The following is a 119,521-nucleotide window of genomic DNA, read 5'->3' as shown; positions in this document are numbered from 1 at the left end:
CATTTCATTCATTTTCTGGGTAGAGTTTTTGTCCTTTAATTACATCTCATCACGAAGCAAATTGAACTAATATAGGATGACTGGACCAGTTAAGGTAGTACGCTACCATTCTATATGGGAGAGCGTCCTCTTTTGTCCAGAAGATGTACATGTTCCTTTTAGACTACCTAGCCTGGTGGAGCGTGAATAACAGGACAAAATGGCAAAAAAATCATGCTAGTGACTTTATAATATTTCTTTCAGAAGTTTTTATGAATCAAAACAACTGAAATTATGTTTTTGCACTGAAAAATCGACAGTTATTTTTATTTTGAAAAATCAGTGGAGAATAATTAATAATTGTAGCTCTGACATAATATCAGTAAGCTAGAGGGTCAAATCTCAGGTCTAACACAATTCACCTTTTTTCGTCACTTTTTGCTGTTTAGTAAGAAAATTTGCGTGGTAACCCAACTTTTTTTTGCTTCTAAATCAAAGAACACTGTCTATTTGACAGATATTGCTGTACTTTTTAACATTTTGAAATTATTTTGTGCATTTATATGTAGTTTATATCTTTAAAAAAGACTGATTTTACAGTTAAATGATAAATTTGAGGTCTAATATTTAATTTTTAAGACATCACAAATTTTAGTTGATTGTCCTAATTCAGCTTTCCTGGCAATGCAAAAATGTGGTATGCACACTGGGATCTGTTAATCGTTTGCGATAAAGATTCTGCTGGTAAGTGCAAATTTCACAAAATGGGAGATTTAGTGGTTTTCTGTCAATTAATTTTGACATGTGTTTTTTCAAAATTTTGCATGGGTACCCCATATTTTTTTCATATCTTTGCAATGTACACATAAAGATTATTTCAGAAGAGTCAACTTCAAGAATATCCCAACATTTTTTGGAATGGTAGCGTACCTCCTTAAATTTGCCCTGAAATAGTCAGGTACTTATATATGTACCAGGTACATGACACATAGCCACATAAAATCATTCTTTTGTACAAGTATAGAAAATATACATTTTGATCAAATAACGAAACTGAAATTGCTCGATAACAAGGCAAGTGTTTGATGTTCTCTTTTTTAGAATTTCTCACGGAGTGAAAGAGGATCGTAACCTTTACATACCTCCTGCACCAATTTGCTTGGAATCAACAAAGCAGTCTTCAACAATGCTGACACCTGGAAATCAAAGTAACACAGTAATTATAAATGGCGAACAAAACTATTATCAACAAACAAAAATAACCTTTAGTTGTCAAAACAATTAAGATAGAATGTGCTTTAGGGACAGATATTCAGACTCTCAAAGTTTTACAATTCTTTTCTGATCTACCACTGGTGGAGGCTCACTTTAAAGCTCGTAGTGTAAGAAAATTTTGACTGTCTTAGTTTTTCCAGAATTGAAAATTTATTTTTCTCCATAGAGTTAACACAGGGATGGCAGCCATTTTGGATTTCAATATCATCGGTAAATCTTGAGTAATGTGTTTCACCCGTAGCAAAATTTGCACAGTGACACCAAATTTTTATTCTTGATTTTGAAAGAGAATGGTTAAAGATTAAAAAAAGAAAGTTTTAGCAAAGCTTAAATCTTTCTCTTTCTAGGCGCATACTACCTTAAGTTGCCACTTTACCCTGATTGCTGGGTCAGATTATTATGGACTATTCTATGGTTGGAAATTTACTCAACTCTTTACAGTGTACTTTAATTGTTCATCGATGATTAGTATAATCATATATAACACACATCTACCTAATATACTGGGGCTATACAATTATATAATATTCATATCATACATCACGTCATATAACAATAAAGTATATACAGGTACAGAAGTTTTGGAGTACACTGTTGATAAAAGGGACCACTTGAAACTTTAATACCTTAGGGATGGACCATTTGATATCCAGGGGGGAGGGTCTGGAGGATTGATGAGGTAGCATTATTTTTTTTACCTGATCCATTGTACATTTTTTCCACTCTCCCACCTTTTTTATTTGTCAAGCGTAATTCTCTCACTGATTTTTATTGACATTAGCTGTGAATCTTTTTTTTGAAAATCTTCCAGGACCACCACCCCATGCCCGGATATCAATCGGTCCACCCCTTATAAGGGATATAAGCAAATTAAACAAACCTGGAGCAGCCTCTTGAATTGAACCAAGTGATTCCTTGTCAGTGATGTTCTCCGCAGGACTGTTTTCCATGAGTGGTACTGAGGCAGATTCTGCTGGGCATTGACTAGGATCAAATGCTTGTTGCATGTCGGCGATGCCAATGCCTGGAGTCACTGTTGACGGAGCTGAGAGGTGGTTGTCAGAATTGACGGCAGATCCCCTGGAATCTGAATCTGATTCGGCTGAGGCAGTATCAGGATTGTAGAGCTCTTCCACACTACTGGGGTAAAACAGCATGGCTGATGAGACAGATGTCATCGACTGATTCAACGGTGTTGATGTCATTAGGAAGACCGGGCCTGTGGAACTGGGCCATAATTCATCATCATCATCATCATCGTCAGCACAGTCATCAGAAGATGAGTAGCTCCCAGATGAAGATGTCGAGACAACGTCAGTGACGCTTGTTGAAGCCACGTTCTGCTCTGCTTCAACACTCGCTGTCTCAGCCTCTTCCTCCTCTGACTCCAGGTCCTGCCCCCTATGAACTTCTCCAAAGCGAACATATAATTGATGCATGCAGTCAGATCCATGTATTGGTCAATGTCATAACACTGTACTTCCATATTCTGTTGAAAATGGAAACATGGTTGTATAAATAACAAAACGTATAGTTTGATAACTGCATCATTAATGCACCGATATTCATAAGATGGAATTTACGCAATACTGATGGCTGCAAAAATTTTGTTCTTATCACTTATGTCACAGAAAGTAAAAGATTACATTATAATTTATCATAACATCACCTTGAATTCAGATATCACAGGCGTAGATTTTGCAGTTATGTTCAACTGTACATTTTCACTGGTAATATTCAAGAAGTATTCCACATATTCTACATAACTCTAGCCGCATTGAATCCAGGATCAGAATGTTGAAGGCATTTTGTCCCATGGATTGAAACTTTTGAACACTTTTTGGAAAGATTTGCTTTTTCATGTTATATTTGCTCAAATGACAGTAATAAAAATTTGCAATTATGACTAAGAATTTGCCATTTGACAATCACTCTTTGTGTCTATTCTTATTTCAAAGACAACAGAAGAAAGCGATATTTCTGATTAAACTATGAGAGATGAAAATGAAGTTGTCCATAATAAATTTCACAGTGAATTTCCAATGAAGTTTTTATCAGAGTACAAATCACCAGTCCACACTCAGGGTGAATGGATATAGTTTAAAAGAAAGTTGTGTGTCATCATTTTGAATGATTGGCTGTCTTGAAAACAATGTTGATCTCAGCATCTCGGGATCGCTCTATGAAACTATCTTTTACAATAAATCACAGAGGGAATGTTTTTGAATTTTTCAGAATGTACCTCAAAGACAGATACTTTGACTCAAACTTTTGTAATTCTTTGCTGTGATACCACACATTGGGGATCATTTTAAGGCTCGTGGTGTAAGAAAAAATTCCACTTTCTCAATTTTTTGAAAATAAAAAAAATTAATTTTTCTTCCTACTAAGAGTTAACACAGGGATGGCAGCTGTTCTGAATTTCAAATATCGTTAAAAATCTTGGCTAACTAATTTGTTTCTCTAGTATCAAAATTTTCACGGTGACCACTCTAATTTTATTCTTGATTTTAAGAGAGAATGATTGAAAGATTCCTAGTATAAAGTTTGAGTAAAAGTTTAAGTCTTTCACTCTCGAGGCACATACTACTTTCAATCAGATTTGCAGGATTTTACGACACACACTGTGACCAAGAATAGAGTTTAACTGTTAACTCACCTTTTTGGAATCATCTGAGATTAGCTCGAACTTCAGGTACTTCTTTTTAATCTGAATTGAATCTGGAAGATTCTGTTCCACAAGCTCTATTGCCTTGAATGGCATTGGCTTAGGACGTTTTACACTCTGTAATATGAAATCAAAAATTCACCAGTTTCTTCTCTCTGGAAAATTCGCTGACAGATCTCTCTCTCCTTATTTCTCAACAGAAGTAAATCTGCTATACTGATGCATTTGTACTTAGTGACCGGCGAAAAACCTGTTCAGATAGTAAAATATACTCGGGGCGGATAATTTAAATGAAAAGACTCACTGTAAGCTTTCTGTCATAAGTTGTCATCTTTGAGTATTCCGGGAAAAAAAAACAATGTATTTCTGATAAGTTTACGATGACTGCTTTATAGTTTATACAAAATTTACAAAAACCCAAAAAGGACATATACATGCAGAATTGTGGTCTTATCACATCTGCACGGTACACTTACCAGATCTGTGACGGTGATATTGAATGGAGATACCAGCTTTATGCAGCATTTCTTCCATTTTTTGGAAAGTCTCTTCTGTTTCATTGTAATTACATCTTCATAGACAACTTTTCCAAACTGAAAAATGTGAAAAAGGCAAGGAAATATTGTGACCACTTCGTAACTCATTATCATACTTAGAACCCTTGAGACCTCGCCTGGCTTGGCGCAGCGATCGTGTAATTTTTGACAATGACAATGACAACTGCAATAGTATAATGCAACAGGTAGCTTGCTATCTGCAGCTTAGCAACCGGTAATTCTCTAACTCGGATTTGTAATTCTCTACAAGAAGTCGACTGTATGCAAATGCGTTACAAACGTTTCTCTATTTTTTTGTTAAAATTTTCATCGGATTCTGGAATAGCAAAGGGGGCGAGTGATTCATAAACTGACGTAGACCGACCGATGTAGTCATAAAAAGTTACGAGTTGCACTTTTCACAGATTGACTGAGAAGTGCAGTGCGGGTCTAGCGTCGCCGTCATGACCATTTGTTTCAATGTTTGTGCGATTATACAAAACCTCAGAAAAAAAAATCACAGATGACACGCCAGACAGCGCAGCTCGAAGTAAAGAATTTTAGAGACTATTTTTACAACTTCCTGAGTAAAAGGTGCTGGTGACTACTAGTCTAAGGTAGCCGTGCGACGTTTCCTGAAAGTCAATACGTCGAGTCACAACTTACCTTTGTACATATTCGACACATTCGTATCGTTTCGAAAAAGGTAAATCCTGTTATCAGGCTTCAGCCCCGTTTAAATAAATACAATCATTACGTTCGCTGAACTTATTTTCCCAGACAATATTAAAGACATGATCGATCGTCTCCATCCGCCCTGATCGACGACAATATAGTACAAACATGGTACAAACAATGGTGCACCTTCAATTCACGCAGAAGTGAGTGATGATGTGACCAAAGCAAAGTTTACACTGCAGACGAAAAATACAAAGGGGTTTCCCTTGTTGGAATTCAGGACAGGACGTTCCATTTGATTGCGGGATGGCACCGGGTTTTCATAAACGATTGTTGGTTTGTGATTAGTCGGGAATCCTGTACACTTGTATCGTACATCTTCTACTAAAAATATAAGGGGTGGGGGTATTGGAGAAGAAAGTTTACATACTTACGTCAATTCTTTTTTAGACATTGCGTGCATTGTTCCCGTTTGGACACTGTGATACGTTTGCAGGCCTAGACATTGTCAAGATAATTTTCAGGCGTTTCTCAGCAAAAAGCTCAATGAATTCTCAGCGAGAGCGAGATGGGTCTCGTGTTCAACAAGATATGTCGCTTGAATGAGTATGTTTACTTGCTGTTCGTTCTACTATCTCCACGCCAATGTGACGTCATTATTACAGAAGAACATGCTGCTGAAGATTTGATTGGATTGAAGTTCGTGGGGCGCAACCATTATGTGGCAGGGGATTACACACTCGGTATCCGAGTTGTTATCAAGCGTTCGAACGTGTCACCATAACGACGACCAGATGCCATGTGTCTCGCGTTATTTTGGTAGCGACATGATCATGCATTATATATACTTTCGCCCATACTTTTTAAATGAGGTTCCTCTGTCAAATGGACATTTCAAGTTACAATAGTCAACAATGGTGATGCATCTACAGTCTTTTAAAAGGTTTGTGGAATTGTTAGGTTTCGTGATGTTGAAGAAACAAATCATCGAGTGACTATGCGCGTGTTTCTGGGCGTGTTCAACGCAAAGGGACCCATGACCAGGGTTTTCGTTGCAGGCGAAAAACACAAAAGGGGTTTCCTTGTTGAAATTCAGGACAGGACGTTTCATTTGACTCTTAGATAGCGCTGCCATGGTTTTTCATGAAGGGTTGAATTTTTGTCGATTTTTGATCAGGGAATTCTTAAACACTTGTATATTCTATCATACGAAAGAGAAAGAAGGGTATTAGAAGAGAAAGTTTATATACTTACGTTGACACGTTTTGAGATGGTGCGCACATTGGTCCCACTTGGACGCTGTAATACGTTCGCAGACATTGTCAAGATAAGATCGAGGCGTTTCTCAGACGGAAAAAAGGTTTTCTAAATTATCAGCAAGAGCTAGAGCTTGTTTTCATCAAGATGTCGCTTGAATGAGTATGTCTTCTCAGTGTTCTATTATTGCCAAGCCAATGTTACGTCATTATAACGTATAGAACACAGCGCTAACATTTGATTGGGTGGAAGTTTGTAGGGAAAAACCATTACAGTAACTAAAGAATGTGACAGGAGACACGCATTACTCTCTGTTACCACACGTCCGATCATACCAGCGTAACGTTGGCCAGAATCGATTACACGTGCGTCGCTCATGTTAGTTTGGTTGAAACTTTATATACTTTTGCCCTTCCCATATAAATTACGTACGCTCCACTCTCAAAGGTGCATTTCAAGTTACAACATTCAACGATGGTAATGCGCGTGTCGTCTTTCATTCTTTTTTTTAATTTTAGTTATTGTATGTTATTATTTGGTATAAATTGTTTTTCTTTGGTTTAAAAAGTCACATTCTATTGGAACTCGGGAAAACAGACCGTGTGCATGGTCGAAGGCGGAATCTGTGTAAAGAAACACGGAGACGTCTTAACTGGCCCATTTCGGCATTTATTTACCCTGAAACCCGATTAAATTCACATTCAATTGGAACTCGGGAAGACAGACCGTGTGCATGGTCGAAGGCGGAATCTGTGTAAAGAAACACGGAGACGTCTCAACTGGCCCATTTCGGCATTTATTTACCCTGAAACCCGATTAAATTTCTGGCGAATTGTATTTCGCCACTTTGGCGAACAATGTTTTGTCAAATCTGATTTCCTTTCTTGAATTTTGGCGTCGTGGTGAATAGGCAGCAATAAGGCAGTGATAACCAACAAATATAAAAATTGCCAAAAATCTACCACTGACATTTTCACCATAATTTTTATACATCCTGATAACAATACCCCAATGACCCTTTAAACTACGGTAGATTTCGGGGAAATCGAATGTGCCGATTCTGAGAACAAATATTGTGACTGAGATGACAAAATTATACAAAACATAGGGCCAAAGTCCCTGAAGCTACTATAGACATAGATACAAAATTAAGTATTTCCTGACTGTATGAAATTATCTCACTAAGGTCATCCAAGGGACCTGTAAACCAAATATTAAAGCTGTCTGACCAGCGGTTTTGAAAAAACAAGCGACTCAACAGTTGACAGAGCTCTGCTGTGTTATGTAGAGAATAACCTTTTGTGACACATGTATTGATGAAGAAGGTGGATATCTTTGATAGCTCATTTCAGGATGGCCTGACCAAAAATGGAAAAAAAAATTCCGTGAAAATACAGATTTGCATATTTCATCACAATTTTAACAAATCTAAGTTGGGTTATCCCTAGGGACCTGTATACCAAATAACAAAGCTGTCTGACCAGTGGTTATGAAGAAGAAGATTTTTTACCAAAAACGCCTTTTTTGGTGCTAATTTGCATATTTTCAACAATATCAAAAATTAATAAAAGAGTTTCTCAAAATCATATATTTTATCCACACAACAAATATCAAATCAGTAAGTACTGCAGTTCTCAAGATATTTGAGTGGACGGACGCCTCACAAACGGACATACATACATACATACATACATACTGACAGTGCATGCCGGACAGATACCCATCCCGATAGCTTCTATAGACTATATTAGTCTATAGTTGCTAATAAACGAGAGTTGATTTTTCTAATTAAAGTAAACAAGACTTGCTTAAATCAAGATTTTCATCATAAAAAAACAGCATATCTGTCAGGTTATAAAGAATCTTAAGCTGGTTATCTTTTTATCAGTATTTTCATCCTATTAACAAAGCACATTTTAACTTTCAAATTAACATTGTAAGTAAGTTCTGTTGAATAAGTTGAGACTGTACGTACTCAGAGAAAGCACACTGAAGAGACAAATGTTTGAAACTTAAGAAGTTCAAGGTCATCAAAAGCATCATGTAACACTTTCATTGCACTGTTTACACAGATTGCATAATTGCTATAAATAGCACATGAGGAATCTTACAGCCCAGCTTTACCATAAAAACCCTATCACTTTGACCACTCTTTTAATCGACCACTCTATTTTTTTTCTCAAAAGTATTTTTATTTATCCTTACCAAGTCAACCATAAATGGAAATTAGAACTTTCTCTATCTCTATTTATTTGACCACCCTATCATGACAAACTATTTTGAGCAATTTCTTTTAGATAACATACAGGGCACAATAAATGACGGTTCAGAATATGTCAAGTTGGATTCAGGAAGAAGTTGCCTTTGCATGTTTTAATCCTCCAAGATGGTAGGCATTTCACTATGAACTGTCAAAAAAAGTTGAACTTTCTGATAATTCTACACTAAAATTATTTTGGCTTTGATGATTTCCTAATTAATTCAATTATTTAAAATCATATTAATTATTTTTTTTCTGGGTGAATTGATAGGGTTTATACAGTACAAGAATTACATACAATGTAAGTCAAATTTTGATCAAAAATGAAAAAAAAAATTCCTTAAAAATACAGATTTGCATATTTCATCACAATTTGAACAAATCTAAGTTGGGTTGTCCCTAGGGAACTGTATACCAAATAACAAAGCTGTCTGACCAGCGGTTATGAAGAAGAAGATTTTTACCAAAAACGCCTTTTTGGCATTAATTTGCCTATTTTCAACAATATCAAAAAATTAAAAAAATTAGTTTCTCAAAATCACATTTTTCATCTACACAACAAATATCAAATCAGTAAGTACTGCGGTTCTCAAGATATTTGAGTGGACGGACGCCTCACAAACGGACATACATACATACATACATACATACATACATACATACAGATGACGCCAGACGGATACCCATCCCAATAGCTTCTATACACTATAGTCTATAGTGAGCTAAAAAGGTACAACTTGGCAAGTTTGGCTATGATTGAGCACACTCCCTACTTTAATTTCAGACTGACTGAGCACGCAATTATAGAGAAATCAATTTCTTATCAACTTGAAAAAATATAACCAAAATTTCATGAATAAAGGACAAAGCTATGAAGAGACCAATACACATCAGTCAACCTAAGGTACCTACACTGTACATACATATGTTAAAAGTAACCCAAGTGGGAGTTATTGAGATTTTACCAAACTTTGCATTTTTTTTTTTGCTCATTTGCATATGTTTGATAAATGGTAACTTCATTTGAACACATTCCCGTCCACAGTTCAGCATGCATCTCCCAAATACACAGGTGACAGACACATAAAGTAAACTCTTGAGTGTTTTTGTGGTTGGACGAGGGAATTCAAGAATTAGATATTTTGCATTTTTTTACCAGAAACAGCAAAATTTCCCAAAAATTACAATATTGCAAGTTTTGTCATGATTTGAACAAAACAGATACAGATCATCTCTGAGAACCTTCATATCAGATAAAGCAATTGGGCAAGACCTTTCAGGGTAGATTTTTACAACCAAAACAAGGAAAATGAATACAGAATTTTGCTTTCTCTCCTCATATTTTTGACACTAATATATTCATGTGAACAAATTCACATCTAAACTCCTAAGTTCACCTGTGCAACAAGTATTAAGACAGCGGGTGGAGCAGTTTTCAAATTACAGTGCGTTCCATCTAGGTACCGCAACTCAGCGTATGAGACAGACACATTTCACCTACAACACAAACGATAAGCTTGGGTATCACGACACATTTGAAAGTCACCGACTCATTGATTAATTACAGTAAACCAGCATGGGGCAGCCGCTCTGTCTAGACTGAGAGATACACTTGATCTACAATGTGTGGCTTTTTAGTTAGTTTCTGTTGAGAAGACCTTCACCTCTTGAACTCTTAGCTGAAATTGTAAAAGAAACAGTTACATTGTAGATCAAGTCTAGTCAACTGTTTATCTCTCAGTCCAGACAGCGGCTGCCCCATGCTGGTTTACTGTAATTAATCGACCAGTCGGTGGTTTTGAAAAGTGTCGGTGATACCAAAGCTAATCGTGTGTTTTGTACGTGGATTGTGTTCATCTCATACGCTGAGTTGTGGTTCCTAGGTGAAATGCACTGTATTGATGCTGGACATAGATACAAAAATACATACATACATAGAGATAGATACACACATGAATACATACATACACACACACACACATAAATATACTCACATACATACATATATACATACACACCTATACACATACAGACACTACAAATTTACCATGATAAACTCTCTTTGGAATACATATTCATATTACAAATTCAAAATAGACAATGTAAGGTTTGATGATTATTCATATGATGATATGTGTGTTATGTTTAATTTACCAATGCTGTCTAAACGGCGCACTTATTTTGACCTTGTTTTTCTTCACAAATCAATTAATGCCCTTCTTGATTGCCAACCAATTTTTAATTTACACATTCCTGGGCGATCAACTAGACAGAAACGGACATTTCATGAACCTGGTGGTAGAGTTAAATTTACTAGCAATTCACTTTTTAATCGCATTCCAAAGCTATATAATAGTTTTTATCAATGTCTACCAATTTTTAACATTCCTGTTTCGAGTTTTAAAAGAAAAGCTAAAAGCATTTGCTTTTGAATTTTTACTTTGTCCTTGTTGTGCATGTCATTTGTTTTAACTTGCTTTCTTGTCCTGTAACATCATGTTATTTGTATTTTTTACTAAAATCCTCCTGTAAGTGCGGATGTATATGGTTTTTAACTGTATCATATCTGTGTTGGAGTTCGAAATAAATAAAAAAATAAATAAAATAAATAAGTCCTTGCAAATATTTTTGATTGCCAAAATAGACTGACTGACAAATGTACCATCAAAGTTTTGGCCAAACTGCACCCAAATGTCTCCATCGTTAAACATTTTGGATTTTCTTCAAAAGAAGTTTGTTTGCACTTCAAGTAATCAAAGTTAACTCTTCAATAGTATCCCGAATGTTTATTTTGCATTTTCAGTTTATAATGCACGTGTGAAACAACACTCTCCAGATATACCATAGTCCTTTTACTCATACAATGAATACATGGTACAAAGGTGTCAAGATGTGAATGTTCTACTATACTCATCGTACCAGTATTATTAGACAAATCTTCAGTTGAGTACTCTGTGGGACTTTCGTATGCACTTTGCAATGTTTTTTTGATAATCAGCTGAACTAATAGCAGCACACACTGAAACTCACTAGATGACCTTAGAGTTGGCTGGAAGTGGCCAGGCAAAACAGTGATCTCTCTATCTATTTCAAAGTTTACAATTATCTATAACAGTATATCTGTATTTTAATATGTCTTACAAGATATGTTAGCATTTATATTATATAAAAATTGTTAAGATTCACCACCTATCAATTTGCCACATGGCAAAAACTAGTGACAGGAACAGTGTGAAACAAGCAGTTCGTCTTTAATGACAAATGCACACAAATAATAACACAAAGCATAAAATTCTGGACCTGAGTATGTGCGCTACTGTCAATCACGAAGGCTGATACATCTGGATTACACTATCGATGTCTGAAAAGATATGACTTACAATTTGTTTGCCATGCATCACAATTGTATTAAAAGTAAATGATTATAATGTATCCGTTGAGGGGGTACTCCCATTGAATGGTGAATGTGCCGCCTGAATGCATCACTTTTTATAGAAAAAAATTCCCTGAACATGGATTACTTTTCATGTGGCACATGTAACGTGACTGCTTGCTTATATCCCTGAGAAAATAATCATTTAGTGTAAAAACTAATAAAATTGAGACAATCTTACTGCATTGCACATGAGTGTCTCAACAATGGTTACACAGTATTTATTTGCAATGGCAGCACCAATGACAACAGTTAAGGTAATATGCACCTCGAAAGTGAAAGACTTAAACTTTTGCTCAAACTTTCCTTGGTTTAAACATGGTAATAGATCCAAAGCAGAGGACTTAAAACTACACTGCATGGTCAAAGAATACAAAAGGAGAAACTTGCAAGGGAAGATCGGGAGGATGACTTTGAACATGATATTGACATCCTATAACGGTCATTTTGCAGGTACATCAGAAGCTGGTGCATACTGGTGTGTACATGTAACCATGCATGCACAGCGTGTGTGTTGACAAAAACTGACGTTTTGAGTTTGAGCCCTGAGTACACATATTGCAAATTTATAAAATTATTGAATATGAAAGATTTTTTCTTGTTTTTCAAAGACGAGCGAGCATTCACGCTATTTGTCGATTTCAAATCATACATTAATTTCTTTTGACAATGCAGTAAAACTGCATTCGACAGTTTACAATGTTAATCTATTTTTTGACCACTCTTAAAATCACTTATGGTTAAAGCCCCACCAGCTGTACCGGTAACTCTTAAAATTTGTTGGCCTCAAAATATCTTCCTATTCTCTCTTAGTTTTTTTTCTGTAAATTCTACCCTCTGAAGGGATACCGACTTTTACTGCATTAGGAAACCATTACTTTGTGAAACATTTGACGAGTAAATTCAAATTTTAATGGTCATTTTCATTTCCCACCATTTTCAAAAATTGGTAATATTACAAAGGAAACAGAACATACAATGTCACAGATGGAAAATATTCACCCCTATGCATTACACTGGCCTATTCTGTGCAGTTTATTGGAGATTTCAGTACAGATATGCCCAGTATCCACAGTTTTTGCTTTTCCGCATGGAGCTGCGATTTAATGTTTAGGAAAACATTTAGAATTGCAGTGTAATCTTTATCTTATTCAAGATTGCATATATATTGTACAGTCCCAGAGGGTAGTTAATACTAAGTGTATACACAATCTTAATAATACATTCTCACCAACTTATTTTAGCTTGAAAGTAAAATCATTAATACAATGCTAAAAGATACAGCTGGTGAGGCTGTAATCAATTACAATCTCAAATTGCCAGCACAGTGACACACTGTACATTGACACACTGTACAGTGACAAAGTTAACATACTTCAGAACATTTCATGCATGTTCTGGTGACTTCTAAAACATTCCATGCATGTTCTGATGACCTCTACTTTGAATCTAACTTTCAAAACACTGTTCAAAAACTATTGCAATTTCCACTGCTACTGTTTCGGATCAGAACATTACACAGCTCTGACCAATACCAGCATTAAGATCCCATCAGTCTTTGCAAGACAAAACACTAATCTGTTTTGTGGCTCTGAACATGTTTCTTCAGCCTGTACCTGGTTCTGAACGTTTCACCACACTCCTTGCAGGCAAACAAATTCTCGCTCGAGTGGGTCTTCACGTGTGATCGCAAATTGCACAGGAACACGAAACTTTTACCACAGTCTTTGCATGCGTACCGCCTTTCATTTGTATGGATTCTGATGTGGTCTTTCAGGGAGCCTCTCTGTGTGAAAGCCTTGCTGCAGATATGGCACACATGCGCCCGTTCGTTTCTGTGTATCTTCTGATGTGTGTTCAGCGTGAACTTTCGCCCAAACTGTTTACCGCACTCCTGGCACTTGAATGGTTTCTCCTGTGTGTGGCTTCGCATGTGCATCTCTAGCGCGACTTTTTGCTTGAACCGCTTGTCGCACACCACACACTTGTACGGTCTCTCATCTGAGTGTACATCTTGCATGTGCTTAAACTGACCGCTGTTGTACCTGAAGGCTTTGCCACACTTGTAGCACACAAAGTCTCGGTTGTCAGAGTGTGTCCTTAGATGTGAAGTCAGGCAGTCATTCCTTTTGAAGCTCTTCCCACATTCTCTGCAAATGAATGGTCTCTCATTATTGTGGACCAATCGGTGCTGTTTGAGGTTCCTTTTCCATCTGAAAGCGTACCCGCATTGCTGGCAAACAAACGGTCTGTCGTGTTGGAGATCGGTTGCCATTTTCATTGGACGAGTATTGGATCTGCTCATGTTTTTAGTTTTCTCCATGATTAAATCTGTACAGCGTCCTTGTCCAGCCACCTCACAGTCTGCTGATAAATGACAGTAGTGCGCAAGACTTCCAACGATGATTGCAATCTCTGTAAAGACATATTTTACCATATTAGTACTATTCAAGGCCCTGTAATCCCAACCTTTGATGATTTTATCCCTAGTTTCGGTTTTGATATAACTCGTAATTACTTCATCTACTCCCCAAAGCATGTTGGGGTCACTGTCACACAGTATTCAGCTTGTGAACTCAGCCTGTACATGAATACACTGCACTAAATGATGGCTGTTAATTTTCGGTTCAGGCTAGAATTCAATTGTACCCAATAAGAGTATTAACATGTACAGATGTTATGTTGACAAGTTAAATCGTGGATGTTGTAATTTTTTTTTTTTTTTCGGAATAGATCAAGAACTTGCAACTGACATACAAAATTAAAATGGTGAAAAAATCATCAAAACTCAAGAGTTACTTGAAGGATGGAAAAACACTTAAGAGGGCCTACTTGTTTCACGAAAAATGTTTGATCCCCTGTTCTTTGGGTTTTCTGCAGATTTCACAAAGACAGCTGTTATGAGCATTTGCAACCAAATCTCACAAGTTCCCAAGTTCCACATGAAAATTGTGTGCACTAATGACATATATATACAGAGCTATGAATTCACCCCTGTCTTACCAGATGTGTGTATTCTATCCATGGATATTATAATGTATGAATAATGACCGGGGTATTATCTGAAGTCTTTTTCTGTAAAACATTACAGAGTCAAAAGTGAGCAGCTAAAATAGTAAAATTTGACAAATTAATCTCTGATTTACACAGGAGAAATGACTGACCAACATTCACAAAATTTTCAGAGAAAAGCTGGTGTTTTCTTGATGCACTGAGATCAGAAGTTGCCAGGACGGCCAAATAAAAAAATTGTGTTTCTGGTAAAATGCCATAAAAAATTAAGGGTAGGTGGGTCAGAAGACCTTTTTTATTTTTCAATTTGATGGCTAATATCAATTAAATATGGTAGAATTACAGAGAATTAACTTGAAATATTTCAAAAGTGCAAAAAGAATATAGGGTCAATGGGGTGGGTCAGGATATTGAAAACTGATATACCCTTTCATTTGGCCTAATATAATAATTGGTAACTTTACTGTGAATTTTGATTCGCATAGCAGAAGTGACCAAAAAACATGAACTAGATTGTCATAAAAACGTTGGATATATTTTGATATTGTATGAATTCAATGTAACTGAATTTCAAATGTGCAAATTTTGAATAATGGATGATGAGCGAATAGTTACACTTTAAAATTAAAAAATAGTGACAACATCACTGTTCGCTCCCATATAGTTATCAAAACAAGTCAACAATTGTATGAAACATGGACATACATATACAGACAGACTGACATACACAGACTGGCACAGAGTGATGACATTGACCCCAAGTGTGCCTTGGCCCATGGAGAGTGATAAAGATATAACAAACAGCTGAATGTAATGATAAAATAGTTAAGTATAGGCCTATACAGGCACTGAGAGTGAATATGTTACAGCAATTTGATTAGTTTCTTTTCCTTTTCTACTTCTGTGATAATATTTAAGACAATCAATCTGCAAGGCAGTTTATGTATTGACAAATATGTTATCTTTTACAAGCACACAGTAAACTGTTCTTGATTTTTCATTTACAATATTTGACATAGACTGAAATACATAACATGCAACCAATGTTTACACTTTGCCCATACACCAGATACATGGAGAAATTTCAACATACAATCATCAACTCAGAAACCCTACAGGAAATAGTAAACATTGTTTTCTTCCAGAACAGCTGGTACATCCACATCTGGAACAACTTACAAACTTAACCAATTACACAAGGATGATGACACAAGAGATAAAGTTAAACTGTGGTGAACTTGACTATTCCTTTCAAATCCTTACCTAACTTGACATCTTAAACTAAAATACACTGCATGGTTAATTGTGCACAAAAATACATCGGGGTGGACCATTTGATAAGGGATGGTGTCTGGAAGATCGATGAGGTACATTATCTTTTTATCCGATCCATTGTACATTCTTTTTCCCCACTTTCCCACCTTTTTTTGTCAAACCTTCTCTGGCTGAATTTTTTATGGGCATTTGTTTGGAATTTTTTCAAAATCTGCCAGGATTTTTTTACCGCATTTCAACATCAAATACAGTTTACCATATCAAATGCTTACTAAATCACCACATTATATACTCTTAGTTCCAGTAGGTATTAAATTACCCAAAAAAAATCTTAAAAATACAAAATGAAAGATATCCCAGTAAAACTGAAAGTTTCGCAAAGTTGCCCCAAAATTCAAAATTCCAGATTTCAACTTAATTTCAATATATCTTATTAACAAAAACCCTAAGGACCGACTGTTTAAATGTCAAAGCAATCAGACTGGTAAATTTTGAGAAACAAATTTTTTGACCAAAAATGAGGAAAAATTGCCCCCAAAATACAAAATTGCAGATTTCATCCTAATTTTAAATATATCTCATTAACATAAACCCTAGGAACCTGTACACTAGATATCAAAGCTACCAGATCAGAAGTTTTAGGAGAAAAATTTTTTGACCAAAAAAGGCAAAAATTGCCCCCAAAATAAAAAAAAATTGCCAGTTTCAACATACCTTCAATACATTATATTGAGATTAATCTTAGATACCTGTATACCAAATACATGTATCAAAGCTATCAAATCAGCAGTTTTTGGATTAAAAAATTTTTATCAAAAATTGGGAAAATTGCCCCAAAATTACAAATATGACAATATCAATACAATTTGTACAAGCATGACTGAGGTCATTCTGAGGAACATGAATATTAAGTTTCATAGCAATCAGACGAGCGATTTCAGAGAACAAGATTTTTTGACTAAAAACGGAAAAAATACCCTTAAAATACAAACATGCAAATTTCATCCCAATTTTTGCACACATAATGTAGAATACCTAAAGAAATCTGCATACCAAGTTTCAACCAAATCTGACCAATGCTTACTGAGTTTTAGCCATTTGCAGGATTTTTTCCTTTTTTCCCCCTCATTTACATATTTTTGGCACTGACAAGTTCATTTGAACAAATTCACATCTCCACCCCTAGGTGCACCTGTACACCAAATACTAAGACAGTAGGTGCTACGGTTTAGGAGTTTTTGATGTGGACGGACTAACAGACATACATACATACTTACATACATACACACAGACGCCATTTTGCCACCTTATACGAATACCTCCCATTTGCATATATACATATGCATATATGGGAGCGTAAAAATGATGTATGTAACTTTCTTACCACTGACAGACAACGCTTCATTGTGATACTGTCTAGTTAATCTTTCACAGGCTGCCACAAATGATTCCATTATTTCATGTGATTTGTCCAAGATTCTGATTTCCTGGAAGAAGTTTGAACACTCTGAAATACAAGAAGGGGAAGAGCATGTGCATGTTTATGCTGTAGTGTGTTCACACAATGTGTAGTAACAAGTATTGTTTCATTGTGTAAAGTTGGAGATATTGCCTTATTTATCTTGCTAATGGCCTGCCACTGGACCCTTGACCGTGAATCGGTGGTAAACCAAAGGCGTGGGACATCATGAGAGCAAGTTTTGTTGCAGTCTGTGAGCGATTGAGTTATTCGGGTAGGCATAGAGTGGAACCGAGCTGAATTCGGCCGAAAATAGTCAGAAGCTACTTGCGCGGTCAAAATCGTGACCGCGTCCACCGGATTTTCCAATGAGAGTCAGCAGGGTTGTGGTTAGCTGCAGTACAGTAGCTCCAGGTTATGCCTGCATTGGGTTGCCGTCCGACCCAAACACCCAGGCAAAACCTCGAGCTACTGTACTGCAGCAAGGCTGTGGTGGGAGACCATATAACGCCGGGAACACTCAGCACGATACTTAGGGTTAGCATCACACGCAAATCTTTAATAGCAGCAAAATTGTAGCACTAATGTGAGGTTGAGGCGGTCGGTGAGTTTTGGTCTTTGCGACCTCGCTCACCAGCAGTGCTACAATTTTGCGGCTAACGCAAATCTATGAAACTGTGTCCCATGGTGTACTCACATGGTGTGTAGAGAACATAGCTCTGCATGGCAGGGCTGTGTGTTCCCGGCGTTATGTGGTGGGAGGCCTAGCTGCAAAATTGTAGCTCTACGGTGAGGCGGTCGGTGAGTTTTGGTTTTTGCGACCTCGCTCACCAGTAGAGCTACAATGCCGAAGGCCCTGTAGCATACAAAATAAGCGCGTCACACATGGCGCAGCATTTTCATGTAAAATCCCACATATTTACTGCATTTGGTCGTACCGATTTATCACTACTGAAGACTAAACACTATACTACACTAACCTTGTCGTTTATGGGGTTTGGTATTAGCACAGACACGTCGATCGCGTTCCATAAACATTGAGCGTGTTTCTGGGAGCCGCCATTACCGGAAGTTGGTAATGGCGGCTCCAAGAAATGTTTTTGGAACGCGATCGACATATTTGAACAAATACCAAACCCCATACACGACAAGGTTAGTGTAGTATAGTGTTTAATCTTCAGTAGTGATAAATCAGTATGACCAAATGCTGTAAATATATGGGATTTTACATCAAAATGCCGTGCCATGTGCAGCGTGCTTATTTTGTATGCTTCAGGGCCTTTGGCATTGTAGCTCTACTGGTGAGCGACGTCGCAAAAACCAAAACTCACCGACCGCCTCACCGTAGCACTACAATTTTGCAGCTAGTTGGAGGCCATAACGCTGGACCACACAAGCCCTGCCATGCAGAGCTATAGAGAACATTGCTGCGGATCCGTAGATGCCTACCACTCTCTTTGCTGGTTGTGTTGGGAAAGTGGGGAGTGGGGCCCAACACGACCAGCAAAGCCTTTGCTGGTTGTGTTGGGCCCCACTCCCCAACACAACCAGGGAGAACAACAAAGGGAGTGGTAGGGCTACGGATACGCAGCAATAGAGAACATAGCATCATGCATGACTATACATCATTTACATGATACAATGAAAGAGTGTAGACAGCGACGTGAAAAGGGGACCTCGCTCCGTATCGGGACTGCATCGCTAGTAGTACTTGCTGCAAAAACGAGGGGTCCAGACACTTCGCACCAAAACCAGTTCGCCCCACACAACTTCGCCCCAAAACCATTTCGCACCAAAACCACCTCGTCCCAAGTACTACCTCGTCCAACGCCACTTCGCCCCAAGTACCACCTCGTACTAAAACCACTTCGCCCAAAGTATCGCGCCATCAACTCGTCCTAAAACAACGATGCCACGACATATCATAACGTTATTTTTACATGCAACTTGGAAGCTTTAATGTGTCAAGACATTTTGGCTAACACGAAACATTTATTGTTGCATGAAACCATAAACGGTAGAAAAAGAAAAAGAAACACGCAAACTACTCAATGCTACAGGTGCCGTGCGCGGATTTGCACCATGTCATTTTCTCGAAATGTGTACAATTTCAAGATTTCAGTCCTGGGATGATAGAAATATGATGAAAACTTCGATGGCAGTGGTTGATTATTTTCAGCTTTACTGGTTGGCGATAAGTTTGGGGCAAAGTGGCATTGTTTTGGGGGCGAAATGGTTTGGGGCGACGTGACTTTTGGGGCGAAGTGGTTTTGGTACGAGGTTGTTTAGGTGCGATGTGGTTTTGGTGCGAAATGGTATGGGAGTTACAGTCAACTCGCACTTTTTCCAACCCGCCCAGAACCAACTCGCCCGATTCAAACTCGCCCGATACCAACTCGCCCGTTGTTTTGAGATAGGGTTTTGTAGATTCCATGTACGCTAACCCGATGGCCCGAGGCCAGCTATTTTCATGTCATGCCAGGCCAGTAACTCGTGAAAGACGGTCTGCTGTTCCTAAAGAAGTGAGCCAGTTCGCAGTAACTATCCCTATACGTAAAGAAGCCGAACGAAATTTATTCTTTCAAGAGATTTGCAAAACGTGAAATTCGCAAATAAAAAGTTTTCCGTGTTGGCACATATTTCAAGCCGCACCTGTGGTTCTCTATGTTAGAAATATTTGTTGTTAGAAATAAAACGTTTTATGCGTACCAGTTGCTGCGAAAACGAGCCCTGCCACTCTTTGATATGTTCTTCCACTCCAATGACCAAGCTACCCGAGTGGCAAAGGCTACCGATTCGCAGCAAGCGTACCAGTAGCTCTGCATGGCAGGGCTGTGTTTACCGGCGTTATACGGCCTCCGTATAACGCCGGTAAACACACAGCCCTGCCATGCAGACCTAGCGTACCAGGTACTCATACAATTGCAAAATAATATCGGGCGAGTTGGTATCGGGCGAGTTGGAATCGGGCGAGTTGGTATCGGGCGAGTTGGAATCGGGCGAATTGGTTCTGGGCGGGTTGGAAAAAGTGCGAGTTGACTGGTACCCGACGAGATGGTATGGTGCGAAGTGGTTTTGGTGCGAAGTGTCGGGGAACCGAAAACGAGCCCTGCCACTCCTTGATGTGTTCTGCTGGGAGTGGGCGCTCCAATGACCAAGCTACCCGAGTGGCAGAGGCTACGGATTCGCAGCAATAGTAGTACAAGAGTAGGGTAATATTGTAGTACAGTACACTAGTTAGCCCTGCATGCGTACAGGTCTGTGTCAGTGTGTGTTTCCGGCGTTGTACGGCCCCCACCACGACGGCCGTATATACAGTACACCTACCGGGGTCCAGACACTTCGCACCAAAACCAGTTCGCCCCACACAACTTCGTCCCAAAACCATTTCGTACCAAAACCACCTCGTCCCAAGTACTACTTCGCCCAACCCCACTTCGCCCCAAGTACCACATCGTACTAAAACCACTTCGCCCATAGTATAGTCCCATCAACTCGTCCTCAAACAACGATGCTACGATGTATCATGACGTTGTTTTTACCTACAACTTGGAAGCATTAATGTGTTAGGACATTTTGGCTACCACGAACCATTTATTGTTGCATGAAACCATAAACGATAGAACATGGAGGTAGTAGAGACACGCAAATGCTACAACTCAGGTGCCGTGCGCGGAATTGCACGATGTCAATTTCGCGAAATGCGTACACTTTCAAGATTTCAGTCCCAGGATGACAGAAGGTGGTTATTTTCAGCTTTACTAGTTAGCGATAAGTTTCGGGCAAAGTGGTTTGGGGGACATGACTTTTGGGGCGAAGTGGTTTTGGTACGAGGTTGTTTTGGTGCGAAGTGGTTTTGGTGCGAAATGGTATGGGACGAGATGGTATGGTGCGAAGTGGTTTTGGTGCGAAGTGTCTGGGAACCGACCTACCGGCTTGGTCCAGGTCTGTCAAAGCCATACTTGATATGTAAATCGATTACACCCCAGCTGCAACTCTAGCGATAGCGACCTTCGATGTCATGTTTGATTATGGGAATACGCATATACCGGTGGCTGCCATGCCCCTTGTATTGACGTCGACGTCCACTTTCGAGCAAGCTGACATGGGATACTGTCGGGCAGATCCCCGGCGAGCATTGTGCTGATTAGATCATTGTCACCGTCGGCAGCGAAGGGCAACTTGGCCTTGTATTATGATTCAGATTTATTCCCATTGCACATGTCTAATCTGCCGTAGCTCGGTCTTGTTATGCATTCCAGTTAAAACGAAAATGTGATCGCGCACCCCCGCACGTACCGACAACTTTAAAACAGACAAAATTTGATCACAGCCCCTTTTGTTGAGTCGAGATATAAATGAAATTATGCTTCCGCACAATAACCGCTGGCGGCGCTGTGACAGACTCGGACGTGTGTAAACCTCAAATTTTTCAGGCGCTCGGGCCTGATATACATGTATCCTAGGTATTTTAGAAAAGCAATAAAAGTGTGTTGCGTTATTTTACACCTAACTCTCCGATTGACCTCGACTGCACTTACATTTGCATGGTAGAGAAGAGTATATTCCTTAGGGCTTAGAGTTATCTGAAGGGGTGCTTATCCACACAAACTTTCTTAAATATAAGCTCTTTTCGGTATTTATATACATACCAAATATGAGCAAAAATTACTTTTATCTTCATGTTTTTGGGGTCTTGTTAAATTTATTTCTTATGCTTTAGTTTCTCTCCCAGCAGCAGCTTCATCCAGTGTTTGCTGAAGTCTGCATCTTTGAGTTTTGTAATTTTTGCCTTACCACACTCCCTGAGTGTGTTGTTGAGCAATAAAGTAACGTGAAGTAAAGTAAAGTAAAGTAAAGTAAAGTAAAGTAAAGTTCAAAAATCCAGAAAGAATGCCAACCCTCTCTCTGACTCTTACTGACCTCTTACAACACCTTTCAATGTACGTGGGTACAAGTCTGTGGGAAACAAATCCCGAGTGACCATCCACAATTTGATGTTGGCATGGTTAAAGAACTGACTGAGCCTTCCTGTCTCCCCCACTTTTACAAAGAGAAAATATGCACTTTTTCAATTCATGACATTTTTCAAATTCTTTTCTTCTGCTTAATGACAGTTATTAAAGCCTATGCGTCAAGTAAACCCTATAATCTTGATCAGTTAGATGCACCATACGTTAAAAACGAATTATTCAATTTTTTTTATGTAACACCGTATGAATGGCTGAATTTCGGGCATCATGCATGCTTCTCTTTTGATGGCACTTACAAATTCAAACCTTAATATCAACAGCAAATATCAAAGGGTCTGTAGCTGTATCTTTTGATTATTTTTTGCATTATTTTTGTTTTGCATCAACTACACTTTCGTGGTGTATACTTTCAAAAGCCCATTGATATACATAGTATTCAGCTTGGCAACTCGGCTTGTACATGTGTAGACTGCATTGTTATTGTTGACAAGTGGATTCTGGTCCGGACTATAGAATTCAGATTTAACAACAACAGTGCATTTAATTACACATACAGACGTTGTGTTGATAGTTAACACAGGGATGGTGGCCATTTTGAATATTCAATATAGGTACATCCTTGGTAATTTGTTTCTCTTGTACCAAAATTGTTGCAGCGACCCTACATTTTTATTCTTGATTTTGAAAGAAAATGGTTGATAGATTCACTGAGGAAAATTTGAGCAAAAGTTCAACTCTTTCATTTTCGAAGCGCATACCACCTTTAGTTAATCCCTTCATAAACGTCTGAATGGGGAAGTTCACCAAGGCTGATTTTTACATACATGCTAGCTTTTGGCCACTTATTCTGGAAGAACGGTTTTTCGCCATTTATATCTCTCGTGATTGTTCATTACAACAGATAAAAATAGTGGCAGAATTGCATTATTGGGCTTCATCAACTCAATGTATTTTGAATCATGGGAAAAAAGCACAAAGTTTGGAGCTTTCATCACATGATGATGACAGGGACCATAAGTTGCGATGGGTATGGGATTGTCATTCACAATCACAACAGGCCGTTGCGTATTTACATAACTATTCATATACCAAATGTGAGTTACAAATTAGGGTGTTTGTAAAAAATTTTATTGTCACAAGAGACGTACCAACACATCCACAGTCAAAATTTGGGCCGAGCTGCATCCAAATATCTCCATCCTTCAAAGTCACCAACATTTTGGATTTTTTTTCAAAAGACGTTTGGTTTTGCACTTCAAGTAACCAAAATTAACTCTTATCCCTGAATAGTTATCTTGGCTTTTCAGTTTACATTACACATGTGAAACAATACTCGCCAGATATAATCCTTTCACTCATACAATGAATACATGGTACACGTTGCAGGCATAAGGGTGTCTAGATGAGAACGTTCTATTATACTCATGATAGTACCAGGATTTTTAGACAAATCTTCAGTTGAATTCTCTTCAGAACTTTTATCTGCAGTTTGCAATTTTTTGACAATCAGGTGAACTAGTTGCAGCACACTATTAAACCCATTAAATGATCTTAGAGTTGGCTGAAAGTGGCCAGGCAAAACAGTGATCTCTCTATCTATTTCAAAATGTACAATTCTTGATAACAGTATACATGTATCTGTATTTTAGTATGTCTTACGAGATATTGCTAGCATTTGTAATACAAATTGTTAAGCTTCATCACCTATCAATTTGCTACATGGCACAAACTAGCTACAGGCATAGCATGAAACAAGCAGTTTGTCATACAATGTATAAAACAAAAAATATAAAACTCTGGACCTGAGTATGGCCGTCACAGTCAATCATGAAGGCTGATACATGTACATATGGAACACACTTTTCATGTCTGAAAAGATCTGGCTTCAATTCGTTTGCCACACACATCACAATTGTATTAAATGATTATAATGTATCCGTTGACGGGGTACTCCCATTGAATGGTGAATGTGCCGCCTGAATGCGTCACTTTTTCCAGGAAAAAAATTCCCTGAACATGGATTACTTTTCATGTGGTCCATGTAACGTGACTGCCTGCTTATATCCCTGAGAAAACAATCACCAAGTGTAAACATTCATAAAATAAAGACAATATTTTGCATTGCACACAAGTGTCTCAACAATGATTTCAAAATATCTATTTGCAAAGGCAGCATCTATAACACCAGTTCAACGGAGGCGATCTGCTTCATGCATCTACCGGTAAATGCGTCACATCAACATGGCTGCAACATTTCTATTTCAAACATGTTTTAATTTTCACCAGTTACCAATGTACCTTGGACATAAGGTTTTGGTCGTTTGCGTCCCATATGATCTTTTAACCCAGTCTGACGACCTCCCTTTCTAAGGTGGTAGGCTCTTCAAAATGAAAGACTATAACTTTTTCTTAAACTTTCCCCAAGAAATCTTTCACATTTTAAGTGTTTTGTTGACAAAGTCAAATAAAGTTACGTCAACTCTGACAGCAATGATGACAATACCATATATCTCTATCAGAATAACATATACAACCTTATCATGGAATTGGTTCCAAAAGGAGAAGACCTACAATAAGACTGCATTGTCAAATACAACAGGGGAAACTTGCATGGGATGATGGGATGACTTTGAATATGATATTAAAAAACTGTAACACAAGAAGCTGGTGCATGACTGGTATAGTGTAACCTGGCATGCACAGTGTGTGTTGGTAAAAAAATGATACTTGGAGTTTTAGCCCTGTGTACACATATTTATATTGCACATTAATAAAATTATGGAATATGAAAGATTTGTTAGTTGCCTTTTATAAGTTGAGAGAGCATACACATTATTTTGCAATTTCAAATCATCCATTAATTAATTACTTTAGACAATGCAGTGAAACTGCAATCAACAGTTCACTATGTTGATGTATTTTTTGACCACTCTCAAAATATCTTAAAGTTAACCTATAGGGGCAATTACAGGGCCATGGGCGCACAATAGGGGATTAGTGATGACGCAGTCATTTGCATTCTCTGGGAGTGAGTTTTTGAATTCTCATAGTATCGCTTTGATCGTATGATAAATTTGAATAATCATGATGGGCACTTTCGTGAGATAACCAAAGAGGGGTCAAAAGGTCGTACAGGGAATATATTTTAAAATATGCATTCTCCGACGAAACGATGAAAGGTTTTTTCAGTTTATTTTCATCTAAAATTTAGTCACTATATATTCACAGACATCATATGCAAGTTTCAATGACAATGAATGCCTGAAACATTGCAAAATTAAGGGATTCTGGGACCAAACACGGCACGTCCGATCAGTAGCGTGGCTTTTTTAACATTTGCATAGATTTACGATGATCCCGCTTTTAAGGGGAAGTTCCTGTTTGAGGTCTTAAAAACTGCCTGTATGATGAAACCAAACTCAGTGACTAAGTTAAAATATTTTAACACTGGAACCTACTTATATTATAAAAGCTGGATTATCGCAAATCATGTCATCAAATGTTTCAAACTGTGTCCCCTGTACGACCATTTGACCCCTTTGCATATGTCACGAAAGTGCCCATCATGATTATTCAAATTTCTCATACGGTCAAAGCAATGCTATGAGCATTAAAAAACTTCTGCCGAGTGTATGCAAATGGCTGCGTCATCAGTAAACCCCCTATTGTGTGCCCACCGTCCTGTAACTTCCCATTTAAAAAACCTTCCATACTCCAATGACTTTTGCTTTGAGTCTAATTTTCACAACACTGTTCAAAAACTTTTGCAATTTCCACTGGTACTGTTTCGGATCAGAACATTACACAGCTCTGAACTATACCAGCATTAAGATCCCATCAGTCTTTGCAAGACAGGACATTAATCTGTTTTGTGGCTCTGAACATGTTTCTTCAGCCTGTACCTGGTACTGAACGTTTCGCCACACTCCTTGCACACAAGAGAATTCTTACTCGAGTGGATCCTCACATGTGATTGTAAATTGCACAGAAATGTGAAAGTTTACCACAGTCCTTGCATGCATATTGTCTTTCGTTTGTATGGATTCTCATGTGGTGTTTCAGAGTGCCGCTCTGTGTGAAAGCCTTGCCGCAGATATGGCACACATGCGCCCGTTCGTTCCTGTGTATCTTCTGATGAGTCTTCAGCGTGGACTTCGCCCAAACTGTTTGCCGCACTCCTGGCACTTGAATGGTCTCTCCTGGGTGTGGCTTTGCATGTGCGTCTTTAGCGTGGCCTTTTCTTTGAACCTCCTGCCGCACACCCCGCACTTGTACGGTCTCTCGTCCGAGTGTACGACCTGCATGTGCCTGATCTTGTTGCTGCTGTAAGTGAAGGATTTGCCACACTTGTCACACACAAACTCTCGGTTGTCCGAGTGTATCCGCAGATGCATAGTCAGGCAGCCATTGCTTTTGAAGCTTTTCCCGCATTCTCTGCAAATGAACGGTCTCTCATTTTTGTGGACCAATCGGTGCTGTTTTAGGTTCCTCTTCCATCTAAAAGCATCCCCACATTGCTGGCAAACAAATGGTCTGTCATATTGGAGATCAGTTGCCAATTTTCTTGGAAGACTCTTGAATCTGTTCATGTTTTCATTTTTCTCCTCGTTTAAATCTTTATGGTGTTCTTTTTCAGTCGCCTTGCTGTCCACTGATACATGATAATAGTGAGCAATGCTTCCAACGATGATTGCAATATCTGTAAAGACATATTTTAATTTTTCACTATAATTTTTGTTTTTGATGTCACACGTCATTTCTTGTTCTACTCCAGAAAGCATGATGAGATACACAGTATTCAGCTTCTTGTAAACTCAGCCTGTACATGTGTAGACTGCATTACTATGGTTGGCAATTATATATTCTGGTCTTGGCTAGAATTAATATGTAATACTATGGTTGGCAATTATATATTCTGGTCTTGGCTAGAATTAATATGTAACCAATATAACAGCTTACATAACACATGGAGACCTTATGTTGACAGGCTAGTGGGTGGCATGCTTTTGGTTGTAGAACAAGAACTAGCAACTGACATAGCAAGGGTAATAAAAATTCATCAAAGTTAGAATTTGCAGGGGTGAAGAACACTTGTCCGACACCAAAAAAAACGTTACAAATTGATATCACCCTAGGGGGTCCACTTCACAAGCTGAGGGAGGACCCTTCAAGAGGATCTAATTGCTTCACAGAAAAGTTGGGTCCTCTATCCAATAAACGGAAACAGTCATCAGAACTGCACCTGTGCAGGTTTTTTGTTTAAAAAATGAATACTGAGATTTGAAAAGAGCATTAAGGCCAAATAAAATAAATTACATGTTTCTCCTTACATGCCTTCGAAAATTAGGGTGTGTAGGTAGGAAGGAGAAATTTTTTTTTATTCTTGTTGTGGTCTAAATCCAACGAAATGCATTAAAAGTTCTAGACAATTTACTTGGATTACAAAAAATACTACTTTGGATGATGAGAAAAGAGTTACACTTTAAAATCAAAAATAGTTTTTATGAATGTAACTTCTTACCACTGACAGACAATACATCATCATGATACTGTTTAGTTATCCTTTGACAGGCTGCCACAAATGATTCCATTATTTCATGTGATTTGTCCAAGATTCTGATTTCCTGGAAGAAGTTTGAACATTCTGAAATATTAGAATTAAGGGAAAGAGAGGGGTGTGTTTATACAGCGTGTTCACACAATGTGTAGTAACAAGTATTGTTTCATTATGCAAAGTTGGCGATAATAACTGAGCTATCAGAGATGTGCTTTGCAATGTGCATTGCATAACGTCATTTAAGGGTATTTGGCTCGTCTGACTGCTGATGGTGCAGGAACTGGCTGGCAAAAATGAAAGCAGATTGAGGATACTGGAATTAAGTTGTTGGGATCATAAACAGTAGATGGTTCCTCAATCCCCTCTACTGTCTATGCTGGGATATAGAAAATAACCCTAGAAAACAACCAGCTGTCAGGTCTGAGATTAAATTTGCCAGCAGTGAAAACTATTGGTTTGTAAAAAATCAGGACATTTGCCACCAGTAAACTGACATTTCCTGCATCCCTGAGCAGCAATGTTTATGAACACATACTGGTTATTTCACTGGCAGAATTTAAAGATAATGAAGACATGGTAATAAAAATAACGCGGTCATTCGCGAACAGAAAAAAAACAATGGTCGTTTTGTACGCCGAACCATGGGTGTACAAAAACAGCAAGGGCAAAGTGAAAGCATTTCGTGAGTCCTGCCCTTCTCCTACTGCGCCCTTCTTGCCACTTTCAGAATCAGGGTAAGCTGACCCACACACTGTTTATATATTTCTTAGTTCTCTCCCTGCTTATCTACATAAATGCTAGATTTAGGCCGTCGAATATTCCTTATTTAATTGATTACGACTGGTTCTATAGGTTGATTTGCAAACTCAAACAATGCATTGAATGACTGCATTGAGTAACATGTAAATCGTGCACCACGAAAATCTACATGCAACTTCATTATCGGAAGGAATATAGGGTCATGTGTACCAACCCACTTGGTCCAGGCCTGTCAGTGTCAAAGCCATACTTGATATCGAAATAGATTACACCTCAACTGAAACTCTGGCGACTTTCGATGTCCTGTTTGATGATAAGAACACGCATCTGCCGGTGGCTTCCCCTTGTATTGACGTCGACGTTCACGTTCGTACAATCGGCTCAACGAACTGGGGTGGCATATTTGTGCTGCTTATCTGTAGGTCATTGTCACCGTCAGCAGCGAAGGGTAACACGGCCTTGTATTATGATTCAGATTATGTCCATTCCCTAGTCTTGTCTATGCTTGGTCGACTCGTCATGCATACCCAGTAAAAATGAAAAGCCGGCTGCATATGCTGGGGGACCCTTCACGTACAGTCATATTGTTACAACTTCAAAGCAGACCAAAATTTGACCATTGCGCCTTTAATTGTGTCGAAATACAATGGTTACGGATGCGTCCGCATGACAACCGCTGGCGGCGCTGTGATAGCCTCGGGTATGCAACTTGCAAGCAGGCGCTTGAGGTCTGAATATTGTTTAAAGCAAGCTTAGAGAAAACAGGTTTTGTAAGTCTTCTGCGGAGGGTGAATTTCACTATTTAAATGAAGTGTCCCAAATATAGTCCTGATAGAAAAGTTTCCTTTCTGCAATGAAGCAACAATATTTGATAGAGTTTAAATGACAGAGATAAGTTTTTGTACATTTTAAGTTCTGATTAAGCTGTCTCTCATGAAATATATTACAAACACTACATATTCACATGCAGATGCAGGTAAAAACATTGACAACAATGTTCTACCAATGTTTAGTTTTGTTCATGATATACTGCACTTTTCAAAGTGTATGGTTATGCAATAAAGTTTTGAGGTGTCTGAAGTTACTTTACATTATACTCTCTGAGAGGCCATGGCTACAACTACATTTGCATCGCAAAAAGAAAATAAATTTCTTAGAGTTTGGAGTTTTCAGGGGGTGCATATCTAAACGAGTGTTCAAAAATCCAGAAAGAATGCCAACCCTCCCTTTGATCTTATTACACCCCTTGTATGTATGTGGGTCCTGGATGTGCGTGTATGTAAAATAAGCATTTAGGGACGGACCATTAGATCTTGGGAGGGGGGGTGGTCAAAAACAGAAAAAAAAAAATTTTCAGAGCAGAAAGTTAGGAAAAAAAAAATCTTCAAACTAGTTTGCAAAATAAAAAAAAATAAATAAGAAGACAAAGGCGTAAAAAAAAAATCTGCAAAAGTCTTTAAATTTTGAATTTTTTTAGATTTTACCGACAGTAAGCACTTTCTGTATTTTTAATACATCCTCCCGGCACATTTTTAATTTTAATTTATACATTTAGAGCGACTGTATCCCTTATACTGGAAGTTGTGATTATCTTATCTTTTCAGGACTTTTGTATTCTGATCACTTGAAAATTATGAAATTATAGAACCTGTTTTCTACTTGTTTCCTGCGTACAAACCAAGCAGGTACACTAGGTAAAACATTGAAACTATGGTATGGTTGTCAAGACAGAAAGTTGTATTTGCCTTTTAAGATCAAGGTAAACAGATGCAGGCCACATCAGTTTCATATTTTTCACAGCATTTTATTACAATGATGAATGCAAGAATGGTGTGAACAAGTAGGAACACGTCAATGATGATAAAACAACATATCAAGTCATTATGTATTATTTGCTTTAAAAAGGCATTTTCAATTCTTTTTTCTCAAAAAACAGCCTCAAATAACAACAGCAACACATGTTTTAACATTCAACAATACACTATGTAGAATGCCATCTATCCAACAAATCCAACACAAAAACACATAAAAGGGTTGAACTTTGAAAGTTTCTCGATAGCAAATACTGAATAAATCTGCATGGTTAATCGTTTTTGTGTGGCAAATTTCAAAGAAATTGGACAAGCCCTTTCAGAGAATACAGATTTTTTGACCATGAATGGCATAAATTGTTCAAAAAGACAAATATTGAAATTTCAACACATCTATACACATCCAATCAATTTGGACACGCTGCTACAGAGAAATAGATGTTTTGATCAAAAAAAGGCAACAATTGCTCTAAAAATACAAATATGCAAATTTCACTATATTATTTAGTTTATTTTAGCTTCTCAGCTTGTCAAAATCAATTGTAAATCATGAGATATGCATGATGTTTGGTGGTTGAATGTAGGCATTTCACCACGCAGTAGAAAGGGAAGCCAGGAAACCAAAATAGTCAATTTTCAAAACTATACGAAGCTACTGAGGAGCAAGAAGACCATGTTTCAAAGGAAGATGTGTAATCCGAAAAAAATGCTCCCAAAGTGCCGCCAAATAACACCATTTTTATCTCTATTTTTTAAAAGCTCCAACAGCAGGAGGGGGACACCCCCCTCCTGACCTCCCCCGCAAAAATACTCCCCAAGTGCCACCAAATAACACCATTTTAATCTCTATTTTTCAAAAGCTCCAACAGCAGCAGGGGACACCCCTCTCCTGACCTCTTGCCAGTGACCGCTTGCGTGGCCGCTTGTGGTGCTTGGCACCACATGTTTGCCCTCTTTATCTTCAGACAGCGACGAACCAAAAAAAAAAAATTATAAATCTGAAAATTTTATCTGAAAAAAAAAATTTGCACAGCTAATCTCAATTGGAAAAAAAAATTTTCAGAAATTTACAATAGTAAAAAAAAATTTTTCACAATTCATTGTGACCACCCCCCTCCCAAGATCTAATGGTCCATCCCTTAGAAAACAAAGCCCGGGAGATGCACAATTTTTGTGTTCAGTGGAACAATTAAACAACAGACTGACCCTCCCTATCCAAAGGAAAAAGATATAATTTTTTTATTTTCCGTTATTCACATTTTTCCTATTCTTTTCTTCTGTATTCATTTCTCAGTATCCACAATTATTTTGCTAAAGCATACATTAAAACAAGTTATTCAACTTGGTTATTCATACCCCGGTACTGTATGAACACATGGCTGAATTTCAGGCATTATGCGTCTCCCTTTACAGCACTACAAATTGAAACCTGAGTTTTATTAGCAGAAAGAGCTAGAGGGCCAATAGTTGTGCATTTTGATGAATTTTTTTTCACCTATTTACACTTTTTAATGTCAATTACAGTTTATTGGTCTAATTCCAAAAGCATTTTCAGATGTACAGTCTTCATCTAGTCAACTCATCAACTGCATTGTTATTGTTCACGGGTGAATTCTGGTCTGGACAAGCATTCATAATTAACAATGATGGTGCATTTTACACATACAGACACTGTGGTGACAAGCTAAATCGGTGTCCCGACATGCCTTGGGAGGTAGCACAAAAAATTTTTTTGTTGACATAAAAACAAAAAGTGCCAAAAACTCATCAAAACTCACAGCCATATGCTGACCCTGTAAAATTCGCAGTCTAATCAATGGAGTAATTGATCTTTTATATTCTGCAAATAGATTTTCAGTAAAAGTCTGTTATTACGCACACTTCTAACATGCACGGAGTCTGTTGCCGAGTACAGTTGACAATTGAAAATGAATTCCCAGTGGATCACTGCACGAGATCAAGTTACTATGACTCATTTCAACAGCATGAGCAAAGACTAGAGCTCTCCTTCATCATACACTGTTTGTATTGCCACTTTTACTCATGAACCAACAAATCAGTCGAGTGTCTGAGACCCAGTTCTTGAAAGCAGAAATTACCACACCAAAGCTTTCTGTGAACCAGGGTTGTGATATGTGTGGTGCTTGCAAAAACCACCCTCCACATTTGGTTCAAAACAACCCTCTCTACAGCCAACTCTATATTATTATTACTATTATTATTATTAAAATTTCTTTAAAAATGCACTACACATACGTCACAGTGCGCTGCACAGAACACACTAAACATATGCAAATTTACAAAATACGTGATGCAAGTGTCAGCACCACACAAGCAGTCCTGAGGTAAAGAAAATGTTCCACAAAGCACAAACAAATCACTGATAATACAGATTAAAAAACTCTGTAACTTGATTCTCTCTGTGAGGATGACAAGATCGAGGAAATAATGACAATGCTACATTCTCATAGTTTCAAAAAAGTTCTTTAAAAGAGTGGTTTATTAATTCATTAATTGGAATTTTTAGCAGAGTACCCAATTCAAGTTTGTTTTTTTAGCTGAAAGAGCGGAGCATATGCAGTTCACGTCGGACTCTCTATTCCAATATTTTGAATTGTTCCGAGCACACATTCCATCAGAAATAGAGCAACCAAATGTTGCCTTATGCGTTATATTCCAGAGAACAGCCAACAATTGTGTTGTGTGTGATATTACACATATGGGTGTATCTCATCAACAGCTCCAGAAAAGCATATGTTTCACGTATCCAAGCCTAGTCAGATCATTTCCACATCTTTTTTCGGAGAGAAAACATATTTTTCTTTCAATCAAGAGTGTCCCAGATATTGAAACTTTAAAAAAAAATCATACACCACAGTCCCTTAGTTTATTTATCTTTCAATCAAGCCATCAGTTACTATGGTGATGTGTTTTCACACACTCGCTATACACAGCGATGCATTTGTTCCTCCGAATCCAAAGCTGTTGGTGAGGGCAACTCTCCTACCGTTAGAGGGCGCTGTCCAACTCTGGGATGTACACGGTACATAGTTCATGTCGAATTCTGCTGAAGTTTCTGTAAGATTTAATGTGGGCGGTAGTATGCCCTGTAAAGAGAGATTGAAACAAGAGTTGTTGCTATGGTAATATCCACAGGATGGGTGAAAGGTAACAGCTACTTCTGAACATTCACCCACTGGGTACTAATCAGGAAACCTGGCATGATCTCAGTCTATTTCGTCAAAACAATTACAGATTCATGAATAGTGGTGACTCACAGTGTGAACAGAGACCATGCGGTCAAAACCTGTTTATGCATGAGCCAATAACTTTTACTGTTTGATAAGCTAATCAACTCCAGGGTGATATCCAATCAACTTACAGTGTGACAAGCCAATCAACTTACAGTGTGACAAGCCAATCAACTTACAGTGTGACAAGCCATGATAGTAAATGCAGCTTCCAGGGCCCCAGCTGCACCAAGCAGATGTCCTGTAGCACCTTTGGTTGCAGATACGGCTAAATGACTGCTGTGTTTCCCAAACACTGTCTGAATTGCTCGATTTTCAACTGCATCACCTGCCAAACAGAAACAGCGGATAAATCCACAATCCTGTGATTAAACATAGAAAAATCTTTTTCTGCTTCAAAGACATGTATCTTCAGGTAGAAAGCACCATAGGGACAGATATTCAGCCTTTAACATATTTATGATACTTTTCTGGTCTACAGCTGATCGGGTTCATTTAAAGCCCTTTGGGTAGAAAAGTTTTTAACCTCTCAGTGTTTTGAAAATCAAAAATTTTGAAATTTCCCACAACATTAAAACGGGGATGGTGGCTATTTTGAATTCCAGATATTGGTAAATGTCAGTAATTTTCTTCTGTACTTCAAAACTTTGCACAGCGACCTCTGATTTTTAGTCCCCACGGACACCGTCCGGGGGGACTTATAGGTTTGGTCATGTCCGTGCGTGCGTGCGTGCGTGCGTGCGTGCGTGCGTGCGTGCGTCCGTCCGTCCGTTCACGCAGATATCTCAGAGATGCAAGAAGCGATTTCATTCAAACTTGGTACAACGATTACTTCATATGTCATACAGATGCACGTCGATTTGTTTTGTGATACGATCCAATATGGCCGCCAGGCGGCCATTTTATTACGATTTTTTCATGTACAGAGCCATAACTCAGACATGTTTCAACCGATTTTATTCAAAGTTGGTACAAGGACATTGACCAATGTCATAGATATGCACGTCAATTTGTTTTGTGATATGATTCAATATGGCCGCCAGGCGGCCATTTTATTACGATTTTTTCATGTACAGAGCCATAACTCAGACATGTTTCAACCGATTTTATTAAAAGTTGGTACAAGGACATTGACCAATGTCATACATATGCACGTCGATTTGTTTTGTGATACAATCCAATATGGCCGCCAGGCGGCCATTTTATTACGATTTTTTCATGTACAGAGCTATAACTCAGACATGTTTCAACCGATTTTATTCTACGTTGGTACAAGAACATTGACCAATTTCATAGATATGCACGTCGATTTGTTTGTGATATGATCCAATATGGCCGCCAGGCGGCCATTTTATTACAATTTTTTTCATATACAGAGCCATAACTCAGACATGTTTTAACCGATTTTATTCAAAGTTGGTACAAGGACATTAACCAATGTCATAGATATGCACGTCGATTTGTTTTGTGATACGATCCAATATGGCCGCCAGGCGGCCATTTTATTACAATTTGTTTCATATACAGAGCCATACTCAGACATGTTTTAACCGATTTTATTCAAAGTTGGTACAAGGACATTAACCAATGTCATAGATATGCACGTCGATTTGTTTTGTGATACGATCCAATATGGCCGCCAGGCGGCCATTTTATTACAATTTTTTCATATACAGAGCCATAACTCAGACATGTTTTAACCGATTTTATTCAAAGTTGGTACAAGGACATTGACCAATGTCATAGATATGCACGTCAATTTGTTTTGTGATACGATCCAATATGGCCGCCAGGCGGCCATTTTATTACAATTTTTTCATATACAGAGCCATAACTCAGACATGTTTCAACCGATTTTATTCAAAGTTGGTACAAGGACATTAACCTATGTCATACATATGTATGTCAATTTGTTTCATGATATGATCCAATATGGCTGCATTGCAGCCATTTTGTTACAATTTTTTCGTGTCCTTAGCCAAAACTTGGGCATGTCTCAACTAATTTTATTCCCCGATTTTATTCAAACTTAGTACAAGGACGTTGACCTATGTCATACATATGCACATTGATTTGTTTTATGATACAATCCAATATGGCCTCCGTGTGGCCATTTTTTTCCCGATTTTTTCATGTCCGGAACCATAACTCAGACATGTATCAAGCATATTTATTCAAAGTTGGTACAAGGACATTGACTTTTTATACATATGTATGTCGATTGGTTTCACGAGATGGTCCAATATGGCCACATGGTAGCAATTTTGTTATGGTTGTTCCATGTCGAGAGCCATAACTCTGGCAAGTCTCAACTGATCTTATTCAAAGTTGGTACATGTACATTGACTTACGTCATACATATACATGTTGATTTTTTAAACAGTAAGATCAAATATCGCTGCATGGCGGTGATTTTGTTACAATTTTCAAATGTACAGAGCCATAACTCAGACATATTTCCACCAGTATCATTCAAAGTTGGTACAAGGACATTGACCTATTTCATACATATGCTCGTCAATTTGTTTCACGTCATGTAGCAGTAACATGTCAATTATTGAAGTTTCGTAAGTAGGCTGATATGTCAAGAAATACGTACTGCATCAAATTCATGAAATTTTATACAGATGTTAACTGATGTTAAGCTCACATTGCTTTAACATTGAAAAAGACATTTATCAGTGTCATTTTAATTAATTTGTAATTGCATAAGTAATGAACTTTCCTAATTAGGGTGATATAGCCACAAATTAATACAACGGCAAATGTGATGAAACTCGATACAGATGTTGATCTCATAGTGTTGTAAATACTGCATCAAACTTTATGAAATATGGTACCAGTGATAATCTGTCAAGTGTTAGAATGTATGCAAAAATGTTTTGCAACATCCTGTTGATTAATTCCTAGTTGACTCATTTTATGAACTTTAGGATGGTGGCCTACATTGGTTTTATGTTTTCATCACCATGGAACTCATTCTTGGCCATTGAGCGCCATCTGTATCAAAGTATTTTTATCACAGACCTAATTAATGAAGAGGACTCTATCCTCTCTGAGGACATGTAATCAAAGTACCCATTAACAAGTGGGGACTGTGTCATCAACGATGACTTGTTATTCTTGATTTGGTAAGAGTATGGTTGAAAATGTCATTGCAGAGAGTTGAAGCAAAAGTTTAAGTCACTTTTGAGGTGTACTTCCTTAAATTTTTTTCTGAGTTAATTTAGGGAATGTCATGAGAAGATATTGCCACATTTTTCAATCTGGCATTATGCTGCAATAAGGATGAAAACAACAATGCATGCAGTATGTAGCATACAAGGTATTAGAACGAATGAATTCAGAAAAACAATTACGTTTTCTCATTCAATTTCAATGGTGGAAAAGATCAGAATGTGCTTGCAAGAAAGTATTGCGCTAGAATTGGAGAAATTTCCTTTGGCAATACTGTTTTGCAGAAAAATGAGCATGAATAGTGGTGTTGCCCCTCAGCTGGTATTCCAGAAACCAAGGATTTCTATATTGTATGGGCTGAGAAAACCAACCCCATGGAATAAGTAGAGGCAGTCGGCACTGTGTCAAGTAATAAGACCCGCTGTGCCTCTGTAACTCTGCCATTCTAAATCAATTTCAAAGAGAATGTTGACTGTTCATTACCTAATGGAGTTGAGGTAGCATGGGCGTTGATGTAAGTGACGTCCTCGGTGTTGACGTGGGCGTCTCTGATCGCAGCTTGCATGCAGCGTATTGCACCGTTCCCATCCTCACTCGGGGCTGTCATGTGACTGGCATCACCTGGTGTCAAGGAAATATCATGGGCATTAGTGGAAGTTCTCAAATAGCATGCTACATGCTCAGTTTGGAACAGGTTCGTATTCCCTGGCTCAGATTACAGGATTTTCACTGACAAACATTCAATCATCTGAATTTAAAATTGAGTATGCCGGGCTAAATGTTGACAATTGGTTCTAAAATGACATCTTCAAAAGATTTCACAAGAAGACAATTTTAAGGGTAGTTTCACGCCTTGAAATTGAACGACGCAAAAGTTTTGATCACACTTTACAGAAAGAAACTTTTAACCATTCTCTTTCAAAATCCAGAATAAAAGTTAGAGGTCACCAATGTGACCATGCAAATTCTGGTACAGGAGAAACAAATTACCCAACATGAATAATATTTGAATTATCTCTATGGAGGAATATAAAATTCCAATCAAAACTATGAAAATTTCATTTACCCAATAGGCTTCAAAATTATCCAAAAAAAGTTGTAGGCCAAGATCATGTATATTATAAAAGTTTGAGAGTATGACTACTCTAAGACAACATGTGATAACTTTGTGTTATAATGCCAGCAGTACCATGTACAAACAACACTCAAATCAAACTCAACATCATTTTGGGTCACTCACCAGAGAGACCATAGCCAAGAATTTCTGCACACATACTGGCTCCTCTCCTCAATGCGTGATTGTATTCCTGTGGACAGATAATGGTGATTTACATTTCTGTGTCATGTTAAATCTTTGTCATGGTACGAAAAAACCTTGAAGGATGATTGACTGAAGGTACACCTGTACAAATACACCATGATTATAAACTGATTTAAAAGCCAACAACAAGTGTGTAGAACTTTAATCTTTCATGTTTATCTTTCAGAAACATCTCCATGGTTTTCAGAAATATCAGTGTGCCATTCAGAAATTCTATGATCTACCGGTATACTTGCATGAATGGCCAGCTATCTAAATCAAATTATACAATAACCATTACACATACTGACATTATAATATGCTTAGCTGGAATCCGGCAATCTGATTGGCTGGAGCCGGGGTTTATATCCTCAACAAGAAGACGTACCTGCGCGTCGCGTAACATTTTTGAGCTCGCGCAAATTTCGAACGCCAGCTTGAGAGTTCAACGCGTCAACGCGCCATAATATCGAACAAGTCTACGGCTTGAGATTGATTTTGATTGTTAAATTTTAGTCTTGTGCAGCTCGATGATACACAAATGAAGAATTTCTGTAAGCAGCGACGGCTATGTGACAACAACATAATTTTTAAAGTTTTTTGAGCGTTTTTTTCAAGTAATTTCTTCAAATTCGTTGTCGCAATATCGATGCGTTACCTCATGTACCTTACCGTATGTTATTGAATCAACTGTGCACGCGCGTTCTGAAACGTTCTTTTCAGAGTTTGTGTGAGGCTGGGCGCTCGTGAACTCTCGTTCCAACTTTGGCCTAAAAGAACGACAATTGTCCGCTTATTTTAACTTTAGCATTTTATAATGAGGTTGTAAACGGTGCGCCGGGTATTTGGTTGCGGATATAAGACCTCTGGGCTGAAAATTAGCATATTTGGGTGAAATAATCACCTCGCTTCGCTCGGTGATTATTTCCCGCCAAATATGCTAATTTTCAGCCAGAGGTCTTATATCCGCAACCAAATACCCGAGCGCACCGTTTATAACCTCTAATTACAAACAAATTCCAATGGTTGACAAACTTGTAAAGCAATGGCTGGCAGGGCTATGTAGTGTGTCTGTCATGAGCTCACCTCTAAGACAACCACAGCAGCGCCCTCACCCATCACAAATCCATCCCTGTCCGGATGAAATGGCCTTGATGATGTCTCTGGGCTGTCATTATATTGTGTACTCAGCGCTCTGGCTCTGAAATGGACACACAATGGTATACATTAATCAATTCAAATGTGTACCTGATAAAGGGCAGATAAGGTATTTATAATTTAAGTATAAATAATTATAAAATCTAAATGTTAATAATAAAATTTGTTTTGGTATTTATTCAGGGTTCAGCTCCTTTTGCCTTTGCAATACTTGAAGAATTACTGAATGGGTTCAATATGGTTTAATTTCCTTTCTGCTCTGCAGTACATGAAAACTCACTGAACGCCTATGGATCACACAGCACTGGACACAGCCATTCACAGCATGTCAAATATTGTATGGTATGTGTATATGAAATGACAGGAAGGTTATCAGTTCCCTCAGCCAGTCCTCTCTATATGTCTGTGAAATTTCATTGTTTTATTCACTCTCAAGATCTAATTCACCATCTCTCCACTGCAAGGCTGGTGACTGATAACAAGGCCATCAAATCAACCTTGTTTTATACCCTTGGCAGCTTGACATAAAGTGCCTGGGCCATTTAGAAATGATGTGTCGATTTGAGAAGAGGCCATTACAAACATGTTGCACCTCACTTCACTGACATTGTTAGGGTGGTAGGATGATTATTAGCATAAATAAGTGTGCTGACATAACTGACTGAACAGATGACAGTGTTTTTGTTAAGGTCCGTACCTGGGTAAATGTTACTGGGGTTCCCCAGTCATTTTACCAAGGTTCCCCTTGGTATATCAATGCAATCAGATAAGGGGACAGCAGCAATGTTACCTGGGTTCCCAAATCTTTTACCGATATTCCCAAACCTTGGCACTTTATGTCAAAGTGAGACGCACTTTAAACAAATCCATTGCATCAATATGTAGATCTTGCTGTTTGTTGATTAAGCAGCCTATGTCCCTTTTATCACTGAGCCACTGTACACCACATACCGGTACACTCACTGGAAAATCCAGCCATAGCTAGGGGGTTATGGAGGCCTCAGTCCCCCCAGCTACCATGACATCAGCATCTCCATTCCTGATGAATCTCATTGCATCACCCAGTGCATGGCATCCTGTGGTACACGCTGTGGACACGGCATGGTTTGGTCCCTGTACAGGAGAGCCATTAATACTGAAGGGTTTATTAGTTTTTGACATGTGGATTTCATAGGAAATGGGACTGCAACCAAAGGAAGGGGAGACATGGCTTTCAATCAGTTCAACCAGGAATTCGAATGGAAACGGTACAAACAAACCCAAGTGCATATATGCATGTAACGATATGTGTATTTCCTAGATGCTTGTACACATTGGTTTGTTTATACCGCCATCAAGTGATCTCTTGAGAGTACTGAGTCTGTAGAACACACTGCGTCCTTTTTATTCTGAAGTAGAACAATTGGTACCAGTGTACCCTAGAAAGTCTAAACTACATAGCTAAAACTCTATGTTTTTTAATTATGTGGGAAGGGGGGTGTCAAAGTCTTCTGCATGTTTGACAAGATACTCTACAGCAGATATCAGTACTCGACAGTTACTGCAAACAACGATGCCACAGTCACAAACTTAGGTCTAAAGGCATTCTAGGGCAAAATCAGGGGTTTGTTTATAGTTACATTGTTATATCAACATGAGGTATACAAGTGGCCCAGAGTCAAAACTACATTGCACATGATGTGTGTATACCCACTCTTCCACTGGCTGTGCACTCTACAGGCAAATGGCAGCCAAGAATTAGGAAAGCACATCAGGTGCTTTCTGAACTGTAAAATTGACTTTTTTTTATGCAGACAATACAAATGTAGCATTTCTCACCTTCAGTTTATGGCGTATACTGATATGACCAGCTGCCATGTTTACAAGTATTCTTGGCACAAAATATGGACTGACCTTGTTATAACCCTGAAAATAATAAAAAATATGTCAGGAAGATGCCTATGTCTATCAGTGCCTATCAGTGTTACTGGAAGATGTAATGATCTTACATAAGGTTTACATACATGAAGAAAATGAATACTGTCTTTCAAAGTTTGATTATTTCTCAAAACAATATCGTATCCTTCTTGACATTTCCTGGATAGCATACGCAACAAATAGTCAGTGTACAGTTCTGCTGTTTAGCATACTGTAAAGATGTGCCAATATGGTTACAAAGCTCCCTGTAAAATTCATTGACTTACTACTGCACAGGACTTTGAGCTTGTTTTGTGACGAAATTACTGAGCCTCACACTCGTGGAAGTGGAAAGTACATTCAGAGATGCAATTTATCCCATTTTCTCACAAAAAGGTTGATTATTTGTGAAGTTTACTTTGATCTCATGACATCTAAAGAAGTATGAGAATTTCAAAGCAAAAAGCTGCAAATAATATAATTTGATTTTTTGAAAGCAAACATTAACCTTTTGAGCGCCAAAATCTATTTTTGTCCCCTTTATATATAAACCCCTGTCAATTTTTCTCAGATTTTTGCCAAAATTTTGAGAAAATACCGTAGCAAATGAAATGTGATGTCCATTTGTTCAAATTATCAAAAAAATACATAAAAATTCATAAAAATTGGTAAAATTTTGGCAGGAAAAAATTACAGCGCTCAAAGGGTTAATTATGCAAACTGTATCAGATGGGTACTGACAGATGACACAGCAAATGAAATGAAAGTGGCAGAGGATACTGGTAGTTTGATCTGCAACTTCATCAATATTGAGCATATTTTCACTAAATTCAGTCCGGAAAGTGTAACCAGTGATCCAACAGGGGAAAAATTGATTACATTATTTTAAATTTTAAAGGGGAGGGGGTCATCAGAACTGTACTAAAGGGTTGAATTCGAACCCATACCAAACAATATACCGGGTAAACACTGTTTCAAAGGTCATTGGTGATTGATGAAAGATAAAAAATGTTTGTCATTATGTTCATCGTAGACTTGAAATACTGCAGCTGTGCTCACATGATGCACCAGATATTGTGCATGAAATACATTGTTTTATCAGCAAGAAAGTAACATGGGTGCAGTTTGGATGGCCCCTTCCCTTAATACAAAAGTGCCAAATACAAAAGAATATCCAATTTCATCCTCTTTCTATCAGGTTCCATAGACAAACCATAGAAATGACCACAGCTTGGGAGAAAGAGGATGAACCTTGTACACTAACAGATATATTTTAATATTTTCTTATGCAATACCTTACCTTCTCTCGAAGGGCAATTCCAGAATCTACAATGTCATTCAATCCCACCATTCCCATGCCAACGGCCACACCCTAGATGTACACACCAAAATGAGAGTGAAAGTCATCTCAAGTGTAATATTCTAATACAAACAGAGAGTAATTTATATTTTATATTCTGACAAGAAATTGGTTTACTGTTTTTTTTAATGTAAACATTTATTCATTTATTAATCAAAAAATGATGAAAGTCATGTCAACATACATGTACTGTATGTGAAGAAAGCAAACAAAACATACAGCAGATAATGTTCGAATATGTGTACCAGGTATACTGGTATGTGTGTTACTGCCCTCAACAAACCATTTGTCTTGAATCAATTTTGAATCGGGCAACTTGGAAGTCAACCACTGACAGACCTAAACGAGAACTTCATGAACTTTGTAGTTTCTCAGTAGCATCCCACTGCTTGGACAAGAGGGTCTGTCACACGAGGGCGCTCCCACACTTGCTTCCCCTGTAAGTAAAGAGGAACCAAGGGTGGGAGTGTTGTACCTTGCAGTCTACCAACTACTGAGATAGTCTGAAACATGACACACAATATTGGACCAACTACAGAGATAGTCAGAAACATGATGCCAAATATCAGACCAACTACTGAGATAGTCTGAAACATGGTGCCAAATATTGGACCAGCTAGTGGGATATTCTGAAACATGATGCCAAATATTGGACCAGCTAGTGGGATATTCTGAAACATAAGGTCGAATATTAACTTCATGTCTAATTATCCTACAACCATGTGTACAAATGACAGGCTATGTAACGATACCTAATGAAGACTGCAGAGGATAACATATCCCATATGCAATATATATAACTTAATAGAATTGACTCTTAAAGACTACAGAAAACATATGAGAATGTTCTTTTCTTTGCCTTGTCTGACAGAGACATGTATTGAGGATTTTTTACTTGCTTGGCTTGATGGAGACTATGATCCAAACAGTGCATGTCACAGTGATTGTGAATGACTTATCTTGGAAAAAAGTTTTAGATGATTACTGAACTTTGTAAATTTCTCAGTGGCATCCCACTGCTCAGACAGGAGGGTCTGTCACACAAGGGCGCTGCAAACAGGCTGAATTTGGGGTGAACTCAATACAGAGTTTCGACATTGACAGTGCGCAGAAATAATTTTTATTTACCGATCTTTGCTGGTCGTCTTCACTGTCTGGTGCCCACTTGGCCTGGCTTAGTGCTTCTTGTGTTGCTGAGAGGGCGAAGACAGTGGCTTCAGACATGGTGCGTTGTTGCTGGAAAAATTGAAATAAGCAAATCATTGCTGCCCTGTGAAGTGACATGTTAACATTGTGATAAAATGTCTAATTAATTCACCGCTAGAATGACTAGCTTGTCACAAATATTTGAAATAGGGTTGGTGGATGTATTTACAGAGAAACGAGGGGTGAGAGGGTACAGGTACTTTACAGCATGAATGGTGGGAATGAGGTTACAGTAAGTGGTTCTGGAAGGATAACAAGCAACAAGCAGGAATGGTTCAATCAACATAGCAATGAGTGGTCAACTGCGCCACTATGCAAGTCTATGTAAGTCAAGAGGCTGTGCATTTTGTAAAGTGATGATAGTATTTAACTAAATCCTGCATTTACAATTTAAAGCTGATAGAATTTGTCATGGACAGCCGTCAAAACTTGCCATGGGCCATTTTTGTCAAAAAACCAACAAAACTTGAATGAGAATAATCATGCTGCCGAGGGACAGTGGCCACCGAAATAAAACACTGATCTGGTACATCCTGGTCTGCAATATCAAAAGAGCTTCACGGGTGGTTTTTGAGTAGAGGCATATTGATATATCTTGAGATACTCACTGATTTGGAGACATAATTTTCAGCATTGAATTCTCCATCACCATGTCCTTTGGGAACATGACCAGCTGTAATGAAAATTTATTATTTCAGGCATAGTGCTTTTTGATTGATCAAATAGTACATGACTGATTGAACGATGGTACATTAGTCTATACATGTACATGTAACTAAAGTACATGGCACAGTAAAATTGGCTACACTAGGATTATTAACTCCTGTTGCAAGTACAACGGACAAATCTAAGGGTCATGTATTTCACTTACAAGTGATGAGCTTGTGACCATGGCAACATACAACATAAAAAAGCATAATTTTCTTACATAAGTTGCACTTGACTCTGAATTGATACATCTACAGTATCAACAGCCATGACATGTACCTACAGTGTTTTTGTCTGAAATATCAACACTGTTAATCAGGCATGAGTTCTTGTTTTACTTTCCTAATGCAGTGTTTTTTGATGTTTTGAGCACATAGGTAAACAGTTTGGGAACCACATAACCATTTCTGTTGACCCCTTATGGGATTGCATTGATGTTATAAAGGGTGAACCCTGCTAACATGACTCAGCAACCTTGGCAAAATTTACTGGGGTACTGGCCTTGACAGATACACTGCATTAAAGGATTTGTCAGTGAACATTCTTGAGAAGTCTTCAAACTCACCGACTTGAGACGGTATCTTGTCGTAGCCTTCCCCTTGGATCCTAGTTATACCGCAGTGTCCCTGAATCAGTCTGTTCCAGACATGTTGTGTACCAACTCCGAGTGGACATACAATACCTGCAGTAGGAAGAAAAACAAAACAATACGAAAAAAAGGGAAAAAACCAAAAGTATGTGTATTGTCATTTTTATGTCCTTTTGCTCATTCACATTGAGAAGTCAAAATTCCAATGTGCCTGTAAATTGGTACATTTCTATCCGACTTTTCATTCCATAAAGGAATTATTCAGCATTCAACTTGCAAATTATCCTTTAGATATGCTGTCAGAATTGTCATTGTGTTTAGTTGGAAATTGTATCTGTTCATGAAGTCACTTGACAGGTGTAACACTGTATAATGCTAGTATGAGAATGCTACTGAAGAAAGACGCCACCCTGTCTGAACGTGATAATACACATGAAAACTTTACAATCTGATTAACCCTTAGACCATAATTTTTCCTCCCAAAACATCAGGGCAACATTTTATCAATTTTTATGAATTTTTCTGTAATTTTTTCCATGATTTTGGACCAAAAGGACATAAATTTTTATGAGCTGCACTTTTGGACCAAAATTTTGGGAAAAATCCGGAAAAAAAAATTGTCTAGATCTGAAAGAAATTGTTAGCATTGTATAGTATAAATGCAACAAAAATCGACTTTGGCACTCAAAGGGTTAAAATCCAATGTAGTTATTGGTCGGTCCATTGCAGTATCGTATTACAGTCTTCTTTCTGTGGTCCTAGTGAGGGGAGGACCCGCAGAAAAAAAAGCCATCATACGATACCGCAAAAGACTGACTCATCACTACATCGGATTTTAATCACATTGCACAATATATTGCTATTGAACTAAACACACTCACAAAAATGTGCATCATGAAATTGTAGTAATTTTCTTTCCTGATGCAATATTGAAGGACACGAAAGGCCATGATTGCACATGTCTGCAACCCTGAAAATTGCCCCAATGAAATTTCAGAAATCAGACAGTGCTATCGACAAGACGACCATGTTAAAATGTGCAGACACGTGCAATCATGGACTGTCCTTCGATATTTCATTAGTAATGTAATATTGAAGGAAAGGTAATGTCATTAGGAGAGAAAAATTCTACAATTCCATGGTGCATGTTCTTGCCGAAAGCCAAGTTGGCTATTGCCTTCGTGCGTGGCATTAGACACTCAGGTAGCAGAACAGAAAAAGTGTGACGAGGTCAGTCGAAATGAAAAGGGTACCGGGGTTGCAGTGACCACAACAAGCAATAAGGGGGTGTGAATCACATAGGTCGAGACAGACAGGGGTCGACTCAGAGTCAAGGTGACCTGCTCCTAACCCTGCGTACGATGCTGTGTGTTCCCGGCGTTACACGGCCTCCGATCCCACCACCGTACAACACGAAACACACAGGGATCGAGCTGATTTCGGCCGAAAATAGTTAGAAAAGGTAGTTTTTCTTGCGCGGTCCAAATCGGGACCGCATCCGCCGGATTTTCCCATGTCAGCAGGGCTGTGGGGGAACACATAGCTCTGCATTGGCAGGGCTGTGTGTTATCGGCGTTATGTGGTGGGAGGCCGTATAAGTATAACGCCGGCAGCACACAGCCTTGGAACACACAGCATGGTACGCAGGGCTACCTACTCACCTACACCGGTAACAACCACGCGTCTTCTATGGTCCACTGAATAAAATCTTACGAAAATTTGTGCATGTAGGTGCACTTGCCTGATGATTTTCATTGTAAATAATTACCAAGAAAAGTCCTTAAATTGAAAATCACGATGTTGTACAAAGTCTGACATTCAAGTTGGCCGCCATGTTCCGTGTCTGTCGTAGGTGAGACGTACTCTTTTGCGGCATTTAAATTTCGGTAGTGAAATCTAGCGTCTATTACACAAAAGTGAGATGGATTGTGGCCAAACTGCCGATTAAATTTCAAAACGAAACGTTTCTATAGCAGAAATGCTCAAATATTTGCATATTTCAGTTAACATGACAGTAATTGACAATTTGCAGATTGTCGTATTTGTTTATTTTGATGGAGTTAGGTGGTCTATTTATGGCCAGTCAGCAAAGACCTTACGCTTCACGATTTGAGATTTGCTAACTTTGTCGCCCAGTGCAGTGGTCGGCGAGCCGCGCCGTTACTCTACAGGTCTCTCGTGCTGCCTACGGACCGATTGTTGCAGTGCACGTTATCTTCTTTCTTGCTTCCCTCGTCAAGACTTTAGAGGTGCGTAGCTTTAACATATTGCTCGGTTCTTGTGTGTTGTTCCACATATACTTTTGCGCGATTCTTTCAAAATCTTGCTGCGACCATGGATGTAAAAAGTAGACATCCATGCTGCGACCCACAGGTTATCGTCACGTTGCTTGGATAGTCGTTCGAGGCGGGCGGCCGCAGGTCGCCGTATACTTGGAAAAAGTAAACGGCGACCTGCGGCCGCCCGCCTCGAACGACTATCCAAGCAACGTTACGATAATCTTGCTGCGACCGACCGTGAGTTTGCCTGAAATCGCAATCACAGACCGTGGGTAAATCAAATCTCCGTGTCTCGTTCAACCTCTGATTTATAGCATGTGTGAACGTACCCGCTCCGTCGAAAAGTTCCTGATGATATGCAGTTGGAAATGATTCAATTTTAGTAATTATGACAATGGTACAGTATTCAGCTGACCGACACAGCGACAAGCTACACTCTGCGCATATCGCCTCAAAATTTGCACCTCAGTAGTCAGTAGAACAGTGCTGACGTCCAACTGCGACTGTCGTCTGCGTTCGCACACCACATCTCTCTCTCTCTCTCTCTCTCTCTCTCTCAAAATTATAAAATGTTTTACATTTGTAATTTATTAATCTGTACTCAAATCTAGAAATATTTCTTCGAGTTTTCGATGCATTTTAAAAACTAAATCAGTTATTTATTGAAATGAAAAATTAGAAAAAAACATTGTAACCAGAACTGTAAACCATAGTTCATGCCCACAGCTAATTTTAACAAAGTGACATAAATTTAGCATTTAGCATTTCCCCTCTTTGTTTTCCTTTCTATTGATTGCTGTGCAGCTATGATATATGAGCAGGTATTTGCAGTTATTGTTTATATATATGACAAAAAAAATTACAAATTATTGTTAGGAAATTTATAGCACATTTTGTACTTTCAGTTCGTAAGTTTTCAATTTTTAGCTGCTATTTACCATACACTATTATCAACCCTTTGAGCGCTGTAATATTTCCAACCAAAATTTTAGTGCAACATTTTACCAGTTTTTATGAATTTTTCTGTAACTTTTTTGAAAATTTTGGACCCAATGGATATCACATTTCATTGGCTACAGTTTTTCATCAAAATTTTGGCAAAAATTTGAAAAAAAAATTGACTTTGGTTACATTTTATAAAGGCAAAAAAAATTGACTTTGGCGCTCAAAGGGTTGAATTTATACAGGAGGGGTGTACTGAAAGGACAAACAGTACAAGTCCGGGAATGGCTTGAGTTTCTTTCATATCAAGACAAAAAAAATATTCCATAAGAGAAACTTGAAAGTTGGAGTCAATGCAATACAGCCTGACTAATCACAATGTCTTGAGGGCATTGTACTGGTGTAATTTTTAGTCTGTACTCTTTATGCAGAAAAAGCAATTCTTTTCCCTGTGAAAATCAGTCTAACAGTAATTCAGATACAGTGTACCGGTATACTGCAAAGCAGTTTGCCTCAAGCACTGCAGACTTATCCATCACAGTTTTACAACCAACCATGCATATTTATCAGCCATACATCATCCTCTTCATTTACTTACGTCAATTGTTGGTATGGGTTAGACCCTTGAGGCAGTACAGGATATCTTGTAGGCTTCACAGCGTGATGGTGCCTGACATTTAGTAGACAGCCAAGAATCTCATGAACACCTTGAAGGCTGTGAACGTGCACATTTACATAGTCTGCACTGCAGAGCCAGAATTGCTGTGATTTTGAGACTAACTTGAATTTTCAAATCCTGCGTGAATTGTTAGTCCCCTGCAGATGTTCATCCATTCCCTGTAAATTTTGTGGCATTGAGATCGCCAAAACTATGAGAAATTCATGTTCTGAACAACGAAACAATGTGTGTCTGTGTTATTTTCTTTCAAAACTAAAAACACCCACCGTGTCAAGAATACTGATCTGCACTGAGCAGATAATTTAGTCATCAAGTCAAATCAAATCTAATCAAATCAAATCAAGTCAAATCAAATGAAGCATATGGAAGGTAGTTTTAGTTGCTTGTTCATCAAAATGTAAGCATAATAAAATGAAATTTGTTTTGGTGATTTTGAACTGTGACGCCATGTGAAGAAAAAGGTTAAACTATTTTGATTCCTCTGATTAAACAGTGTACATCAACCATTTCTGAATATCACTATTGTATAGAAAACATTGCGTCTTCTTGCTTTTTGTCCTGACATATCCCTTTACAGTGAATAAGTACAGAATGAATTTTTTTTCACAAAATGAAAGATTTCGCAAACAAAAATTTGTTGAAATAAATGAGGAGGAACAGATGCAAAATTTATCCAAAAGATGTTGATCAGGCATTGATACTGGTATGACTGTGGTCCTGCCATAAAAGAAATATTTTGTTAATTTGTGCCAAAGATAGCAAAATGCTACAGGTACAAAGCGATTAAGGCTAACTAAGAGCAGTGTCAAATCTGTGTCAATTATTTATTTATCTAAAAATTGATGAAACAGACCATGTCTTACCCTGTTACAGTCTTAATAATGCCAACAATATTTTTTTCAACTTTACCATTGCTAGCCGTCTTAATTTTAAGATATATCTTAAACATTGCTGCTCAAGTAAAGGTGGCTGTCAAATCCTCTTACATTTCCAGGCACAGCTTATAAGTCAATGTCATGTGTTAATTAGAAAGTGAACAACATTTTTCAGGTCTGAATTCAGGTCTGAATTCTATTGAACAATGTGAAAGGAAAATAATTGAATATTGCAGTTTGGTAATGGATGTAATAGAGTGGCAGTACTGTAATGTTGGTTGTTCATAAAATATGAACAGTGTGGGTTAATTACGGTCAGCAAAGTTGTTGAAGCTGACAGTTGTCATTATAGCTGTTGTGCTTCCATCCATGCAATAATAATTACTGAAGTCGATAACAGTGTTCAGGTCAATAATGACTGTTGAGATTTATGGTCACAATGAGGTCAATATTGGCGATGAAGGCTAATATTACTACTGCATGGAGAATTTGAGAAGATACCTTCCTGGCAGTAAAGTTGATAACATTATCATGGTAATACAGACTGATAATGGACAGAGCTTTGAGTAGCTGGATACCCAGCTGAAAATTTGATAGAATACCAAACTGGATGAAGCCGTTATCAAATTTGCTAATGGGTTCAGCATTGAATACAATAAAATGAATAATAAAAAAGGAAAACTGTATGGACTTCTGAAGTGAAGAAATTGTAAACTGCCTGTTGAGGGCTTTACTTCCAGTCAATAATGGTAATTTAAGGACCAAGAAGTAATTACAGTCAGTGGAGACTGTCTTTTTTGAGCTGTAGTAATGGTGATAAAAGTCAATAAAAGATTGAAATGCTTACATACCGGTACAGTACCAAACTATTCAGTCAGAACTATTTCTTTAATTCCTATATGTGATTGAAACCAGAACAAAATTGTAATGAATTTCTTTGGTGTTTTTCAAGACAAAATGTATATTTTTTACAAAAATTATTCATATTACGTTTTCGGGCAATATTAATTTTTTACATAGTATTAAATTAAAAAGAAAATTAAAGAAACTTCTTTTTTAGTTCATCTCTGAAAATGTACAAATAATGTACGGTACATGTAGGCTTACCTGAAATAACCAATGAACAACAACTACAAAATTCAACTTATTTTTCAATATTTAGCTACCTGAAATACCCTTCTTCCTCAAAGCCCTTCGTATTTTTATGTCGGCAACATCTACAGAGTAGCAGCCATTTCTTTGTTTACATTCAGTTTAGGAAACTCCAAAAATCATGAATGTTTATCGTGCACATCTCAACATTTACCGTAAAGTATCACAGCTGATATTTTACAGTGAACGTTACCAGGACACTGAGAGCAATGTGGCATGGGAATATGATGAAGTGTGATACTGGGGTATATCATAAGGTATAATATGTGGGCATACCTTCTTACAGTGCAGAGGGCAAAAACAACTGACTTTCAGCCAAAATTGATAAGCTGTGAAAGTTTTTAGTTTAATAAATAATTAATCAGGGACATTTTTCACAAATGTAATGTGCCCACACGCTATTTGTAACCTCCTACTCTTAAATTTGCCACCTGTTGTCAAAATCTTCTACACTGCTGCAGTGTGAATGAGGTACATGTATACATGTATTTACTGTGCACCTTTTCAATGTCATAACTGTTTCTGATTATTTGTAGTGACATGCAGCTTCCAGTGCATATTCCTGATTTTTTCCGTAGCAACCCAGTGAAAATAGTTTTTTCTAACATTTTTGGAATCAGGTTCAAATTAAACTAGAATACCTTCTGAGCATGCAATTTTTATCATGTTCTCCAAATTTTAGCTTTGAAATGTCTGTCAGTGTTTTGTAGTGTGTAATGGTTAAACCTGAAAGTCCCATGGACTATAGTTACAACAAAATCACGTGTGCGGACCCACACAGACATATGTGTATTTCCATAAATACATTTATACACAGGTTGGTTAGTACCACCTTCACATGATGCTGATCATGATACTGATCTCTTGGGCATAGCAATTCTGTGGTACACCATTTATCCAGGATTTTATTGCGGAGTAGTTCTAACCATTTGGTTAAATGATTTCTGTGTCTCTGCAGTGCTTCTTGTCTTTCCGTGGGAAAGCATATAGTGCAGATGTATGTAATACGTGTCTGACTTAAACATCTGGAAAACCAGCACAACCATACAAAGTGAATTTATGACTAACTAATAATCAATAAATTTTGGCATTATTTTATTCTAATGGATAGAATACTGTCTCCAATTTCAATATTTGGAAGTACTATGTCGTAGTTTTGTGTACTTTTCTTTAATAATAAATTACCATCATCTATCAACATGGCTCCTAAATCTTGGTTGCCTAGGTAGTGACTGTTTCTTGTTCCGGTTGCTAGGCAGCCAGGTCTCCATCACGATCAAAGAATAATGTGTTTGGTTGGTAATACTGGCATGATTTGACTGATATTTGCGTTATAAATGTTTTAAGCGGACCAGGTGTTGCTTCCCAGAGGTGGGTGGAGAATTAACAAATATACAGGTTAACTGCAGACTGGTGGGTCCATTTTCCCTACTTGAAATCTCTTTTTATACAGTTCACATCTTAGTGATATTATAACTGTGGCTCTCCTATTTTGCCAATGCACAGTAGGAACTGCTGTACATATAAAGAAAATAGTGTACATGTATCCTAGTGTTTTGCCAATGTATTCCAGTACATGTTCAAGTCCAAAACATATATTCTGTAACTTTGTTTCTGTGTCTAGTGCCAGACCATCAAATTATAATGTTATGACCTATCAGATTCCTTTAAAATGATAATAAAATTTGCAGATTTGCGTATATGTAAATTGTAGGGCTTTGCTACATGTACTGGGGGTATTAAACATGTACAAAATAACTCTTTTTAGTACGCAGTTCACTTAGGCTGTAAACTATAAATGTAGTACACTGTATCATAATTAATTGTTTTGGGATATTTCTCAAACTACAGTGCTTGGCCCTGAGGTACCCATAGAACTTGTCAGTACATGTACTTACAGATCAGGAAGAAAACTCCTCGCCAGTTTTACACAGATTGATTTTCACTGAAGGCAAGTCTGATAAAATTTTACTTTGTTATGTTCCTTTCCAGTGCGCCTGTTCTCTAATTAAGTTCATCATTCATCATCATCTTTAGTTCATTTATCATTCATATTATGATCTACTTCATTGAAGATTCCTTTTGAGATTCAAATGTTATGAACTTCAGGAAAATTATCGGTAAATTATACCAGGACACCAAAAAACAAAAAGATGTGCAGTACTTTTGGCAAAAATAACTGCTTGATGTTTTGTACCGTACCAGGATTCACTTTTGCCTATTTGGTTGGAGAAGGAGGGGTTTGTTGACTTTTCAGTCATTCATTGAATAAAATATTTTTTTTCATTTATTTATTTAAACTTTTGGCCACAAGTAATGTGGAATTGTATATATGTCTAGCGGGTAATATTCCTGTGAAATTATAAAATCACAACCTACCGGTATTGTACATGTATTTTGCATGACACAGGATCAGGCATGGCTAGATGACATTTCTTGAGTCGTAAATTCTTCATGATCTAGTCTTCTTGTATTTGTGGCTGCGTGGGCAAGGTTTTCCGGCTCTGAAATCCTCTCCAAGTCACAGTATCCTCAATTCTTCTGAATCAAGGTTTCATGAGATTGACAAGAGACTATAACTTGCCAGGAAGTTGCAAGCTGAAGGACGAACCATTTGAAATGGGGGGGGGTTAGGATGGTGATGGGGGTGAAGGCTATTTGCATTTGGGCAAGTGTTTTTAACAGTGACATGATAGTTAAATTTTTTCCCAATGTTACTCCAAAGTTCCTTGCTTAACCCCTTGAGCGCCAAAGTCAATTTTTGCAACCTTAATAAAATATACCCCAGTCAACATTTTTTTCATATCTTTGCCAAATTTCGATTAAATACTTTGCTCAATGAAATGCTATGTCCATTTGGTCCAAAATTATTAGAGATATCATATTGCAGATAAATTCATAAAAATTGGTAAAAAATTTTGTACACGGTGTCCTATAAAATTATTACCTGTAGCTTGTGTACATTGAATGAAACATAAATTTTTTACCTAAGTATGTTGCCAGAGAAATTACGTTGAGTTGGGTATTCCTACACAATGTAGTAAAAATGATTGTTTTAGTCAATTTACCATGTAGCAGTTATTCCTTAGGGCATGCTTTCTATCCTTCATTCTCTTTTCAATGATTTGATGAGAATTCCTGTTCATTCGAATGATCAATAAGCAAATCCTAAGTTATGATGGATTCCAGTTGGACAGGCACACCGACTTCCTGTACTTGTAAATCTTTTATAACAGACAACAAGAGGCATACTTGGTGTTAATCTCACAGATCTGGACTGACTGAAATATGCCATCCATTCCCATCAAATCAGTATTACCGGTATTAGCTCCTTGCGTGCTGGCCATGGTGTGTGTAATTTCCTCTTTTCTTTGAACACCTGTCCCCAAAGACTCTTTCAATTTTTTATCGTTTGAGTTATCACGGAAAGCATCCTGCATAGGGCACATGTACTGCATGCCACAATACATGAATCATAAAGATCTACATGAACACAGGACAAATCTTCTCTCTGTATGAAACCCGTATGTACCAGTGTTGATTGTAACTTGAATGCAGACAAAACAGTCCTATTCATAACTGTATCATATTCAAGTTATTGTCACAGCATTTCCTTTTTAGTGATGGAAAATAGAGGCCTATCAGCACAGAGACAATCACATATATACTTGAGTCTTGTTTTTTATTTGCACACTACTGGTATTTTCTGATAATGATACAGTAACACTATGTGGGAGTCAGCACCGGTACATGTATTTGCAATAATACAGACTCAGCCCGTGATGTTGCAAACACATACTGAGGGCTCCAAACAACACCCTTTTCAAGACACACACTTTCATGCCTTACAGTACACAGGTACGTTAATTTTGAAAAGTACAGTGTACTGGGCCATGTGGACAAGTGGAAATGATCAATCTGTCATTTAGTATATAGTCATGTAGAGGATTTCAGTATGTGCAGTGCAGTATATGAATCTTCAGAAAATGGTTTTTTTTTGCTCAATTCTCACTACCTGTAACCCTTTGAGTGCTCTAATTTCTTCAACCTAAATTTTTCTGCAACATTTTACCACTTTTTGAAATTCTTTCAATAATTTTGAACCAAATGGGTAGCACTTTTCATATGCTACACTTTTTGATCAAAATTTTGGGAAATGTTTGAAAAAATGTTTAGACGTAAAAAGAATTGTCTTGGCTATATTTTCTAAAGGCGATGAAAACTGACTTGACACTCAAACTCAAAGGCTACATTTGTAGCTTTGTCTTATGCTAGGGGACACTGCAACTACATTATATTGAAATGCATTGTGGGTAAAAAGTCCACTTCTCTGAATCTCATCGCAAGTCCTATGAGACAGTGATATCATAATTACAAGTGTTATCGCTGTCATGGCAACAATTTCTGTCTATTTGTGAATCTTTTTATCTTTTAAGGCATTCCTGGCATTTAATTCTTATGTGAACCTTAAACTTTTGCTTCTGTTATCGTATTTGTATTACCTGTGGTCGACCGCCTCAGCCTTTTATGACTGCCGTAGGTAACACAATCGTATTTAAGGTACTGAGAATGTGGAAAGTTGAGAATGAGTAGTATTGATCTACCTTAAGGCTGCAGTAGTGATATCCAAAATGACATTGAAATGATTATCTCAGCAGTACTCTTCTATTTCTAGATGGTTAAAATATTTTTTTTTTTACGAGTCCAGAGGTAATTCACTTGATCAAAAGCAATGATGCAGGGCATTCCAATGTGTTACAGAGAGAAGAGCTGGATACTAACCACAGACAGTGGAATGGAAGACTGTGTACTAGCAAATAATTTAGAATTAAACAAAAATTTTGCATTAAACAAAATCTTGCCGCATTGAACACTTTGAAAATTAAAAACACTTACAGTGATCACTTGTAAAATATCCAAAGCATGTCCAGTGTAGTGATTATCCCATAACATTCATCTTGGAGAATTAACAGTGTCGCAGTGCATGTCATTTATGATGGATTTTTTCAATTACTGGTTATAACTTGGCTGAATACAAATGCCTTAAAAGGGGCAGGTGATTAATCATATACACTGACAGTGTTTTGAGCATTGCTGAAAATGAGCCGTGAACACTGAAAAATCATCAAAAGCTACGGCTACTGGACCTCTAAAACGTCAAGTTACGGTGTACTGTATTGACCATTGCCAATAGTGAGCACTTAAAAAAAAAATATATTTTTCTGCATTTTCCGCAAGGCTTACAAAAAACAGATACGAGTAAAAGTCACACTAATTTATGGCTCAGACTACCGGTACAAGCTGCAACAATAACCATGTATGCGATAACAAAATTTGTGGAATTTCAGGCAGTAGTGTCTACTGTCATACATGTACGCATTCAGCTTAGTTAGTAACAAACTTGAAACCGCAAACAGCGTTATTATGAAACCTAGAAGCAGAGGGTTGAGCCTGGTTTTCTTTAGTACCTTATTTGTATATGACTGTATGGTCTCAAATTAAAATGTAAAGTGCGAGTTACCAAGATTATTTTGAAATCTATGAAAACAAAATACTCAAAATACTTCTTTGCCAATGATTGGCAAACTCTATATAATACAAGTAATTACCATTGCCTAATACATTGTAGCTATATGCAAAGACAGTAAATTACCTACATTGTGTGTGCCCACACATTTCAATCCAGTTCAATCATTCACTTGATCAGAACCACGCATGTGGAAAGCCTCAGCTACTAGTACTTGAGTACATTACATTCAGAATTGAACACTGCAACTGTCAAAGCTGACGAGGTGCTCTATTATTAAAGCATATCTGGAACCTTTCATAATTGCTTCATCAAAAATTCATTGACTTGTCTCTGAAAGACACATGATCCAAGGAATTGATGTGCAGTATTCTATGGCATGTCAGTGAATAATGTGATAACGCCGTGTGAAATCTCTTTTAGTGGATTGTTGCACAGGGCATGAATGTACTGGCACATACGGTAAACAAGTATGAGTAATGAGATTCGTCTTCTACCCAAAATACTAATCACAGCCCTTCAAAATTTCATATACCAGTAAAACACATACGTACTTATACCCCTATCAATATAAGAAATCTTTGAAATAATGAACGAAGAATGACATCAATAAAGAAGAATGAAATTTATTAATTTTGTATCAGGGAACCCATCAATTTACATGCATAATAATAAGTTTAATTCAGGAGAAAAGCACAATAAATATTAAAAATACAATTTGTTGCATCCCATATAAAAAAGAATAAAAAATAGACTTTACCTCAAGTAATCGTTTGTCAGGATGACTGGCAGATGGAAAATTTTCAAATTTACATTAGATATTCCCAGACAGAGCTAAGTGAGCTGAAAGAAAGAAATCGTCAATGACATTTTCAAAGTACAAATACACATACGTGTGCTGTTACAAAATTCATTGGATGTTTGTTTCAAAATGTCAAATGCAAAAATCTGACAAAATGGTTTTTTTTTAGGAAATATTTTCTCTCAGCTGATCGCTTCTCAGGAAAATAGTGTTGCATAAAACAGGTGAATCAATAGCTGCATGAAGCACTTGTGAACATTTAATAGCCGTTTCTGGGAAACCAATGCATTGCAAATTTAAATTTGTAAAGGACTGACGTTATATCTGCCCTCTGAGAATGTTGCTCTTGCAGGTCATAAAATGCCTCATTAGCCCCAAGTAAATAAAAGATGTGATTTTACGTATAAGGCCTGCATGATTATATTGGTTTGGTGCTGCAGTCTAGCCATAGTTCCACCATGCAAATTACAGTTACCTAATCTTTGCTATGACACTTATCAGCTATGATGCTGTATTCAGTGAAAAGCCTACAGTTGCGATGTTGCAATGCTATGTTTTATTTTGACCAGTCTGATTTTGACTTCTATATTTTCATTTGTTTATATGACAGGTCATACATTAGCTGAACACTGACAACTTTTCGCCAGATTTCCCTGCATGGTATACCACCACTCACCTGATCTGATACAAGAAGTTAAGTTGAATTCAGCAAAAGCAAGCATTGACAGCACAAGTACTGTTCACCTTCGCAAAACTAAAGCCTGCTCTCCAGAAATATGTGTTCACATTCACACGTATACCCTGACAATGCCATGCCCGCAGGGATTCCCAACTTCAAAGTACGGTACTTTTCCGTTCATCTGACATCACAAGAGATGTTGATGCAACATTCCCATGTTCACTACTGTACTGATATGCTAAGAGCACAAACATAATATTGTTAAGTAAATCTTTCCACCTGAAAACAATGGTACAGTACACTGATCAGTCACGCTCTCAATCCAGTGCTGTGGTACAGTTGCTCTTCACTGCCATCAAATAAACAACATTTTATCAGTAAACTTGCTGGTACAGGTTATTAGTAGGAACAGCAGCATTTCAAAGACAATTATCTCAAGAAATCAAGGTGAACTTAGCAGCGACAAGTTTTGCAATTTTTATATGAACCGTTGAGCTGTTGAAAATGCTTTGATGACATCACTAGTATCAATACGGTCACTTATACGAGACAGAATGTCAGCGTTGTACACCTCAGTCGGCAAAGCAGAGGAGGAAATCTGCACAGATGAGGAGGAGGAGGAAGAGGATGACGATGAGCTTTTTTCAACCCCTCACGCCACTGTTGTCAAACCTCTTATGTCACCGCGAAAACGCATCAAATTACCAGAGGAGCCTTTCGGACGAAAACGATATCGTTTGCACCGACAGGCCGTCATCAAAAGCGTCATTTATCTTGTTCTACTGGTCTGCCTGCTCGTTGGGATGGCTTTCCTCGGCCTCCAGCTCATCAAAGTGCTCGTCAGAGACCCTTCCAGTAGTCGTCATGGCAACAAAGGTCATGATCAAGACAGCGTGGTGGGGTGTTCTAAATTCAAGGTTGAAGAGGTCTGGACTAGGACTCTCCATCAGTTGCTGACGGAAGCAGCGTTCCGATTAAACGACGTGAACCGGGACGGAACACCTGATGTCGTGATTGGATTTGCAACAGGTGAGTTGTTGCCGTGACAACCTGCATCACTCGTTCAAAGTAATCCTTCTCACTCATTCTGCCAGGGTCCCTAATGGTGCTGATATTCCGTCTGACCTTTGCACTGACAATATTTCTCACAAAATGTCACGATAAAATTCTCATGATTTGCAGTCGGTTTCTTTAATAGCAGTCGTATTGTTGAGTCAGGTTCCGCAGTGCACTAATCGTGTTGTAGATCACAGCAAGTATTGTAATAGACATCCTGCACTTTATCAGATTTGATGAGATTAGCGGGACAGCCAATTAGCTGGGAATTTTTACGGGGAAAAATCAATTTATCTAGGAGTCTGTGAAAGTCCCTGAACTGCAGAGTTCACTGTGATTTTGCAGATAAAAGATGATTGGAACAAGTGTGTGAAAGCATGCATTCACATTGCAAGTCATGCCAACTTATAATATGCCCCACATGTTAACACCCGTGATGATTTATTAATTCAAAGTAAATTAAACACAAGACTTTTAACCTTTCACGACAGACACCCAAGAGTGTAAACGCAATATTTCTGTATAGGTCAAATAAGAGTGACGTTATCCCTTTCAAGGAAGCACCTTAAAACAGACTCACATATTCACTCCCTTGATGTAGTCATTAAAGGTATACAGTCACCTGTAATCTAAATATGCCCATATATGGTCAAAGGGGCGTTCTTTGGTATTTAAAATGACCATTTGAGGGCGCTGATTTTAAAAAAGCGGCCACCCGCTTAAAATCTGTGATTGGTTAGATTTTCTCTTTCCATGGTAACTGTGGTAAAATTGGAACAGGTGACAGTATACCTTTAACTAAAAGAAATCCTAGTGGACCTGCAGACAGATTTTTATTGGTATTAACTGAATTGTCTAGTTTGAAATTCCTTGTTACAGCATGTGACACCTGCTGCAAGGGGGACTTACAAAAAAAAATGTAAATGTCATATTTGGTGCGTGGAGTTATTGTTGAAGGGTTGTTAAGTAGCTAGTTTTACTCTGTGAATTGACTAAATTGATCTGCCTTGAGTCCCAGATGTCCCTATAGTTGATTTCTTCCACTGTGATTGACAGGCTGTGTGTATCCCCCTAGAGTATTGAAATTACTGCATGATGTACCAACCACAATTGGATGAAATGGCCCATCAACTAGACACATGTACAACCTAGTTTTTCACGCTTGAAGACATCACAGTATATGAGCTTTGTGTTATGACCTTGACCATGAGGTGTTTTACACCATGCATAAGTTCACCGATTGCAATACATTATATTGTCCATACCGGTGAATTTTGTGACATCATCCCTCTAAAATATTACTGATAATGTATCCTCTTACACAGTATTGTGGCCCCAGGTGTTTTCTACAAATTCACCGGCATGGCCAAAACTATAAAATGATATCGCTTATGTACCCCTGCATGGCCCATAATGGATTCAAGCAGACTTTGCACTCCATAAGGGAGTCGGCTTTGCCTCATGCATTGTACTGGTATTGTTCAAAGTTTGCTTTCATCCATTATTGACCAGAAGCTGGTACATTATTCATTGCCCAAGTATAGTTTCACGTACATACATGTACATACATAGTATACATACATACCAGTAGTATACATACATACATACATACATACATACATACATACATACGTACATACATACATACAATACATACATACATACATACATACATACATACATTCATTCATTCATTCATTCATTCATTCATTCATTCATCCATTCATTCATTCATTTTATTCATTCATACATACCAGTTCTTTGTTCATCACTCAAGTGACAAATATTCATGAATGAGTCCCTGTAATTGCTTATTGAAGCAATCAGAAAAACCTTCATTTACATAAATTTTTAATGGGCTAACAACCGGAAAATTCTTGTAAATGTAAATCCCGTTGAAATTGCTCTGCAGTAATGCTGCTGAATACATGCATAAATCACAAATCCAAAGCTTTATTTCCGTATGATTGTTTTAATCATACACTGTATTATCTGCGATATAGTATTCATAGAAAACCACAGGGTACATTGCACCCTTCATTAAGTATTCAAATGAAGTTGAATACCAGTAATCAGGTAATGTTCTGATGTACCGGTACATGCAACTTCCAGATCAAATTTTCCACACTTTGAGAAAGGGAAAATTGAAGAGACACGTATGTAACTTTGACCTTCTTTGTTGAATGGTGAAAATTTTTACATCAGTTATTGCATTCTCATGAATGAATGAATCTATGTCCAAATTTTTTGCAAAGGAAGGGGTTTTGAAGGCGGTGAGTTTGAAAGAAGTCATTATTCATCAAAGCATGAGTAACATGATCTTGCAGTGAATGAGCCTAAAGTTTACAATATCAGGACTTCACTTTATCTCGAATGTCATCAATATGTACTGTGAGTGCACAGCATACTTTCCACCTCTTTATCTATGCTTAATCATAGTAATTGTTCATGAGAGAACTGACAGAATTCTCTTGTCAAGAATGTAACAATAAATACATCAATATGCATCATATACCTAGTACAGATAAATGTTGATTATCTCATTCTGAACCTCTCAGAGGGCAGGGATTTTAATAGTCCTGGTTTGCAAACAGTCTACTAGAAATATGCAGGTTAAAACTTTACATAATCATTTACAAAATTGTCTGTAAAACAGAAGGTCACACAGGTGCTGTTCTGAGGACCCCATTTCCTTTAAATCTCTTGTGATACACCAAATGCATCAAGTATCTGTGTATTTCATTTTTCCAAATAGTAGAATCAATATTTCATTTTCTAGTTAGTAGAATCAGAAACTAAATTGATACTGAAGAAAAATATTGATTTTTTGTTCTAAAAATGACAGTTGAAGAGTAGCCAAACCAAGGTTCTGTAAGCCAAGGCTTGACTTGTACTTGACTTAAATCTGGTTCCATCTCTTACTTTGTCTTCCATCTATTGTATACAGGTGCAGATCGCTACTTTGCAGAACCAATACTGTGTGACCTCTACTTCAATGGTTCACACCCATGCCTTGGGGGGTTGCTGGCACTTGACGGAAGAACCGGCAAAGAGCTATGGAGGCATTACACTGAACATGAAGTGTTCGGTGTCAATTGTAATGTTGATGTCAACAGTGATGGGGTCAGAGACTGCCTGGGAGCTGGAAGAGGAGGGGTAAATATTGTATACTATACATGTAGACACACAGACAACAGTATGTACATCATTACAGAAAGGTAGTGTGAGACTGAAATTTTTGCTCAATCTTGTCTCAATGAAACTTTCAACCATTCTTTTGCCAATCAAGAAAAAAAATTCAGGGGTCACTGTGCAAAGTTTGGTACTAGAAAAACAGAGTACCTGACTTTTTATTGCTATTTGAAATTCAAAATGGCTGCTATGCCTGTGTAACTCTATGGGGGAAAATTATGTTTTTGATTTTAAAAGAACAGACAGTGAAATTTTTCTCTTATTTCAAGAGCTTTAAAAAAGTTCCCACAAGCGGTTAATCAGGGAAGAATGGTAAAAATTTTAGAGTCAGAATATCTGTCCCTGAGGCGCATTCTACAGTACCTTAATTTTATATCATATGTGGAATACAGATGGAAATGTACTGGAATGAACTCTATTCTATAATGTCATTGAATGGACACAAGAATATAATACGACACACATTTAGGTCAAAAATATTTTCATTGTTTGTACACAAAGTATTGAAACTCTTTGCTCAACTTGAACAATGGGTTTCAAATGACATCCTGTCTCTGTGGCTGGACTGTGACTCAATGAGGGAAGTTTGGTCAAATCAAATTGAAATTTCAATAAATTTGACCAATGTCTCATTTGACATACAAAATACAAGAAAATAGAGAATTTTATTCCCAACTTCTCATTCAAATCAAACAATACCAGTATAATAATTTAAATATGGAATGATGATAAGGAGAAATGTACAGGTAAGTTGCATAGCTCACTCAAAGTTACCAGTTATAGAAGGATCCCAGGACCATTTCAGTGTTTGAGATGAAAGAGTTTTTGAGACTTGGATAGATTATCATGCAAGTGAAATTGAAATATTTCTGGCTCCACGCCGTGAATTGACGTAGTTCTACCTTTTGTCTCAGGTGTTCCATGCAGTGAGTGGTGCCACGGGAGAGTTGCTATGGCGATTTGACGAGCATGAAGCCAAGATAGACATCAGCAATTTGTACACGCCTCAGTTTATCAGGGACATGAACGGAGATGGCATCCAAGATGTGCTCATAATACACGGAGGTGATCCCTCAGGGAACCAGGTAAGCAGGTGTCTCAAAGAACAAATGCTTTTAATAGCCAGGCCATATCACACTGGCAAAATAAAACTGCCCCTGCCTGTCTACCCTGTGACACCCCAGACAAAATGGTGTGATCCGCAATGCTGGTGAAATACCTGAAATTTACATTTACTTTGAAACTTCTTTACCGGTATACCTTCCTCATATTGGTGATTTTCACATCACATATTTACGCAGATAAATCTAATGAATTTACAATGAATATTAATGAAATTATTTCTTGGTGGTTCAATCAAAGAGCATTGTTTTATGTTGATGAGGAAATACTGCGAATGAATTCACCTCAGCAACATAAAACAACACTGGTATTGACATGTACCAAAGCTTTATCGAATAAATAAATAAATAAACTGGGTAAATAAATGATACAAATTGTCAATGTTTAATCAATAATCATATATGGAACCAATAGTGGTATAATAATCTTGTGTTCTCCAGACAAATAAACAGAATTAAAGACACATTCCTGAGAATGTGCCCTCAGTCTGTAACTTTCTTCCATTCATTCCATATCATTTATTAAGCAATAGTCATTGTGATAGGTAGTGATAGGGCATTATTAGCTGCAAATCAGTTATGTACTAATTGTTATCAATGTGTACCAACATGAACCATTCTCCTAGACTGCAATCTACACTAGCCATGTTACATAGATTCCATATCCAGATCAGAAGTGACAGCGCCCTCAGTGTTGGATTTCACAACTCATTCTGAGGCTTCAATGTCTCTGTTCTGAAAGGTAAACCCGTTGAGAAGATAGGTAGGCTGATATTTTTCAGTGGTTCAACTGGAGAGATTTTAAATTGGGTGCAAGTTCCAGACAAACAGGAGTCCTACTATTCACCACAGGTATTATGTTCTGGTACAAAAAAAATTATAGTTGTTTATTCACAGTGTTGTCATTTAACCCTTTCACCCCCAGTTAGTTCCCTGTATACTGGTCCAACTTTACCATAGAAAACAATGGATTTGGGACAAACCATGGTGGTGAAAGGGTTAAGGTACATTGTACTTTGTCAGTGATGACTGATGCTTGTCAAGTGTGTGCCCTGTGCTAGCTTGTGGCATTTATTGTGTTCCACATTGTGTATAGTGATACTGTCGTGGCTTATTCTGGGTATTTTGTGCAAAGTGTTTGTCAGTGATGTAAGTTTTGTACCTTGTATGTGGTGTACCATAGCTATCAATGTTCTAATCTGTGCAAGGCCAGCCTGGACATTGTGTTGTGCAATTTCATGGTTGTACTGTGCTACTTCATCTATGCTGGTTTTGTGGCAGTCATTTTTTGCCGCCTATCCTTATCAGGTTTGAGGTAGGCCCTTTAGCTGTTCATTTTTGTGCTTGTATATATATCCTGTATTCATGCTGCTTTGTGGTAAATATGTTGTTTTGTACCGTATATCTACCGGTATAGGTATTCGTGCTTCTTTAACCCTTTTCCTGCCAGACAGTATCACTTCCCGTCAGCCAAGTCAGTAAACAGCAGTATTGAGCCCAAACTATACACATTTTCACCTACTAGGCTTGGTCTGTTATAACAGCTTTAGTCTAGAAAAATCATGTTTGCAGTATCTCTATCATTTCGATAAAATTCAAAATGTGAGACCTGTTATGCCTGGCTGGTTTTAACCAACTTGACCTGGTAGTGACCTTAGCAGGATAAGGATTAAAGATATATTTCAGGTTGTTGATGGAAGTGTTGTACTTCTCAAGTCTGGAAAATTGTTGTGTTTCGGTGTTTCCAACTAACACTACTATAGCCTTGCAAGTTCTGACCACAAGAGTGTGTTTTACACCATACAATATGTTTTCAAAATGGAAGGGGTGATTTGGGGGGATGAGGAGAAAAAATACACCGAAAAATAGTCCTTGTTTTGCTTTATTTTGTTTTTATTTGTAAACAATGCAAAATAAAAATATACAAAGAGTACAAAATATAAAACCACAGTAACTGTAACATATTTGTATGTCATATAATTTGACAGCTCTCTACATAGAGGATCTTTTAAAATATAATTAAAGTAGTGAATGGCTTAAAGGTGGATAATGAGGTTGATTAATGCAGTAAAAATATGACTGCAGGGAGAGATACTTGAGGAAAATTGTATTTATTTATATATTCATTTATTTATTTATTTATTAAATAATTAATTAGTTTATTTATTTATTAAGGTTTATCCAACTTAATCTGTAAAAAAAAGTCTACATACATGTAGGATTGGGTGACCAAAACATGTGCAAAACAGCTATACAAAGTCAGTCTCCCATAACACACTACACAACAAGCAAAATGAAAAGCTGACGTAAAATACATGTATACAACAACATGAGTGTGAAAAAACTGTGATAGATATATTTATCATCATGATAAAGTCATTAGTAAGTGTAAAATGAAAGGCTGTAATATCAGTACATTAAGAACTGAAACCATGTCATGGTGGTGATACTATGCTAAACCCCCATCCCACCACATTTTGGTAATGGCCTCATTGTTCTCTATGGTAAGGTTAGACCTCTGTACAAAGAAATAGGGGTGGAAGGGTTTAATCCCTTCATACCAAGATTTCTCTATTTCATCTTCAGAAACAATAGACTGACATGAAAACATTGTGTTGGAAGGGTTCAAGTCTATAAGCTTCATATGGAATCACCTATGCCATTGAAAACAATAGGGATTTACCAAAAGTTGATAGTGAAGGCGTTATACCAAAAGCTGATAGTGAAGGCATTAAGCACTTCAAGTCAAGCAGAACATTTTTATTTCAGAAAAAAGGAAATATAGCTATGACTTTTCTTGTGTTTTTTTCAGATATATTAATAATTAAATTTACCAGCAGTATGGCTGATTGTTCATTCGTTCAGCCCCAGGCTACAAGTCTTTTACCTCAAAGTATTTACATTGTCAGAAGTAAAGTTTGAAAAACGTACTGAAGTCTGAAATGTACATTACGAGCGTACATTAACCTGGTTTGCTCTAAAAATTAGTACCGTACAACCCTAAAGGTTCCACATAGACAACAGTACTTGTACCCGTGTACAGGGGTGTAAAGGCAGGTTGAAAATGTTAAATCAATCAACTGGTGTCCGTGTCAAATCCTGTTGAAACTTCACATCAGAAAATTTTACAAATTCATACAGCAAAAGAAACTGAACACTCTGAACACACATGAGAAGCCTTGTCTGGCGAGTCTAAAGAACAGTTGGTTGATGACAGGCTACAGTACAATTCAGTGTCATCCTAAGGGGTGTGTTTGTATTCTTCATCATTAAAGGGGAAGTTCACCAAGGATGATTTTTACATATGTGCTAGATTTGTGGTCACTTACCGCAGAAAAGCTATTTTCACCATTTATAACTTGCACGATTTTAACAAAAACCGATAGAAATAGTACAGGAAGTTGCCATGTAATTTGAATTATGGGAAAAGCGCCAAGCTTGGAGCTTGCATAATGTGACATGGAAGGCACCATTTTCCCATGGGTATGGCATTGTCCACTCACCCATGCTTAAACCAGGCTGTGCGTATTTACATAACTTTTGTTTATACTGAGTATCCTTGCATAAACGATGAATCACTTATAATAAACTGTCCACTGTCAGATTTTGTGTTGCTGTTTACTACTGTGTTACTGTGAGTGGACAATGTGGGGGCCATACCCATCCGAAGATGGTCCCTTCCATATCACATGATGCAAGCTCCAAGCTTGGGGCTTTTTTCCCATGATTCAAATTACATGGGCAACTTCCTGTACTATTTTTATCATTTTCGTAAAAAATCGGGTGAGTTATAAATGGTGAAAATAGCTTTTCTGGGGTAAATGACCACAGAGCTACCACATATGTAAAAATCATCCTTGGTGAACTTCCCCATTAAGGGCACCCTCAGGAAAACACTGATTTATACCATATGGAATATTGGCACAGTGTTGTACAGGTATGCCCATCATAAATGAATCACTTATTCTTCAGTAAATTCAGTTTATCCCAACATGGGATATGCCAAAATTAACACACAGTGTTTACAAAGTCCAGACAATGAATGGAAAACAAGCCACACACTTGGATTGAGAAAAAAGCATTTCAAGCTTTGCATGCCAGGTGTATCAATACATGTATCTGTAGATTATCAAGTATCATGATTTAAGGGTGGTTGCATATTTCACAGTGTTTTCTGCCCAATAGCTCTTCTTTGCAAAAAAATCATTGAATTTTGGTAATTCCAAGATTGAAATATTGGCATGGTTTATTCTTTAGGATGTCAAGTTGGGTTAGAAAGAACTGTAGATGTATGCAAATCCATGCACCAAATTTTTGTGGATTCTTTTATCTCCCCTTTTCAATATTGTACGGTAAAAGAATATAACTCAACCCTGGCTGGCTCACATTGTTTGGAATTTTCACATTTCATTCTGAAATACTGAAGAACAAACCAGCAGTGTTTTTAGCAAGAAAAGTTACATTTGGAAAAAAATCATTTAAATTTTGGTAGTGCAATTTCACAAAGCTAGGGAGGGCCTCCTAAGAAAAAGCTATGGTTTCAATGATGTAAATTGGATCCAGTGTATTTCAGGTGCACCGCATAAGTTACATGTATGTATGATATATCTTATGATGTAACTACAATGTACCGGTATGTGATATAAATTTGGTGAATTTATACCTAAGCTGTTATGCAAGGCATGCATGGTTGGATATTTCTATAACAGCTCTCTCAGCCTCATCACCGGTATGTATTCAGCATAGAAAAACTTTCAGTCCTTGGAATGAAATGAGAAATTTCGTCTTTTTTTTTCTAAATTACTCTTAATTGATTCCTGACACCATACTTCTCAACAGCAACAAAACTCTGCAGCTTCTGAGAACCCTAAATTCACCCAGAATGGGATGAATGACTGATGTGCCAGTGGAGTGATAAGCTAGAAATGTGTGAAGCATAAATCCAAATAAGGAAAACATATTATCCAATCAGCAAATACATCAATCCAAATATGGAAAACAAACATCCATATTAGGAAAAGCATTATTCCAAATAGGGAAAACAGAAACCTGTATTAGAGATACCCACAGGCATTAAATACAGAATATAAATACATCTGAATGTTTATCATTTGCGACATTTCTTGTAAAAAATGCAAGTTTATACATTTCTGAAAAAGAAAGCCCAGATTTCTGGTATACAGGGAGCCCTAACATCCTCCCACCTCTTTCATTTCAACTTTGATACCAGCTCAACCCACATTGTTCCCAACCCTGCGCAATCAGGTATGAGAAACAGTAACAGGGTTAAAACCACAGCCTCGTTGTGAAAAAAAGTGTTGTTTTTTTGGAATCAGATGCTTTCAAGATAACAATATTTCAAGATAACAATATAGTAGTATATATCTCGACTATTGAACATTAATATTGAGTGGTAGTATTTCACATCATTCCCTAGATTCATCATCTAATGGAGGATTTGAAAATGAATGTGAATCAGCTCCACTCAATAGTAATAAAGCCTAATTGTCCAGATTTAAAGATTTTGATTATGTTGTTACTACATGGATGACTGTCAACCTTCACAACAGTTTCAAGAGAATAGTGTTAATGTACAGTATGCACAATGAAAGTCAAAGACTTAAACTTTTGCCCAAACTTTCCTCAGGGAAACTTTAAGCCATCTGCTTTCAAAATCAAGAATAAGGCGTCACCAAGCAAATTTGGTGCCAGAAGTACAAATTGCCATCAACATATTGATATTTGAAATTAAAAATGGCCGCCATCCCTGTGGTAACTCAATAAGAAAAAATTTAATTTCTGATTTTCACAAAAATAAGGCAGTGACAAAGTTTATTACTCCAAGGGCTCCAAAATGAGCCCCAATCAGTGGTAGTCTAAAACAATATTGTAAACGTTTGAGTCCAAATACCGTATCTGTACCTGAGGTATATTCTATCTTAATCATCGTTATTACCTGTGCCTGTATGGCTTCACCTCAAAGAGAAAGTCTGGTGTGAATATCTTGGAAGACTTCTTCCTCACAGTCAGTGTTTTCCCGCTCATGCAGAGGAAATGTCCCCGGTACTTGCTGCTCTCGTACACCACTCCGCCAGACCTCTGCGTCTTGTAGAACAGTCTCGGATCATCCGTTGTCTTCTCCTGTGTGGGACAGGACAGTCTGTCTGTTACGTAGACCCTGTGTTGGGAACGCTGCCGTATGTAGTACACCACGATGCAGCCAGCTGTCTCGGCAAACTCCAGCAGTACCGGCATTTTTCGGTCAATGTGTCTGGTTTGGTAGTAGTGTTCTTTAATATGACCTGAAAGTTGAAAAATAATTCAATATTATTGCCATCTACATGCATTGTCGAAACAAACAACGTTTCACCTATTAATAGTCATCAACATATTCCCATAACTTAAGTACCGGTAAATACAAGTCCAGGGACAATAGTTATCTATCAAAAAGGTTAGATTGGAAGTTTAAATAATCGTTTACGTTGCATTTGTTAAATGTTGTGAACTTGGGGAGTTAAATTTTAGATTCGGTTTAGGGACTATAGCGGTGAATCTGAAGAGCCTCTCTAAGTCAGCAATAGTTAACAACTATTTCCTGAATCCAGCATTGTCTGTTGTTCTGAATTAACTTTGAAATGAAATCTCATATCACGTGAAAGATGCAACAGCTCCATCAAAGTTGTTGAAAAAAATTCAACTTGGATAAAACTTTGTACAGAACTACAACCGCGTCATATATCACTTCCCGTGTCTTACGCAATGATAGCACACTCCGAGCAAAAACTGTCTTCCCTGCACGTATTTCCTCTTATCATGGGATTTAATTATTTTATCACCGGTAGTGATTTGGATGTTTTATTACCAGTTATCGTGATCAGATCCACTTCTTCTTTTTTCCGCCAAAACACAGACAGAGAAGTGATAAAATAAATATTGGAGCGGCCAAAATTTGAGCAGCAAATGATAGCTTGTTAGTTTGCAGATTAAATAACTTAGATAAGAGCATTGAAATATCGTCTTTGTTCTTAGTCTGACTGTTTTTGATATCAGATAGATTGTACAACAATCTTCTTCCCCTATTCTGTGTGATTCCCTAACTTCTGGCTGACTGTGAAGTAAATTTTGATTTAGAGTACAACCACTAGCTTCAACTAGCTAGCTTCTCCTCAAGATCTCTGTGATTTCCCTTGTCCTTCATGATATTTGGACAGTTCTTACACTGTATGTCAGTAAATTTGCCGACAAGTTTTCATGTCGATGTTAGAGAGTTGTAAAGACTGATTTTTTTGTCAGAAAAACGAGCCACAATGACTTGGTACACTGCTTGAAATTCAAATGAAGTTGTCTTGTTGTGTATAGTGTCATAGAATTATCATTACCCTTTCAGGTCTGACTTTCTGGTGACTTTAACAGTAACCAGAGTTGCCACTGAGTATTATATGTGTAATCTATTTGTATAGAACACACACCTTTGAAATCTTGCACTGATATGACAAAGTGTCATGGGGATCAAACATCTACTGTCTATACTTACAACTTGTTGCTGTAACTGATGTGTACAGAACTGCCTGCACCATTGCCGAGTTGCTCTTCTGTAGACAGCAGTTTGCCTGGCTTTGGCGCGTAATCGCAACGCTCTGTACAACCACGTCGCCGACATCATCCGAATGCCTCAATGGCAGTGGGTATGCTGGTCGCTCGCAAATGGCCTCCTGACGTTTGCCAATGATCAAGGTCTCTGTGATACCAATGTACCGGTTGGCAGCGGATGGGCAGACCTTGGCACTTATGTCACTGATCTGCCTGACGATCTTCTTCGTTGACTTACACGTGACTGATTTACCGGAGAGCATTGTGATAGATCTGCAGAGGATAGGACAAAACATTTACAATTAAAGAAACTTTGGGTAATATGTGCATCAAAACTTTGCGTTTGAAACTTTTGGCAAATTTTGCCCGAGGAAACTGTGTTCTATTTTGTAATCTCAAAGGAAACTCTGAGTCATCATGCAAAGTTTATGATTTTGCAAAGTTTATGATTAACACATTGCCTGACGTTTACCAATGTTTGAAAATCTACTTGTAATACCGGTATCTGTGTAAGTTATGCAGGAAAAAAAATAAATGTTTGGTTTTCTCACCTCTTGTTGCTTGTTGCTGCTTGTTGATATCACTGATGAACAAGAAAATTAGTTTTCTTCGGGATATTGCGATTTCAAGTCAAGGAAGTGATGGCAGTGCAGGGACAGAAAATGAAAATATTGCCAGGAAATTGTCCTCTTCTACTCAACTGGTAATGGCGTTGAATGAGATTCCAATAACACACTGTAACACAGATGATAGTATTGGCAATGTCACTCGATGTACCAATGCAAAAACAAGTATTGTGCTTGTAATGGTTATTTGTAAGTGCGCCTGGCCAGAGTCCGATGTCCAGAATACTTCAAGTTCAAGACAGGATGGCCTTTTAAAGAAGGTTGGCAGGATATCTCCGGCGTGGGCCAATCACAAATCAGTCCGCAGTATCTAGGGGATAATAATTCCCCGTTTCTGGAATTTCCGACACACGACATGCCAGCAGTCCTTTCACAATAGGACTTATCGAGTTCCTCATTGTAATCTGAGTGCCGCCCTGATTGGCTGAATATGCAATAGGTCAAAGGTCTGTTTGGAAACATTGTAATCTTGTTTGTGTGTACGTGTAAAGTAGTCGGCCCACTGACACATTGGAAAACCAGTGGGTTTCAATGGGCTTTTACAGGGAGTTTGATCGCAGTCCTGGTAGTTCGGATAAAAGTTGTACGGGGGAATTACGAAAATATGAAGGTTTTACGTTCAAATAAATGGATTGGAACAGTTCTATATTTTCAAGTGTTCTTCCCCTGTGTCTACCAAGCATTCAGTGCAGTAATAACTGTACAAATCCAGAGCACCAATTAAGTTTATCAGTTTATCGGTATCATGATAAAAATGTGACAGCAGACTGCCATAAAGTGTAAAGACTGTCAATGTAAAAACTATTAACCTTTGAGTGCCAAAGTAAATTTTTGTCGCCTTTACAAAATATAACCTAGTCAATTTTTTTTCAGATTTTCACCAAAATTTTGATATAAAAGTAGCCCATGAAATGTAATGTCCATTTGGTCCTAAATTATCAAAACAATTTTTGAAAAATTCACAAAAATTGGTAAAATGTCGCACTAAAATTTTGGTGGGAAAAATTACAGCACTCAAAGGATTAATTATTTCCCTGTCCTGTATTTCATTGAACTGAATACGGCATCCACTAAAACTTCTCAGCACAGAAATTATCAAACAAATTTGTTATCAGAGCAACAGTTTGAAGAAACAAAAAATATATGATCAAAAAAAGACAAATCTCCAAGCTTTCCTCACCTGATTTTAATTATGTTGTATATAATAGTGAAAATAAAAATAAGAAATAAAATAATATATCCGAGAATTAACTCCCGTTGTATTATATAATTACATATATTTTAATACAGAATCTTTCTCGTTGGTTCTTTTTCTTTTGATAAGAAACTTTAATTGAAATTTTAGGAGATGATTCCAACGCAGGCTTACCACCAATACTCTTGAACATATTAAGTGAATAATTTTATGTCTAAAACTCTCAGGAGTTAGGATGGTGAAAAGAAGCACAATTTTCTTATTTCCAATACATGTTGTATTGAGAGTTAAATTTGGGTATTAAAGAGGTAAGGGACTGAGAAACTGTTGGTAATTATAGAACAAGTATTGTAACATAAAATAGTTTCAGAAAGAACTCTCCTAAATTTTCTGTCCAGGTTGATAGGATATCAGCTTTGCAATGTTTGATAGTTTGAACAAATATTGATAGTGTTGTGGCATTTCCCTGGAGACAGCGGAACAATCTTGACGTAGGAATTATCTATCAGTTTTATTTGTCTACGTGGGCATCAAAACTTAAGGCAGCGGTACAGTTGACATTCTTACCTTTGTAAATTTACGCATTACTATGCTCCAGAATTTGAATTTTGAGGGCACAGTTTTTGACTGCGTTTTGGGGATTTGCAGAATGAAGGGTAATGATAATAAAATGGTGTGAAATAGATTTATCACAAGAATTGCGCAAACTTTGGTAAATGAAATATAACAATGTTGACACTTAAATAATCCCATAGCAAATACCGACTTCCTACTTCCGTATACTACACAGAATAGTGTACAGGGACTGTAAACCTGTAGCTAGTGTAGTAAAATCAATACTACACTGTGCGTCAAGATAGGTGTAGCTCAGAATGCTATCACAATCGTTGACTGTGAATTGTGGCCAGCAGTTATGGCGTAGTAAAGTAAACATTACACTGCATCAAATGAGTGTAGAGCTCAGAATGCTATCAAACTTGTGAATGAAATTTTCAAAACTTTGTCAGACCTTTTGTTCTCTCTTTTACTAGTAATAATCATGATCCATGCATCAACATTTACCATTATAAAATCATCGACATTGGTGTTGTTGCATTCACGGGCAAATACAAAAGTAACATTTGTCACCGTAGACTGACTTTTTTCCCTGTGTGTACCGTACTGTTACTGATTACAATCACCACTCACTCTGAGCTCAGTGCGGTCAGTTCACACAGAAGTCTTCAAGTAAAGTTACACAATGACATTGTATGAACAAACACGCCACTCAGTTGTGTAATCTTGAAACACAGAAATAATCATTTTATTTTAGTTCTTTTCAAACCTGGGTAGTAAAGTATTGGTAAATCCAGAACGGTATTATTTCCCTGTAAGCCAGTGCATAACATAGAGTGTTATGTTATTTTGACTTGTAGCAAAAAGTACTCAGAAAATGTTTTTAGGTGAACAGATTAATATACGTTATGTGTATGATCAATTGAAAATTACGTGAGATAAACAATTATCCTGGCTCAGTGTACAAGAAATATAAAAATAACACAGTCATTATTATCATCCTATATGTGTATGACTTTCAAGGAGGCCATTCTGACAGCCTGTTCAACTACACCTACATGTAGAGAGACACATTCTGGCAGTTGTCCAGTGTGGGTACCATGAAAGTGAAACAAAAGTGAATGCACAGAGGCAAGCACAGAACTGGCACTGTCCTTGAGGCACCAGGAAATCATAAATCTCATGAAACAGACAGTCTGTACAGCAGACACTGGCACATGCAAATACTTTACTATGATAGGGCAATATTAGTACAGTTTATCATATACAGGACCTAGATTCATGTGCCTGTGTAAAGCTATGGGGAAAAGTGCCATCACATCCATGCATTTTTTTTACGTATTACGTCCCCGGCCCGGTGACCAAATTTGGATGAACTTGTCAAATTCTGAACCTATTTTTGTAGTTAGAACATTTTCCTGTAAACAACAGTACATGCGATTCAAAATTTGTAGTCAGGTGCACTGCTTCCAAATATGGGCAATCGCGTGCATTTCTGAACTACCTCCACGCTCTGGCTCTTCCCCCCGACGACCTCGGTCCACAAAACTCGTATCAGAGCTGTAAAGATTAATGTATTTCGAAATACTGGTACTGTACTAATCATAGAGAAGAAGTATGTAAAATATACCGGTATTTGATATTACGAAACAAAACAATTGATATGAATGTCAAATCGTACAGTCGTTTGTTTGAAGTGTGTTTGTAGTTCCTGTTTACTCATAAATGACAGATAGCCAGTAATCAGAACCACTCCTGTCTTCTAATAGTGCAATAAATACTGCAATAAATGTCACAGCAGTATATTATTTGACCTGAATAGAATTCAAGCTGTAAAGATTAGCATTGTACACCCAGTTTCAGTGTTTCTGAATTTTCAGAAATGAAAAATAAATCTGTGCGTTTGCACATCATAGAGGTATACACAAGCAAAGTGTATCTAACCTTATGAGAGTAGAGTAAGGTTATAAATCAAGAAAAACCTCAATTTTAGACTGGTAAATCTTGGATATTTTCTTCACCCACCCTTACCCTGTTCACCCCCATTTCCCTGTAAGGAGGTCCACATTCACCATTGATAACAATTGTTTCAGGCCAAACCATGGTGGTAAAGGGTTTAAAAGGCTTTCATTGAGGTAATACGCACCTCGAAACGTAAACTTTTATATTTTTGTGGCCCAAACTTTCCAAAAGGAAATCTAAATCATCCTCTTTTGTGATCAGGCATAAATTTCAAGGGCCATCTGGTAGTGGTCAAACAAAATAAGCACAACTGACGCAAAAAAACTTACAAAAAGGAAATTATTCAGTTATGTAGAATTTACCAATATTTTCCTATATTTGAAAAATTGAAAAGTCTGTGGATAAAAATAAATTAAATATTTCACAGAAAACAGGACAACGCAAGCTTCATTTACTCCACAGCTTCAAGATAAACACACACAAGCAGTAGGCTAAAATATATTGTTGTAATATATAGTTGTAATTTAAAAGCATCTGAAAAACTGTCCCTTGGAAAACAATATGACCAAGAAAACATTATGACAAATTATATTTGCAGCTTTGAAACATTACTTCCTTTCTAAGCTGTAATGGTACATACAACAGCGGCTCATACGAGTCAAAGGAAACTGGTAGCACACACTGTTGAATACAGAGCTGCTCACAGGTTCCATTCGACCTTAAGACTGTTTATATGGTCCAGTGTAGGCCAATTAAGGGTGTAGTACACACACCTTAAAAGTGACAGATTTTTGCTCAATCTTGCCTCAATGAAACTTTCAACTATAGTCTTACCAAATCAGGTATTACTATGCAAAAAGATTTGTACCAGAGAAACAAATTACCTGACAGTCTTTACTGATATTTTAAATTCAAACTGGCTACTTTTGCCATGTAAACCTTATGAGGAAAAATGAAATTTTCAATATTCCAAAAACTAAGAAGGTGAAAACTTTTCTTTCGCCAAGAGCTTTAATATGAGCTTCCACAAATGGTAGATCAGAATACCGTAGAATTATAAAAAAAATTCAGAGGCCGAGTATCTGTTCCCGAGGCAAATTCTATCTGAAATTCCAACTTTGCAGTGGCTCATATGTATTTTATTTCCAGGTTTGAAACATTTCCTTTCTGAGCTCTGACAGTAGAATATAAAATGACAAATTAACGGCAGCTAAACTAAAAACATGCACTGGATGTTGAACACAGAGCCACACATATGTAGTTAGTTACCTTTTAAATTTCAATAGGACTCTTTATACAGCCTATGATAATCCTTTCAGGGGACTCCCCTTAACATTTTGTTAAAAAGGAGAACATTTTACCCTGTCAGTGTACAGTGTAAAACCAGATATCATGATTTTATATCTCTGTCAGATAGGTGGATCCATTCAATAATTTCCTGTTTCTCCTACATTGTACACTGCTTCCTTTTTTCATTTGTGATTTTCCAGGAAATATACCGTCTCTTATCATTTATTATTAATATTAATTTCATTTTGTGTAATTTTTAGCTCCCATAGCCATATGTATATATGGCAATGGAAGCTATTCTTATAGGCTAGGAAAATGTCTGTATGTATGTATGTCTGTATGTCTGTATGTCTGTACGTCTGTATGTCTGTATGTCTGTATGTCTGTATGTCTGTCCGTCAACATCAAAAACTCCAAAACCGCTGTACATTTCATCTTGATATTTGGTGTGTACATGGATGATGGGCTGTAGATGAGATTTTGTTCAAATGAAGTTGTCATTGCCAAAAATATGCAAATTAAGTGAAAAAATGTAAAAACAGTCAAAATTGAAAAACTCAATAACCACTGAGCAGATTACATGAAAAATTAGCATGTAAGTACTTTGGGCTGACATGAAATGATTGTGCGCATCTTGGGTCAGTATCTTGGACTTGCTATTTTTCATGAATTTTTTGTAATTTTCTCCCATTTTTGGTCAAAAAATCTCCTGCTCTGAAACCACAAGTCCGATTGATTTGAAACTTGGTATGGAAGTGCATAGGAGTGACCTTTCCCAAATTTGAGCAAATCGTGGTGAAATTTGCATATTTTTAGTTTACACGTCCATAGACTCCCATGTATAAGGCAGATCTCCATAGACTCCCATGTATAAGGCCACAAAAAATAAAAATTTAGTTTCTCATCGTATTCATATTGCAAAAAGGATGCAGTGACACAATTTTTAGTCCCCACGGATGAAGTCCAGTGAGCTTATAGATTGGGTCATGTCCGTCTGTTCGTCCATCCGTGAGTCCATCCGTTCACGCAGATATCTCGGATATTTTGACAAAATGTCATGTGACCTTGATGACCTTTGATCTCAAATATAAATATTTGTCCATAACTCAGTAACCACAAGTGCTACCACCCTTCATATATGGTATGATGGGACAGCTTAGGATAACTTAGCAAAACAATTTTTTTGACAAAATGTCATGTGACCTCGGTGACCTTTGACCTCAAATATACATATTTTTCATAACTCGGTAACCACAAGTGCTACACCCTTCATGTTTGGTATGATTGGACACCTTATGACGCCACATACTGTACCTCAATAATTATGTGCATATCTCATTCTGAGCGAGCCAATAGAGCTGGATGTCTGATTTTTGGTATATAGGGATAACTATAGGAGAGAAATTTTTGACCAAATGTCATGTGATCTTGATGACCTTTTACCTAAAATATATGTTTATGTCAATAAATAAGTAACCACAAGTGCTATGTCCTTTGTATTTAGTAGGATGGGAGACCTTATGACAACACACGCTTTACCTCATTAATTATGAGTTGTTTATGTATCTAATGTATTTTATTTCCTCTTTATCTCCGATATGTATTTTGTCTTACTTGAGCCCTTTATGGCATCATCGTTTGCAGTTATTAGCTGAGTAGTGGGCCATGGACTCGACTTGTCCTTATGGACTATTTCTATGGTCCAAACCAGATAAAGTCATACTTTCACAGTGACTGTAATATTTTTCTTGTAATTGTCCGTTTATCTGGTTGAATAAACAATTCATGTATCTGTTCATGTATCTGTGACACGTCTAATTCTGGGCAAGCGAATAGAGCTAGAGATCTGATTTTTTGGCATGTAGGGATTAATTAGCAATATAATTTTTTCAAAATGTCATGTGACCTCGATGACCTTTGACCTTGATTATACATATATATGCATATTTCAGTAACCACAAGTTCTATACCCTGCAATTTTGATAGGATATTAGACCTTAAGATGTCACATCTTGTACCTCATTTATAATGCGCATATGTATTTCTTGGCTGGCCAATACTGCTAGAGGTCTGATCTTTTTCCCGATTTAGAACCATAACTTAGACATGCCTCATGTGTTTCAAATTGGGAACAACGACATAGACCTATGTGCCCATAGATCTCAACATATACACTCCAGTGATACTTCTTAATGACCACATTTTCCTACCCCATCAAGACTAATACTCCTATTACAAGTGGGGACTATGTCATTGTAAATGACTTGTTGAGTTAATGGTTGTATCACAGTATTCGATATATCTAATTCTGTATTTTTTCCATTTTATATTCTGAATAATTACATTAAACATATTTCACTGTCTCCAGTACATTTCATTTAAGTTTTTCACTTCATGCACTTTATCCCTTTCACACATGTTCAAATATCTGACCAGAGAACAAACACTAAATAGTCCAGGATGGGAGCTACAGTGTCATTGACGCTATTTTTGTATCAGTTGTGTTTATTTTGTTTGACAAATTGCCACAGTATCCGGTCTATCAGATGTGAAATATTGATCTACCGGAAACAGCAACCTATATACTCATTGACAATGTCTATCTAATTGCTATCAAACTTCTACAGAGTCTGGTACAGTATGTTGTGATGCAATTGTCGTTGCTGATGAATAAATTCTGCTGTGGACTAGTAGAATTCAAATGTAAACAATAGACACTGTTTTAAAAATCTACCTACTTGCCATGGGTATTTTAACATTCTTCAAGGGGCAGAGTAAGAAGTTGCACTCGACGAACAAAGTGGTGAAAAAAAAAGCTGCTTGGCCTTGAATATTTCACAAGATGACCATGTAACAACTCTGTTTCTCAAGTCACAGATCTTACAAGTTTGAGATAGATGTTACCCATTTGAAGTTTGTGTGCTTGTAAGGCTGTAAATAAAAACTGTTGCAACATCAGAAATTTATGTTACTGACACATTTTGACCACGCGCTTCAATTCAAACAGATTTATTACGACAGCAAAGGCAGAGAAGTGGTGTTGTTTGGTACTGGCGGTGAAACACATGGTGGCTCTCTTTGGGCTGTTGGACTACAGCAACTCTATCAAGGTCACATTCATCAGGTATTACACTTGCACATCTAGCATCCTTCCTTATCACCCCTCCTTCCCTCCCTTCCCCTCCTTCCCCTTCTCTTATCCTCCCCTCCCCTTCTCCTCCCTCCAACTCTCCCCTCCCTCCCTCCCCCCTCTCTCTCTCTTTCTGTGTTCCATGCTGTTTACAGTGCAGTTTATTGATTCACTTAATATTTGTTAATGTACATACATTGAATGACATGCTCAGTTCTTCTTGAAAATGCACACTCATCCTATAGGAAGTGAGTTTCTACTCTCAACATGACTGAGAATTGCTAGCCCTTCAGATTATACGTGTGGTACATGTACATAATAGCGCTGAGTAAATGATTTAATTCACAAATAAATGCGCTCATGAATGTAAACAACATGAAAATGAATAATACCGTATATTTAGGAATTTAGTTGTGAGCTGCGCTCAAAAAACACACACCTTGACTTAGTAATGTAATACTATCACTGTGGACTGTATTACATTTGCACAATAGTTCGAAATAAATACATTGATTTTTTATAATTAATTAAATGCATTCATGTATGCAAATTATATTAATGAGCATTATTTTGACTAGTCAAATTAAATAATAACGAGTCATTATCAATAGACAATATTTCTTGGTAAGAAACCTTGCATTATACAAAACAAATTGGAAGTTGTAATTCTGACATACAAACTATTGCTTCTGGCTGCTATGCCACAGTCAACGTTCTAAAAACCAACAAGTTGGACATTAATATTTCACCATGGTAATACATGTACCAGCATATTCATTTACCAAATCTTGACTTTCTTTGGTAGGCTAAGGAGTTGTACAGAGATAACTTTAAAGGGGTGATGACACCACCTGTGCTGGTTGACCTGACTGGAGACGGTGTCCGAGATATTGTCATGGCGATGTACAATTCCTCTGTGTTGGCCATCAATGGAGAGACATTTGACTACCTATGGAATTTTACCATGCCCATGTCAGAATCATACAGGTAACCCCCTTTTACCACCATGGTTTGACCCACACCTATTGTTATCAATGATGATTATGGACCTGTTTACTTGAAATCAGGGGTGAACAGATTGAATTGCCAGTGTCTCAACTTCAATATACTGGTATCTTAGTTTAACCCTTTCAAACTCATGGTGCAACCCAAATATATACCGTAGTTATCGATGGTAACCATGGACCTCTTTATAGGGAATTAAGGTTGAACAGATTAACCATTTAAGTGCTGTATTTTTTTCTGACCAAAATTTCAGTGCAACATTTTACAAATGTTTAATATTTTTTATGTAATATTTTGATAATTTTGGACCAACTGGACATCACTTTTCATTAACTACAGCTTTTGATCAAAAGTTTGAGAAAAATCTGAAAAAAAAGTAACTGGGACATATTTTATACAGGTGGAAAAATTTGACCTTGGCACTCCGATGGTTAAATCTTTTTAGTTCTGGTGGCATGATAGTTTATCTAAAGGAGTATTATTTGTTGAATTCTAAAGTTTTCATCTTAGTAATGTTATTTATTTTTCAGGAGTAAAATGTTAATGTCAAATAATTTTACCATGTCTCTGGAGTTGAGATACAGCATATACGGTAAATCTGGCACAACCGTTTTGCTTGTTGCTGGTATTCACTTCATGCTAGTCCTTGCCTCCATATACAGGAAAGACAATTGAAAGTATAAACAGTAACTGTAGCAAAAACTATTGAGAACATCTCTGTATGTGAATATAACAAGATTATTAGAATCAACTCTTTCACCACCATAGTGTGATACAACATACCTATTGTTATCAATGATGAGTGTGGACCTGTTTACAGATCATCAGGATTGTATGGGTTAATTTTGTCATGTATGCACATTTGCATACATGGTTTTGCTCTCAAAGCATTCTGTTCGTTGCTACTGTCAACCAAAGTGCAATAGTTCTGTCAAAATATGACATAGAAGTTTAGACAAATCTATTTTAAAACATGAGATCACAGGACATCCAACCATACCTTTACTTGTAAACAAAAAGATAAAACAATGTGACCACAAGAGGGCATTCTTCAGCATGCAGTTATACATCTTACAAAAGGAAAGCAGCAAGTTGCATGTCAACGATATTCAGCTCTGTCTTTCATATATTATTTTATGAATTCTCTTCTCATTATTGTTTCTTCCTTCCATTCCCAAATTTTCAAGATCTCTATTACTTGTCAGTCTCTGACAATCCTGCATAGATCAAATCATTTAAACTGTCTGATTGGTCATCTTTACCTAAACATGTCAGTTCTGCATTTACACAGTGATTGGTGCTATGTGTCCTAACTTATTTAATATGTTTTTACCATTGTATTAGGGTCTAAAAGCCTAATTCCATATATTTTCCACGACACTAAAATGAATGCAAATGAAGTTATGAAATCATTTGCGAAAGTAACCCCTATTTTTAGAAATGACTTTAATTGTACCAGTTACTAGCCTTTCTAATGAATACAACAAACTGTGCAGTGTCCGATATGATATCAGTCAGTGTATAGGGTACCCGACTGTTTTATACTGACCTTGTATCAGAGAGGTATTCAAATCAAAATGAATAAACTCACCCAATAATGAAAATGTTTATCTTTCTGTTGTTGTTTTTAGTACACCAGCTGCTGGTTACTATAATGACGATGACGTACCTGACTTCATGATCAAGTATGCACACGGCCCTGGCTATCCTATTTACTACTACTCACAGGTAAGCCTTGTTTTAATGTTGAAATGTGCTTTATTAGCTCCGCTGTCAGCGACGCGGAGCTTATCAAATAGGTTGATTATCCGTCGTCCTCCGTCGTCCGTCGTCCGTCAACAATTGCCTTCTCCTCTGAAACCACAAGTCCAATTGCTTTGAAATTTTATATGCAGTTCACTTAGGGTGACCTCACTTCAGTTTGTTCAAATCATGGTGAAATTTGCATATTTGTATTTTTGGGGCATTTTTTGGTGTTTTTGGTAAAAAAATCTTCTTCTCTGAAACCGCTCGTCCGATTGCTTTGAAATTTGATATGCAGTTTGCTTAGGGTGACTTAAATCAGATTTGTTCAAATGGTGGTGAAATTTGCATATTTGTATTTTTAAGGCAATTTTTGTCATTTTGGTAAAAAAATCTTTAAAAATCTTCTTCTTCAAAAGTACTGGTCAGATAGCTTTTATATTTGGTACATATGTCCCTAGGGATGATCTATTTCAGATTTGTTCAAATTGTGCAGAAATATGCAAATTTGCATTTTTAAGGCAATTTTTGCCATTTTTGGTCAAAAATGTATTTCTCAAAAAGTACTGGTCTGATAGTTCTGAAATTTGGTATACAGGTTTCTATAGATGAACTAAGTAATATTTTTTGAATTTCTGATGAAATCTGTAATTTTGTATTTTGGGGCAATTTTTGCCATTTTTGGTCAAAAAATGTGTATTTCCAAAACTACTCATCTGATAGCTTTGAAATTTGGTATACAGGTTTCTACAAATGAACTTAATGATATTTATGGAAATAATGATAATATCTGCAATTTTGTAATTTTGGGGCAATTTTTGCCATTTTGGTCAAAAAATGTATTTCTCAAAAAGTACTGGTCTGATAGCTTTGAAATTTGGTATACAGGTTTCTTCAGATAAGCTTAGTAATATATATTGAATTTCTGATGAAATCTGTAATTTTGTATTTTTTTGGCAATTTTTGCCATTTTGGTCAAAAAATGTGTATTTCCAAAACTACTTATCTGATAGCTTTGAAATTTGGTATACAGGTTTCCATAGATGAACTAAATGATATTTATGGAAATAATGATGACATCTGCAATTTTGAATTTTAGAGCAATTTTTCTCATTTTTGGTCAAAAAATGCGTTTCTCAAAAAGTACTGGTCTAACAGCTTTGAAATTTGGTATACAGGTTTCTATATATGAACAAAGTGTGATATTTTGAAATTATGATGAAATCTGCAATTTTTATTTTTTGGGGCAATTGTTGCCATTTTTGGTCAGAATATTTATTCTAAAAAACTGCTCATCAGATAGCTTTGGTTGACATGTTCTTAGGGATGATCGGATGTGATATGTTCAAAGTATGATGAAATCTTCAATTTTGTATTTTTGCAGCTTATTTTAGCCACTTTTTTCTGGCCACTGCATTGAGTTATCAAAGATTTCCACTTTCTTCATCAACATGTGTCAAAAATAGTTACTCTCTAATAAACACAGCGGAGCTATATCGGCCGCTAGGTCGCTTGTTTTGTTTTGTTGGGTTTTGGTTTTTTACCTTCTCGTGTCTATTTATAGACAGAGAAGGTATTAGAGTTGAAAACCAATATGCTGCTGTCAAGAACTTCCGTCTGTCAAGACTTCCGTCTGTCAAGATCCGTTGACGTCATGCCATTGTGATGGGTCATATCATAAACTGGTGGGGGTGTTCATGGCTCAGGTTGAGGTGTGGGAGAACGATTTTGAGCTATGACAAAAATCAAAAGGGACTTAGCGGCATAGCCACAGTGTTAAGCCTTTCTCCAAGGTTTCTTAGTTGACTACAATCTATTACAGATACTGAGCTGACGTTAGGGGTACTCACTTTGTGTTTGCTCACTCTGTGAGCGCTAGTGTTTGGTACTGAGTTGCGTGGATATCCCCTCATGGCCTCACGTGATCTGGACCTGTTGCATAATCTGCAGAGATGATCATATGCCTCCGAGTCTGAAAACTGTCATTGTGTAAGCCTGTCGGCATTTTCCTTGCATTTTTTCTCATTTAATTTTGCAAAATATCGGCGATTACCTCAATATTTCAAGATAACCCTTTCTTCCCAATCGTTTCCTGGAGTTTCAGAGTCATATGAACGAAAATGAGTGAAAGTTTTAGACAGGAAAATCGGACGTCGGCCATGTTCAATGTTTACAGTACAATCAGAAGTTTACGTGGAGGAATTAACCAACAAACACAGGAGTGTTCATGATGCCCGCCCTCTAGAGGCAGACCCTCCTATATGAAGTACCACATTTGATGCTTGTGGAAAGCTTGACCACACAATGGAGCATTTAAACTTTTAGAAAATGACAAACTGAATAAAAGGTATTCAGAAAATGTCAAATACAGAGGAAAAATGCGCAAATATTCAAAATAAACAGGTTAACTGATTGGTCAGCTATAAAAAACAATGAAAATGTTTATGATCAAAAGTTGTTGAGATTGCCATATTTTAACAAATACAGAAATTATTAACATAAGATAACATATGAGACCAAACTAGTTTTCAGGGATGCGGTAGGTTGGAAATGAGGGGCAAAAGACACAGGCATTCCTATTGCTGCATGTGGATGCAGCCATACCATTCCCTTTACAACATACTTATTCACAGAGTTGTGTTCAAGTTCCATATTGTACTGTCATACAGGGATAAGATAAGCAAATCAAAGCAAATTAAAAAAAAGAATCAATGGTCTTGTGTGGATGTTGCTGAACATGGCTGATATTTCGCCCTATATATTTGGTATCCAGCAAAGGCATATTTTGATGTAAAGTCAAAATTAACACTACATTGCTGACAATATATTTTACCGTTTCTGCATGAATTTTTCTTTTTAAATTATAGTATATTAGTACTTCAAACAGATTAACAGTTATCGTGATGTCAACCATAATTTTACATCACAAAGACTGTAATTCTGCCAAATTTTTTTTGTTTTTCAGTCATTTTATAAATTTGCACTGCACAAGATGATTGAACAAATTGCAATGTTTGAATTTGTAAACTCAAAGAATAAAAATCCTTTGGTCACAAATTAAATTATTTTTTGAAAAGAAATTTACTCTTAAACACTTTTAGCATATATTCTTTACACGGTAATGTATTTCAAGGAAAATATGCCTATTAAAACAGTAATTTCTTCACTTTCATTTTTTTTCAATACTATGACAATTATCAGCCATGAGGTTATACAAACACAAGACCAGATAAGCGTTTTCATCATTTCCACAGGACTCTTTGGAAAATCCATTAAAAACAGTTAAAAGTGACTGGAAATGATCACTTGGTATACATTTAATTTACAGATGCCAGGTTGTGTATTTCACATGCACCCAGGTCAGTAAGGAAGTGCGTCATTACTATTTTGGACTGTTAATTCTTATTTCTGAATTGTTTAACTTTTTTCCACATTGAACTATCTTTAGGCAGTTTATACTGTAGCTTAGAATTTTTTTGATTGATGTATTTAATCATCTTTTGGGTTCTTTGGGTCCATATCCCACCTCATGCCCCTACATCATCAACTATTTACCGACAACTCCATGCCAACAACCAATTACCTGACCTGGCCACACATTAGAGAAGGTACAGCGTCATTGACGGTATTTTTTTTTTTTCTTGTCAAAGCCCTGTACAGGTGGTTAGATATGTTTGGAACACCACCAGAAGGTTTAGAAGTACCGGTAGACGAATGGCTACTCCAGTTGTTAACTTCTTTTTTCAAACTCCTCTTCAATTAGTCAAACATTGTTCCCAACCATAAAATTAAGTAGCCAAGTCATCTTATCCAACCACATTGCCACAAGAATTCATCTCAGTTGTTGAATTAGTAATAGCACTGCAACAGAGATTTTTATAGTCAGAGAAATCCAAACTTTCAAGCAGTGTAGGGTGTGCAAACTTATCTCTGATTGCAAGCATGGCTTTGTTAAAGCTCATTAGCTTACACAAGTATTGTTCCCACCAAGACAGTAATAGCCAAGAACAGTATTTGTATATTTTACAACATCGCCAGAACTCACAATTTCAATTCAGTTCCCATAATACAGCAGCAGAGATTTAAAATCATCAAACACACCTTACCAGAACTGAAGAATAAGAGTAAGACATACTAATGCTTATTCGGGTTCTTTGTAGAGCACCATTTTGGATGGCAAAACAGGCAGACCATTGCTGACCCCCTACATTAGAGATACGGTGGGATCTCAGAATTCACCCCTGACAATCAGTGTTGAAGGCCATGGCAACGACATCTTCCTGTACTGGATCTCAGACTGTGAGAAACGTGACAGTGACAAAGATGAAGAATTCACATTATCGAAGGTTAGAGAGATCACACTATGACTTTTAACCTATTATCTTTGTACTCTTACGTCATCTGGTGCATCATAACTACATGTATATGAGGGTGAGACCAACCAGTATACTGTGTAAGCAGTGAGTAATAGTACAGCGATAAAACAGTTGGTAATTTTTCAATAAATTGATTTATTGTGTAGTATGGAGAAAGAGCTGTATTGCTGACTAAGGGGACACTAAATCTTACTTTTAATATTTTAATTAATTTCATCTCAGAAAACAAGCACATGTACAGTCTCCCAAAAGTACTTTGAAATACAAATTATTGACACTATGGTATTTGTATAATACAACTTCAAGTATGGGATGTTACTGTTGACAGCTGCATTCTAGTCTGCATTAGAGTTCAGTCGATAACAATAAGTATGTACTTAAAGTGGTTATGTTAAACACAAGCCAATTCAGCATAATCTTGAAATGAGACCAAAAAAAATAAATTTTCAAACAGAAAGAAAGATACTAGCAAACACATCAGAAGTGATGGCTAATTGAGATTGAAGCACAAGGAATAATTTCCATATATTTGTGGGTGTTTGGTTGCATGTTGGAAGAAAAAATATTACTAAATCAGAATGGTCTTTTTGACTTTTTTTTCCAGTGTTGAAATTTGTTTTACAAAAATGCTACATAAGTCACATAGAGTTACAATTCCTTTATTCTCTTTATGTTGTATTTTCTGTGCAGTCGCACGTGACAAAAATGTTCTCACATAAATATCCTGTCTCCTCTGATTTCAAGGCTTCTAATATTTTGCCAAATTTAATCTTCCATAGGTACCAACGTCCATGAACAGAGCAGATCTGACATGTGTAAGCTACGGTTCAACTCCAAAGGCTATACTAGAATGTACATGATGAACAGACAGTCTAATACACCAGGCACAGTTGTCTACAACTCTGGTCAGTGATTCTCTCTTCATCGACAAGTGTACCATGTGAATCGTGTGTAGTCAAAGACCGATTTTCATTGAATTTACATAATCACAGGGGGTTTCAATTGGGTGCCTCAAGTGTATGTGGCAGACAGTTTTAGCTTCGGCAAACATCTTCTAACTGTCAGCTGTAATTGTTACTAAAAACAGCTACATTGTAGATCAAGTGCAAGCAACTGTTCAGCTATGGGTCCAGACAGAGCCACTGCTCCATGCTGGTTTACTGTAACTTATCAATGAGTTGATGACTTTGACATGTGTGATGGTACCCAAGGTAATCGTTTACATCGCACATACATATCTACCTCACACACAGAGTTGTGGCACTGAATTGAAACCCACTGTAACACGTCACTTACGCACCAAAAATTAAATTTATATGACGATTGCAGAACCGTATGATGTTAGAGTGCAAGTGTGCGCATGCCTGCCCTAGTTGTATTTGTATGAGTGGTGTGGTATGGTTTGAAGTCCATGAGTGAAAGGACAGTGATCTACACACCTCAGCACTTGCACTCTTACAAATGAATATGAAAATATATAAATTTCATATTGGTATTTCTGAAATGTATTGAGAGTTTGTTGCCATGTTCTTTCACGTTTGTCACTACAGTATAAACATGCCATTTGAAACATAGGGCTTTTCGGTCTTACGCTTAGAGCTTGTTTGTCTACTCTTGTACATCTGCATGTCCTTTGTTAAAATTTTGTTGTGTTTCAAACTTCTGTCTCATTAAAACAGAAGAGCGATGGGAACTGGAGCACCAGAACGTTGTCAACACATCCTCCCTGGCCTGGCAGTATGTCCAGAAACATCCACAGTTCAAGAAAACTTACACGAAACATCTTGCAAAACAGAGACAACTTGAGAAAGGCGTGAAGAAAGGAAACACTGCAACCGGAAGCCGACAGCAAAGTAAAAAAACAGGTGTGTCAGCCACGTCCCCATCAACAGGAAACATACACAGCTCGTTTAGTGGGAATGACAAAAGGAAAAAGCCCAAGAAAGACAATCAGGGTACCAGGTCTGGAAAAGAAAAATATCGGGATTATGATGAAGCTATGAATGATGGAAATACAAGATATGGGAGTTGGTCTCCTCATGATGATGAGAACCATCGCCAAGGAAAGACACCAACAAGAACATATCCTGGTGACTGGCAAGTGCAAACACCATGGAGGTACCCATATTCCTCTGGAACAACATGGCCACAGGGTTTGAACTTGGACTCAGATTATCATGGAGGCACGGACGATCGGCAAACTTATTTAGGGGATACTGTGGGTGTACCAGGCAGACGTGGAGATTCTAACACAAATTACCTTGGCAACTTCAGAGACTTTCCGATGGATGGAGAGCAAAGAGGTATAAATGGACCTTACCGGTATCTGACTAATCCATATGGGAAGTACAGTACCCAAGAGCCTTTTGAGGCCGCTTATAGACAGCTTGAATCTATGGACTACCCTTCTGATATCTGGAAACATCTTCTAGGGCAGCCTTATCAAGAGGAACGATACAGAATGTTTGAACCAGCAGAGAATCTTGCCACTGGAGACAAACAAGGCAAATTTAGAGGGAAAAATTCCAGGAGTGACGGAGAAAAAAGAAACGCTGTCTTCCAAAGCAAGAAATCCTCTAAGAGACTGGGGAGAAACTCTGCCGTTATTTCAGACAATGATAAGTCTGAAGATAGCGACTCAAAGAGGGATAATGCTAGGGTAGTTAGGAAAAGAAGTTCAGTGCTAGGTGATGATATCCAGTTTCTGAATTCTAATCAGAGGTTTGTAAAAGTTTTTGTCACAGAGGATGATCTCTATGGCAACAGTGGCGCTCTCTCTTCAAATGTTGACGTTAAGTCCAAATACACAGGCAGCCACAAACCAAAATGGAAAACGAAGGCAAAGAGTAAACGCAGTGTCTTCCAAGGGAATGCAATGAACACAGATCATGCACATCACAATTATCGCACTGATAATACAGGTCGCAAAAGAAGCATATCTGAAACACTCAAGAGAAACAGGCGCCATGTTGGTCCGCACGATGGCGGCGGCATGCAGCGACTCCTCTCAACTGGCACACTAGCACCTGTGTTGAATTCCTCAAGTGCTGATGCCGAACATAGCATTGACGTGATCTTTGCTACATACTGGTTTTACCCAGCAAAGACCAGGGTCATCTTGCCGGCTCAGCAGAAATGCATTGATGAGATGATGGACAATGAAGTACAGAGATTTGATCCAAACAGTAAGTAGAGCACAATCAAACATTTGTATGGTGGCCATCCAGGGGACTGGAAAAAAGTGATAAATATATACATGTATAAAAGTGGTCTGTCCGTAGAGGGTAGCCGTGTCACAGTGTTTTATATCAGATGGGAGGGAAGAATAGGCAGTGTCAAGTAGTGTAATAAAAATAAATACTTTGAAATAATTTCACATTTAGCAGACACAACTGACAACGTTCTTGCTAATTACAGATCAGTACTATGGGGATGACCATGATGCTTATGAAGATAAAGTAATGGATATGTGTCTGGGTAGTGGTGAGTTAACTATTCAGATATGTCTATCGCAGTAATGTACACTAGATGCAGTGCTCAGCAGTAGTGGAGTTTATTTGTAAGAAAAAGATTGTGTAGTGTTTGTAGGACTTTTCCTCTTCTATGTTTTACCCACCTTTGTGCTTCACCCACCCCTGTTGCCTTGCCCTCTTCAATCTGTTGACCACCCCTGTCACTTGCCCAATCCTGTGTGTTGCACTCTTCCATGCCCACCCACCAAAGTCACTTGCCCGCTTCCATGCTTCACCCACTCTTGTGTTTCACCCACCCTTGTGCCTTGCCCTCCTCAATCCGTCACCCCTGTCACTTTCCCAATACTATGTGTTGCTCTCTTCCATGCTTCACCAACCCCTTTCATGTACTGTCTTCAATGCTTCGCCTGCACCTGTCACTTGCAAATCGCCTTGATTTAATCACGTTATTCATTGCCCACCCTCATAATATTTACCCTGCCCTGTCTTCACAGCTTTGAATTTGAGCAGAGTGCACCTTGTTCAGTTTCTTTGCCACATGAGTAATGTTTTGACATATACTAGTTAAACTCTTATTTTTTGAACTACATATACCAGTATAGTTACTTTTCTCTTCCTCCTGATACCAGTTCAGCAGTATACAGTATGGACATGTATCATGGGAGATCCCAGTGAATACTTAAATATGTAGTCCTTGTGAGTAAAATACTATCAGGCATTGAAGCCTTATAAGGGAAGTCCGGTTTTCAAAAGAAACATTTTTTAAAATCTGTCCAACAGAGTATGAGATTTCGTACTCTACACCACAATTTCCTATTAGATTATTTTCCTTAAAATCAGTGGTTTCTTCAAACCTACACATTCTATCTTCCTCATTCATTCAAGTTATGCTTATGGCTTACCACTCTTGCAGATGATGACGGAGATGGAGATGACGCCATCCATGAATCTCAAACCAACTACAACCCCTTCAACATTCATATGGGACAGATGACGGTGTACAGAATGCGACTAAAATGCACCTGTGAGGGAGATCCCAGACTGGACGATCCACACAAACACTGCAGTAGAATATTGCCATACAGTCAGCAGCAATGGGCAGCTTACATGGGAACCCATGGCAATAGTCTGTTCAAATCTAGGGATGATTAGCAGTGGGAGCCAAACTAGTACCGGTACTTTACTGTAAAATGGCATTTTCTGTATTCCACTGCAAATGTGTAATATGTACCCTTGCAATTATGCAGAGATAAGACAAAATCAAGAAAAAACTTAAGCCTTTTTTGCACAGTTCTTAAAACCAGCTTGTCACAACCTGTTTCAGGATATGCTCTCTAAAAGCTTGTCATCTTGATTAACACTGTTCTGTATAGTCAGTCCAATCAAAGTAATCAGTGCAGCATTGCGCCACACAATATGCTCACTAGTTTTTGAACACATCATTAATGCCTACCTAAGTGTGAAAAGAGTGCTGGTGGTGGACACACTTTTTGGGGAACAAAACATTTCTATTACTTAACACTTATACCTTGAAGTCAACAAACCTCTAATAAAATATAATCTGTATTTTATGAAATTTGTGCAAACCAAGCATAATTACAACGTCAAATATCCCATTGGCAATATATATTCAAAGAATTTTGCCAAAAAAAGATTATGTTTCCAGGCCCTAATGCTTTGATCACACCTTTACTTAACATGGAAGTTGATCTTTTCTAAACAGAAATAGTGAGAATGCATTTCCTGTTAACTTCATGGTCCTGTTAACTTCATGGTGCAAAAGTATTTTCCAAAGATAGTAGGATGGATTTAAGAAAATAAAGAGGTCTTAAAAGAGTTCAACAATGCAGAGTAATTTCCTCTCTGTATTTTCTGCTTTGCTTATTGGAGTGAATGCAGCATTCATACTACAGCCACCTTACTGAGGGCAAACTGAGTTTCACAAACTGTAACAATGTGAATTTCTGTGCTTTACTTAAGTTTTAGCTGAGCCACTATAAAAAAAAATAGACATTGTACCAGTGTTCAACAGTGAATGAAAACTATGATAAGAGTGATAAAATTGTGCTCCTTGAGGTCCTTGAGCTTCGACCATGATATTCAGTCAACCAGGGTGTATTCATACCAATATGAGCCAGTTACAGTGGCTTGTGAATTGTTACACGACATCTGCGGTGTGGTATGCATTTGAAAAGTAAGAAGTTGATAAGCAAAAAAGCCACGATACGTATATATTGCCAAGTTCGAAGACAGATTTTCTCACAAAAAGCCAAAATTTATTCAACTAGCATGAGCGGCTTTCAATACGTACATCTGTGAATTCATACATGCTATCCTCTCTGCGTCAAAAAGATCTTCTGGGTGTGATTTCCAACCCTGCCCACACTTTTAACATGAAACGTGACCTTCTTGCAACAGCAGCACATGGTCAGCGGGTGTTGCTGTGCAAGCACTGTTATACCCTAAATTTAAATGTTTCAAACTGTCACGGACTGATAGTAGATAGCCGATCACAGCATCAATATTTTCAAACCACCCCTGACCGCCTATTGCTGTTGCAAGAAGGTTGCAATAGCATCTCTACTTTCAAACCACTCGCTGTTATTGCAAGACGGTTGCAGTTTCACGTTGAAATTGTGGGTTTGCTTCAGAAATCACTCCCAAAAATGCACAGAAGATCGGATTTCACTCAAGGAGGATAGATATTTATTCAGAGATGTATTGAAAGCAGCTGATGCTGCTTGAGTGAATAAACTGTGGCTATTTACGAGGGAAATTCATCTCCAAACTCTGCATATGTGCGTTATAGTGGCCATTCCATTTTTTAACTTCCTACTTTTCTAATGCATATACAGCCACCACCATGTATCATTCACAAGTGACTATCGTGCCAGTATTGTCAGTATGCACTGTTATCTGTCACACTGTATATACCATACCAGTACATGACTACCAGTATGTATGCAAATATTGATCCACTTACTTATGAACAACTCAAAATTACATTTCTTTCTACATTTGTCAATACCACACCGTAACTTTACTTCCACATAAATCCTATTATCTGTACTAGGATACACACACACCATGTGCTGGTATGGCATAAAACATGGTAAAGTCAAATGCAAAAACAAATACCACCTTTTAATGTGTCAAAAATGACCACATATTTTGAACAATTTTTAAGTATCTGTAAACAAAAACCCACATATTCCTACAGCTTTCAAAATCTTTTCAAAATATTACCAGGTCTTTCATGATTGTCTCCATCCAAATGATGAACGTAGTTTTTTTTTTCATTAATGATTCTAATATATGTGCATGCATGTGCATGCATTACAAATTCCTTGCATGGATGGAATTTTGGAGATATTTAACTATATTTTAAGTAGTTGGTGTTTGTGATTTATGCATGTCAATGTTGTGTCATGGAGGGTCATAATTAATCCATACAAAAATTTTCGCTTATTATATATGTAGGAAAGATATCTGATATATGAAGACAGTAAGTATATAATATTTTGATCACCACAATGAGTAAAGGAAGTTTGAACAAAACTCGAACTTTTGTTGAAAATACATATCTTAATTTCAAACTGACTTGCATATCATTTACGAAATAATTCATTATTGTACCAGTAAATGCAGAATTGAACTACATGGAAATAAACAATGGCTATACAATATATTATGTTAGTAAAAGTGTACGTCAATATAGAGCACAATCCTTTGTATTGCTGATGATACAAAACAAAAGCGAATGGCATAAATACCCAAAGGTCTCGCAAGTTATCCATAAATACAACCAAAAGGAAAAACTTCCCATTGCTTGTATGAATAAACAAAAAAACAACAACAACAAAAACTGATTTTCACCATTATTTAAAAATTGATACAGGACAATACTGAAGCAAAGACATGCATGTTCGTATGTTTGTGGTAATTTCAATATGGCTGCCAGGTTACCATTTTTTTCATGCCCAGAACCTAGCACTCAGACTTGTTTAACTCAAATAAGCTCAGGCTGGCCAAAGAGACAATGAATATATGAGGTCCATATTGTACCGGTATGCCAGTTTCCTTGAAATGCAATTTGATCAGATATGACATTTTTTCATGTCCAGAGAACTTAATTCTGTGCATACAATTAATTACCTTACATGTTTATTATTTTTCAGTTATCTATGAACATTAAAGTATTACAAACGTCACACCTCAATAAGATATATACTTACTCTATTATGCTATTTCTTGGTAAACCTTTTGCGATTTTTGTGTCACTTAACACGCAGAAGTTCAGATGAATTCAGAGGTGTATAATAGGAATTGACCATGTCATTACATTTTAAAGGTGCTTGTTCAATTCAGTGCTTGTAAAACATGTCTGTAAGATTTTCATCCATGACCGGAAAGTGTTTGGAATCCAGACCAATAAACTGCAAAACATTTTAAAGGGCTTTCTTTCATCACAGCATAACATCTTTTTTTCTGTGCAGTTTCTAGTGAGCTGACAGAAGTATCAGGTCTATATAGCTATTTCTAAATTAGGCAAAATACTTTCGTCCACACTGTATATTACAGGGTCATTCATGTCATGACAGCATGGTTGAAATAAAGTATGTACCAGAAATGTAAACTAGACTATTGTAACTATTTAGTGGCAATATTTCACATCCTCTCCCAAATTCATCATTGAGCAAACTGGCTATCAGGCAGCAAAGGTTCATTGACCCGTGAAGATGAATGGTTACAGATGCAACTTCTCTTGACCCTCGAACAATTTTCATTATTGCTGCACTGAATGACCTGGCCAAGATTTATCCCATGTTGAAAGGTTAAGGAAGCATTTTACGTGAACAGGATGAATCTCTGAACAGGGGAGTGGCCAACGTTTCACTTGTCCAGGACAACAGCAGACGTGTTTTCAAAGTCACAACCTCATGCGACAATATAAGCTTGTGAATGGTTTTACAAAAATTACCAAATTTCAATCTAAAACTTTCCAATACTGTCTCTCTTTACTTTGTCCAGGCCATCGTCAATGCTTAACAGCGTCTGTAATGGAAACAAATAACATACTACTATTGGCAGAATTTTATGTTATGAGATGTTAGGCTTATATGTTCTGATCCAGCAGCTATTTTGCAAAATCGTGGTTCAACTCAACCAAGTGTAACATGCTGTTTTTAGCTCTCATTTGGTATACCAATGTGAGGTTATCGTATAAGTTGAAGTCTGTGGCGTCTGTATACATGTGTGTATGTATGTGCATATAATATGTCCGTCAACATCAAATCTCACGAACTGATGCGCTCTTTAGCTTAGTATTGTGTGTGTGAATGCATCCTAGACTGTAGATAGGATTTTGTTAGTCCCCACCATCCGGGGGAACTTATAGGTTTTGCCATGTCTTTGCCTGCGTGCGTCCCTCCATCCATTCACGCAGATATCTCAGAGATGCCTGGAGTGATTTCATTCAAATTTGGTACGAAGATTACTCCTTATGTAATACATATGCACATCAATTTGTTATTTGTTTTGGGATCCAATCCATTACGGCCGTGTGACAGCCATTTATTGAAAAAGCAGGGACTATGTCATTGACACTGACAGTTCTGTTTCTAGAGCGGATGCACTAAAGATGTTCATCACGCAGAGCTCTGATAGCACACAATGAGATATAATTGCTAATTTGATGAATTTTTGTAATTAGGTTGATGTGTCTTGAAATACTGCAGCAAATTTGATGAAACTTGGTACACATCTTTAGTGCATAGTCTTACATAAGTTTACAAAGAAACTTAGCAATGTAGTGTCATGCGAATTAAGTGCTAATGGCAATAATTCATTTTTGTGACGGTTTCGTTTACCGTGTCGTAAACTGGGGTCGAATATATGCATGGTCACTTATTCAGTATCTTTCAAAATGTCAAACAATATAAGTAGTATAACAAAATTCATGAAAAATGACCGACTTTGTCCCTTTAAGTGACAGGACTCGAAATTAACTTTTTTCCCTGGTAGTCTACGTGGGCTACCATTTTCTGAAGTTGGTAGCCCAGTGACCATTGCTGGTAGCCCGTGCATTTCCCTTATAACCAGGCAAGGAATTAAGACCGATTTTTCAAGACTTTTCATTTGATTTGAATACTTGCATACCTTTAATACCCAGAGCAAACCAGTAATACCGTATGAATTGGGACAGAAGTGAAACTCAAAGGTTTTGTTAGCTATTGACAACCCCTTTCATACTCAGAGTTGTGCACAAATTTTGATAGTCGCCATGACAACTTTTTAAAACAGCAGGGCTAAAAATCAAGCATGGACTTTCTTTGCAGGGAGGAAGAAATAATGATGTAAATGTAGTGAAAATGCATTGGTTAAGGCTATGCACATAATTTTGTCATATTGGTATCAATTAATTGTGGAATTTGATCCAGAAAATAAAGTTGAGGTTATTTTTTCATTGCAGACCAATTTTCGCAACTTTTCCATGCAAGACACAAGAACTGATAAGAAATTAGGATCTAGGATAATTCTAGATGTCATTATCACCCCCACCCCAAACTGGAAGGCATTTCACTATCTGTAACTAAAGTGCTGTATGTATTCAAATGACAGCACTGATAGCATTTAAAATCTCCAAAGTTGTAAACTGCTCACCTACTTTACATTTCCTGCTATCTGACCACTGTAGCTGTCTATGTAAAGCATGGTCAATACCAAGTGGTGGAAAATTTGATATCCCGGGTGGGGGGGGGGGGGGGGGATGTAGAAGATTGATGAGGTAGCATTATTTTTTTACCTAATCCTTTGTACATTATTTTCACTCCTCTCCCACCTTTTCTTTTATCAAGCCTTTTCTGTCTGATTTTTTTTTATTGACATTTGCTAATGTATGTAGGATCTGCTTGTCCCATTGCTATAGAAGTTGATATGCATGTTTCTAAAGTTGACCTCCAGTACCTAAGTTGCAGACCTTATTTGCTTTTGTCATTCTTGTTTTTCTGGTTGTACTGTGTAGAAATCATTGTCATAACATCAACGTAGAATTTTGCTGCACTGAACAGATAGAAACAACATTCATCGTTGATCTTTGGTACCAATACTAGTATGTACCAATTCCGATCAAATGTGAGCGACATTGTATCATTTTCAGTATTTTTATTTTTCGAAAAATACATATGCAGAAGTTTCTAACCATGCATTAAATGAATTCAATCTCATGTATGAACCATGACATTAATTTTCATTTGGAGTGCTATGCCTAAACTGCATATCGCCGCTTTTGTCTCGTGAGTTGATATCCCTTGCCCATATTTCCAATCACATATGATGTATGCAAACTTGTCATGGTCAAGTAATTACAAGCAATCCACTGAACTTACCAAGAATGAGAAGAATAAAGCACCAGCTGACAAGAAGTGCCACATATCATGGTAGTCGTAGAAATCAAACCAGCTGCAGTCTCGGTTGCCCTCACGTGATATTGCCGGAGTTGTCTGTCAAATGAATTACATCACAACAGTCGGTAAGTAAATTACTTTCAAAAGAAAAGTTCATTCTGGTAAAGCTTGCCTATGCGCTCTTTGGGACTTCCACAAATGTACCTCTAAGCAAAGTGTAATACAAATGGCTCTTTTGGTACATGCGAAGTAGCGTAAAGAGTCTAAGAATCCTGATATTGATATCATGATAATGGAATTAAATAATATTATCAATATGGCGCGTTCAAAGAATATGTGTACGGCAAGGGACACGCCATAGACTACAACGTCAAGTATAATTCATATATACGCACAGTGATTTTGTCAAGTATTGCATAGCAGAAGAGAAGCTCAACCTTGATGCAATACCAAAATAGTTTAAAAGGGAAGTTATAGGACCGTCAGCGCACAATAGGGGATTACTAATGACGCAGTCATTTGCATTCACTGGGCGGGAATTATAGAAATCACGTAGCATCGCTTAGACTCTCCACAGTCGCTGTGCCTTGTTTTGTGCGCGCCCACGAGGTGCCTGCATTTGAAGGCTGCGCTGTGCTAGCTGTGAGCACGCGCTGCCAGACACAGCGACTGTTGGTTTTTGCAAGTATATGAATATTCATAAGGGTAGTGACGTCAAAAGAAACACCTATCTTAACGGGGCGGAGAGAATTTTTACTAGTAGCTGGTAGACTTATATACGCAGTATGTTTTTAGTTTTCATTTTTAATTTCATTTGGCTATGGTACTTGACATTTTTTTTTTTATTAACGGATGTGTGCAGTTCTATAAAGTACCCGGATCAGGCAGAAATCCGACCGGTCGCTTGCAAGAACGTCCAGACCTTTGGATTCGCGTCGCGTCTCTGAAGGGCGCGCGTGTTTCATCAGAGAAGAACGCGAATCGCAGGGTCTCTGCCAGACTAGGTCTCTACCAGACTAAGCATCGCTTTGCCCGTTTAATAAATTTGAATAATCCTAATGGGCATTTCGTGACATATGCGAAGGGGGTCAAATGGTGATACAGGGAACACATTTTGAGACATGCGTTCTCTGACCAAAAACCGGAATAATTTTTCAGTCCAGTTTTCGACTCCAGTTTAGTCGCTATATTCACACACATAATGCAAGATTCAGTGACAATGAACGTCTGAAATATGGTAAAACTATGGGATTCTGGGACCAAACATGGCACATCCGATCAGTAACGTGGCTGTTTAACATTTGCATAGATTTACGATACACCGGCTTTTATAGGGGAAGTTTCTGTTAAATTGATAACATCAATATTTCATAATTATGATATTATTATTAACTTTCTTAGACTTAGACTACTTAGTACTAGTTCGCCTGTGTTCTAGGCGAAGTAATACAAATGGTATCTTTCAAATTGCGGCCCGGAATATTTTAGAATGAACAAGTGGCTGTACTGGTGCTGCTCTATTAAAAGGCCATATCTTCTTTGAAGCCATCGTCAACTCCTGTCGCTCACCGCAAAAGAAATTCATTGGTTAACGTTTGTGTATGTGCGTGTGTATAAATGTGTTACTGTGCGCACATGTGAATATGAAAGTAAGAACTATCAAGTGGTGATCAAGTGGCGAAGTAACTCCGTAGGAAGAAAGGAAACCCGAGGAAGCATGCGCACATCGCTTATAGCCATTCAGCTGTGGGTGAAGGATCTTGTGAATTACCACACATGCCAGCCTAGCCTGTATCGCCATTCTCCTGTTATTTAGACGGTACTGATATGAACCCGTATTTTAATTAGTTAAAACACTAATTATATTTTCACTGTAACCGAACAACTTACAGCTGCGTGTACGCGTGACCTCCGCTGGTATGTTCATATACATGTAAAACAGCTGAGCGAATAAGAATTGTGACACTCCGAAACGTCATTGTGATTATGGTCAAAATTTATTGTTTACAGTCAGTTGACGGGCATTGCACGTAGGTATAAGAAGAGTTGTACCAAAAACGCAAACGAACGCATTGAAAATGTGTATGTTTTGCCGACACCTGGCATGATCGTTCACGACTGGTCCCATGGGCCATACGGTGCAGTGTTTTCATGTCGTCTACGCTGCTGAACTTCGGAAGACTGCACCCCTGAACGAGTATCCGGTCGGTACCATTACCCGGTCATTTCGGGGAAAGACGTTCCTCATTTTTTCTCGCAATACCTACACAATATTCAATAATTGCAGTGTTTGATGGATACATTCATTGATAATCTGTTGAAATTTCGGCGCTGTACGTGTGAACTCGAGCGGAATCGTCAGAATTAAAGAAGTATGTACAATCGTTCATTACCTTCTACTGCACATTTTACGGTGGCTACGCAAGAGCCGCACTTTCAACATCGCCCTGTCGTCACTATTTTTTAGGGACCGAGCACAATTAACAGCAGGGGGGGCGGAAGAGAAAATGGGGGGGCCACGAAAAAAAATGAGTGTTCTTGGGGTGGGCCATGAAAATTCCAAGGAAGGTAAGGGGTGGGCCACCAAAATTTTTTACACCATGACAGACAGAGAATATTTTCAGCATTTTTGTTCCTTGTTGAAGCTGGAGTTCCTTGTTAAACTTCTTGTAGTGTGATGAAATACCAAGTCTTGAACCTCACAATGCAGTTGTTCTGTGTAAAATCAGCAATATTATGATTAAAATAGCACAACACAATACTGAAAAGTATATTCCCTTACAAAACTGAACTGCCTATTAGCCAGTCCACATAACTGTGTGGAACAGGTGGCATGGCTATTTGAGGGAAAATAGGCAGTCCATAGCAGCCCAACCTGCCACATGCCAGTATTGGAAATACGACATGTTAAAATTTGAACATTCATCACAAGCTATGCATGTGAAATCAGGCTCAGCCATGTGAAGTAACCATTCATTAGCAGTCCTATTGAATTCATGACAGAAGGGAAGATTGTCAATGGATTGAATGGTAGCTTACACATGTGGCAGTAAAAATTAGACATGCATTAATAAACTCAAAGGACTGACTTGTTTGTCAATTCTCATGTTTTCATATCCCTATTGTCTATTTAATTTAAATAAATTAGGCAGCACTCATGTGTAGAGTTGTTTTTACTTGAGTTAAGTTTTTCAGGTGAAATTACTCATGTTTGCACAATAGAAATGTCACATGGGTCACATGCACTGGTTACCAGTTAAATTGTTCTCAGACTTAAATATTTAGTGGATACAGAAGCAACGGTTTGCCATTTTAAAGTGACAGTGTAAAGCTGTAAGTTTTTGATTTTGTTAATATTTTTGTTATGTATCAACTGCACTTACTTTATTGGTTCACAAATTTAAGTTGAATTAGCTCGTTGATATTATCAATACAACCAACATACACTTTGTGTGCATGTATATTATAAAAGTCCACGTGTTATTGTGTTCAATTGAAGTTTAGTCCAGACCAAAATGTGTTTACCAACAATAACAATGCTGACTTTACATAATACAGGTTGTGAACACTGGACATTTGAACGTGTTTTAGAAAATAGAATAACATTTGCAATACTGGCTAACATGATTTTGAAAAGAGAGAAAAACCTGTAGTCGATGTACGAAGAACAAAATTTCTGCCAAAATTATGAAGTTACAGACTATCCCTTAAATATAGTTAGAATTAATTTAATTCATCTCCATTCAAAAAAAAGAGACCAGGATTTTCAGCATAAACCAATGAATATGACAAGAGGGGAGTAATGCAGATGGCTGCGAACGTCTGTGAGTAGTAAATTAAATCAGATAAATCAGCACAGATCAAATTTTAAACATCGTTTATTTTTATTTTCAAAATGTGAAATAATTAACACATGTTCACCGCTAAATATTCAATATGATCGGAACCTGCATTCTATTGAAAGGTACTCACATTTTCAGACGTAATATGGTTGGATCTGTCAATAAATTTTGTCAGATCATCACACAACGACGAACACACTTGCGACGGTTCTGCATCTGCCATTGTAAAACTTTCGCGATTACAACTTACATAAAACTTAATGGAAACGCAGTACAGGTACTGTTCATCCCAAAACGTTCAAAAATCGAGCCGGATCGACTAACGGTTCTGACGATGTATGATGTCGTGACTTTGGAAAGAGTTGCGTTTCCGAGAGTGGACGGCACGCAACAGGGTATGAACGTAAGGGTCCCGTAAATGAGTATGCTGGAATTTAACAAGGCTGATCAGTATTGCAACGGGGTTCACTTAGTGTGCTGGCTTAGTGTGCTGGACTTCCGTATTTTAACTGATCTCTTCATATAAAGTCATTTTTTGCTTATTAGAAAAATCTAAAAGAACAGTTTACGCGTACTTGAAATGTCAAAATTTTGCGACGGTCACGACCCTTGACCTTTCGAATTTGACCAATGCTTTGTGTTCCCACGCGATCGTTATCGGACACATTATACGTTGCATCTCTCAAATGAGATAACGCATAGTTTTTTCAAATCTTCAGCTGAATCTTACGAATTATGGCTGATTTCTCAGTCATTTCTTCCCCCAGTGACGACACATTTTTAGTCAAAACAGCAAGTGAGTTAGGTCTATGTATGTTTCGGTGGGCATGAAGGATTTCCCCGCGACATTGTTGGATGCAGTGACCGAGATAGCAAGTCGCCGTGGACGATAATTTTCCATTGATCCGGTAAGTATTTGAAATGCATATTTATAAAGGGCAATTACGAAATTAGTATGCCTTATAGAGAGGCTTTTCTCTGCACATCGATGTTTCCCTGGGAAGCTTGGCTTTGTATATGGCCCGACATTTTTAACCTGAGCTTGAGGGCCAGTGGCAACAACTAGTCAAGTCAATACAACGTACACAAGCCCAATACATTTCTAGATATGTTACACTTTTAATGTGTTAATTTTGCACTCGCAAAGATGCATGTAAAAAATTCCTCTATGTGTATGTAACAAATCACACACATGTTCTGAAACTGTATTGTAAATTTGTTGTCTTAATAATGTTGCTAAGTTCATTCTCTCTTTCTGTTTCATTTCAGTGTGCATATCAGCCAAGGCCCAAGAAAAATTCGGCAAGAATAATCATGACCTACCTAAAGAAGTCTTCATATCAAATTTCAAAACAAAATAGGACATGAAAGACGAGACTTGGCCAGAGCTAAATGAACTCTTTTAAAAACTAATCTTTGACTAAATCACTTTTCACTGTGTCTATGAAATTTGTTGAAGCCAAAATTTATTAAATTGGTCATCAGACTTACAGATATATTTTGTGCTTTTTATTTTGAACGTTTGGAAAGGTGAGTCTGCTTGTGTTTGCTGTGATCAGGTGAGTCTGAGTTGCTTTTAACTCTGTTTGGCCTGTCTTAGTTTTAGGCCAAATATGGTTAAATTACATCTCCAACCAATTGTATCATATAATACATGTACACTAAAAGAGCCTGTGTAAAAAGTACTTGATTTCACTGGAATTTGATTTCACTTATTTGATATTTGCTTACACCTTGCAAACATGCAAATGTAACAATGTTTACCAAATTCGTAACAGCAACATCAATAAAGTAAAATCTGGTGTCAAATCAGTACTTTTCATGGTGCTCTTTTTCTGCCAGGATGACCTGTCATTCATATGTGCATTCAAAATAACCTTCGTTCACATACATGTGAACAGTTCAAAATAACCATTCGTTATTCAAAATAACCATTCGTTCACATTTATGTGAATGGCTAGCTGAAATGAATGTGTACTGCCTAACTGCCTATTCCCTATGCACATACAGTTAGCCATGCCAACTAGCCATGTGAATGCTAATTTCACATGGTACTGACAGGCATTCCTGTTCTATAAGCTAGCTGTAGGTGTTACAAGTAGTAAAGCTTGAACATATGTTATTTTGTTTATTATTTATATATTTATTTGTGTTATTTATTTCAAGAATGCAAGAATGTTGTTTTCACTAAAGCATATATTAAAAGTTATAAGGATTATATATATGTGTACAACTTTGTACCTATGTAATCTTTCTTTTTTTTTTGGGGGGGGGGCACAAAAATTTTGTCGCCGGTGATGGGGGGCCACTAAAATTTTTGCTGGTGTTAGGGGGGCCTGTAAAAAATTTTTGCACCACATATTTTCTCTTCCAGCCCCCCCCCCCCTGCCGTTAATTGTGCTCGTTCCCTATTTTTTAGTTTTTCTACCGAAATTGCTGTTTTAGTACTTGTCGTGTCATCATGAACAGGTTCATATATCAGATTTCAAAACTGACGCAAACTTTTACGCGCCTTTCCCGTACGTCGGGAGGGATACTGTAGACCTGTAAACCGGTCACCTAGACTTGCTATACGTTGGCACTGCAGTGCACTGTTGCCAATAATAAAGTCCCGACTTCAGTGCCTTTTTTGCCCTGGAAGTTCTCATATTCGTAATTTACCGGGGCATCTGAAATTGCGTACTTTTTTATTTCAATTCCTGTTAAAATTCTTCCCTTCATGAAAAAAGGTATCTCGACTACTGATAATATGCATGATAACAGCGCTTGTGGAAGTGTTGCAATATGACCGGTTACAGGTCCAAATGACCGCATACTGGTCTAGCGCACCCGATTGCTAGGTGATCTCGTTCACTTTGACCTTTTTCCGATTGGCCCTGATTTATGATTGTTTGTAATGTCAGACCTCCAGTCCCCAAAAACCGTGGCATTGTTCTAGTATCGGAGTTGCCGATGAAGCGCGAGTGTCGTTTTTTATAAAAGTGACCGGATACTGGTCCAGGGGGGTGTACGGTCCCGGCTGACAGTGCATCATGATAGAACCGCTACACGATAAGTTTCCTGTTGATCTAGGTGGTGAATTACATCGTTTACAGCCACAAATGAGCCAGAAAATCCAACCGCACTGAAAATACTCGCGACAGACAAGATGCACATAATTATATTTCCAATTTGTACCTGTGACTGTGTCAGTGAGATTCACAGGGCATGATCATGTCCGGTGCGGGTAGCGGACACAATGTAAGATACTAGGGAAAGTCAAACTTTTGTTTAGGTTGTTAAAGAAGTTTAGTACTATTTAGGCAAGCAAGTAACTAAAAATATACGAGCAGACGATGTAAATACCTTATTCGTACAGCAGCAAAATCACGAAAGAGTTACGATGCTACAGCTTACAATGTACTCACTCCACGTTTTCTTATCCGTTCAAATTCCTTTCTAAGATGGTAAATTCAGTATATTTGACATCTGAGGACATGTATAATTCTTGATGATAAACTGACTTGTACGGCTATTAAATCCACTGTGTATTCATAGATGTCGCATAGAGCTGCTTGCTCTATGCACTCAGCTGTTCATACTCGATCGAGTTTGAAATCGTACGCTGGCACGGCGTGGTATTTTGACCCGATTTTGGTGGGCCTCATAACTTCCGCGAAGGGATGAGATTATGTTTCAAAACACGAAAACACACTCATTTTATACACGCTAGCCTATGTTTTACTTCCACTGCCATTTTAAGCTCAAAATAAATCTTCCTCAATTTGTGAAAACCTGTGTCGACATCTTAATGTTTAAATTGTTCGCTTTAAATGTGTGCCATACACCCTCCCTTGAAGTGCAATGGCCCAACAGCGGAATAATATCAAAAAGTGATACGGCTGCCATCACTCATTAGCAACCAACTATTTACAGCGAGGAGCAAGCAAGGTCGATTTTAATTGGTTTTTGTCTCTAATTTTGGAACGTCTATAAGAAAACAGTCATAACCAAACCATGCATTATGATAAAGGGGTTATTACACGAAGTTTGGGTGATACCGCGTCGTATTCGAGTGATATGTCCGCATTGTGACTTGTTGCTGTTGCTACCAAATATTGTTGTGCAACTCGTCAAAATACGGACACATTAATCGAATACGACGCGGTATCGCCCAAACTTCGTGCAATAACCCCTAATTACTGACTGAAAATGCGGGATATAAATTGATATTGATACAGTTTCAACCTGACATCATAACTTGTGACAAATACAAGAAAGATTTGAAATACCTCTTTTGAGCAACTTCCCCTAACCCTACATGGCTCGAAATTAGCGGTAGTTCCACGTCCACTGACTACCAACTTTTCCCTGGGGCTACCAAAATCTATGAAATGGTAGCCCATACGGATTACCAAAGCCTGGGACATGAAATTACTTAGTGAGCGACATGATGTTGGTCGCTGTGAGATGACCGACGCTCATACAGTCAACCCAGTTATGAAATTTAAAAGGCGACATGCAGTCGAATTTGTTGAGACAAACTTTCAATAAAATGTCATTATATTAACTGATGTACTTGGATGACGGGCTCGGGAAACGATGACCAAAGAAAAATTATTTTTATAGTTATTTAATCACAATGTATCAATCACAATTAAACACAAAATTATTCAAACCGCAAAGAAAAAGCTGTCAGGCCATCCACAAATTACGCTTTCCAAAGTGTACGAGATCATCCCATGATAGAGTACTATGGTGGAGAAATATAGCCAAAATTGCCACGAAAGTATTAAGAACATGACTCTACCAAGTTGTCATCCTGAAATTCATAGCCAATCTATTTTAGCCATGTTATGTTTACACGTGCTGAGTGAAAAGTAGTTGCCATGGCGAACATCAAAATTTGCATATAAGCTCTGCGTATTAGTGAATAGGTCGTCTAACTATGAGGCGTCACCGTTGTCCACTACACATGCTATACCGTTCTCCTAAGGCTATGATCTGCGGGTATTGATGTCAAATGACTAGAAAATTCACTTCCTGGATAGATCTTTCATTGTCTAGATATAAATAAAAATATACTTTACCAAACAAAAATTCTTCATTCATGCATAGGCTACCAGACATTGTCACTGGGCTACCAACTTCAGAAAATGGTAGCCCAATGGGACTGCCAGGGAAGAAGGTTAATTTGGAGCCGTGTCCTATCTGGTAAAGGTTAAACAGCTTTCATGCAAAATATAGCGAATTCACTTACTTCCAGCGAGTTAATCCTTGACTTAATGAGATCCATGCTGGTACCCATAGACACAAAACGCAACTATGGCACACAAGATGGGTGGCACTGTCCAATGCTCCCATAAAACTACCTGGAATAGAGAATTGTAAAATCGACATTTAGGAAATTGACTGTCCCTTGGTAGAATCAAACTTGATATATTTGAACTACTGCAAAATAATTACACCACAGACAAAGAGAAACAGACTAGCAACGGGTATTGTTCAAGGCGTGAAGCGGTTACGTAACCCATCCATGTTCGTCTCGCCTCAGGTAGCTCTCGCCTCTCTTTTCCGAAGAGTGCCGACCATGCATCCTTCGGTAATTTTCGGCAAAGTTTGTGTTGTTGTTGTCGTGTGGTGCTGAGCGGAATTGGCGTGCTGGCGAAAACGGGAGTGTTTTGAGCTTCAGGAAAGTGAGTTTTACCATTTTAAAAAATCCTCTCATATTTTTATGAATATATAATGAGTGTGTTTGAACCAAATTTGAAAGTCTTTTATCGATACTGTCCGGTGTTACTGAATGGTTTACGGTCAGTCATACCGCCCTTTACACGTTCGTCAAGGAAGGACATGTCTATGAAACTGCTGGCATGTTATGTTTTGATTGGCGTGAAGCAGTGTTTCTGCCATGAGAGCTCACAAAGTAACTATGGTTGCTACGCGACTGGCAGCACGATGCCATCTCGTCGTATTTTTCGCATAATCTCGTGCAATTATCAACCACAAACAAAGTCTCCAAAAAGTTTAACACCTTTGAAGCTCATTTTAATATGAAAAGGCCATAGTCTACCGAGACGACCATGGAACAAAAGGCATGCCGTGTTGCTAGTCTGTTTCTCTATTTGTCTGTATTCACACGAAGCGTTTTTAGTGTGATGGTAATGTATTTATTAGGGACGCTCCAAGTTACATTGGACAATATCATCGCTATGAAACAATTATTAAAGATAGGGGTCGTCAACGTCCAACCATCTTAAAATCGTTCAAATTCATGTTTTACCAGCAAGTGTACTTCTTTAAAAATTAAATTTCAAGTATGCATCTATAGGGTAACTTATTTACCTTCATAATAATGTAAAACAAGAAGTAAAAGCCTGAATTGACCACCAAAATTCCCAACAAATATGTTTCAAAATCTTCAGGTTGTACAATAGCAGCAGCAATTGCACTAAGAGAGAGAGAGAGAGAGAGAGAGAGAGAGAGAGAGAGAGAGAGAGAGAGAGAGAGAGAGAGAGAGAGAGAGAGAAGGGGCATTCAGACACAAATAGAGAATCAGAGAAAGATAGGGAAAGACGCCATATGGCCGGTCACATTGACCGACAGACTTCATAAGCCATAAATAAGCAACACCATGTACATCGGTTTCTTGTACCTTTTGTTCTAAAAGGGTGAAATGATGTTTTTGAACTCTCCAGAGCCCATTGTAAAGTACAAACAAGCTAAGTTATTACAAATTCGATGCTATCTGGAGAGAATGGAAACTTTAAAGAAATCAAAATCATATCATTCTTCCTAGGTGATCTACGACAGACATATCAAAAGCGTGCCTAAGGGCAAGTTCCTGTGAAGAAACGCGCATATATATGTAAAATAGATTGCTGGGGAACAAATGTGGCAAGACAAAGTCAAAGAGATTTACTTCTCACAATAGTTCGATTTATGAGCAAATCGAGAGAAGAGGATATCAATTCTTAATGATGTAAGGGGAAATCACTGACAGGCGTACAGAAGCACGAATAAAATGAGCAGGCATATTCACTGTGCAAAGCGATGAAAAGTCAAAGTAAACCATAATGTAATCACTGCCTTTGAAACGAACATCTTTAGTGTTAATAAAACTGATATATAAGCATCAATATAGAACGGTTGCAAGACAAACGTGTATTCTTTGACATACCATACTAGATGAAAATTGCCAGCAACATACACATTGATGTGAACATTTACTTACGTCGAGAGATTGAATAAATTAACAACAACGATCAGCATTGTCTGACCCTAGGAACAAAACAGAAAACAAAGAATATATAAATCGCATGTCTTAAATTGTCGTCAACTTCCATTTCAAAACACACTAAAATAAGGCAATCAGAGTCTTCTCAACTTGGCCATGAACAATTGTATTTTGATATCGAATCTTTTCCTTTAATTATCAAGAAATAGAACTCGCTGTGACCAGTGTGTCATATTTAGAAAGGGAACTACTACATATATGTCAACAATATACATAGACAACGACTAGTGCGGTTGGTCAATGGGGACAATATCTTGCATATCATAGACGAGTGGCGGAGCAAGCTACGGAGATTTCTTCCTTATAAGTAGAACGCGCCACTGGAACAGGTATTGGGACTCACATTTCTAAAACTTTTCTGACAAATGAGAGCTCATTTTAAAGCTCTGGGAGAAAGGAAAACTTTAGCAGTTTTGATTTTCGAAAATCTAAAATTTAATTTTTTCCCCCATGCCCACAAGGATGGCGGCAATCTAAATCTAAAATATCGCAGGTCTTGAGTTATTGTTTTCCTAGTTCCACACTTTGCACGGTGACCCCGATTTTATTGTCGATTCGTAAGAGAACGGTTGAAAGTTTCACCGGGAAAGGTTTTAGCAAAAGTTTAAGTCTTTATGTTTCTGCCGACTTCCATCCTTTAATATCTTCCTGCTAACTGTACAAATACTATTCTGCTCAGGACCCGAATTATGTGCTTGGACAATCCTCATGCCATTAAAGGGACTTTAATTTCAGATAATTGTTTCATTGTCTTTGCTCTTCACCACAAATATTGTTTCTCACATTATTCTTTCCTGCTCCTGTACTAAAATAGTTATCAACTACGACATTGACAAAAAAGGTCGTGTGGAACTTTAAGCACTTAGACATGCTTCCTTGAGTCGAAAGAGAAAGTTCGTTTTATAAACATAACTTAAAAACTATCTACTGTTGATTGACCAATCAGAGTGCTCAATTCAGGGTGTTTTATTTACTCATAAAGCCTTGGTCACCAAATTCCAGAAACGAATGACAGCGCCGTAGTAAAGTACTGTCCAATCAAAAGTGAACATGTCATATTCTGTAGACATCTGGTACGTTTTACTATTCAAATTTGGTAACACAGTGGAAACCAGCTGCAACACAAAATCTGCTGTGCCCTTGGGCATTTATATAATGTGCCCTAGGGCATTTATAGGATGTTCCATTACATTGGAAGGCTATTTCACAAATAGAAGTTTTAATTCATATCCTAAACATGTTACATTGACAAAGGGGACGGTTGACGTAAACACATTGAAAACGAAAATATCAGTTAGGGGCGATAGTTTTTAAGTCGGATAAAACCCTCGTACTCGGGCTCTTCTGGTATATAAAGTCCAACCCTACGATAAAATGTCTCGGCCTGCGGCCTCGACATTTTATCGTTGGGTTGGACTTTATATACCAGAAGAGCCCTCGTACTCGGGCTTTATCCTATACTAAAATACATAGCTAGAAAAACTCGCACTTGTCATATTTCATGGATACACAAACCAATATCCAACAAAATTTTAATAACTTACGATATGATGAGAATCCCTTTGGCACGGTTTTAAATGTATAATATTTTGTTACCCCACCTTCAAAAACTGAGCAACGCAGCCTCAGCCTGTTCAGGAAGGCCAGGCAGCAAAAGACAAGTTCATTAAACTTTGGGATATGGTCCAATAAACTTTATACAAATAAATAGAACAAGCATATTTATTATTTTACTTTGCCAATGATTCCCTTCATACGCATTGAACGTCGGCATTCAGGACATACAGGCGTCTGGTTTTCATTGCTGTTTTGAGTCGCTCCTGTCGAAGCTAAAACGAATGGAGGATATCTGATTAATTTCACAACGAATCCATTTGTAAAAACTAGCGATTTATGTGTCTGTCGCCTTTTGAGGGGACAGAATAGCTTCCCTCGGGTACATTTGAAGCTAAAAGCAAACATTTACTCAAAGTTATATTAACAGCGTCCGGAACGTACGATTCAAGCTTAGGTTCACAATCCCTCAATACGTGTCAAAACATTTCTCTCATAACGGATATACACAACTCAATATTGATATAACAATTATTCCTTATGATATTAGGACCCCATTCATTTTAGTAAATGCATACGGGAGCCTATTAGGTTTTCATGGTAAGTTAACAGATTGACTCACCATCCGATGACCATTGTTCTTCCTTATAATACAGCAAAGTTAAATACCAATATTTGTAAAATTTACAAAATACATGTACAACAATGGTATGACTTTTCACATCCTGGTGTACACTGCTAAATTATCGTTGGTTATCTCATGACGGTTGAAAAAGTTGAAACCAACAAAATGAAATTCAAAGTGACAACAAAATACAGATATAAAAGCTCACTCTTTAACCAGTATCAAACCATACAGCATTGTCTAATTTGGATGAGTATCATGAGAGAGTTTTCATTAGGGTAGCTGACTGGGCAGAATTTGAAAGTACAAGGGGAGAACACGCGAGAGGCTAAGGTAGAAAAGTGTCAAAGGGTGCTGTCCCCTATCTTGCATGGACATTTGATGTGTGCAATGGTGCAGTCTGGTGCCATTTAAGAGGTATTTTGTGTTTTTACTAGAAAAACTGTTAAAACACTCCAAAGGGAAGAGTACGAGAGGCGAGTCCCCCTCTCACATCAAAAAGTTTGAGAATTTGATGTGTGTAATAGTTCAATCTAAGAGGTGTTTGAATTTATTTTCACTCGGTTAAACTGTTGAAAATGACATTGAACTCTGACATTTTCATTACATTGTTGACATGATCAGTGTTTGAGTCGATCACAATATTCAACAATCAAACAATGACAATACATGTTGTAAAAAACTTCTCTTGTGTCATTTCTTCGGCTGCCAGCTTCTAATGACAAGCCTGAATATGGTATGGTGAAATGTCGAATTGGTTATTGAACTAAAGTCAATTAAAATATGTTTCTGTGATAACAGATCTAAAGGATGAATTCACAACAGTTCAGATTTGTCCTAGATCCTGTGAAAAATTTGAGTAATCGATGTGTGCAATGGTGCAGTCTGGTGCATTCTGAGAGGTGTTTTCCATTTGTTTTTTAATAATAAAAGTGTTAGAACATTCAAAGTGGGAGAGCATGAGGGGGGATGTCCCCCTTCCTTTTGCATAGAACATTTTGAGAAATTGATGTGAGTAATGGTGCAATCTGTAAGGTGTTTCAATTTAATTCGCACAAAAATTGAGTAATCCCCTTCTTCCCCTCCACATTTTGAGCAACATCCCATTGAAGTTTTCAATATTTGAGTGACCCCATAACTTTCCTCCAACCCCCAGGCGGTAAATAATGATTGCTCCCCAACAGCAGGTTCCCGTGAAGAAACGCCATATATATGCAAAAGAGATGGCTGGGGATAAAATATGGCAAGACAAAGACAAAAGCTTTACTTCTCACAATACTTCATTTGAGAGCAAACCGTTAGCAGAGGATATCAATTCTCAATGATATAAGAAGGAAATCAGGCATACAGTAGCAGGAAGTCGATTAGCAGACATGAAGATATTCATTATGCAATGCAATGCAATGAAATGCCAGACTAAACCATAATGTAATCACTGCCATGGAGCCGAACATCTTTACTGTTAATAAAACTGATAGGCATCAATATAAAACGGTAGCGAGACAAACGTGTATTCTTTGACATACCATACTAGTAGAAATTTGCCAGCAACATGCACATGGACGGTGAACATTTACTTACACCGAGAGATTGAATATATTAACAACAACGATCAGAACTTTCTTACCCTAGGAACAAAACAGAAAACAAAAAATAGATAATCACATGTCTTAAAGTGTCGTCAACTTCCATTTTTTTTAAATACACTAAAATAAGGCAATCAGACTCTGCTCAACTTAGCCATGAACATTTTGTATTTTGATAACGAATCTTTTCCTTTAACTATCAAGAAATAGAACTCAGTGTGACCAGTGTGTCAAATTTGGAGTGAGAACTTCTACATACGTGTCATTAATATGGATGTACATGTCAATATATCCATAGACAACAACTAGCGTGGTTGGTCAATGGGGACAATATCTCACAATACATATATGCGTTACGGAGCAAACTATGGGGATTCCATCCTTAGAAGTAGACCAAGCCTCGGGAACAGATATTCGGACGCAAATTTCTACAACTCCTTTCTGACAAGTGGAAGCTCATTTTAGAGCTCTTGGAACAAGACAAACTTTCACCGTCTTAGTTTTTCGAAAACCCAAAATTTAATCCCGCATATACACACAGGTATGATGGGCATTTGAATCTCCAATATCGCAAAATATTGGATGATGTGTTTCGCTAGTTCCAAACTTTGAATGATGACCCGATTTTTAGTTTTAATTTAGTGTTTCTGCTGACTTCGATCCTTTAATGTCTTCCTGCTGACTGTACAAATATTACTTTGGTCAGGACCCGAATTATGTGCTTGGACAATCCTAGTCCCATTAGGCTACAGGGACTTTAATTTTAGATAATTGTTTTCATTGTCTTTGACATTTACCAAAATATAGTTTCTTACATTATTGTTCCCTGCTCCTGTACTAAAAGTAGTTGTCAACTACGACAGTGACAACAACAAAGGCTGTGTTGAACCGTAAGCATTTAGACATGCTTCTTGGAGTCGAAAGAGAAAGTTAGTTTTACAAACATAACTAAAATACATAGCTCGCACCTGTCATATTTCATGGACACACAAACCTATATCCACCAGAATTTTAATAACTTACGATATGATGAGAATCCCTTTTGGCACAGTTTTAAATTTTATATTTTTGTTAACCCATCATCAAAACCTCAGCATCTCAGTCCTAACCTGTTCAGGAAAGCCAGGCAGCAAAAGGCAAGTTCATGATAGTTCAGAATATGATCAGACAAATTTTGAACAAGTAAGAGAACTAGCATATTAATTATTTTATTTACATTGATTTCATTCACAGGCACTGAACTTCGGTATTCAGGACATACATTAGTCTGGTTTACCTCGCCGTTTTGAGTCGCTTCTACATTTTCGTCGCCGTTTTGAGTCGCTCCTACAGGCGTAGGGTTTACCTCGTCGTTTTGAGTCGCTTCTACATACGTCTGGTTTACCTCGCCGTTTTGAGTCGCTTCTACATTTTCGTCGCCGTTTTGAGTCGCTCCTACAGGCGTAGGGTTTACCTCGTCGTTTTGAGTCGCTTCTACAGACGTAGGGTTTACCTCGCCGTTTTGCGTCGCTTTCTTTTCGTAGCTAAAACGAATGGAGGATATCTGAGTTATTTCACAACAAATCCATATGTAAAACTAGCGATTTATGTGTCTGTCGCCTTTGAAGGTGACAGAATGGCTTCCCTTTGGATATGATTGAACCTAAAAGCAAGCGTTTACTCAAAGTGATATTGACACCGTCCGGAACATATGATTCCAAGGTTCAGCATTCCTTAATACGTGTCACAAAATTTGTCTCTCAAATGACAGACATGAATAAATTGATATTGATATGATAATTATTCTTGTTGATATTTGGACACCCGTCTATTTAGGTAAATACATACGGGAGCCAGTAGCTTTTCATGGTAAGTTAAAAGATTGACTCACCTTCCGAACTTTTTTGTCCTTTGTCATGTTTATAATACAGCCAAGTTAGGATGCATGATATGACAATGTGCACGAACACAAAAATGATCCAGAATTTCTTGGATGTCCCAAACAACTTACGGGGAATAACGAAATTGAGATTATGAGATTATATTTCAATTGAATTCAAGCAATCATAAGACTGACGAGTCCATTACAAAGCCGGTCTGCATCAATCATGCATATGTTAAGCCTCAATCCATGCGTACTCAAATCTCATAAGGTAGATTAGCACAACACACTTAGGCCAAAAAATAATAAGTTTGTTTCTGGTCATTGACATGTGGCAGAAATGATGCGGCGACGCGATTTTTGTCATTTTTTTTATTTTTGGTGGAATTTGATACATTTTCCCCTTTTTTCCATAGGGGCAAATGAAAAACAGAAAAAAAGACTTGATGCGCACACTTTCAAGTGATGCGCGTGATGACCAGAAACAAATAATTTTTTGTGGCCTTACTTGAAACAGTGTGAAATTTAAAGACTTGCAGTAATGTGTCTTGCTGTAGATAACAGCTTGATGAAGCAACTGAAACTCACCAAACCAAGGAACGCAACGATGTCTAAAACAGCAAGGCAAGTATATGTAATAATGCACTGGCGAGCTCGCCTGGGTGTCTGTTCTGGAATAGTTTCAGTGTCGTAATGCATACCATAATGTACATACATATATGGTGGTGCCTGGAAGAAAAGTTTTATTCATGTACATGAATGGGACGTCTATTTAAATGACAGCTAAGACCTAATGACAAGTTGGTCTGAAAATTTCGAGATCCATGAAACTTAAGTAACATGCTATTAATTTGTGCTTTCACTAGTCTGTGTTATTATTCACAACACTCTGCCTTTGGCATCGAGCACTCTAATTTCCCACGATTACACATGTATACTTGTTTGTCTATCTGTCTATCTGTTCGGTCGCTGAGATCAGGACAGCATCTTTGTAAATATCGTCGATGATATGATTGCTTGCCGGAATTAGTAACTAGCTGAAGACAACTTTTTTCGGTGCATATTATATATAATTTCTCTCTCTCTCTCTCTCTCTCTCTCTCTCTCTCTCTCTCTCTCTCTCTCTCTCTCTCTCAGACACACACACACGTACACACACATTATGAAAGTTACACTCACAGTGTTCATTCTTATTACAGGATTGAAAGTCATTTAGTAACTCTAGCTAACGTGATGGACACATACAAAACTTCGATGGTATGAGGACGAACTCACCAAACTGATAGTTTGAACCGTTAGGACACACATGGTACGACCCATTGAGAACACCCTCCATTATGAGTGCAGAACCAAGAGTGTAATGGAGGTCATAACACTTCTTGATGCCTTCATCCTGTAAAAAAGTATCGATTAACTGTACGGTTTTGTTGTCTTCGATGATTTCCTGGAGGAAAAAATTCATTGCCCTAAATCATCCTCCTTCCATAAAGATAACAGCGTATAATTTTAGATTATAACTGAGTATCAGTGATGAAACTTAAAGGTATACTGTCACCTGTTCCAATTTTGCCACAGTTACAATGCAAAGAGAAAATCTAACCAATCACAGATTTTAGGCGGGTGGCCGCTTTTTAAAAACAGTGCCTTCACATGGGTATTTTGAATACCAAGGAACGCTCCTTTGACAGTATATGGGCATTATTCAGATTACAGATGACAGTATACCTTTAAAGTTAGACTTTATCGAATTGAAGGATTGTCGTGTGTGCCTTCTACATTTCGCATGAGTGTGACGGAAGGTGCGCTCTTTTGAACCATTTCGAAATATTGCTTTTCAGATGTAAATCACCCTGGAATCATTTCAAATAAGTGCACAATGCAGTTGTGGTGTCGGTTTGTTATATGAAGAACTTGATGAGCTATAATCGTAAATGAAGAAGAGTAAATTTCTCATCAGGAATATCTCGTCATGTCTTCTGGTTGTGTGAACAATGCATTTTATTTGATTTTCTACAAAGTGTTACATCACGGTACCTCCGATCCTTCATCGGAAGTAAACTTTTCTTTCCACAGCACTATGATAAGGTACAAAATGCCAACAAATATGTACCCTGAGTTGCTGAAGACACTGTTAAACGCACTGAAATAAAAACGTAGATCAATTAATTGCGGACAATGCGGTCATTTTACATGCCAAAAACATATGCAGGCCATATTGCAACGAAATGTTTACAAAAATACATCAACAAAAAACGAGGAATGCTCAAAATTCACTCAGCCTATAATCTCGGAAGCGAATGCAGTTTGAGGATGCTGTGGAAAACTAACACAAATTTTATATCGTGCCTTTTATGTGACCAGGAGACAAAATGACTGCAAGTGCTTATATTTTTAAAGAAGTTGCAGGGTTATTTTCTTGAATGTATTGATCATCTATGGGAAAATTGAAAATGCCTATATTCCTCATCACTGATAACGAACAGCTGTACATATCATGACTTTGATTATTGCACTCCCAAAGTTGTTATGAATTACTTTGCTGTAAATAACAGCACCAGTTCAAATTTTCATCTTGAGTCAAGGTGATATGTGCTATTCCTGTATTGCCATTCTGCTCTTGTTTGGAGAGTACTGATACGAACCAGTATTTCAATGTTTTAATGAATCATATTTTCACTGTAAGAGGAACTATAGCACGGCGTTAGGATGTTCACATGAATACGGGCAAATGTACTGGCAGAGCTAGAAAGTAACCGGACGTCGAGCTATAGGCGTATTTGTTGTATCAATAATATCAATAATAATTGTATGTACAATTAGGAACATTTTTACCGAAAAATAAAAACGTCTATTGAAAATTTGCTAGTTTTATATACACCTGGCACAACAGAGTGCTCGAAAGCATGTAGTCTGTTTGCAGAGTACGATGGACGGCGAACAATCGCTTTACTACTGCACGCCAATTTTCTCAAAATGAGTTGTACCATCAAAACAGTGCAATTACCTTCATCGGAACCATCAATCGAGCACAAAAAATCCCCAAACACAACTGAAAATATACTACAGACTAAATCTACTGCCAGATTTGTGCAGTGACCCCAAATGTCGGCTGCCATAGTATTCTCTAAGTTTGAGTATTTCGTTACAGATTAATATGCTCAATACAAATTAGTATGTTGCAGATTTTTTGTAGATTTTAATTATAGATTTCTTACAAAAATGGGGCAATTGTCAGTTTTTAGTTGTTCGTGAACTTTCATTAGTTGTTTAAAACTTGTCTTTATTTCCAAGCTTTGTACAAATGTAACTCGTGACCTCAGTGGCAGAATAAAGTATATCTAACAATCTGCTGATCTGGTTGTTCCACACATTTTAAAAATGAGCAATGGCTTTCACCAATTTTGTCGTGTACTGAGAGCGTTGTGACAGCACATGCAGAGATATAACGTGATTTGCAAATTAATTTATCATAACATCACCCAAATTCCAACCGAAAAATAAAACATAGACTTCTCGGATAGTATCGAAGACTGAATAAACAAACGTTTGCAGAACTTGAACTATTGTGCGCCTCGACAGTGAAAGACCTAAACCTGTGCTCAAACTTTATTCAAGGAATATTTCAACCATTCCCTTTCAAAATCAAGAATAAAAGTTGCTAGTCACTATGCAACTTTGGTTATGAGAAACAAAGTACCAAAGTCTTACAGATATTTGAAATTCGAAATGGCCGGCCTTGTGTTAACTCTATGAAAAGCAATCAAACATTCGATTTTCGAAAATCTAAGACGGTGAAGAGTTTTCTCATATAAGACATTTAAACTGGGCCTTCATAAGTGAGAAATCAAAGAAGAATTGTATAACTTTTAGAGTCAGAATATCTGTCCCCAAGGTGCATTCAAACGCTAACTGAATGCAGCATGTTACTCACTGACAGGTGCAATTGCACTAAATTTTCAAAAATGAAGTGAAAAAATCACAGCAATCAGTCTGCCTATCTCATCAAACACAGTATGAATTACCATTACAATGACAGAGTTTGTAGATTGTTCGCTATCAACTACCCTGTACCTGTCATAACGTCCAGAAAAATGCCCGAAACTTCATCATAGGGCGCTATGACTTCAGTTTCCACATGTAAGCTACAATTTCTTAGATAACCCTGCTGTTTCATTCCAACTTCATTTGTCACCGGGAAGGAAGTCGTAGAGAAACAAGTTAAAAATGGTTTTGTTTTATTCTAAATTCTTGGATGGGAATGAATGCCCTAGATAATGCTATCATTGGTAGAAATTAATTATCCTGGGCACCCTTTTCGTTCTTCTTGCTAGGCGCGACAAAATCAGTGCTAAGGCAGTACTCATGCTATTACAGGATATACGGGATGGGCCTCTTCACGGGAAAGACGGAAGTTGAATATGATAAGAATGTGGAATAGGTTATTTGTGATGTCTTATAAAAGCTCACGAAGAAGTTTTTATTTGGGATCTTAACATTAATAATAAGAACTGTTGATGTTTTCAATGAATTAGGAAGGGCTGATAT

General features: G+C 37.5%; 6 protein-coding genes across 8 annotated transcripts; 1 reads left to right on the top strand and 5 right to left on the bottom strand.

The window, feature by feature from the left end:
- Nucleotides 1-2,138: 2,138 nt before the first annotated feature.
- Nucleotides 2,139-4,511, bottom strand: LOC139127072 (uncharacterized). The gene is made up of 3 exons (XM_070692995.1): nt 4,399-4,511; nt 3,914-4,039; nt 2,139-2,743 (listed from the first exon to the last, which is right to left on the bottom strand). The coding sequence occupies exons 1-3, from the start codon at nt 4,480-4,482 to the stop codon at nt 2,459-2,461; spliced, it is 495 nt and encodes a 164-aa protein (XP_070549096.1). The 5' UTR covers nt 4,483-4,511; the 3' UTR covers nt 2,139-2,458.
- Nucleotides 4,512-11,538: 7,027 nt separating this feature from the next.
- LOC139127044 (zinc finger protein 501-like) lies at nt 11,539-22,152 on the bottom strand. 3 transcript variants are annotated; one of them, XM_070692970.1, is made up of 3 exons: nt 21,765-22,152; nt 17,758-17,880; nt 11,539-14,501 (listed from the first exon to the last, which is right to left on the bottom strand). In XM_070692970.1, the coding sequence occupies exons 1-3, from the start codon at nt 21,790-21,792 to the stop codon at nt 13,660-13,662; spliced, it is 993 nt and encodes a 330-aa protein (XP_070549071.1). In that variant the 5' UTR covers nt 21,793-22,152; the 3' UTR covers nt 11,539-13,659. The 3 variants fall into 3 exon arrangements, with proteins under 3 accessions (XP_070549071.1, XP_070549072.1, XP_070549073.1); XM_070692971.1 differs by having other exon boundaries at nt 21,761-22,149; XM_070692972.1 differs by lacking the exon at nt 17,758-17,880 and having other exon boundaries at nt 21,765-22,150.
- Nucleotides 22,153-25,358: 3,206 nt separating this feature from the next.
- LOC139127045 (gastrula zinc finger protein XlCGF49.1-like) lies at nt 25,359-29,691 on the bottom strand. Its single transcript, XM_070692973.1, has 3 exons — nt 29,336-29,691; nt 28,327-28,449; nt 25,359-27,504 (listed from the first exon to the last, which is right to left on the bottom strand). Exons 1-3 carry the CDS (start codon nt 29,367-29,369, stop codon nt 26,948-26,950), a joined length of 714 nt encoding a protein of 237 aa, XP_070549074.1. The 5' UTR covers nt 29,370-29,691; the 3' UTR covers nt 25,359-26,947.
- Nucleotides 29,692-33,184: 3,493 nt separating this feature from the next.
- On the bottom strand, nt 33,185-47,619 carry LOC139127047 (3-oxoacyl-[acyl-carrier-protein] synthase, mitochondrial-like). The gene is given in 12 exon segments (XM_070692974.1): nt 33,185-34,039; nt 34,363-34,511; nt 37,844-37,981; nt 38,601-38,667; nt 39,747-39,859; nt 40,778-40,931; nt 41,637-41,723; nt 43,015-43,086; nt 44,203-44,310; nt 44,889-44,953; nt 45,554-45,670; nt 47,239-47,619. Coding segments are annotated over 12 exon segments (1,338 nt in total). The 5' UTR covers nt 47,333-47,619; the 3' UTR covers nt 33,185-33,865.
- A 17,024-nt stretch (nt 47,620-64,643) lies between these two features.
- LOC139127077 (uncharacterized) lies at nt 64,644-93,615 on the top strand. The gene is made up of 9 exons (XM_070693000.1): nt 64,644-64,733; nt 80,107-80,223; nt 81,035-81,216; nt 82,866-82,962; nt 87,138-87,323; nt 88,133-88,258; nt 89,033-90,538; nt 90,771-90,836; nt 91,740-93,615. The coding sequence occupies exons 6-9, from the start codon at nt 88,165-88,167 to the stop codon at nt 91,976-91,978; spliced, it is 1,905 nt and encodes a 634-aa protein (XP_070549101.1). The 5' UTR covers nt 64,644-64,733; nt 80,107-80,223; nt 81,035-81,216; nt 82,866-82,962; nt 87,138-87,323; nt 88,133-88,164; the 3' UTR covers nt 91,979-93,615.
- LOC139127034 (uncharacterized) lies at nt 67,318-71,740 on the bottom strand. Its single transcript, XM_070692958.1, has 2 exons — nt 71,416-71,740; nt 67,318-70,183 (listed from the first exon to the last, which is right to left on the bottom strand). Exons 1-2 carry the CDS (start codon nt 71,732-71,734, stop codon nt 69,834-69,836), a joined length of 669 nt encoding a protein of 222 aa, XP_070549059.1. The 5' UTR covers nt 71,735-71,740; the 3' UTR covers nt 67,318-69,833.
- Nucleotides 93,616-119,521: the final 25,906 nt, after the last annotated feature.

The sequence above is a fragment of the Ptychodera flava genome, unplaced genomic scaffold (assembly GCF_041260155.1).
Source record: "Ptychodera flava strain L36383 unplaced genomic scaffold, AS_Pfla_20210202 Scaffold_28__1_contigs__length_4768798_pilon, whole genome shotgun sequence".
In the NCBI taxonomy this organism is placed as follows: domain Eukaryota; kingdom Metazoa; phylum Hemichordata; class Enteropneusta; family Ptychoderidae; genus Ptychodera; species Ptychodera flava.
The sequence above is the reverse complement of the archived record's forward strand: the minus strand, read 5'-3'. Positions and strand labels throughout refer to the sequence as shown.

Coding starts and splice junctions, on each gene's coding strand:
- LOC139127072 (XM_070692995.1), bottom strand. CDS start 4,482: ATGAAACAGAAGAGACTTTCCAAAAAATGGAAGAAATGCTGCATAAAG. Junction 4,040..4,398: donor ATATCACCGTCACAGATCTG/GTAAGTGTACCG, acceptor TTCATATTACAG/AGTGTAAAACGTCCTAAGCC. Junction 2,744..3,913: donor TCTCAGATGATTCCAAAAAG/GTGAGTTAACAG, acceptor CATTTTCAACAG/AATATGGAAGTACAGTGTTA.
- LOC139127034 (XM_070692958.1), bottom strand. CDS start 71,734: ATGCTCTCCGGTAAATCAGTCACGTGTAAGTCAACGAAGAAGATCGTC. Junction 70,184..71,415: donor ATCAGTTACAGCAACAAGTT/GTAAGTATAGAC, acceptor TTCAACTTTCAG/GTCATATTAAAGAACACTAC.
- LOC139127045 (XM_070692973.1), bottom strand. CDS start 29,369: ATGGCTTTGACACTGACAGGCCTGGACCAAGTGG. Junction 28,450..29,335: donor GACAGGCCTGGACCAAGTGG/GTTGGTACACAT, acceptor CTAATATTTCAG/AATGTTCAAACTTCTTCCAG. Junction 27,505..28,326: donor TGATGTATTGTCTGTCAGTG/GTAAGAAGTTAC, acceptor ATGTCTTTACAG/ATATTGCAATCATCGTTGGA.
- LOC139127077 (XM_070693000.1), top strand. CDS start 88,165: ATGTGTAAGCTACGGTTCAACTCCAAAGGCTATACTAGAATGTACATG. Junction 90,539..90,770: donor ACAGAGATTTGATCCAAACA/GTAAGTAGAGCA, acceptor TGCTAATTACAG/ATCAGTACTATGGGGATGAC. Junction 90,837..91,739: donor GGATATGTGTCTGGGTAGTG/GTGAGTTAACTA, acceptor CCACTCTTGCAG/ATGATGACGGAGATGGAGAT.
- LOC139127044 (XM_070692970.1), bottom strand. CDS start 21,792: ATGGCTTTGACAGACCTGGACCAAGCCG. Junction 17,881..21,764: donor GACAGACCTGGACCAAGCCG/GTAGGTCGGTTC, acceptor CTTGTATTTCAG/AGTGTTCAAACTTCTTCCAG. Junction 14,502..17,757: donor TGAAGCGTTGTCTGTCAGTG/GTAAGAAAGTTA, acceptor ATGTCTTTACAG/AGATTGCAATCATCGTTGGA.